This window comes from Microtus oregoni, unplaced genomic scaffold, assembly GCF_018167655.1.
Source record: "Microtus oregoni isolate MIOR12 unplaced genomic scaffold, Mior012 000059F_ref0000304, whole genome shotgun sequence".
Taxonomy (NCBI): Eukaryota; Metazoa; Chordata; class Mammalia; order Rodentia; family Cricetidae; genus Microtus; species Microtus oregoni.
The window spans coordinates 4,067,802-4,203,562 of NW_024543835.1; the positions used below are offsets into that span (position 1 = coordinate 4,067,802).

At 39.2% G+C, this 135,761-nt stretch overlaps 1 protein-coding gene and 1 pseudogene across 3 annotated transcripts; one reads left to right on the forward strand and one right to left on the reverse strand.

The window, feature by feature from the left end:
• The first annotated feature begins 2,720 nt into the window (after window positions 1-2,720).
• LOC121438956 (TGF-beta-activated kinase 1 and MAP3K7-binding protein 3-like) lies at window positions 2,721-73,239 on the forward strand. 3 transcript variants are annotated; one of them, XM_041639462.1, is made up of 11 exons: window positions 2,730-2,780; window positions 23,232-23,329; window positions 26,846-26,898; window positions 34,257-34,282; window positions 45,117-45,311; window positions 51,672-53,127; window positions 54,133-54,293; window positions 59,160-59,253; window positions 61,864-61,947; window positions 69,100-69,201; window positions 72,493-73,239. In XM_041639462.1, the coding sequence occupies exons 5-11, from the start codon at window positions 45,210-45,212 to the stop codon at window positions 72,639-72,641; spliced, it is 2,148 nt and encodes a 715-aa protein (XP_041495396.1). In that variant the 5' UTR covers window positions 2,730-2,780; window positions 23,232-23,329; window positions 26,846-26,898; window positions 34,257-34,282; window positions 45,117-45,209; the 3' UTR covers window positions 72,642-73,239. The 3 variants fall into 3 exon arrangements, with proteins under 3 accessions (XP_041495398.1, XP_041495396.1, XP_041495397.1); XM_041639464.1 differs by lacking the exons at window positions 23,232-23,329; window positions 26,846-26,898; window positions 34,257-34,282 and having other exon boundaries at window positions 2,721-2,780; window positions 45,120-45,311; XM_041639463.1 differs by lacking the exons at window positions 2,730-2,780; window positions 23,232-23,329; window positions 26,846-26,898 and having other exon boundaries at window positions 34,261-34,282; window positions 45,120-45,311.
• An 18,169-nt stretch (window positions 73,240-91,408) lies between these two features.
• Window positions 91,409-92,422, reverse strand: LOC121438965 (annotated as a pseudogene).
• Between the last annotated feature and the right edge of the window lie 43,339 nt (window positions 92,423-135,761).

Sequence of the window (135,761 nt, forward strand, 5' to 3'; positions counted from 1 at the left end):
CCACTGCCCGGCTTAATAATAACTTTTTATATTAAAGCTTCTGTTGAAATAAGCAGGATGATTTGTTTCTTGACATCACTGCGACTAGTTCCCCGGACTAACTTCTATGTAATAACCCCAAAGAACTTCTTGCATGAGATATTTTCTTTTAATTTTATTAATTTTTAGTGAACATAAGTAGTGGGATTTTAATGATATTTTGTGTATGTCTAACATTGTTCCTTGTTGCTATCTGCCCTCATCACCTTCCAATGCTCCTTCTCCATGCTTCTGTTGGTCTCCTTCTTCCAAACAAATAGTTATCCTTTTGCTGTCAAGTCATATACATATACATGCACATGTATAAATGTATAGATGTGTGTATATACAATTAAATCTAGGCTCTGTATATGAGATAGAAAATATAATATTTGTCTTTATTTTTTTCTTTACAATTATCTGTAGTAAGGAGGCCACTAGTTAGTTCCCGGCCACTTAGTCCGGAAATAATCACACAGAAACTATATTATTTAAATCACTGCTTGGCCCATTAGCTCTAGCTTCTTATTGGCTAACTCTTACATATTAATTGAACCCATCTCCATTAATTTGTGTATTGCCACATGGCAGTGGCTTACTGGCAAAGTTTCAGCATGTCTGTCTCTGGCAGAGATTCCATGACTTCTCTCTAACTCAGCCCTTCTTTCTGCCAGCATTCACTTTAGTTTTCCTGGCCTACTTATATTCTACCCTATTAGGCCAAGGCAGTTTCTTTATTAACCAATGGTATTCGCAGCATACAGAGAGGAATCCCACATCAATTATCTTCTCCCTCATGATTCCTTTAGATCCCTTTCTCACCCCACATAGTCCATTTATTGTCATGCCATATAATATATATATATATATATATATATAATGTTCACACACATATACACATATACACTTATATCTAGGTTTTATACGAGAACATGCAATATTCATCTCTTTTTCCTTACAATTATTTCCACCTCCTTTTTCCTTTAGAATTAGAGCCCCCTTCATCCCATATAGTTCCTCTTCTATTTTCATGTTATGGACACATAGACTCTTTAAAATCTAGATCTGCATACAAGAGCAAATACACCCTATCGTGTTTCTGAATTGATTATTTCAATTAACATGATTCTAGTTTTATTCATTTTCCTGAAAACTCCACATTTCCACATGCCACATTTCTACTCCTCTGTTGATGGCCATCTTTGCTGATCCCATGTCTGGGGTGTTGTAAACAGTACTATATATAGTAAATGCGAATCGGCAAACATGTCTTTGATATGCTTAGAGTCCTTGGATGTATATGCAAGAGGGATATATCTAGGTCATATGGACGTTCTAGTTCTAGTTGTTTTTCTTTTAAAGATAGAGATATGACACCTCTCCAGATGTATGACTCCCATGTTGTCTGCTTACTTGTAACACAAAATCCCCTCTCCCCATCCTCCATCTGAGACCAATTTTTTTTTCATGGTCAGAGCATTTTGTTTCCTCTGTAATGGGTATATAGAAAACTGAACTGTGTTTATATGACTATGAAAGACAAGAAAAGAATAAAACAAGAAAATAAGGTATTTGTGTGAAAAACTGACAGCAGTTGTTACCTGTGAAGCGCATAGTAACGTGAACTAACAGAATGAAGGAGAGTCTGTTATTTTGTTGTTGTTGTTTGTTTTGTTTTGTTTTTTGAGACAGGGTTTCTCTGTGTATCTCTGGCTGTCCTGGAACTTGCTGTGTAGAGCAGGCTGGCCTCTAACTCACAAGAGATCTGCCAGCCTCTGCCTCCTGAGTGCTGGGATTAAAGCTGTTTACCACCACACCCACTCGCCAGGTGACTCAGATTTTTTTTCTCCCCCCCCCCCCAGGGTTTCGCTGTAGTAGACTTTCTAAAGAACATAGCAGAGCTAGGGAGGAGCAAAGGGCTAGGAAATTCCTGTGAGCAAGAGTTTGTATGCTTTTGTTTGTTTTGAGACAGGGGTTTTCTGTAGCTTTGGAGCCTCGCTCTTGTAGACCAGGCTGGCCTCGAACTCACAGAGATCCTCCTGCCTCTGCCTCCCGAGGGCTGGGATTAGAGGCACACGCCAACACAGCTGGGCAAGCGTCTGTGTGTTTCTACTTTAGGAGCTTGGGTGGGATGGCAAGCCTTAAGGATAGCGCTCACTTTGGTACTGGATCGTGCCGAGTCTTTTACCGGGTTGCACTCCGAGTTACTCCGCCTCCCGCCTCGAGAAAACAGGTAGAACTCTGAGCCCGGATCTCACTTCGAGGGCAATTCTGGGAAGCGGTAGCCCCAGGGCCCCGCGCAGGCGTGGTAAACGTTCCACGTCCGGCCCATTTCCGACGTGGGCAAGCATTCGCCCAGGCTCATTTATCACCTTTCCTGTGGGGACCCCGCCCTCTGGTTCCTGTAGGGAAAACCTCGCGAGATCGCTTAGGGCTGCCCCCCCCCCCCCAGTGGTGCCATCTTTGTGCCTGGCGAGCGAAGGCGCCCGACGGAAGCCCCGAAGCCCGCAGCTCTCCTGCCTAGCTCTCCCCGAGACCGGATCCAGGAAATACTAGGCGGGCCTCAGTGGGAGGGACGCTGTGAGGGAGGAGGGAGAGGCAAGGGGGCGGCAGCAGTGGCGGCTCACACCGGATCTGCCCTCGGCTTGGCGCGCACAGGAGGGGGGTCGGCCGGGGAAGCGGTGCCCGCCGGGACCCCCCGCGGGAGTCAGCCGAGGGTGCAGAGGCCAGGCGGTGGAGCTCGGAGCGACGACTGGGGCTCGGTGAGTGGCGGCTAGAGGCCCGGCACCTGCCCGAGGCCAAGACTTTGGGGGTGCCGTGGGGTCGTCCTAGTGACCCCGCGCCCACGACATTGGGCGTGTGCGAGACTGCGGGGGTTCAGGGGCTCTGCTCGGCCTACAGCTGTCAACAGACACGGGGAAGTACGAGGCTGCGGGAGGTCCGCGCAGGGCCTGTCGTGGTGGCTGCGCCCGCCCGGACGCCCCAAACGCCCCGAGGCTGAGGGGAGAGGGAGTGGCTGCGGGTGGGGGGGGGTGGGAGGGAGGCTTGATTGCCATCAGCCCTCGGGTGAAGGGGAATGATGCCTGGACATCTGCAGAGAGAACCTCTCCGTACAGGTCTCCAGCCTCAGTAAGGTGTTCCGGGGACTAGGGCTCGCCTGGACTGAGGCTGCTTCTCTTGAAGGGGCTGGGACCTGTGCACAAGGTTAGTAATAATAGACTGTTTTGCAGGAGGTTTGCAAATAATTGTTGGCAGGTGGTGAGGAAAGCAAAGACCTCACCTTCGTTTGACGATGACATTAAGCAGCCGGCCCTCCGAGGTCCAGCAAGAGTTGTTCCTAGTTGGAGGCTTAGGGTTTAGTGCTGTGTATCTGCTTAGAAAGTACAGTAAGTAGGATGGGTGGAGGCGAGGTGTAGACAAGGTAAAGGAGAAAGCAAGTTGCACAATAAAGAACCAAAAGTTCGTACTCTCGATGAGTCGGAAGATAAAGCATTGTCTGTACTGAAGCCTAGCACTTAGATTTTTGTTTTTCTTTTGAGAAAAATTCCTGACAAGACAGGGCTCTTCAGTTATGTTCTTCACTAACATTTGTCAGTTTGCGCCCTGTCTTTACTTGTGAGTTTGTAAAAGGAAAGGAAGGAGACCTGTGAACTGAGCTTGCTCTGTACGCTTGCATGGGGTGGGGGACGTTTCCTTTTTGCTTTACGATGATTTGTAGGGCTATGAAAGAATATGCATAAAAAGAAAACATGATCAAGAAGGTTTATTTTTAATGGACGTTTAACTGTGTCATGTTCAATTACAGAGTACATCATTTCTTATGGTAATTCACCCTCCCTGCAATGGACATTAGAAAAATGCAAGTACTCCTTAAATTCTCCACATACATAGTTTTAAATCAGTGTGTTATATGAATTTCTACAAGTCTAGATGTCTCCCTCCCCTTTGGCCTAGAATTGGCCTAATCAAGGCAAAGTTGACTTTAGTGAAGGTAGATATTAAATATACAATTGCCATGGTTACATTTGACAGAGCGTAGTGAATGTTCAATCACGCCGAATTTTCTTCTGTTTATCTGACACATTCTTTTCTTTAATTGCAGACCACCCTGTACAGTTTGTGTGGAAGCAAACCGAGTTACCATTGAGTATACACAGTCACTGGACTTGCTGGGTAGTGTGCGTTTCAATGTAATCCTCAGAGTTGCTCTGTGCTAAGAAAATGTCGCTGCTATCAGATAACGACATCTACCTCCAGTCTTCTTCTGGAGCTTGCACAGCTGAGGTTGTCCAGTGAGTTCGGGGCAGTGCTGGAACTCAGAGCCATGTGTGTCTGGTTTGAGACTGCCCTTTCCACATGGTCTGTATGTGTTTATGTGCAGACACGTATTAATTGAGAATGCAAAGTTTTGTTGTAAAGAAACAGTTCAATTCTGTTGAAGATTGCCGTGTGTCCTTAACAAAAGATAATCTCAGGAATTTTTTTTCATTTGTGATGTGTTCATTTTCTAGACAGAGTTGCAGTTTGAGTTGATTAGTAAAGAAAGATTGATTCCAAATAGCTAATAGTAACCTATACCCGAAATTCACGTTTTTGGTAACCTCGCCTTCTGTTCAGCATACCTAAGATGTCATACCTCAAAGAGTAAATGTTTTATTTACTCCAATCTTGAATCCTATTTAAAATTGCAGTACTAAAGTAAAATAGGAGCATATTTATAGGGGCCTCACTCTGCTTTGCAGGAGTTTTATGGTAACACACGGTTCAATTTTGCTTCTCTTCTTTTCATGTAGTTTCAAAGTTTTAGAGTTAGATTGTGTTTTGCAGAAAACAGGGTCAATACTAAGACAAGTAACAGCATCTCTTATGGGCCTAGTGATGGACAGAGTTTAGATATCCCAGAGCAGTGCGTGTCTGCTCTGTCGGTGAAATCACGGGGACATTTTGCAGAGGTGTTGGGGCGGTGGAGGCATTACTCTTGGCTCCTGCTGGTCTCTGCTGTTGGATCTCTCATGTGCTGTTGAGCTTGTTGTCCTCGCTCTTATCTCTGTTCAAGAGAGAGGCCCCACATCTGGGTAGAGTTCAACTGGAAGAACAGCCAGGCAAGCTGGGGGGTGGGGTCGGGAGGAAGATGACACCTAAGTGGTGCTCATCCTCCAGCAGGTCATTTGGTCAGAGTTAACCATGTGGTTATCTTTGACTGGAAAGTCTAGAAATGCTGAGGGTTTGCTGCTTCCTTGTTAGAGCTGTAAACTGTTTTAGGAGTGGAGCAGCACTGGCTTCTGGACATGGGAAAAGGATTTCTGTGTTACTCAGTGTATATCTGGGTATGTGTTCTGTGGATTGTGGGGTTGTTTTAAATAACACCTTACAATCTTGACGGATAATCTTTGGGCTGAAGGAGCAAGTTTTTAATTATAGTTGAACTCTGAAGAAAGAGTTAAGTATACTTTACTTGTGAAGGGAATTACTCCTGGTATTTGGCCTATTAGAGTGGAAAATATTGATAAATGATAAAGCCTACCAAATAAACAGAAAGCAGTGCTGACATGATTTGCATGATCACTATGCAGAAAAAGTACACCAGAAAATTGTATGTCTCTAGAAGTTTATTTTCATACCTTTGACATAACCCTATATTAATATCCTAACCATAAATATTCGTTTATCTAAAAGTGAAATGGATGTAATGAAATACTTGGAACTGTCAAATTGAATCCTAAATATTTAAGAGCATTTTTATAGTTTAATTAATTGAGATCTCTATTAGATTACTATCCAACTCTCCAAAATTTCACTTTTCTTCCTACTTAAAATCTCTCAGTTTATATTCCTTCCTCTCTTATGCTGTTCCTGCCCCTCCCTGGGTCTTTCCTTTAGCTCTCAGCTGACGCTGGAGTCTTTTGCAGTGTTCATGAAGAGTGAAGAGGGCTTCAAAGCCTTTAACTCCATCCTCTGGTCTGAATTCTTTTGCCCTAGCAGGTCAAGAGGAATGCACTTAAGACCCCATGGCCCACCAGATTGTGTCTTAAAAAGGAGAATGAGAATAACAGACTAAGTGAGGGAGGCAGTGCAAGACCCTTGCTATGGCTTCTCATCTCTCTTCTCCTTAAGAGTCAAGAAGCTAAGTTTGTAGAAGCCAGTGGGCAGTGTTCCGTCATTCTCTCCATTACCCACCCCACTCTCATCCTCTGTAGTCCTTCCTTTCAGCTGTTGTCTCAACTTCGACCGCTTCTTCACTAGGTTTCGCCGTCTTCATCTCTGATCTCTCCCCTACCCCCCAGCTCTGACTTCTGTCCTTATTTCATGCCCTTTCTCCTGCTCTGCTTTGATCAGATCTTAAGGAAGCTCAGACTTTCCTTAGTGAGGGAAGATTTCCTTCTACTTCCAGAACTTAATAGGGCAGAGTGGGTTGATTTGTTACTGAGTTGGAATGCTAAATGGATTTTCCTATAGAACCATTGCCCACAGAGCTTGGTGGTTTGTGTACTTCTTGTTACCTTATGGCTGTTTAGGTTTTCCTGGATTGCTTTAGAAATGTAGTGCCTTAGTCTTGGTTTCCCGTGAAGCCCATGGCTGAAGTTCAAATAGATGATTTGAAAAACACAGCGAGACAGGTGTACATAGGAACTTAAAGTAGTTGTGACAGAATGCACAAGACTTGTACAAGCCCAGACTCCTCTCAGCTTAGTGAGGGGATCTGGGCATAAAAGTTACTTAGCTGCTTTGAAAAGGAGAGTTAGTTTGCTCTAACAGTGTGGACCCTGGTAAGCGGACCACACCAGTGGAAAGACAAACATCCAAGAATATTTGGGCAGCATAAATTTGTTCTGATTTTTTTTTAAAGAACATGAAGTTGGGAAGGATGGGGAATCTGGGAAGAGTTGGTGGAAGGAAAGTGAATATGACTGAAATACGTTGTATGAAAATATCAAAAACTATTAAAACATTAGTTCCAGAAACTTATGGAGGTTACCCGCTTTTTGTTACTTAGTGAGAATAGTAGGTAACCCACTTTTGGCTGTCCAGATTTAGTCCAATTATGTTGGTGAGATGGCTCTTTCAGGAAATAAACTGATAGTTTTTAACTTTTATTTTATGTGTGCTATTGTTTTACCTGCATATATCTGCATCACATGTATGAGTTGCCTACAGTTGTGAGCCACCACGTGGGTACTAGGAATGAAATCTGGGCCCTCTAGAAGAACTGTCAGTGCTCTCACCCATCAGGCCATCTCTCCAGCTGTGATAAAGAGTTTTTTAAGTCTATGTCTTTTAAAATATTCATTTATGCATATGGGTGTTTTACCAGCATGTATGTCTGTGCACCAGCTCCCCAAGTTGACAAGATGAGGCTATGAGTTGCCCTGGGAGTAGAGTTCTAGAAAGTTAGATGCCATGTGGGTTCTAGGAATTGAACTTGGGTCCCCTGGAAGAACAGCTTGTGTTATTAACCATGAAGCCATCTTTCTAGCCCCCTGATAGGGTCTTTTAGATTTTCGGTGAAAATTTTCTGAATTTCGGTACACATCTTGAAATAACACATATATTTGTTCTATCTCAGTTCAGTGTTTGTCATTAAAGCAGATCTTATTGTGGTGTTAGAGCAACAGAGTTCTAGTTTGTCGCAAAAGGAATATCTTGTTCATGCTGTTTTTTTGTTGATGCTTTGAAACTTTTCAAAGGTACTATCCATTTTGCTGTTATATACTCTAGTTTACTTAGTGGTAAACTTGGGCAGTGTGTTTTACCTGAAGATTTTAAAGGTTTACTAATTTGTTGTGATAATACTGTTATTGGCTGTGATATTCAAAAAATTCAGTGAGATACTTCAAAGTGAGAAAAGCAGAGCCAAATTTATTTTATACTTGTTCTCTGTAAAGGTATTTAATCTTAGCTTGCTTGAAGGAAATTGTCCCAATAAAAGGCACAATAAGGCTTTAAGGGTTGCTCCAGGCCATTCTTGTTTGAAAACTGAATTTCAATTTGCACCCTCTGTTCATTTTAAGTTTACCAAATTCTCTAATTACATACAGAGTATGATAGTTTAAAAATCATCTCTGAAGGCAAAATTCTGAAACAACTAGAGCTTTTGACACAGACTAGCTCTGTGTTTTGGGGCAAATTGCTTAATCTCTGACCTGTTTCTTCAGTTTTGAAATGAGGATAATGTGGTATTTACCTCGTGAGGATTAAATGGGCCAGAGGATATATTATATTTAAAGCATGACTAGCGGTAGTAAATGCACAAAAGAATTGTTTTTATTACTAACATTGTCATCGTCATTAATACTTGAGCTTCCTTTTGAGATGATATCCTTTTTATTGTGGTGGAGTAGCTGTAAAAAATGTCTTCACTTCCTTGATAGTAACACTTAAAGCCAAAGCTTATTGAGAGGTCCAGGCTAAATGTATAATAACTGCCAGATCCACCCACAATTGGGCATAGTTCAGAAAACCCATAGAATATTAAGATTTTTTTCTGTAGCCCTATTTCTATCATGGAAAGAATAAAGAACTAAGCCTGTATGATGTGTGAGTAAAATAGGATTCAATAACTAGTTTCTTTATTAAAATTTAGTGATATTGGTATCTATAAAGCTAGAGTCTATAGAGAGGGAGCCTAATTTCTATAAGGTCTGTAAAGACTTCTTTTAAAATTGAAATATACACCACTTTCCCACAGGAAAAAATGTATAGAGTGTTCTGCTTCTCAGAGTAGTTCAGTGTATCTGAATTTGAATATTGATAGTACTGTGAAAACTAACTTTTCTGTGGCAGTGTATCAGCAAAACCATGCAGGCAGAACATCGGGTACTAGAAGATTATGAACGTAGCCTTGCTGAAAAGGCAGTGGGCTCCTCCCTCCGCATGAGCAGCAAAGACTTTCCTCATGCCTTGAGGAAAAACTTGCTTTTCTGGTGGAGGTTGAGGATAGGGTGAGTAGTGGCAAGAGCCATTTTTCTGGCTGGTGTTTTCAAAAGACTGTTGTAAAGTGTTTATGACCGTGCTCTGTCCTTCTAGAGTGCCTGCCTTCCAATCTCCTCTCTACAGTACACGTAAAGGAACACTCTCGAGGTTTGTATCAGTAATGGGTGTAATATGTAAAACCTTATCTTGCTTGAAGGTGGGTCTGTAAGAAATGTTATCCACTCATCTTTATTAAGCTTTATTGTTTGAGAATGTCCAGAACACCTTGATATATACTCGTCTGTTGCCTGTCTCTATGTACCTTAAATAGGATTCTTTTCTCCCATCTAAAAGTAGGATCTTGTCTTCTTTCCACAAAGGAACAGTTTTAGACTTTTCACTTCTTTTTCTATCCAAATTGGGATGATTTTTGTTTTGTTATGGCCTTTGGGTTTAATTGTATCATGTTCGGAAATAGCTAGCTTGCTTTTAGATTTCCACCTTATTGCCACCCCAGCCTACTGCCAGTGGCTGGTTTTGTAAAGGACTAGATAAACTCAACTGGAACTCAGCACCTGTCTGTAGCAAAGCAGTGCTTTATAAACCCTTGTCCTTCCTTATCTAATAGCCAGGAATCTCATGGCAGTATTTTAAGTGGTTTAGGACACACATGGAAAGGTATGGCTTTCCCTTTTGCACAAATAAAAAAGAGATTCTCTTGGAGTCCCAGGCCAAATAAATAAGCAAGCAAACAAAACTAGTCTGGACTGGAGAGATGGCCCATTAGGTGAAGCATTTGCCTTGCCATTTTGAGGACCTAAGTACAGAACTCCAAGCCACGTAAAGCTGGGTGCCAAGCTAGCAGGTAGCTCTGTAGGAAAAAAACTCTTGCCATGTAAGCCTGATCACCTGAGTTTGATCCTCCAGACCCATGCAAAGGTAGAAGGAAAGAACCGACTACAAAGTGGTTTCTAACCTTTCCAAGCATGCTCTGACATGCATACTCCCCCCAATAATAAATAAATAAATTGAAAGATTTGAAAGGTCTGGTTTATAGCCTCACCTCACCCTAAGTGAATGTGGAAAGTTGCTTGTGTCAATTGAGGTATAAATTTCTCTTTTTTAGTAACTTTTGCAAAGTCATTTATATTTGCTTTGAAACACTTTAGACTTAAAATTGCAGAGATAAAAGAATAACGAGGCTACAGTTCCCTGCTCCAGAGAAGCCAGGTAGCAGGAAGGAAACATGGATTTCCCTGGGAAGGGGAAATAGATGAGATCACCTGGGTAAACTGATGGGAGATGTATGCAGGGATGGGAACGTCAGGGATTGGGTTGGTAAAAATAAATAAATAAATAAATAAATAAAAAGTTGAAATTGCAGAGATAGTATAAAATTCCCATATACTCTTCATCCAAACCTATTTATCAAAAATAGACTGTATTAGTTTTATCCAAACTGCAGAGTTTAATTTTTATTATTTATCCCCTACTACTACCCTTTTTGTGTTCCAAAATACGTTGCATTTTGTCATTAAATTGGTTAATTTTTTTTACATGCATTAATTTCTTTTGGGTATGCGTGAACAGCACAGCATTTGTGTAGAGATCAGAGGACAACACGTGGGGCTTCTTTCTCTTCTTCCCATATGTGAGTCACTGAGATTGAATTCAGAGCATTGAGAAGAGTGGGAGTACTTTTACCCACTGAAGCATTTCACTGGCCCCATTTGTAATTATTTGCATTTATGTCATTGGCATATCCATTTTGTTAGTTAAAAAAAATCTGTTGCCATAAAACTGTTTTCTGATTTATTCTTTAGTTTTATGCGTGTCCTCAAAGGCCAGGTGTTTCCTCTATGGCTAGCAAAGCCAGAGATTCATCTTGGCTTAAAACTTTATGGTTTGAAATGACAGGTGAGAGTCCTCTGATAATGAAAAGAATCCCGTTAGTATGTAGTTGAGACTATACACTTTTATAATTTAAAATTATTTCCACAAGATCAAATATTGTTAATGTTTGATCATTTTAGCTTCAGAGTGACAAGACATTCTTTTAAAATCATAAGCATTTTTAGTTGTGAACATAATTGTAAAGTAGGATGAAGTGGAGAATTTAGCGACTTAGAAGTAATGATTTAATAAGAAATTAGTGTAATCATTTAATGTCAGTAAGGTAAGACATTTGATTGTTTATATGAGCTTTTAGAAAACCCTTGGTTTTAATTTGTGGCCATGATTGATTTTTTTAAACTTTTTTTTCAAGGATGCCATATGTGGAGATTCCTTTATTCTGAATTTTCATATGTGCTTTAAGCTCGATGTCAAAGTCATCATAGTGTAAACAGAAAGTTATCTGGTAGGCTGCACATCATGGACTTTACTATAGAAAGTCTTATCTTTTCTGCCACAGAAATAACTTTTGGCTGTGAGCCATGGTGGCAAAGAAAATAATTTTGGGTTGGTTGGATGAAATTGTTTCAAATGAATATGGTGTATATTGAGAGACACTCCGAGTAAATTCTCTTACTATGTAGACCTTAACAAATTGGTAAGGGTAGATGTAATTTAGTAATTTCAACTATTTTATACTTACTCATCTTTTTATCACCTTGGACAAATTAACTTTAAAGGATCTTGTTTTTTTATTTATAAAATAGGGGGTTTGACTAGCTCTGTCAGTCCATTAACTTCCAAATTTTTTTAAAAAATATTTATAACAGAAAGCTGCAAGATAGTTCTAGATCTTTATAACTCAAGCTGTGACTGTAACTGGACAGAAGCCAGTCACATCATTTCCAGCTAACACTGAGAGTCACTGATTTTGACATGTGTGGGTTGTTTTGGTTATTACCATATTACTCTTGAAATGATAGTTATTAGAATTTTGTATTTGGGGGCTGGAGAGATGGGTCAATGGTTTAAGACCACTGGCTGCTCTTCCAGAGGTCCTGAGTTCAATTTCCAGCACCCACATGGTGGCTCACAACCATCTGTAGCAGGCAAGATCTGAACCCCTCTTCTGACCTGCAGGCATACGTGCAGGCAGAATAGTATATACATAATAAATAAATAATAAAAAAATTGTACTTTGATCTGAAGCACTCAGGTTCAAGATTTTTTGCTTTCATAATCCTTAAATAATTTTAGAAAATGTATTCATTCAACACTTAAAAAAGAACTAAATAAATAGTTAATAAAAAGTACACAGTATCCATAGTACACAGCTCAGTGAATTTCCATCAGTCAAGCACACATTCGTGTATCAGCCCCTATCGAGGATCATAAACAACTGAAATCTCACCTGCCTCAGCATACCACCTGCCTGACTTTTACCACCACAGACCGATTTTGCCTACTTTTGTAATTTATTGGAATGGAATCAGGTTGTATTCTTCCTGTCAGATTTCTTTGGAGTAAAATAGTGAATGTAAAATCTGTGTGCAGTTGTAGTCTCATTACTGGATATGCCCTTGTATGAATATATCACTAGTTATTGCCACTGGATATTGTTGAAGTCCCCGTGTTTGAGAGAGTCTTGGTGGTCTTGGCAGAGGTAGATTTCTTAAACCAGGTTTTTCATTGGTGATCATTTCTCTTAGTGCTAAGATTACAGGAGGAGTGAGACCTAGTTTCTTGAAACAGGAGCATTTAATTATTTTGTTGCTTTTGAGACAGAGTCTTACTATGTAGCTCTGGCAGACCTGGAACTCACAGAGATCCACTTGGAACTCACAGAGATCCACTTCTCTCTGCCTTCCCAGGACTTGGATTAGAGGTGAGCACCCCCACTCCCAACTTAATATGCTTTTAAAAGATAAAAAAAAAAAGCTCTTTATTATGCAAATCTCAGGGAGAATATCAGTATTTTTGTTAAATGTGCTAGTTAGAGGTTTATACTTTCATAACTCTCAAGTACAATTCCTTCCAAAAGCATCATACACACCTTGTCTCTTGTCCCTTGCTCATTTCTAGGAGTTCTTCATTACATGCTGCAAAATGAGCCCTTGCTGGTTACAAATGCATTCTGCCACTGTATGATATGCTCTTCCATTTTTCATGAGTCTTTTTAGAAATAAAGGTTCTCACTTTTAATGTAATTAGTATTTCCCTTATGTTTAAAGTAGACAGATTTCAGTTTAAAGCTTCTTTTCCTAAACCATGATTGTAAGGATATTTTCTCTCATCTGGAAGCCTTGCAGCTTTGGTGTTCACACAAAGATCCAGTGATGACCTGAAATTGATTGTCTGTCCTTTTCTCTGTGTGGATAGCAAGATGTCCTAGCACATGGATTTCCATATTCCTGAGAAGTATTAAATGTGCGCATGTCTTACGGTTTGGTTGCTATGGTCTGTTCTGTTTGTATCTCCTTGTTCTGACCCCACATTGGCCTTGTTTATGATGGCTTCATAGTAAGTCTCAGTAATCAGTAGAACAAGTTCTTCCACCTTGTCCTCAGAACATCTTGTCTGTTCTCAGCCCTTTGCACATTTATATGAATTTTAGTATCATGTTACATAGACAAACATGCACATGCATTCACAGTCTGTTAGTGCCATGCTTGTGATTGTGTCGACCCCAAAGAACATTTTGTGGAGAAATGACACCTTGGTTTTCAGTTTAATGAGCATAGAACATTACCCAATTTATTTTTTTCTCTGTGGTATTTATAATCTCCCAAAACTTTTATTCTTAGATATTTGATATTTTCATGTTACTATATGTAAGTCCTTGTGGACTTCATTTTATTTATATTTTTATACTGACCTTAAATATAACCATTGTGTTAAACTTTCATCACTTTTAGTACTTATCTTTTACCAGGTTTTGATTCATTTTTCAAAAAAAATATTTAACAGTTCTGCACTAACTAAGGTACTTGCTTTTAACCTTTTTCCTAGCTTTTTTTTTTTTAATAATAGGGAAGTTTTGGTCTGTTCTTAGATTGAGAAGCATTTATATTACGAGTGATGGGATCTTATCAGGTGTTCTTCCTTGTAAAAATAACCATATCATTTTGTTTTTCAAATCAAATTTATTGATTACCAGTTGTAAAATCAATTTTACAACCCAGCCAGGTTAGCAAAACATTTTTATATTACTTGGAAATTTTAGATCTTTGTTCATGAGCAAAATTGCCTTGGATTAACAAGTTTTCTTGTCAGATTTTGATAGTTTTATAAGATGAATTAAGGAGTATACTTTTTTAATTGTCCATAGGAGTTTTATAAATTGTTTGTTTGTTTATAGCCATTTAGATATGGAGTTTTCTTATCCGAAACTTCAGTCATGGGTTCAGTTTTAAAAACTGTTTAGGTAGGGATTGGGAACCATCTTGGTAGAGTGCTTGAGTAATATACATGAAGCCTCCATTCAGTCACCAGTAGTACATAACTGAGACTGATACTTCATGCCTCTAATCCCTCTCTCAGTGGTGGCAGGACTGCTGGAGTTCAAGGCCATTCTGGCTCCCTGGTGACTGCCAAGTGAACCAGGGCTACATGTCACAGTCCTTTTTAAAAGAAAGGAAAGAGTGAATAAATGAAAAATTTAAATAATTATTTTAGTATTCTTCAGACTCATTTTTGGTAAAATATTTTCAATTTTATCTGAATCTACATATGTGTTGGTATTATATTTAATTTATAATTTTTTTAAAAAGATGTGTTATGATTGTTTTCCATTATATATGCATGTGCCATTTCCATGCCTTGGAGTGTAGTTGGCATTTTCTTTGGGTTGCCAACCTGCTCCCAAATAAAGACACTGAGACTTGTTATTAATTATTATGAATGCTGGACACTAGCTTACGCTTGTCCCATGAGGTCTTTTAACTTAATTTAACCTGATTCTATTTATCTATGTTTTTGCCTCGGGGCCTTTTACCTTTCTTTTATTCTATATGTCCTGCTTCCTCCATGGCTGGCTGGCCGGCCCCTGGCATTTCCCTGTAGTCTCTTTTTCTTTCTTTCTGAACCTAACTTCCTCCTCTTTACTCTCCCTGCCCAGAAATTCCGCCTATACCTTCTCCCTCACTAATGGGCATTCAGTTTTTTATTAGACCAATCAGGTGTCATAATTAGGAAAGGTAAAACAGCAACACATCTTCACATAGTTAAACAAATATTCCTCAGCAATGGAGGCAAGAAGAGGATATTTATGCCTCTGGTACTGGAGTTACAGATATGCCACGTGGCTGTTAGAAATCAAACCAGGGTACTCTCCAAGAGCAGCAAGTGATTTTAACCACTGAGCCATCTCTCACACCCCTTGCATTGTATTTAAGACCTCACTGGGAAGCTGATCTGGAATGCATTCTTAATTCAAAGGCAGCCTAGGCTATTATAGGTAGATCCCATCTTCAGAAAACAAGAAAATATCCCTACTCAGAAAAATTCGTGTAAGTTATATGTAGCCTTTCATTACTGGCCTCTCAGTAAATGTTTTTAGTTTACATGTAGGCTTTTGTTCCTGGCCTCTTTGACTTAGCATAATGTTCTCAACATTCATTTATGGTATAACATGTGCCAATATTTAATTTGTTTTTATTGCCAAATAATTGCTATTTTATGCATATATTATGTTTTTATTCACCAATTAATAGACTTTAATGAATAATCTTACTACGTACTGTACACACTTCTGCTTAAACATTTCTCTCGACCCTTTATTCTTGAAACTGGGTATATGTTTTTTCTATCTTTATTGTTAAAAATAGTATGTGTATTTGTGTGTGCGGGGGTGGCTGTGCATGTGCCATGGTATATGTGTCAGGACAACTTGAGAGCTTTTCTTATACTTTGTAGATCTTGAATGCAGGTTGGCAGGTATGGCAATAAGGTCAGCTATCTCAACCACATTCTTTTTACTAATTTTTGAAATTAGCATACAAAGTAATGGATTTTATTGTGGCTTTTTAATAAATGTATGCCACTATTTATTCTGTCCATCTTCCCCATTGCCTTTCCTACCCCATCTTCTGCACCATTCCTCCCCATACACTCTTTTCTGTTGTTTTTCTGTACAGCAATCTACGTATGTCTGTAGTAATACGAGCGGTGTGGCTGCGTCCCCAACACCCCAGCTGCCTGCTAGCTTATGCCCCGAAATAACAACACACAAACTGTATTCATTTAAACACTGCTTGGCCCATTTCTATCTAGCCTCTTCTAGGCTAACTCTCGCACCTGGACTAGCCCATTTCTAATATTCTATGTAGCACAGCTAGGTGCGCTTACCGGGAAGATTCTAGCCTACGTCCATCCTGGGTCGGAGCTTCATCGCGTGTGTCTGCCCAGGAGCCGGGAGCATGGCGTCTCTCTGAGGTGTCTGCTCCCGAGAGGAGAGCTGTCGAGTCTGACCTCACTTCCTCTTCCTCCCAGCATTCTGTTCTGTTTTCTCCACCTACCTGTGTTCTAACCTATGAGGGCCAGCCAAGCAGTTTCTTTATTTTTTTAACCAATGACCTTCCTCCATTATATGTCCATTGATCAAGTTTGTTAATTGTGTGGTATTATTACTAATTTCTTTAGTTTTTTTTTCTTTCAACCACTGAGAAACATACCTAAAAATCTGCCAGCCTGATGTTATATGACTATTTAACCTAGTAAACTTTTCTTCTTTTTGTGTGTAACATGAAACCATATTGTTGTAAAGTTTTTATAAATTTAGTTTGTTGTATTTTAATTAATTAGCTAATTAATTTAATTAATTAATTAGCTGGGTGTGGTGACACAAGCCTTTAATACCAGCACTTGGAAGTCAGAAGCAGGTGGATCTCTGAGAGTTTGAGATCAAGTTCTGGTCTTCACAGTGAGTTCCAGGGCAGCCAAAGCTGCACAGAGAAGTTCTGTCTTGAAAAACAAAAATTATATGAATATATGGAATGTGCATATAAGTGTGTGTATGCGCGCGCACATTCACGTTTGTGTGTGTGTGTTTGTGCGTGCGCGTGCTTTTAGTTCTTTCCTTTCTCTGTGGGCTTCAGGAATCAAACCAAACTTAGGCTGTGTCAAGCTTGTGCTGTAAGTACTTTTACCCAGTTGAACCATCTCTCTGGCCCTGAAATTCATTCTTTTTTTTTTTAAATTTCATATGTGGGTACTTTATACAGCCACTGAGATTCAATCATTTCAATTTGTAAAAAATTTGCTATATGGGTACTGTATTTACAGTCCCTGAGATTTCATTTGTGATGGGCATTTTATCCAGACTGTTATTCTAGGCTGGTAGTTACTGTCTGCTCTTTGGAGATATAGTTTTTAAGTTTTTTTCCTCAAGAGTAAAGCCTTCAGCAAATGATTGGTTTCTTCGAAAGCAGCCTCCTACCCCTAAGGATGCTTTTTATATTTTTTCCTCTGTGGGTTTTTCAACCAGTAATTTATTAAAATCGTTAATTATTAGGTTTGTCTTTCATTTTAGGAAGCTTTTCAGTCATGCACATAATGCTTCTTCTCCATTCTGTCCTGTCTCGGATTTTATTGAATTCTGGGCTACTAAACCACCACTTACTTTGTTACTCACCCCTTTTATTCTGATACACTTCCCTGATTCTTTTAATTCACACTTGTGTAGTATCCATCACCCATTGGTATTTCATGAATTAATTTCAATTTTTGCACTTTTAGTAACAGTTGCTTTTCTTTTAAGAATCTATAGTCATTTAATTCATATTATTGTTTGTAGCAACCATGCTCCATCCATGTATACAGTGGATATCCCCTAAGATTATATTGCATAGTAATGCCATAGACTTGTTACCTTGTCCATTATGATGTCTGCATAGTGATTCCTTTCTTAAAACCTCTCCTTGTCTTTAGGTGTAGCATAAAGACGTATTTTTTTTACTTTTTATGGCTTCAGTGTTGTTTCTGAGATTATTTTTTTAATATATGAAGCGTATATTAAAACCTGTAGGCCAATATTGCTAGTAACTGTAGCCACTGAAAATATGTTCTGGCATGTTTTGTTGTGGTGGTGATAGTAGTTGTTATTCCTATGGTATTGATCATTTCCTGTGCTTGGTTTTTCTTTACATTTATTCTGGACATTGTATTTGAAAATTATTTGAGAAATCATTCGAAATCAAAGGTGATAATATTTCAGAAAATATTTCACAGTGCGCGTGTGGTTGTAAATTTGCTTTAGCAAATCCAGATACTGCCTAGTCAAATTTCAGGTATTGTTTCTTTTCTTTTGATGATAGTGGTAATTTTATGGATTTAACTTAAGCCTTGTGCATGCTAGGCAAGCATTCTAATGCTGAGTGAGTCAGATGACTCAAGACTACATTATATCTAGTGATTAATTTCTAATTTACATTCATGTCTAAAGTGCTGGTTGCAAACTGAAAATGGGAAAAGAACATAAAGCACTTTCATGGATGTGGCCTATTAGGCTGTCAGGTAAAGTTGAACTTATAACTTTATCTTCCAAATTCCCCATTTTCCTAGGTCTTAAAGTACTTTCCTGATAGGTCTTTGAACTTTTAAGAAAAGCCATTTTTAAATGTGTTGTCTAACTTGATTACTTAGGGTGGGAGGGATCATTCAAATAACCCAGTATCTTATGGACAAAAGTCTTTTGATAGTGTCTTCACAGGCAGAGTTTACTTATGAGCGGCAATGATTTTCTCTTTTCCAAGACCTCATGCTATTTTCCTAGTTGTATATAAGCTTTGTTTTAAATAGCTGTACTCATATGTATAATTATGTAATTTTTATTCAATAGTTACCATAATCTATATATGTATAAATATAACCAAATTATTTCCTGACTGTTCAGCAGCAGTTTTACCCCTGGCAGTTCCTTGTCCCTAACAATAGATGTTTATTGTATTAACATTTTAGTTAAGCATAGTATCTGGAATGATTATCAGAATGTGAAATTCCTTTTGATTGCTATTGAAATTGAGATCCTAATAACAATCAGTTTTTATTACTCTCCTGGAGAAAATACTATCCTAGTTTCCCTTTTTCCTTGACTTGTTATTGTACCTGTATGTGTGCATAATATTCATCTGCTTTTGAGATAGGAGATTCTGGGAGTCTTAAGTTTGCTATTGAATGAGCACTCAACACTAAATAAATGCAGCACATTGCCAATCCCAATTCCATTTTATGTATATTAATTCCCACAGTAAGCCTTTGAGGTTAGTATCTAATTAGGTATGGTATTAAGCCAAAGGTTAGGAAACTGCTGCCAGAAAGAGCTTAACTTGTCTGTGGCCCTACACCTGGAAAATGCTGTATGTTGTTTTTTATTAGTACACATTTTATTTCCACTACTATGGCCTTGAGATGCACACTGACTTCAATGTTTTATCATTTTGTGCTTTTTCTCCTGTAAACCCTAATATCAAGACCCCATGACTCATGTCCTAAATTAAAGACAGTTACAAGATAACTCTTTGCTATCTTATCCTCACTGACCCTCATACTGCCCTATTTCTAGAACATCATTTTACTGGCTCCGAGATTTGCCAGTCTTTGTGACCTGTTAGAAAGCTTGCTGTGTTACTCCTCCTCTCTCATCCTGCATGGTTCCCCAGTCCCTTGTAAAGTTCTACAACAGCTTCTCTGCTTTCCCTTACATTTGTCACCTTTATTGTTAAACTCTGACTTCCCTAACTCAAGTCTTCCTGGACATCTTCTGTAAGGCTTCCTTGTTTGCTCCTTCAGTCACTCTTGATGGAATCTTAGACAAAATCCTGTTTGCTCTATCTATCCTTCTGAATGTTAACACCTGCCAAAAGCTGACCTGCTTCAGACCTCTGTCCCAGCAGTAGGCAGTACTTCTGTATGTGTGGGGCTACCTCCACTCTACGTGTCCAAATATCTCATTGTCCTCCCATGCTATGATAGCCTTGAAAACATCAAGTGCTTGTATTTATTTGTAGTGTGTTCAGCCACATGGCATTAACTTCCTGTAGCTCCAAGATACAAGGATACAGACTCAAACAATTTTGCATTTTGTTTTTTTTCCCCACGGAATATGTAGGGGAAATCCTCATTCATAGTTTTCTCTCATGTTCTGTTCACAAATAACTTACGTTTAAAAGTATTGAAAGAACTCTACTTGTTCCAGATCCCTTGGAATATACTCATTCAGTGCTTTTGCATGTTCCCTATTTTCTTTTAATCCTGCATGTTTGTTTGTTTTTTAAACACTGCTTGGCCCATTAGTTATAACCTCTTATTGGCTAGCTCTTACATATTGATCTAACCCATTTCTAATAATCTGTGTAGCCCACGAGGTGGCTTACCAGGGAAGATCTTAACCTGCGTCTGTCTGGAGTGGGTGAATCATGGTGACTGCCTGACTCGGCTTCTTTCTCCCAGCATTCTGTTCTGTTTACTCCGCCTATCTAAATTCTACCCTATCAGAGGCCAACCAGTTTTCTTTATTAGTTAACCAATGCTTAGTTATGATATAAGATAAAATAGATATAAATATTGTAACTGTAATTCTTACTTGATAACTGTTTTGTTATATGTAATCTTACTATGTTAAAGTTAAAGCCTTTCTTTTTTGTTTAAACAAAAAAAAGGGGAAATGATGGAGGTGGGTCTTGTATCTTATCTGTTGCTTTCATTGGTTAACTAATCCTGCATGCTTTATGTGATCTAGTTTGGTTATTTTCCTTCATCAAGCTTACTTTACTGAATTTATTTCTCCCTTCTATAAACTTCTTTCTCAGTAGCATACAAAGTGTACACATTTCACCAGCTCAAGAGAATCAGGGTATGAAATTTATACTTGTGTACCTCATTGCTTACTGCAAGTTAATTTGAGAATTTCCTGATACTATATCCTTCCCTCTGCCCCTCCAACTCGTCCATCAAATTCATGAACTCTTCTATAATTATTATTGTGTTTTATGCACACATGCGTACATATCCAAATGGATGAATGTACATATTTGGGTCTGAGCACTTTGAATTGGGGGCTCAGTCCTGAAAATGTCTCATTCTTCCTTCAGCAGCCATGGGCTGAATGCCTGTAGCACTTCATCTAGAGGTGGTGACTCATGAAATTTTCCTCTATCCATATTTGTATGTCAACTTGTTGAGAACTGGCTCCACACAACTGGTGTGGTCTTTTCAGATTTTATCTAGACAACCGTACTAATAAGAGTTTATAGGTTCCACCACATCCCTGTCCTCTCCAAAAGACACTTATCTTGCAGCAGTCGTTCTGGTCCCCAGGCTCTTAGAGTCTGTCGTCCCCTGCACAGCTCCATCTTCGCCCCTTCATCAGCGTTCCCTGAGGTATAGGGGTTGTGTTATAAATGGGCTGGTTAACCCATTGTCACATAGTCTCGTCATTTTGATCAGTTGTGGACCCCTGCCATAGCCTCTGCCTGCTGAAAAAAAAAGAAAAAAGAGATTGTTTGCGTTATCGATGAGGGCTATGCTTATCTAGGAGTAGGGATTTGAGAAGGCAGTTCAAACTATATTGCTTAAGTGCATGGTAGTAGAAGGCTCTCCTCTGGGGCCTGCAAACTCTCCAGCTACAGGAGCAGCCAGGTTCACCATACTATGCTTGAGTTTCTTCCAACTGAGTGGGGTTTAGGTTTAATTAGACAGTTGTTAATTCCTCCCGAGAGATAAGTGAGCTATTGCAGTTTTAATACATATTTAAATGTGCTGGTTTGTGTTTTATGTTTTTGACTTTTTTCTATATTCTATATGAGATAATTAAATGCTCATTTTGCCTCTTACATTTTTTCTTCTCTTATGAGTCAGGGTCTTTTATGTGGCTCAGGCTGACTTTGAACTTGGTATAGTCTCTTCCTTAGCCTCCCAAGTCTTGGATTGGATTATAAGTGTGGACCATCACACTCAGTTAAAATCATTATCTTTTAGGTAGTATTTAGAAAGTGTCACATTTTTTCTTGAGCATATAAAGTGACTCTTAGCCATTTTTAGGTTAATAAATATTTCCAAACATACACAAATAAGAAGTTCAGCAAACTTCTAATTGCTGTAGCTGACAACATATTAACATATTTGTTTTCCCGTTGCTTTTTTTCTTTCAAGAAAAACAAATAAGACAATTGCACTCCAAAGTTAATGTGCCTCTTAACACATTTTCTTACATAACTGGAGTGACATTATCATAGAGCACACCTAATAATAATACCTTAGCAGCATAGGCAGCACTTAGTCTGTATGAAAGTTTCCCCAGTTAAGTCTGTGTGTGTGTGTGTGTGTGTGTGTGTGTGTGTGATTTGTATCAGCTCTCGCTGATTTTGTAAAGTCCCCTTCTGGTGGGACCTAGTTTGTTTTTTTACCCTTTGTATTTAAAATGTGCTGGAAATTATCTATCTGCTCAGTTAGGTTCAGCTTATACTTTTGGAGGTGTGGCCAAGAGTACTTGCTGTGATTTCATTTAATATCATACCTAGCAGTACCTAATGTATAATTTGGTTACTTATGTCATTATTACCTGTTTTTTCCCTCTGTGGAAGAACATTACCCTCCTTTACTAATGCTGTTTACTTAACTTGAAATCTTGTGTCGGTTATGGGTTGCTAAAATCCTAGGTTGGGGAACTGGCTACTCAGCTTTCATCTTTAATGCTTTGTAATTTTTCACTAAAGTATATGATAAAGTAATTTTCTTTCTCTGTCAGAAGTCGTTCCCAAAATGGTAGATTACTGATTTTGCGGTTACGCAGGAGCATCTAGTCTCCCAGTTCTGAATGAATTGTCCTAGTCTATTGAGATTGAGTGGCAGAAAAAAAAAAAAACAGAAAGACTTTGTACCTTCTTCATGCTGCTGTCTTGCAGTTAGAGTATGATGCTCACTTGAGCTATGGGAATGCACAAATCCTGTAATTTACTAGAGATTAAATCAGGCTCACTGTGGAGTCATTTCAGTTTTGAAGACCCTTGGCTTTAAAAGGGCCCCAGCACAGTTTTGTAATCAAACGCATTAAACTTTAATGACTGCTTTATCTTGGGAAGCCGCAGGGTTCCTCCTGATGGCTTACTCTTCTTACTATCTTTCTCTGAAGCCAGAATCTCAGCAAAGCTTTGTGCCTTGGCTATTTGGGACCTTTGCCTTAGGCACTAGAGGTGACTATTGGGAGCAACCTATCTAGGCAGCCAAGGGAACTTTTTCCTCGGTGTCAAATAAACACTGGCTTCATTAAGTGAAATTTCACGTAGTCAGATGACCGTTTACATTTTCACAACCTTTCATTTTGTTATACATGCTTGTTACTCGTTTGTGTTCCTTTCAGGCCTTTCTCTATCCTAATCTTACCTCTTTGGTCATTCTTCCTTTTTTTATGACAGTGTTGCCAGCATTTTCTTCAGTTTACTCACTCTGGATTATAGTGTGTCCAACTTCATAAGGTGTCTCAGTTGAAGTTCTTAGAGTTGAGAAATCGAAGGTAAGAAGTTTATATATCTTTGTTGACAGTGGATCTTTATTGCCGTTAACATGTTTCATATTTACACAGCTACCCATAAATTCCCTTCCCTGTTATACATCTAACACCTAAGCTAGGTGGGCATGGTGATGCATGCCTAGTTCCAGCTACTTGAGATGCTAAGTTGGGTGTATCTTTTGAGTGCACAAGATGAAACACCACATCAAAAAGCTAAACCAAACCAAGAAACCTGCAGAGCAAGGATTAAAAAAAAAAAGAAAAGATGCCCATGTAGTTTCTTTTATTTAGATTTAGGCCTCATACCCTAAGCAGCTACTACTGCCTGTTTAGCAATAGAAAGTGTAAATTTTTTGGTTAATTCATTTAGTGTTAGATACTGATCTGGCCTGTGACTCAGATCTGTATTGGTTAGAACTAATGGAATGTATAAGACCTTCCTGAAGCAATAACCGGATATATATGGATATGTAGGTCTTCCCAATTCTCGCAACATTTTCCATAACAAAATTGAACCAGTAGTAATGCTGATATCATTAACAACCAAGGGCATCAATTTTTAGTGGTATTGTAGCCATAATTCTGACATTGAGTCTTGTAGATCTGAATCAAGATTGTGTAATGGTATCAGCTTTGATTGTTGCATAGCTTATTTTTGTACGTTGGAAAATGTTCCTACTCTTTTTTAACATGTTTCCTAGTATAATTTATATATGTATCTTTTGTGAATGAAACACTGGACAAGAGGCTCTAAAGCCTATTTTATCTGTACTGCCTTTTTTAGCTAGTTTTTCAACCCCTCTTCCCTTCAGTTATCTTGAGGAAACCCAGAGTTTATATTGGATGGAAGCTCAGGGATTCTCAGCTTGAGTATTATGATATTGATGGGGGTAATTCTTTGTTATTGGGGGTTGTTTGTGCAGTGGGAGATGGTTAGGAGCACTCCTGGCCTCTGTCTGAGAGATTCCAGTCCACTCCTCATAACTAAAAGTAATTCTAGCCACCACTTGTCTCTTTTGTAATTAAGTGTATTTTATTTGTATGTATGAACACATGGATGTGCACAAACAACTATGTGCATGCCATGGAGCACATACAGAGGTCAGAAAACAAGGTTTAGGAATCAATTCTCTTCTGTGGGTACCAGGCTTATGTGGGAAGGGCTTTTAACTACTGAGCTATTTCACCAGCCTGCCAAATGTCTTTTACAGGGCAAAACAACTGGTATAGATGGTGTGTTAGAGCTTTCCGGCTTTATAATTACACTGTTTTTATTTCAAATAAAACAGAACCCACTCTTTATAGTTCAGTGCCATTTCTTTCATGAAACATTCTGCAGCTCTCCTTCTCTTTATCTTACCTTAAGCAAGGTTTTCTTTTTCTGACTACTATAGAATGTCACCCCACTCTGTTTCTAAGTATCAGTGTGTTTTTCTTAATTTGAGTATTAATTAATTTGAGCTTTTGGTATTTTTAAGCCCAGATTTTGTTGAATGGACAATGTATTTGCGAATATTAAGTTAGAAACTATTAAATAAATGATTTAAAATGGTTTTACCTTTTTCAACCTATTAGAAGATTTCCACAGAACTTGAATTTCTGGAATAAGGAGAGCAATAACTCATTACAAGATGGAAGCTGCCTTATGTATATGTGAGACAGCTATAGGAACACTCGTAGGCTGCATTTGAAAGTCACAGATGAATAGAGTAAGCTGTTCTAGTTTTCATATAGACATTTTATCCCATTCTTGTATTGTGTGTATGTGCATGCTTATGTACCACAGCATGCATGTGAAGGGCAGAGGACAGCTTGTGGAAGTCTGTTCTCTCATTCTACCATATGGGGCCTGGGGCTTGAACTCAGGTTGTCACGCTTGGTGCCAAGCACCTTTGATTACTCAGCCAATTTCTCTCATCCAAAGAGGATTTTTAATCAAATAAAAATCTTCTAGTTATTAAAAAATAGTAAATGGATAGCAGTAAATATTTTTAAGTAACCTAGATCTTAACCATATTCTAGGTCAGTTATCAAATTCTCTGACAGTAAGAAACACATTTAATTATATCTAATATATACACACATACTTGAAACCAATTTTTCATTTAGTATTTATCAATATGCATTTCACTTTATTTTTCTATTATTTTTCTTTTAAGAATAGCCATTGCCTAGTATATATGTCCAGTATAGAAATAGGTCATGACCCTAGCATTTGAAAAACACAATTAATAAAATTTGGAGATTATCTGCCTCAAGAGTATGTCACTCATAGGTTTTCTTGTCTTTCTTTTGAAATAATGTCATTTAGGAATTGAGCCAACAGACATTAGGATACCTTAATCAAAGGATATTAAATTTCCAACTATTTTAAAGTCTATATTTTGATATTTCTACCAAGTATTTAGTATATATAAACTATTACAGCCAAAATAGGTTGTCTTGCTCTTGTTCAAGATTTATATTGATAAAACATAGAAGAGACTAAAAATTAGCAGAGGGACTATTTGGGGTTCTGAAAGTGGTAACAAATACTGGGTGGTTTTTATAGGCATTTAAAATGGGGAAAGCTGTGTTTATTGAAGTTCATGATAGAGTAATATGATGTGGGGTAGACTTTGTGTTCTATCAGAGGTTATTGCACATGGTAGAAATAGTAAGTTGGATGATCAGTTACTTGTGTTTCATATTTAAAGATAATTTTTATTCAAGATATAGAAGTTTTAAATAATATACTAAATTCTAGAAGTATGTTTTAAAAGGGATATGGCATTTCAGTTCTGTTTATGAAATGAAGCACACTCAGGAGATTAATTACAAACTTGTATATATGGTAACCCTGATATAGCCTAATATTTACTCTAACATGATGATGTTAATCTTGAATTACTAGGTTTACCAAGACTGCAAATAATCTCTAAATTGTGAAAAATGTTCGCTGTCAAAAAAAAGTGAAGAAAGTTACTATTGAAACAGAAACATGTAATAGCATTTTTAAATTAAATATTTCACTTATGCAATTAAAAACTGTGTTTTATCATAGACCAGGTTTAATCCTTGTCTAAATAGAATCGGAAATCAGGATGGTAAATTACAGTCAGGTGCCACAAAACCACAAGAAAATAAGCAATAGACTATGCTCTTGGTTTTTTTGTTTGTTTTTTAGGATAATATTATGAGGGAATTTCAGTGAGTACTGAAATTCACCCATGTTTAATTTCCAACTGGTTAATATAGCCCTGATTTCAAAAGGTAGGAGTAGAACAAAAGGACTGCATTAACATAGAAATTGAAATGCAACTTTCTAGTATGGAATAATGTAAAGTTTGATTACTATAGAAGATTTTTACCTAAAAAGATGGGTCAGCTTGTGATAATTGGCGAAGACCCTCATGCCCTAACGGGTAGTCTAGCATCTTGTCTGGCATTCCTTTAAGTCACTAGAAGTCTCATAGTTGTCATTGTAAATTTTGAAGTTGAGAAATTAGCAAAATGGTAACAATCTTTATATTTTCTCAGATCCTAGACTACTGAAAAGGAGGTCATTTCAGAGCTGGAGATGTGAATAAAAAATCTCCTATTGCCCACTACCCTCTTTTGGCGCGTGGCATCGCCCAGCGCAGCCTATCTGGGCGCTGGGTCCGAGTTCCCGGGGCTCCCGGGTGGGCAGCAGTTCCTTTGTTTCTGTGGCCTGCCTGCACCAAGCGGGGTAGGCGCTTTGTCTGCGAGCTGCCCAACCAGCACGGAGGCCTGATCTTTCGGCGCCAGGAGACCCAGCATTGGGGTGAGTTTCTGGCCCACGGCGCCAGCCTGGGACGGGGAGCTCGGGGGTTTCTTGGCCCCCTGTCCTGCTTGGGCTCTCTGCAGGGCCTCTACTCCCCGGGTGCTGCCTCTTTCTTCCTGGCCCACCCAGCTTCCGTCCAGATCCCTCCCCACTTCGCCCCCACTACCCTCTTTTGGCGCGTGGCATCGCCCAGCGCAGCCTATCTGGGCGCTGGGTCCGAGTACCCGGGGCTCCCGGGCGGGCAGCAGTTCCTTTGTTTCTGTGGCCTGCCTGCACCAAGCGGGGTAGGCGCTTTGTCTGCGAGCTGCCCAACCAGCACGGAGGCCTGATCTTTCGGCGCCAGGAGACCCAGCATTGGGGTGAGTTTCTGGCCCACGGCGCCAGCCTGGGACGGGGAGCTCGGGGGTTTCTTGGCCCCCTGTCCTGCTTGGGCTCTCTGCAGGGCCTCTACTCCCCGGGTGCTGCCTCTTTCTTCCTGGCCCACCCAGCTTCCGTCCAGAGCCTTCCCCACTTCACCCCCACTACCCTCTTTTGGCGCGTGGCATCGCCCAGCGCAGCCTATCTGGGCGCTGGGTCCGAGTTCCCGGGGCTCCCGGGCGGGCAGCAGTTCCTTTGTTTCTGTGGCCTGCCTGCACCAAGCGGGGTAGGCGCTTTGTCTGCGAGCTGCCCAACCAGCACGGAGGCCTGATCTTTCGGCGCCAGGAGACCCAGCATTGGGGTGAGTTTCTGGCCCACGGCGCCAGCCTGGGACGGGGAGCTCGGGGGTTTCTTGGCCCCCTGTCCTGCTTGGGCTCTCTGCAGGGCCTCTACTCCCCGGGTGCTGCCTCTTTCTTCCTGGCCCACCCAGCTTCCGTCCAGAGCCCTTCCCACTTCGCCCCCACTGCCCTCTTTTGGCGCGTGGCATCGCCCAGCCCAGCCTATCTGGGCGCTGAGTCCGAGTACCCGGGGCTCCCGGGGGGGCAGCAGTTCCTTTGTTTCTGTGGCCTGCCTGCACCAAGCGGGGTAGGCGCTTTGTCTGCGAGCTGCCCAACCAGCACGGAGGCCTGATCTTTCGGCGCCAGGAGACCCAGCATTGGGAGAGCCAACATTGGGGAGAGACAGCGTTTGGTAGGCAAGGAGACCTAATCCGGTAAAAGAAGATCCATAGGGAGCATTTGGAAGAAGAGATGGGCCGACGTCAAGGCAAGAATTCGCCCAACAAGCTGAAAAGCAACATGAAGCTACCAGAAACAAGCGACCTCACAACGGGAGGACAAGAACCCCTTAATCAAGAGGAAGGAGAAAAGATTGACTTCATGAAAGTGATTGACACCCTTAAACAGCATGTAAAAAACGCCCTTACAGAAATGGATGAGAAATATAACAGAAAGTTTGAAGAATTGAATAAATCAGTGAATGATACCCTAGAAAACCAAGGAAAAACAATCAAACAGATAATGGAAACAGTTCAAGACCTGAAAACTGAAATGGAGGCAAAGAAGAAAACACAAACAGAGGGCCGTCTGGACATGGAAAATCTAGGTAAACGAATAGAGACTACAGAAACAAGCATAACCAGCAGAATACAAGAGATAGAAGAAAGACTCTCGGATTCTGAAGATACCATAGAGAAAATAAACACACTGATCAAAGAAAACAGCAAGTCCAACAAACTCTCATCACAAAACATTCAGGAAATATGGGACACAATAAAGAGACCAAACCTAAGAATAATAGGAGTAGAAGAAGGAGAAGAAGGGCAGCTCAATGGGCCAGAAAATCTATTTAATAAAATTATAGAAGAAAACTTTCCCAACCTAAGGAAAGATTTTCCTATGAAGGTGCAAGAAGCATACAGAACACCGAATAGGCTGGATCAAAAAAAAACATCCCCTCGCCATATAATTATCAAAACACAAAGCATACAGAATAAGGAAAGAATATTAAGAGCTGCAAAGGAAAAAGGCCAAATCACTTATAAAGGTAAACCTATCAGACTTACACCTGACTTCTCCATGGAAACCATGAAAGCCAGAAGGTCCTGGATAGATGTACTGCAGAAACTGAGAGACCATGGGTGCAAGCCCAGATTACTATACCCAGCCAAGCTTTCATTCACTATAAATGGAGAAAATAAAATTTTCCAGGATAAAAACAAATTTAAACAATACGCAGCCACAAATCCAGCCTTACAGAAAGTAATTGAAGGAAAATCACTAACCAAGGAGTCCAACAATGACCACAATAACTCAGACATCTAGAGACCCTTCACCAACACAAAACAAAGAAGGGAAACACACAAACTCTACGACTAAAAAAAAATGACCGGAGTTAACAACCACTGGTCATTAATATCACTTAATGTCAATGGACTCAACTCACCTATAAAAAGGCACAGGCTAAGAGATTGGATAAGAAAACAGGATCCAACATTCTGCTGTTTACAAGAAACACACCTCAACCACAAAGACAGGCACCTACTCAGAGTAAAGGGCTGGGAAAAGGCCTATCAAGCAAATGGACCTAAGAAACAGGCAGGTGTGGCCATACTAATCTCTAACAAAGTTGACTTTAAACTTAAATCAATCAGAAGAGATGGAGAGGGGCATTTTATACTCATAACAGGAACAGTTCATCAGGATGAAGTCTCAATCCTGAACATCTATGCCCCTAATATAAAAGCACCCACGTACATAAAAGAAACATTGCTAAAATTCAAGGCCGCCATCAAACCGCACACACTAATAGTAGGAGACTTCAACACTCCTCTCTCACCAATGGACAGGTCAATCCGACAGGAACCTAACAGAGAAATAAGAGAATTAGTGGAGGTAATGAATCAAATGGACTTAACAGACATCTATAGAACATTCCATCCAAATAGGAAAGAATATACCTTCTTCTCTGCAGCTCATGGAACCTTCTCGAAAATCGACCACATAGTCGGTAACAAAGCAAACATCCACAGTTACAAAAAAATATTAGTAACCACCTGTGTCTTATCAGATCACCATGGATTAAAGTTAGAATTCAACAATAATGCTACCCCCAGAAAGCATACAAAGTCATGGAAACTGAACAGTCAACTATTGAACCATAGCTGGATTAAGGAAGAAATAAAGAAAGAAATTAAAGTCTTCCTGGAATTCAATGAAAATAAAGAAACAACATACTCAAACTTATGGGACACTATGAAAGCAGTCCTAAGAGGAAAGTTCATAGCACTAAGTGCCCACTTAAAGAAAACAGAGAAAGCTCACATTGGAGACTTAACAGCCCACCTGAAAGCTCTAGAAAAAAAAGAAGCAGACTCACCTAGGAGGAGTAGAAGACTGGAAATAATCAAAATGAGGGCTGAAATCAACAAAATAGAAACACAGAAAACAATACAAAAAATCAATGAAACAAAAAGCTGGTTCCTGGAGAAAATCAACAAGATTGACAAACCACTATCCAAGCTAATCAAACGGCAGAGAGAGAATTTGCAAATTAATAAGATCAGAAATGAAAAGGGGGACATAACCACAGACACAGAGGAAATTCAGAGAATCATTAGATCTTACTACAAAAGCCTATATGCCACAAAATTGGAAAATGTAAAGGAAATGGATACTTTTTTAGATAAATATCATATACCAAAGTTAAATCAGGACCTGGTGAACAATCTAAATAGACCTGTTAGTCGCGAAGAATTAGAAGAGGTTATCAAAAACCTCCCTACCAAAAAAAGCCCAGGACCAGATGGTTTCAATGCGGAATTCTACCAGATCTTCCAAGAAGATCTAATACCTATACTCCTTAATGTATTCCACAAGATAGAAACAGAAGGGTCATTACCAAACTCCTTTTATGAAGCCACAATTACTCTGATACCAAAACCACTCAAAGACTCAACCAGGAAAGAGAACTACAGGCCAATCTCACTCATGAATATCGACGCAAAAATCCTCAACAAAATACTGGCAAATCGAATCCAAGAACACATCCGAAAAATTATCCATTATGATCAAGTAGGCTTCATTCCTGAGATGCAGAGCTGGTTCAACATACGAAAATCTATCAATGTAATCCAGCATATAAATAAACTGAAAGAAAAAAACCATATGATCATTTCATTAGATGCTGAAAAAGCATTTGACAAAATTCAACATCCATTTATGTTAAAAGTCTTGGAGAGATTAGGGATACAAGGGTCATACCTAAATATAATAAAAGCTATATACAGCAAGCCGACAGCTAACATCAAATTAAACGGAGAGAAACTCAAAGCCATCCCACTTAACTCAGGAACACGACAAGGCTGTCCACTCTCCCCATACCTCTTCAATATAGTGCTTGAAGTTCTAGCAATAGCAATAAGACAACATAATGGAATCAAGGGGATTCGAATTGGAAAGGAAGAAGTTAAACTTTCGTTATTTGCAGATGATATGATAGTGTACATAAGCGACCCCAAAAACTCCACCAAAGAACTCCTACAGCTGATAAACAGCTTTAGTAATGTGGCAGGATACAAGATCAACTCCAAAAAATCAGTCGCTCTCTTATACACAAAGGATATGGAAGCAGAGAGGGAAATCAGAGAAGCTTCACCATTCACAATAGCCACAAACAGCATAAAATATCTTGGGGTACATCTAACCAAGGAAGTGAAAGATCTATTTGACAAGAACTTTAAGGCATTGAAGAAAGAAATTGAAGAGGATACCAAAAAATGGATGGACCTCCCTTGCTCTTGGATTGGTAGGATCAACATAGTAAAAATGGCAATTCTACCAAAGGCTATTTATAGATTCAATGCAATCCCCATCAAGATCCCATCAAAATTCTTCACAGATCTGGAGAGGACAATAATCAACTTTATATGGAAAAACAAAAAACCCAGGATAGCCAAAACAATCCTATACAATAAAGGATCTTCTGGAGGCATTACCATCCCTGACTTCAAACTCTATTACAGAGCTACAGTAATGAAAACAGTGTGGTACTGGCATAAAAACAGAGAAGTCGACCAATGGAATCGTATAGAAGACCCGGATTTTATCCCACAAACCTATGAACACCTCATTTTCGATAAAGGAGCTAAAAGTATAAAATGGAAGAAAGAAAGCATCTTCAACAAATGGTGCTGGCACAACTGGATGTCATCTTGTAGAAGAATGAAAATAGACCCTTATCTATCACCGTGCACAAAACTCAAGTCCAAATGGATTAAAGACCTCAATATCAGCCCGAACACACTGAACCTGATAGAAGAGAAAGTGGGAAGTACCCTACAGGAGCTGGGCACAGGAGATCGCTTCCTATGTATAACCCCAGAAGCACAGACATTAAGGGCAACATTGAATAAATGGGACCTACTTAAACTGAGAAGCTTCTGTAAAGCAAAGGACATAGTCAATAAGACACAAAGGCAACCTACTGATTGGGAGAAGATCTTCACCAACCCCACAACAGACAAAGGTCTGATCTCCAAAATATATAAGGAACTCAAGAAACTAGACTTTAAAATGCTAATTAACCCAATTAAAAAATGGGGCACTGAACTGAACAGAGAATTCTCAGCAGAGGAAGTTCAAATGGCCAAAAGACACTTAAAGTCGTGCTCAACTTCCTTAGCAATCAGGGAAATGCAAATCAAAACAACTTTGAGATATCATCTTACACCTGTCAGAATGGCTAAAGTCAAAAACACCAAGGATAACCTTTGCTGGAGAGGCTGTGGAGGAACGGGTACCCTCATCCATTGCTGGTGGGAATGCCATCTTGTGCAACCACTGTGGAAGTCAGTGTTTCGGTTTCTCAGGAAATTCGGGATCAACTTACCCCTGGACCCAGCAATACCACTCCTGGGAATATACCCAAGAGATGCTCTATCATATGACAAAAGCATTTGTTCAACTATGTTCATAGCAGTATTATTTGTAATAGCCAGAACCTGGAAACAACCTAGATGCCCTTCAATGGAAGAATGGATGAAGAAAGTATGGAATATATACACGCTAGAGTACTACGCCTCGGTAAAAAACAATGACTTCTCGAATTTTGCAGGCAAATGGATGGAAATAGAAAACACTATCCTGAGTGAGGTGTCCCAGACCCAAAAAGATGAACATGGGATGTACTCGCTCATAATTGGTTTCTAGCCATAAATTAGCGCCACGGAGTCTACAATAGGTGAACCTAAAGAAGCTAAGTAAGAAGGTGAACCCAAGGAAAAACATATAGTTATCCTCTTGGCTAAGGGAAGTAGACCCAATTGCCGGGGAGAAAATTAGGATCTTGGGGGTGGGGTGGGATGGGGGTAAGGGGAGATGGGGAGAGAAAAGGTAGAAGGGAAGGAGGGGGGATTTGGGGAATCAGGAGAATTGGGATAAAGGAAAGGTGGATAGGGGAGCACGGAACCACAATTCTTAGTTAAGGGAACCACTTTAGGGTGAGCAAGAGATTTGACCCTAGAGGGGCTCCCAAGTGCCCAACATGAGGTTCCCAGTTAGTTCCTTGGGTAGCTGAGGATTGGGAACCTGAAATGACCCTATCCGAGAGCAATACTGACGAATATCTTGCATATCATCATAGAACCTTCATCTGGTGATGGATGGAGACAGAGACAGAGACCCACACTGGAGCACTGGACTGAGCTCCCAAGGTCCCAATGAGGAGCAGAAGGAGGGAGAACATGAGCTAAGAAGTCGGGACCACGAGGCGTGCACCCACCCACTGAGACAGTGGAGCTGATCTACTGGGAGCTCACCAAGGCCAGCTGGACTGTGACCGAAAAAGCATGGGATAAAACCGGACTCTCTGAACATGGCGAACAATGAGGGCTGATGAGACGCCAAGGACAATGGCACGGGGTTTTGATCCTACTTAATGTGCTGGCTTTGTGGAAGCCTAGCCAGTTTGGATGTTCACCTTCCTAGATATGGACGGAGGGGGGAGGACCTAGGACTTAACACAGGGCAGGGAACCTGGACTGCTCTGTGGACTGGAGAGGGAGGGGGAGAGGAGTGGGGGGAGGGGTAGAAGGGTGGGAGGAGGGGGAGAAGGATGGGAGGAGGGGGAGGGAAATGGGAGGCTGGGAGGAGGTGGAAACTTGTTTTTTGTTTATGTTTTTTTTTCTTCTTTTCTTAATAAAAAAAATTATTTAAAAAAAAAAAAAAAAAAATCTCCTATTCCAGGACTCATATGAGGTATATTTTTTCTACAATTTTAAATAGACTTTAATTCTTAAGGATAGATTTATTTTGCAGAATTGAGAATATAATACAGAGTTTCCATATACCCTGTACTCAGTTTTTCCTGTTATTAACAGCATACATTAGCATGACGCTTTTGTCACAATTAATGAGCTGTTATCAATATCACCTGTAGTTATTAATCAGGTATGACTTTTTCTTTCTGTGTTAAGCTTCCATACAGGAAACTGTATACCGGTTGGTTGTTATGTCTCCTTGGCTTCCTTTTTTTCTGTGACACTTTTTTAGACTATCCTTATTTTTTTTTTTTTTGAGACCATGACAGTTTTAAGGGGAACGTACTGATCTGGTACTTTGTAGACTATACCTCAGATGTTTTGCTAATGGTTAGACTCGGGTTATGGATTATTTTAGAGGAAGGCTATAAAGATAAAGTAACATTTGATGTTCTTTTCTAATCATATCCAGAGTGTGTGCTGTCAGTATGGCTTATCACTGCTAATATTGACCTTGATTCACCTGGCTGGTAGAGTGTTAGTCATGTTTCTCTGCTGTTAAGCCAAACTTTTTTCTTCATCTTTTTCTGTATTTTGCTCTTCGGAGAAAAAGCAGTGTACATATACCACAATTAAGCTCTCTTTAAGTTGTGTTCTATTTACTTGGAAGATATGTGATCTGCATACACTTTGTGGAATTGTTAGGCTTGGGGGATGTGTCCCCCCCAATTATTATAGCATTTCCTTTTATTAGTGTGGAGTTCTTGGTATTTAGTTTATACTGTTTCATAATCTAATAGTGCTTTATTTTGATGTTCTAGTTATTCTAGCTGTGGTCATTGGGAGTTCTTTCAATTGTCTCCTGTGTTATTTTTGAAATGACTCTATCATCATGGGATTTTTGTTTGTTTTTTGAGTGCTTCTTTACTTCCTGGCACTACGAGGTGCTTCAAGCTTCACCATGTATGCTCCCCAAACTAGTTGTCGAATCAGATGTTTTTCTATTGGGTTGTGATTCTTTCTATTAGAGAATGCTACTAGAAGCTTAGCTTGTTTCTAGATATGCTCATTCGTTCTAGATCAGTGGTTTTCAACCTTTCTCACGCTGCGACCTCCTAATACAGTTCCCCATGTTTTGGTGACCCCCCCCCAACCATAAAATGATTTTCGCTGCTACTTTGTAACTGTAATTTTGCTACTGTTATGAACCAAAATGTAAATATCTGCATTTTCTAATGGTTCTAGGCAACGCTGATGAGTCATTTGACTCCCCCTCAAGGGTCATGACCCACAGGTTGAGTATTCTCCTGGCAGGAAAATAAGCATATGTGTAAATATTTTAACATATAGGTTACAGATAACAAACACATAGTCATGAGAATGTTTTAAGATTAAATTTAACACGAATATACTATTTGTTTCTAGGGCTATATTTAACTTTAACATGTTTTTGTTGCTCATTTTAATGAAAAGGTTATCTTGGTCTCGTTTATTTTGAGAATACAGTGAAATATGGGCTATGTGCCACAAATCTGTGATTATCTGAAATTTGTTTTCACTATAATGAAAATCCTATAGGATGCTTATTTGGGAAATGGGATTGGGGCATCCTTAGAAGAAACAATAATAATGTTCCTATCTCTTTTTTTACATGTGTGTGCAATAAGTCCTGAAATTGGAACTATGTCCTTCAAAGACCTACGGCCTTGAAAGGGTTTTGTTTTTGTTTTTTGTTTTTTTTCTTTTGTTTTTTGTTTGTTTTTAGTTTAATCCTCCAGTATTGGACATTTACTGTTGTCATTTAATGTGGAAAGTTCAGCCTAGTACAAATACTCCTGTTTTCAAAAAAAAAGATTTATTTTAAATTTTCCGTTAAGCGTTAAAGACAGCATCAGGAATCAGGATCATGCCAGATAGCAGGACAGGAAATGAAGAGCTAGGAACATAGACTTCAGCTAACATCCTTTGAGACTTAACACTGTGTATTCACCTCTGTGCCTCAGTTTTCCCCATGTATAAGCGGCGAGTGTTAGCATCTCCCTCCTCAGAGGGATTTAAGTGAGGAAAAGGACATCACGGTGCTTGATATGTAGATAAGATTTAACAAATTTAAAATCAAATCCTCCATTGTGGCATGAAAAAATACATATGCTAGTATGTATACTTTGTATCGAGTAGTTATTACTTGGTCACACCTGTCAGAAAAATTAATGAATCATAGCTGGACTTAATAGTACACTCTTGATACCAGGATTTTGGAGATGGGGGCTGGAGCATTAGTTCAAGGCTTACCACAGCAACATAATGAATTCAAGACCAGCCTGGGCTACTTAAAAACCTGTCTAACCAAAAAGGAGAGAAAAGTGAGTGATTCATTCATTAAAAGAAATCTTGAAAGTCCTTTCACGACAGAACATATTTTCCTTCAAACCTAGGAAATTCTTGCCTCACCAGTCAGTATTGTGAGCCAGGGTTTTCTCTAGTGGTCATTAGTTGCTACTAAGACTTCTAATGGGGATGGCCAGTGTGCTGAATAGCTCCTTTGTGCTGAATAGCTCCCCTGTCCTGGGACAGTCTTGATATAATGAATTACTGCTCCTCCAGTTACTGTATCAATATTATAGTATACCATTAGACATGCTAACCCGAAGTTGTCGTTATAACACATTTCAGGTACCACGAATTCAGAAGGTATGTAAAGAAGTGAAACAAGGACAGAAGTCTGTAGATGTGGCTTCTAGGAAGGAGAACTGGGGGTGGATTTGCTCTTTCTGAATGAGTGGTAGAGGAGACTTCAGCATTAGTCAGTTATATAGTGGCCAGATTATCTGACTTTTAAAAGTTGAATGTTGCCAGGCGGTGGTGGCACACACCTTTAATCCCAGCACTCAGGAGGCAAAAGCAAGTGAATCTCTGTGAGTTTGAGGCCAGCCTGGTCTACAGAGTTCCAAGATACTTAAGACTGTTACACAGAGAGACCCTGTTTTATGAAACAAACTAGCAAAAACAATTGAATGTTTACATTTTTGTATGAAGTTGTCCATTTTAAATATAGTTCACTTTTAAACACTGTGAAGACCAAACCCAGCAGCAGATCTATAGGCTGGATTTGGCTCCCAGACCATTCATTGGTTTGCACCCTCTGATGTGATCATTTTAGGAGGTGAACTAAGATTCTGGCAAAGGTAGAACAGTCTGAGCCATAGTGACACCATCCTGCATCTTTGCTGAGCTTGTAAAAGGCTTTAGAAACAAAACACTTAGGTATCCACATCGTTTTCTAGACTATGGGGAACTGTGGTTCAGCAGAGCTCTGGGAGAGCTTCCTCTGAATAGGAGGAGGAATTCTTTGGGGAGAAATCCCAGCAACAGCAGCTTATTCAGTAACAGGACCTATTGTGCCTTGTGGGTCCAGGCCAGTACTCCTGATTTAGGGAGATATCTAGGCAACCAAAGGAACTCTCTATGATGCCATTACTAAGCATAATTTTTGTGCCTATAATCTTTATCTTGCCATCACAGATTAGGAGTTCCAGTCATGTGTGGTATATACCTATAATCCCAAAACTTGGGAAGTTTAGACAGGGAGACCACTGTAAATCATAAACCATCTTGGTCTAAGGTGTGTAATCTGTCTTAAAGAAAAAAAAGAGGGCTGGAGAGATGACTCAGTGTATGAAGCACTTGCCTCAAAAGGGTGATGATTGATGTTTGGATTTCTAGAACCCACACTAAGGTTGCTTGTAAATCCCAGCACTGGGGAGGCAGAGATGGGATTCTTGGGGCAAGCTAGCTAGTTAAACTTGCTAGAATGGGTGACTTCTGAGTTCAGCAAGAGATCCTGCCAGGAAGTAAAGGGAACACAATCAAGGAAGATATCTGACATCAGATTTAGGCCTCCATACACATGTGTACATGCACACAGCACACACATTCACACAAAGTGACAGGAAATAAGAGCTCAGCCCTAGAGTCCTCTGGTTCATGTGACCCTATCTGTTGGCTTAACTTTTTAAAGTATTTTATCACATTTGAGTGTTTTATACTACTATGAAATACTAAAAAGTTATCCATATCAGTACTTATGTAAGGGAATATCTAAGGCTGAATATCAAGCATTATTAGGAGTACATGAGATATTGGCTGAGCAAGACACTGATCTATGATATAGCAGTCATTGTTAGGAGTCATTTTATTGCTGTTTTGTTTTTTTAGTATTTGGCTTTCTCTTAGTCCAGGTCTCAGGTTCCTGGCTACCCAGGCAGTGGCAGGCATGAACTCGATTTCATGGAGTGGGCCTTAAATCCAGTCAGATGTGGTTGTTTACTCCCACAACTTTTGTTCCGCTATCGTACTAGTGCATTGCAGACAGTTCACCATTGAAGAACAAAGGCTTTGTAGCTGATTTGGTGTTTACCTTTTTCCTCTGGTAGCGTGCAGAATACCTTTTAGTACTAGGAACATTAATCAGTAGGAGTGAAGGCTCTAGGTAGAGACCAGCTCAGCTTTTCAGGATTCAGTGAGTTATGTAGGTTTTGACTTAAACAATAGTGCCTTACTTTTTATAAATTTGTGGATAGTAACTAATAGCCGTGGCAATAGCATGGCATTTGGGGGTTTCTTTGGGACCCTGGAGGCAGAAAGATTATAAGAGCCAGTGGGGATGGAAGACAGCAAGGAAACAGGCCTTCTAGACACAGCAGGGCTGATGCACATATGAACTCACAGAGACTATGCAGCATGCACAGGGCAAGTCCAGTAAGCCAGGTGGGGTTCCAGCACTGAGAGAGGACACAGGCCTCCATCCCTAAGAAAGTATCTCCAGTTGACAACCCCTCACAAAGGAAAATTATATTTTCTCCAGTGGGCTCTGACTGGTTACACAAACCACATTTAAGTACAATAGATGGCCAACACAAAAGGAACTCACTGGTATGCTTGCCATTTTGTTGCTGTTGTTTTGTTTTTTTATCATAATGCTTTAGCTAGGTTAGTTTTTAACCTTACAGGTCTCTTGATTATATAGTAATGGTTTCTAATTTTGTGTTGGGATTGCTATATGTGCAAGTGTGTGTATGTGTGCGTGACAAACACATCTGTATGTGTTTCTTGTCATTTTTCATTGGCTCTATTTTCCTTTTTTTCAGTTGCCTGTTTGTTTTCTATTGAGAAAGAGAAAAAAAGTGTTGTAGATTTGGTGGGGGAGGAGGGGGGGAAGGGAAACTATGACCAGACTAAATTGTGTGGGGAAAAAAACCTATTTTCAATAGAAAAAGAAAAAATGAATAAAATGTTAGTAAAAATAAAATAAAAAATAAAGGGTACGTGAATAATCATGTACCAGAAGGCATTTTCTCTAGCTCTGCTAACTAATTTGTACAAGAATTCTTTCCTTTGCTTCCAGCTCTCCAACTCCCTACATACCCAGAACTTCCTAGTTAGATAATAAACCACTGAGAGTTCACTCTTCTTTTCCAGCTAGTGATAGAAAGCCAGTCATCTTTGAATATTTATACTGGAATTGTTAAGTATACCTACCAGTGACAGTGTGTAAAATGCAGGGTCTGGATTTGAGTTATGAGTTTGTCATAAGTGTGTTCTCTGAATTCATTTTCTTATTTGCAAAGTGGATCTAATTATAGTTACCCTTGAGGGCATAGTTGTTAGTAAATGAGAGCTAATAATAGTGATAAATTGAATGGGAAGTTTGTGCTGACAGAGCTCTCTGAACTACATGGATGAAGCCTGTGCTGTGGTACTCAAAACCAGTTCTGGTTTACTCTCGTCTTTTGTTTTTTCTTTCTTGTAAGTGGACTGGCTTTGTATTGTAAAAACTTCTAAGTATGGTCAGGAAATTTCTGAAAAGTTATTTTTTTTGTTGTTACTATGAAATCTTAAGCCTTTGGATGCTTCAGAAGTTCTTAGTTAAAATTTCAGTTAAGTAGTCATGAGTTGTTTTGAATATGGCAGTCCCTCAGTGGTAGGAAAGCTGTCCCATTTATTTCCAATTATTCACTAAAGTGTAAACTAGCTAAAGTAATTAAATGCAAATTTTTGAAGCCCATTTATAATAAAGATTGGAGGATGGCTAGATGGTTCAGTATGTAGAGGTATTTGCTGCAGAACCTGAGGGTTTGATCCCCAGGGCCCATATGGTGAAAGGAGCGAACCATTTCCCTGGTGTTAGCATCTAGAGCCTCTCCACGTGCACTGGGTCACATGTATGCACACACACACACACACACACACACACACACACACACACGTAGGAATAAGGGCGGCGGGGCTGCATCCGCAGCACCCCGGCAGCCGGGCTAGGTTATGCCCCGAAATAACAACACACAAATTGTATTCATTTAATCACTGCTTGACCCATTTCTATCTAGCCTCTTCTAGGCTATTTCTCACATATTAATTTAGCCCATTTCTAATCATCTGTGTAGCGCCCCTAGGTGTGCTTACCGGGAAGATTCTAGCCTATGTCTATCCTGGGTCGGAGCTTCATTGCGTGCGTCTGCCTGGGAACTGGGAGCATGGCGTCTCTCTGAGGCATCTGCTCCCGAGAGGAGAGCTGTCGAGTCTGAGCTCTGTTTACTCTGTTTACTCCTCCCACCTATCTTCTAACCAATGAGGGCCAAGCAGTTTCTTTTTATTTAACCAATGACCTTCCTCCATCATTTCCCCTTTTTCGGTTTAAACAACAACAAAAAAGGCTTTAACTTTAACATAGCAAAATTACATATAACGAAACAGTTATCAAGTAAAAGTTACAATAATCTTTATCATAACTAAGGAAAACTATAACTAACTATTCTTAACTCCATCAAAGACTCCAGAAAGATACAATACTACCTAAGCAAGCAAGAAAAAAGCAACTTTTAAAACTCTAGAAATGACAGACATCTCTCTGCCTGGACAGTCACCCAAAGTTCCTCTGTACCATTGGGGCATCCATCTTCAGCCTTCAGGCCCATGCTATCCAGCAGACATTTCCATAAAGCAGGAAAATTCAAAGTCAGTTCAGTCACTATCTGTTGTGTCCTGCAGAATGTCTTGCAGACTCTTTCATGAATCAGGAACCCCGAAAGATCATCTCACCTTAGGCAAGTTCAGTAGTCCTCTCTTTGCGGGTTCTCTGTGTCCAGTTTATGCAATAGTCCAGGCAAGAGCAGTTTCTTGCCCAAATGGCTATCAAACTCGGTGCCCATCTTCCTCTTGAAGTAGATTTGTGCTGCCAGGAGCAGAGTGTCTCATTGTCATGAAAAGTCCTCAGTTATTAAAACATTTAAAATGCCATATTCTATAATCTTTGAAAAATATGAAGAATGCCTATCTAAAATATATCTACGCACATCTAGAAAATATTTACTAACATGACTACAAACTTGACTATTATTTATGATTATCCATCAACAACCTATATTTCCTAATTATACATTACATTTTAATAATGAACTACACAATCACAATACCTTAATCAATATCAGAAATACATATACATATAACAAAATTAACTGTAAATCTCTATCAATAAAGCAAAATCTATACTAATGCAAATTATTCATACCTATATCATATCCCCCTTTAAATGTAAAAGAACGTTTATAAACCATATTTGAGAACATGGGCACAGTTTTTTCTCTCCAAACTGCTTCCTGCTGAATGGGGGCGTCGTTAATTAGGTCTTTCATGGTATAACCTGTGTGCTAGTTTCATCTCAGTTGGAGGTTGAGCGAAGCAATTTTCTGAAGGTGTTCACACCAACCCTTCAGGAGGGCGTGGTCCATCATACCAAATTGGAATAGAAGAAATGAACAGGGTCTCATCCTCTGTGAAAACAAAATAAGAAACTCCTTTCCAAAGCACCATGTCCTTAGATCCAAATTTCAAAGTCAAGGCATCAAAATATCTATGTTGGATTAGTTCAGCAGCATTTATAAATAAATATCTTTTAGCAGCTGTTGCTCTTTCCTCAGCATTCAAATAATTCAAAGAGAGCATAATAGCATACAGTATCAAAATTCTCTGTGTATTTTCCATCTTTGTGCATTTTATTTTAACCTCTATTATGTTTATTTTTACTGTTAACTTTTTGCTTTTTGAGACAGGTTCTCTGTATCTTTGACCTGAAGTCTCTGTAGACCAGGCTGTCCTTGAACTCTCAGAGATCTACCTGTCTCTGCGCCCAGGCATTGGGATTAAAGGTGTACACTACTACACCTTGAACTCACAGAGATCTGTTCGTCTCTGCCTTCTAGGCACTGGGATTAAAGGCGTGTGCTACCACACCTTGAAGTCACAGAGGTCAATCTCCCTCTGCCTTCCAAGTGTTGGGATTAAAGGTGTGTACTACCACACACAACAACTCTCTTCCTTTTTTTTTTTTTACTTTAAGAATTTTAACTTTTAGTCTGCAAATATTTTTAACACGCTGTAAATCATTTAAAAATTTTTCTTTGTCTTTGACGCTCTCTTTACTGTATATGTCTCTTTTTTGACCACATGAGTCCTTAATTTAGCAAGCAATATCAGTAGGGTTAAAGCCATGGCTTTGATCCAGCCCATTCCTTAGCTTTCCAGCCTCATGTCTGAGGTACTGGCTGTAGCCATGTTTACTGCCACAACTTTATGGCATTTCAAGGTCCCTGCCAGCAAGCGAGCTTCAGCAGCCTGTGCTTGCAAACTGCACGAACCGCCTGCATACAAGAGTCAGCGTTTGCCCTGGCAGGACAGCCCAGAAAGCCGGAATCTTTAAACGGCACAGCTTTTTTCCTGCTATGGCTGAAAACCGAAAAGCATGCGTTCAGCTTTTCGTCAACACTGTTTAAGTGTTTCGTGGCAGGACCTCTTAAAAGAGCTGCAAGCTTTGCAGCTAAAGTTGAGTCAGGAAGCCTCTCTTAGATGAGAGCGCTTGCTTGCCTCTAGCAAGCAGAGTGCCGCAAATGCTTTAAAGCCAGAGTTCACGCTGGCAGCACAGCCCCAAGAAGCTGCGCCTTAAAATGACACAGCGTTTTTTCTGCTGCTGTTGCCGAATCAGGAAATCTCTCTACAGCACGCCACCAACAAACAGCAAAAATCTGTGTTAAACTCTCTCTCCCTTATTTTTAAGCCTTCTCAGGTTTTTTAAGTGGGTTTAGTCCATCACGTCGGGCGCCATTTGTAGTAATAAGGGCGGCAGGGCTGCATTCCCAGCACCCCGGCAGCCTGGCTAGCTTATGCCCCGAAATAACAACACACAAATTGTATTCATTTAATCACTGCTTGGCCCATTTCTATCTAGCCTCTTCTAGGCTATTTCTCACATATTAATTTAGCCCATATCTAATCATCTGTGTAGCGCCCATAGGTGTGCTTACCGGGAAGATTCTAGCCTATGTCCATCCTGGGTCGGAGCTTCATTGCGTGCGTCTGCCTGGGAACTGGGAGCATGGCGTCTCTCTGAGGCATCTGCTCCCGAGAGGAGAGCTGTCGAGTCTGAGCTCACTTCCTCTTCCTCCCAGCATTCTGTTCTGTTTACTCCTCCACCTATCTTCTAACCAATGATGGCCAAGCAGTTTCTTTTTATTTAACCAATGACCTTCCTCCATCACACATATATAGAGAGAGAGAGAGAAAGAGAAAGAGAGAGAGAGAATGTGCGCTAGAGAGGTGGCTTAGCAGTGAAGAATACTCATTGCTCTTGCAGAGGACCAAGATCCAGTTTCCAGCACCTACAGAGTAGTTAACAATCATCTGTAACTCATTTTTTGGTAGTGTGTTGTCCTCTTCTGACTTTGGCAGGCACTCGGAGGCACTCGGCACATATATGGTACACATACATACATACATGCAGGCAAAACATTCAAAAACATAAAAATAAATCTCTAAAAAAGTAGAATATTGATACACATACGACCTAGCCTTCTGCCTTAAACTTTTGGCTTCTACGTGTTCTTTGCAGATGTTTATTTTCAGTTTTCCTTGACGATAAGTGACTGAACACAGCAAATACATGAAATTGTACAGTTTTTAAAATGGTAATGAATATATATAAGAAACGTATTGGTTCATTGACCTTAGATGCCACCATTTGATTTATAAGGCATTTGTTTTAGAAGTTACCTTATTATCAGATGCTTAATTTGAGTAGTTCTGGGGAAGATTGAGGGATCATTTGACTTTCCGGATACTACTCACACTATCTACATCTTTAACGCTTGTTTCATTGGTGTCACAACTGCGAAAGCCTCAGCAGCCAGGTCTAATGATTCTCCAGCAACAGATTGGAAGCAAAGTCGCTACATTTCTATTTGTCTGCCCACTCTGTTTCATTTAGATATGAGATTTCATTGACATAAATGTCAAATCAATCTTTTGTCTTTAGAGTACATGGAGAATATAAATCATACAAGTATTCTTAGTGGTATTATTGTCAAGTTCTTATTTCTCTGTTTCATTATTCCAGGTGCCAGAGAAATGACTGTGCCTTAGAGAAGTGATATTATAGACCTTGGAAAAACAGGAGTGATTGTACTAAGTAGAATTTCTCAAGGGTAAAATGTCTTGTTGCATAGCAATATAATATACTGTGTACTTTTAATCTGACTGGTGCTTTCCTTTTTCCAGAATTAAAGTGAAACAGAAAATTTGGGGTTCTCTGTTTTGGTTGTTGTCTTTTTTAAACACTAATTTGATTGTTTATATTACATCAAAAGGAATAAAATCAAATTTGTTCATTTTTTAACATTGGGCCTAGGTATAATTATTTTAATTTTCTTGATTTTAATCAATTAATGGTGTCTGAAGAAAGTAAAATATGGAATTAGACTTAACCAAACTTTTATTTCTTTTAGTAGAAAATGACAGAGGTGTTGGATGATCATTACTTTTGGAAGACCTGTTAATATCCATTTCCTAAGAAAGACTTGACCAACATTTACTCTGGCATGGCGCAAAGCAGTCCACAGCTTGATGTTCAGGTTCTCCATGATCTCCGACAACGTTTCCCTGAAATTCCAGAGGGTGTGGTATCTCAGTGCATGTTACAGGTACATTTCCTTCCAATGATGGGACTGTAGTGTTCCATGTTTCCTTGTTGGAGCTGGCATTATGTTGTGGTGGTGCTGTTGACATTGTGGGGTAAATAATTCTTTGTTGGGGGGAATGCCTTGTGACTACTGGTAAGCTCTTTACTATCCTTTCTGAGCTCTACCCATGGTGTAACAGTAGCATCTTTATAGTTTTGACAATAGAAAATTATTTTATAAATTGCTAAATATTCCATGAGAGGTAAAATCTCACCCAGTTAAAATCCTGTGATATTGGGAAGAATAAATAAGTGCATGTAGCTAAAGAAAAAAAGATTCTCCAGCAAGATGGAGCAGTGAGTAAGGATTCTTGCTGCTAAGCCTGATGTCATGAGCTTGATCCTTGAGAACCATGTGATAAAAGGAAAGAACCTGTTCCCAAGAGTTCCTCTGACCTCTGCTTGCACACTCCCCTCTCCCAATGAATAAATAATTTTTAAGTGAATTTCCATTAATCCCTGAATCCTTAGAATTGATATTTTTCTTTGGCTTGCTCACAGAACTCTACTCCTAGTTCTCAGAGTTGCATTTTAAATCCCAAGCTTTTGTTAATTTCTATAGAAGTTGTTTGTACCTCAAGTCTATTTTAAAACTCTTTAACTTACTCCCTTCATTTTTTAAAGTTTATAAGTCCATTATAAATTTAAATGTAAGACCATTTATTTTGTTTGGGAACATTCCCTTTGTCTTGTTCTCAAAACTGAAATCGTTCATTTCTTAGTGACACTCTATTTTTATTGAAGAGAGAACGCAAAAAGAGCATTACTGTTGCCTCTGTTGTCTTATATCATCCTTCATGGTATCTCGGGGTTTTTCGATTGAGACATAGCCCTATTTAGTTGGGAGAAGTACATGATACACAGTAGGTATTTATGTTTACACTCCCTACTGCAGTGTGAGAAACACACACACACACACACACACACACACACACACACACACATATATGGCAAGTTAATTACAAGTAGAGACTCAGATAACCCAGGGATTTCTGTTGTTTACAAATCCTTTACTAGGTCTAGGCCTTTGAGCCTAAGGTTATTGTGTAGTAGGTGGTTATTTTTGCTAAGATATTCCCAGTCTGAATCTTAGTCTTTAGGCCCATTTATGTTTGTGGTTGAGAAAAACTACTTCCCAGTACAGCAAAACCAAACTAGAGTTGAGTCTTCTAGTTGATACTGTTCTCTAGTATTTATCTACTTTAGGACCTATCTTAGGACTGATTCTAGCTCTAACATGTTTGTAATTTATTTGGCTTTGCATTACTTGGATTTTCATGAATAAAATATAAAATTCAGCTCAATGAACACTGTCCTAAATCCTTACTTTTTCTTTGGTGATAGCAGAATGTTGGTGTGGACATTAACCACCTACTGGCCCTAGGAAGTGCTGTGTTACAGCTCCATGTGATGGTGCATGCCGGGGATCAGGAGGCTGAGGCAGGAGGAGTACTGTGAATTTTTGGCTAGCTTAGGCTGTGTATCAAGACTGTCTCATCCCCCAAAACCCAAAAACTATTTGTCTATACAGTGACATACATGAACCTACTAGTGAGCTTTTGAAACACAGGCCTTATATTCTCTCTGGACTATGTTACCTTAAGTTAGATGACTTTTTAGAACTATGATGCTTTATTTCCTTAGTTCTTCAAGATTATTTATATATGTGGGTGCATGTGCAGACGCCACAGAAGGGCATTGTTTGCCCTATTCTATCACTTTGCACTTTATTACATTAAGTCAGAGTCTCTACATAAATCTCAACTAATCTGATGCCATGCCAAACTAAGCTAATGGCCAGCATGCTTCAGTGATCCTCCTTTCTGCTGCTTTTGTCACAAGTGTTACAGGCACACAAATAGCCACACACAGCTTTTTATGTAGGTACTGAGATTCCCAGCTCAAGCCCTCCTGCTTCCACAGCCAGTACTCCTACTCACTGAACCATGTAGTTCACTGTACATAGCCTTCTTAAATATTCTTACTTGTCACTGAGCCAATGGCCCAGGCCTATAATCCCAGCTGTTTGGGAGAATGAAGCAAAAGGATTACAAGTTAGAGGCCAGCCAGGGCGACTTAATGAGACCCTCTTTCAAATATGAAAAAGAAGGCTGGCAGTATAACTCACTGGTAGAACATGTGTAAAAGCCTAGGTTCAGTCTCCAATTCTGCATAGAAATTTATGACCGTGTGTCCAACTAAACAACATTGGACTTTATGAAATCTTCTACACATTCATTCAATTTTAGTTAAAATGCTTAGCAAATTGAAGATGACATTGAGTCTACTCTGTAGTGTTTTTACAGTAGTTCTGTGATGATAACATTTCCATTGTTTGTATTTATGGTTTTAAATTTTTCTCATATTTTTACTTTAGGCATGCCTGTGAATATGTTGACAGTCTTACCTTTTTATTGTTTGAATTAGGATCCTTTTTGTAAAATTACTATCAGGCTTACAGATATGTTATGTAAAGCATAAAGTTTCATGGTTATTTATAAAAATACCAAATACTATGTTCACAAAAATACAAATATGTTCTCCCCTAATCTCAGACATTTGATACATTTTGAGATAATTTATTTTTCATATATTTTTCTTTTCCACCATCTGTCACTGACACATTCTGTTGGCAGTCAACTGAACCCTTTGATTCCTGATTTGCTTTTTTATTTTTTAATTATTCTTATTTTATGTTTATGAGTATTTTTGTACATGTGTATCTGAACCATGTGCATGCCTGTGCCCAAGGAGAGCAGAAGAGGGCATTGGATCCTTGGGACAAGAGTTAGATGGTTGGGAGCCACCATGTGAATTCTGAGAATTGAACCCAGTTCCTCTGGAAAAGCAGCCAGTACCCTTAACTGCTAAGCCATTTCTCCAACCACTCCAGATTTTTTCTTTTTTTTATTAATTTTTAAAATTTGTTTTGCATACCAACCACAGTTTCTCCTCTCTCCTCCCTTTCCATTCCCGCCCCACACCTTCCATCTACCCTCTCTCTATCCACTCCTCCATTCAGAAAGAGGCAGGCATCCCATGGGAGTCAACAAAGCATAGCATGTCCAGTTGAGGCAGGATCAAGCTCCTCCCCCTGCATCAAGGCAGGGCAAGGCATCCCAGCATGGGAAAGAGGTTCCAAAAAGCCAGCACATGCGCCAGGGACGCATCCCACTTCTAGGGGCCCCACAAACAGATCAAGCTACACAACTGTCATCCATATGCAGAGGGCCTAGGTCTGTTCCACTGTCTAGCTGTGGGTCCAGGGTCCATGAGCTTTCACTAGCTAGTCAGCTAGTCTACTCTGTGTGTTTTCCCATCATGATTTTGACACGTCCTGCCAACTTGCTCAAATAATTCCTCCTTCTCTGACTGGACTCCTGGAGCTCAACCCAGTGCTTGGATCTCTGCATCTGCTTTAATCAGTTACTAGATGAAGGATCTCTGATGACAATTAGGGTAGAATTAGGGTAGTAATCAATCTGATTACAGGAGAAAACCAGTTTAGGCACACTTTCTACTATTGCTAGGAGTCATAGCTGGGGTCATTCTTGTTGATTCCTGGGAGTTTCCCTAGTACCAGGTTTCTCTCTAGCTCCAAAATGACCCCCTCTATCAAGATCATTACTCTTCCCCCTCTGTCCCACTCCCAACTCAGCCAGCTTGATCCTTCATATTCCTACCTTTCTGTCCCCTCCCTTGTACCCCTTCCCTGCCCCCACTTTATCCAGGAGATCTCATCTATTTCCCCTTTGCAGGGAAAGCCATGGGTCCCTCTTAGGGTCCTCCTTGTTACCCGGCTTCTTTGGGGCTGTGGATTGTAGACTGATTTTCCTTTGCTTTACATCTAATATCCTTTTATGAGTGAGTACATACCATGTTTGTCTTTCTGGGTCTGGGTACCTCACTCAGGATGATTTTTTTTCTAGCTCCATCCATTTCCCTGCAAATTTCATGATGTCTTTGGTTTTCGCAGCTGACTAATACTCCATTGTGTAAATGTACCACATTTTCTTTATCCATCCTTTGATTGAGGGGCATTTAGGTTATTTCGGGTTCTGGCTATTATGAATAATTCTGTTATGAACATAGTTGAGCAAGTGCCCTTGTGGTATGATTGAGCTTCCTTTGGGTATATGCCCAAGCTTGATATTGCTAGGTCTTAAGGAAGGTTGATATTGCTAGGTCTTGAGGTAAATTGATTCCCAATTTTCTGAGAAACCATCATACTGATTTCCAAAGTGGCTGTACAAGAGTGTATTCCCACCAGCAATGGAGGAGTGTTCCCCTTGCTCCATGTCCTCTCCAGTATAAGCTATCATCAGTGTTTTTGATCTTAGCCATTCTGACAGGTGTAAGATGGTATCTCAAAGTTGTTTTGATTTGCATTTTTCTGATAGATGTCGAACAGTTCTTTAAGTGTTTCTCAGCCATTTGAGAATCTTCTGTTGAGAATTCTGTTTAAATCTGTACTCTGTTTTTTAATTGGAGTATTTGGTATTTTGATGTCTAGTTTCTTGAGTTACTTATATACTTTGGAGATCAGCCCTCTGTCAGATGTGGGGTTGGTGAAGATCTTCACCTGTTCTGAAAGCTGCCATTTTGTCTAATTGACAGTGTCCTTTGTCTTACAGAGCTTTTCAGTTTCAGGAGGTCCCATTTATTAATGTTTGATCTCAGTGTCTATGCAACTAGTGTTATATTCAGGAAGTGGTCTCTTGTGCCAATGTGTTCAAGGCTACTTCTCACATTCTTTTCTATCAGTTTCAGTGTAACTGAATTTATGTTAAGGTCTTTCATCCACTTGGACTTAAGTTTTCAGATGAGGTTTTTTTTTTTAATTTATCAGATAAGGTTTTAATAGGTAGTTTTTCATTCTTACTCACCATGATTTTCAGGCAGGACAAGAAAATTTTGCAGTTTCAGTATTCCTAAACTTCAGTTAGTCCCTCTTTCTGTAGTACTTTTCAAGCACTTTCTATAAGGAAAATAAAATTACCTATGTTTTTTTTCCATGAATCAAATTCTTTAAATTTCTAGATTTCATTTTTGCAAATGTTTTCTTGACTGTGAGTTTGGTGTTTTTATTAACTTCTTAAGGCTCCAACTTAGTAATGTCTTTTGCTCACACATGTTTTCCTTTGAAGTTACTGTGTAGAAAGAGCACTGGGACTTGAGATCAGGGACCTAGAAGTGGCTGCATAGGTAACCAGTTCATTGCCTTTTACGACGCCATGCCAATTCCTAGTTTTCTTTTTCTGCATCTGGAGTGTTAGTGGGTCTGTAGTTGAACTCTAAATGTATCTCAACAATACCATCATTGCAGTGCATGTCCTGTGGTAGACTTAATGTTTTATTTGATTCTCTTCAGTGAAGTATTTCCTTTCACTTTTATGTAAAATGAAAATGTAAAATTAGGTATAATAACATATATGTTTGAGTTACAGAGAAAGTCATGTTCATTAAGAAATTTATTAATTATTTCAAAGATGGTAAATAATGTGTTTTACTCTAATAAAATAGTTGAGAGTTCTGTATTTTAGTGGAAACTGCTTTATAATATCTTTTAAAATATTTAAAGTAGACATGGAACTTCTAAAGGACAGTTATTACATGTGCATAACTAAAAAGCTATCCCAAGTATATTACATTGCTGTTTAGCTGGCACAAACTTTATGATAGAATGAATTTCATTAATGTAATCTGGATATGGTTGTTAAATTCTCGTTAATTCTGGCTAAATCATGAAGGCATGGCTCCAACTATGGAATTTTGCTTGTTGCTCATTTTACTTATATTGCTTAAATTTTTCCTAATGATACAGGTTAAAGGTATTTGGGGATAAATTTGGATAAAAGAAAAGTAAAGTCTGTGACATTTTTATTGTTTAAAGTCTTCAGGAATATTACTTTTTCCGTTTGTGGTTCTGGTGCCTTTTGAAAACTAAAGGATGGTTATTTTCATTTTTATCAGGTTAAACTTAATGATGGATGTTACAGCAATTGTGATGAACCCGAGAGTAGCACATTTTAAGTTGCTGAGCTGCAACAAGTATAAAATGAGTCCTGCATTTGGAATGAGAAAACTTGGGGTTGAGTCACAATGTTCATTAGTAGGTGCTTTACATTTCTGTAGTAGTAGTGGTAGTACTAGTAATGTGAGCTAAATGCTTATAATTTTAATTGTTTAAGATTCCTTGTGTAGGACAGATGACTAATGATTTTTATGATTAAAATACTCCTCTCTACTTAGAATGAGTACTTGTGTAACTGACTTCTACTGTTAATTTTGCCCATGTTGTTTGTACCATTTTCTCCCATAGAATAACAACAATCTTGAAGCCTGTTGCCGAGCCCTTTCCCAGGAGAGCAGCAAATACTTGTATATGGAATACCATAGTCCAGAAGACAATAGGATGAATAGAAATCGCCTTTTGCATATTAACCTGGGTATCCATTCTCCTAGTAGCTACCACCCAGGAGATGGAGCTCACCTTAATGGTGGTCGAACACTGGTACATAGCTCAAGTGATGGACATATTGATCCTCAGCATACAGCAGGTAAACAGCTGATATGTTTAGTTCAGGAACCGCACTCAGCCCCAGCTGTTGTGGCTGCTACTCCCAACTATAATCCATTTTTTATGAATGAACAGAACAGAAGTGCAGCTACTCCTCCTTCACAGCCACCTCAGCAGCCATCTTCCATGCAAACAGGAATGAATCCATCTGCTATGCAAGGGCCTTCACCACCGCCACCTCCGTCCTACATGCACATACCTCGGTATAGTACAAATCCAATTACTGTTACAGTATCCCAAAACCTCCCTTCTGGACAGACTGTACCAAGAGCTTTACAGATTCTTCCACAAATTCCAAGCAATCTCTATGGATCTCCTGGTTCTATTTATATTAGACAGACATCTCAGAGTTCATCAGGAAGACAGACTCCTCAGAATGCTCCGTGGCAGTCCTCAACACAAGGCCCAGTGCCTCATTACAACCAACGTCCTTTACCTGTTTATCCACATCAGCAGAACTATCAACCTTCTCAGTATTCTCCCAAGCAACAGCAGATTCCTCAGTCAGCTTACCACTCACCACCCCCTTCTCAGTGTCCTTCACCCTTTAGCTCTCCACAGCATCAAGTACAACCCTCCCAGCTGGGTCATCCAAGCTCTCATGTGTTTATGCCTCCTAGTCCTTCAACTACTCCACCTCACCTTTATCAACAAGGACCTCCTAGTTATCAGAAACAGGGGAGTCATTCAGTAGCCTATCTCCCTTACCCAGCATCTAGCTTACCCAAAGGTTCCATGAAGAAAATAGAAATTACAGTTGAACCTTCTCAAAGACCTGGGACAGCAATAACTAGGAGTCCTTCACCCATCAGTAATCAACCATCTCCAAGGAACCAGCACTCACTGTATACAGCTACCACACCACCTTCAAGTTCCCCATCTGGAGGGATGTCTAGTCAACCAAAACCTCCATTTAGTGTTAATCCTGTGTATATTACATATACACAGCCAACTGGACCTTCATGTGCTCCATCACCATCTCCTCGGGTGATGCCAAACCCAACTACAGTTTTTAAAATTACTGTAGGCCGAGCAGCAACTGAAAACCTTTTAAATTTAGTGGACCAAGAAGAACGCTCTGCAGCACCAGAACCTATTCAGCCCATTTCAGTGATACCAGGCTCCGGGGGAGAAAAGGGAACCCACAAATATCAGCGGAGTTCTAGTTCTGGATCAGATGACTATGCCTATACACAAGGTAAACTTTAGACTAGTGAAATTTACTATTTATAGTCAACATGTGGTATCTGATTGAAAATAAAACACTATTGGCTAGTTACTTTCAATTAAATGCTTAATATATATTAAATGTTGAGTGGTAGCACTACCTAGAGTAAAATTATTGTTTCAGAGTCATCTATTGGCTGTTTTTAAATAAGAAACTGCGAGTATGATCATTGTAACCTTGTAAACTAATCAGACTTTATTGGGGGATATCATTCATTGGGAAAAATATAGACAAATACAATGAATATTGTGAAAATATACATACAACTTGGACTCTGGTTTATCAAATCAAAGAATTTGAGATTTCTAAACAGGGCTGGAAGGGCAAGCATAATAATATTTTTAAATGTTATAAGCAGTGGAATTAATGAAGAAAATTCATATTGTCTAGGGAAATTGAAGTTTAAAAAACCTATTTAGAGTCTTTAAGATTGTATAAGAATATATGAGAGTTTAGCATTCTTTCAATATTTGAGAGAGGAATTCATTTTAATTGTGATTCGGAATGCCTGGTGTCAAGCCTTGTGTCTGTGTGTGTCTGAGAGAGAACAGGCATGCGCATATGTGCAAATGTGGACCTGCTATGTGGAGGTCAGAGAGCCATTCAGTCAGTTCGCTCTTGCCACTTTGTGGAATCTGGAGATGAGACTCGGGCCTGCAGAAAAGTATGTTTACCTGCTTAGCCATTTCAATGGTCCTTAAGCATTTTAACATACACACAAGTATAGATTAAGAGGCTCTCAGGAAAACGAAATGTGACAGAACAAGAGGTATGAACAGATGATGCCATTTTGGGGTAGTAGCTTAGAGCTAAAGTAAAGCAGAAATGGATATAGCACGGTGTTACTAAGACCTTAAGAGTAAATGCTGATGCCCAGATCGAATGAGTCTTCTGTCCATTAACAGTATATTTAGAAATTCTCCTGTTGTTTGTTTGACTTTATTTTCTGCAATGACTTTATCTGTAATGCTATAGCCTTGCTGTTACATCAGCGAGCAAGGATGGAGAGGTTAGCAAAGCAATTGAAACTTGAAAAAGAGGAGCTAGAGCGGTTGAAGTCTGAAGTTAACAGTATGGAGCATGACCTGATGCAGAGACGGCTCAGAAGGGTCAGTTGTACCACTGCAATCCCTACGGTAAGTGATCTGTTACACCATATAATGATAGGAAGATACGGACATTCTCTGTCCACAACACTTGTTTTTCTTTCAAGTTCTAATCCTGCCTGATTTTTTTAAAAAAGGACAACAACAACAACAAAAATGAATGAATGCAAGAGATTTGCACATAGTAATTCTTGTCAGAAAATGCTTTTTCACACTTGTAATTGCTCATGATTATTTTCAAAGACTGACAGAGTGTAGATTTATTGCAAGAGTATATGATAACAAAAGGCTTCATAAATTACTCTTTCAAGCATAGACTGTATATTTTTCTAAGTGTTTCAAGTGGGTTTAAATAAGTTAAATACTAATTTTGAAATTTAACAATATTGGTGATAGAATATCTTAAGGCAGGGTAGTTCCATTCTGTGTAACTATGTAAATGTTCACTGTGCACCAGTAATGTTCTTAAGGAAATTAGTAAAGAGTTATTATATTTTTAACTTGTTGCTTAATGTATTTGAGTTCTAATGATGTTACATAACTTTGAAAATTATGAAATTTATCTCCTCTGTCATGTCACCTTTTCTGTGATTTAGTTGATCTTTTCACCATTTGATATTCATGTATTCTGTATATGTTTATGAATATGATACTGTGTTAGATGTTTAGTAGTTAATCTGTGAGTGAAAAGTAGGCTTCAGTGATAATTGCTGTATTTGCTCATAGATAATGAAGGCAATTGCACATTAATTGGTTTGTGAATATAATTGGTGTACATCTCTACTTTCATGCATCATCCTGGAATGATCTTCCAAAGCTTCATGTGTGTAATCCTTACTAAGGGTATTCATCTTCTTCCCATCTCTAAACCTGGGGTGATCTGGCTCTTGAATGTATATGTGAGGCTCTTTGTCCTCAGTAAGGAAGACAGACTACAACTGCTTTCTTGGAGAGTTTGCCCTGCACTATATAGAAAGAGAGGAAAGGGAAAATTATTCTTGACGGGAAAAGAATATAAGGTACTTATGGCTTGAAGCCAAGACAATCTTACTTTCAAGGCACAGTAAGTCAAGTTTCCTTGTTTAGGCCTGAAATTTCTAATGAGTTTACAGAAGTTATTTGTATAAAGGTGAGTAGAGTGGAGACCTTTAACACTGCAGTGGTCAAGGTGCTTGAACTTTATTCTGCTGTTAAGAGGGAACTAGTAGAAGCTTTTTGAGAAAGAAGGTTCTTGAGAAAGAGGCATACACAATAAATTAATGGCTTTTTCTATTCACAACATTACTCAGTTTAGAATGTTAGAAGGGAGGGAGTTATCACAAAGCAATAGAAGCCTTACAAAGCTAGCTGCAAGAGTGATGTTAATGGAAATCAAGTATCATTCTGATTTCCTTTATATGAAATCTTCATTGACTCATCTGTTGAGAGAAGCAAGCAAAGGATAGTTGGACACCTTTTAATCATTTAGGTATCTGTAGAGTAGTTATCTTTTGTCAGAGCATTGCTTTGAAATACCAAGCACATTATAGCTCCAGTTAAATAAGCATTGTTTTTAGTTGGAAGTAGAAAACTATTTGGTGTGGCTTTAATTATTGTTTCAAATAAAAACACCCACATTTTATATTGGATTTTTTTATTGATGGGTCTTTTTTTCAGAATGGAAAAATAGTAGATCCTCTCTGGGCTGTAGTTTATGGTTTATAATTTAAAGCTTAAAAGTGAAATGGGCAAAATAGTTGAATAAATCAAGTGTAGCCATCCTTCACCAACAGAAATTCGACAGCACACTTAAGAGTAAGTTGGAGGACAGTAGGGCTTGGCTGAGGGGTAGTTCCTGTGTGCATGAAGGTTAAGATAGCAAATGGATTTTCAAGTGCAAACTTGACTATTCCGCTGCTTGTGTCAGTCACATATCTCTACAATACCTATAGTAGAATACCCATGTTATGGCGTTTAAATAGCGCTGGAAAAGGTATATTATGTTCAGCAGTTTATACAATGTCCAACAAATAGCAAGTGTCTTTAAAAACTAGCTTGGAAACAAAAATGCTGAAAATATTTGCTTGAAATAGATACACAAATCTGAGTCATTTCATAAAATTAATTTTCTTTTAAGATACCAATAAGGTACAGTTGGGTGGAAAAAGGAACCAAGAAACAAATCATTTAGTCAGAATTCCCAGTTAGTTCATTGAGTCTCATTTGAAGTAATACCCATTATGGGATTGGGAATCAGATTACCTCTGGCACTTACTGTCTATATTGATTTCTCATTAAAGGGAGTTATTATAAGTATGTTATAATATTGTCCACATAAGGAGACAATGTATGTAGTATGTGACGTGGATGTTATTAAGTACTCAACAAGTAGTTGTCTTTATGAACATAACACTCGTGTATACAAATACCAGAGAACTGACACTTTTTACTAATATGCACACATTGTTACTTTTTGGGTTTCCAAGCAACTTCTTACCAAGTTGTACATTAAAAATAGGAGAGAAATGCTTAGTTAATGAGACTAGGATATATATTTCTGACCAGCAATATATATATAGTTGCAGAAATTTTGAGGAGCAGTGAAATAATGTTTTTCAAATGATAGCAAAAGTGTACTGATGGTGTCCTTTTTCTTTAGCTTGCTGTTTATCACATTTTATTAAATGGCTCATAAGAGATATGCATGTGAGAAAGAAATGTTAACCTTTTGCTAATAATATTCATAGAGGAGGCAGAGTTTTAAATTTTACCTTGAAAGAGAAATAAGATTTTAATATAGAGAGAGCTGCTGGTTGTCCCCTCCCCAAGTCAGATTCATCCTAATCTAATTGAATTTTGGGATTACTCCACTGATTTGTGTCCTCATTATATAATTGAGGCCAAGGAACCAAAACCCATCAGTGTTCTTCAATATTGGTGTCTTTGAGACTAGATTTTAAAGTTCCAAATAGTTGGCTTAAAAGATTTCTACTACCTTTTCAGAAGAGCATGGAATCTTTTATTTGGAAATGTCAACTACAAACATTATTTTTGCCTACATGTAAGTCTAAATTATTATAATTTATAGTGAATCTGAATCTTCCACGGAAACACAGTGTGCTTTTGATAAATGACACTTCTCAGAAACAGCATTTATCTCCCCCTGTTTAATCAGAAGCTATGAGAAGAATAGGTAAACCCGAAGTTGAATGAATTCAAGTGGTTCCTCTCTCTTAGAATGATAAAAATGATTCTGGTTAAAAGCAAATGTATAGTAGCCTTTTGATTATAGTGTGTGTTATTAATACTTCCATGCTATGTTTACAAAGCACTCAGGGCCACTATGCTAAAAGTCATTTCTTCCTATTGCAAAACATATAGGAATGATAAGCCCAAGGTACTGAACTCACAAAGTAGGGGTTTACTTATGTGTTCCTAGGAGGGTGAAGTTATCCTTATTAATGCTCAGGTGTGTGCTGTACACTATTTTAGTACTACTCAGTTTAAGAATTTTGTGCCTTAATATCACACACTTCACCCAATGGAATGAAAAAAGAACAATTCAAATTAAATGTTTCTAGGTTAATTTTGTTGTTGAATCTCCAACATTCTAAGGGCTTGGAAATTTTTTAAAAGTTAAAAATGCAGTTTGATATTTATTCTTCAAAATATTTGAGACTAAATAATGATAGTGATAAGGTCATGAGATAAGTGGGTACAAAACATGTAAAAATTAACAGTCATTAAATGCTGTCATGTATAGACAATATCCAGAAATTGCTCTTAAGCCTTTTTACATCACTGCATTGAACTTTTGGTCCCTGCCGGTTTCTATGCATGCCCGCTTACTCTTACAATATTCCAGAAGCATACAGTATCCTTTCTGCTCTTTTTTGTGCACTGTTAACCTGTTTAGTCTTTGGAACAGTACACATTTTTAACAATAAATCTCTCTCTCTCCGTTAGTAGATAATTTAGCATTTGACTTTATGCAATTGAAATTACCCTAGTGATTGAGCTAATACCTGGGCTGTGTGGAAAAAGCTTCACTATCCATGCCACTAGAATCTAAGCACAGAAACTGTAAAGAAATTAAGAATGGGGTGGGAATTGAAGGCTTATAAAAAATGGTTTAGTCACTGAAAGACCCTAGGGGGTAGAATGGACTGGACAGGCTAAAGTAGAAGAAACAGAGGAGTTTACTGGTACCTGATATTTCTCTATGTTAAAGTGCTTCTCTTGATCTAGAAAAAAAATATTTCTACACATGTAGAATATTTCTATACATGTGTGTGTGTGTGTGTGTGAGAGAGAGAGAGAGAGAGAGGGAGAGAGGGAGGGAGGGAGGGAGAGAGAGAGAGAGAGAGAGAGAGAGAGAGAGATTTATATAAGTCCTTGCTCTACCAGTTACTAGCTTTATACATTTGGGGAAACTTAACCTCTCTGTGCTGTTTTCTCATTAGTAATTTTATGTAATATAACAATACATACCTCAAAACTCCTTTTAGCAGAAGGAATGAGAAAATTCTGTAAACCACGTACCTGAACCTATGAAAGAACTAATTTTTACCAGGTTAGACAAGACTTAAAAATCATGAACATAGCCAATTTAAAAGGTTGTTTGTTGCACTTTCCCTTACTATAAAAATATAAACAAATATTTGCTGTGCTCTAGTATTACAGTAATTGTAGCTTGGATGATAGAACATAGTTTAGTGTGTGCCTGGCCACTGTACAGTTTTTGTTGATGTCCTCAGTATACCTTTTACCTAAAAAATTCATAGACATGCTCTCTTTTAGGCAAGGCCGTATTCTTGGTAATACCCAATCAGATTAATTAACATGAAACACAGTTCTTAAATGTTGGGCTTGATAATGACTTTCCCACAATTGCTATTTTGGGTGCTTTCTTACTAGCCTGATGAAATGACAAGATTGAGAAGCATGAACAGACAACTCCAGATAAATGTTGACTGTACACTGAAAGAAGTTGACCTCCTTCAATCTAGAGGTATAGACTTGATTGTTTGGTAAACCATAAATCATAGTATGGTATTTTAATCTGCTTAAATGGCAATAGTTTTGGTTTCATAGATTTAGGGACAGTTTTATCCATTCTAAGAATGCCTTTAAAGAGATCCCCCCACTCCATGGGTCAGGGTCGGTAAAATAATGATGTTACTTTGGCAGCTTCATATATTTGCATTGTTTTATACCGTTACATTGCATTTATCCTTTTAGTCATTTAACATGACTATTGCATAAATTGATGGGTATTATTTCTAAGACATAGTTTATATTATGTGATAGTCATAGTCTTCCAAAATATTGTGACAGAAAAGAGAGCGCCAAGTAGAATACCTGAGTTCTTGGTTTTAAAAGAAATTCACTCTTACAGTGGAAGCTCTCTTATTTTTCAGTTAGCCAGCTCATCAGATTAGAGAAGGACTTTGTTTCCCATAAACTGCCTATCCCACTAATTACATGTACTGCTTTTACTAGTTAGCTATACTCCTGCAGTTAAAAACAAATGTTTTAATAATGAATAACTAACAGGAATTCTTAGAATGCTGCTCTTTTAAAAATTTTCTTTGGCCATTATATAGAGTCAAACATAAAATTATAGGAACCATGAATTAGATTTGAATGAAAACAAGTGACAAGGGCAGACATTTCTAAGAAAGTGTTGTTAGTATATCAGAACCGCATTCTGAAGAACCCAAAACACAAAATTATAAATCAAAGTTCAGCAAATTAGGGCAATACTACCTGTTTTTATAAATAGAAGTTTTAGTAAAACAAACGTGCTCATTTGTTTATCTAGTATCTATGGTTCCCTTTGTGTTTCAAGGACAGAGTTGAATACTTGTAACACATTGTATTGCAAGTCTACAAAATCTAAGTTACTATGAGGATTTGGACAGGAACTTTGTGGACACTTGGCTTTAGGTTATCATGAACATGGTTTATGTAGGAAGCGGTCCTTGTTCAGCACTAAAATACTGCTGTATTGAGGATGTGGTGTAGTGATAGAAGGTTTGCATAGCATATACAGTCCATGGGGATTGTAATCCTCAACACTTCTATAAGAACAGTAGAAGAAAACCCTGCTATGTTTATGTTACCCCAAAGGTGATATGTAATTTTTCTTAACAATTGTTTGCTTGAATCGGCCTTCTCCCAAACTTTAATATTCTTAACTATGGCAGCTAAGAGGGCTTCTACAGTTCATTAAGAGTAGTATATAATATAGTATCAAACAGTTGAACTAAAGATATGAAGCCATCTGATCATGGAATTTGAGCTATCAAGCCTGGTTCTCAAAAACCTCGTTAGTCTATGTAGTCTACTCGCTTTAAGCAGTGAAAAAAATCACTATGCATAATATGTAGGGTATATCAACCATTACTATTATGTGATTACATCAACCTTTTTTTTTACTGATGTGGTCATTGGAGCAAAATGAAAATCAGTAACATTAGATCATTTGCTTAAGATGTTTATAGTAAGCTTTCTGTGAACTGCATAATAGAACATCAGCTGTAACTTAGGTGATTGAAGAAATGCATGTGCAGCAGTTAATATATCAAGTAGCAGTATGGCTTTCATGAGCTATAGGAATTTTAAAAACCCTCCTTAAAGTAGCCTATTCAACTGAATGAAACTTTGGTTAATAGAACCTACTGAGTTTTTTGTTTGTTTTTTATTCATTTGTTTTCGGAAGGAGCTCTGGTTTTGGTATATATTGACCAAATGGTATCTTTTGTTGTTCTTAAGATTTAGAAATGCTTAAGGGGTCCAAATATGGTGTACTTTCTTCTAACTTGTTTTTTGGCAGTGGAGAGGTGCATTTTCAAGTAGATGCAAATAAATCATTGCATGATTTGATGAAAAACAGCTTAATATTTGATTGTAGTGAGGACATTTTTCACTAGGAGAAAAAAAACAGGAGCCTCAATGCAGTACATCACCCTTTGTATCCAAGCTCAGGTGGAATTGGGGTATAGTGGGCAGAGTATGGGAGTGAAGGGGAGAACAGAACTGGCACCTAATGCAGTCTGATCTTGAAGGAGCCCCAATAGGGTACATCACTGAAAAGAGAAATTTAGCCACTGAGTAGACATTTCCAGAGAAAAATCTCTGCAAAGCCAGCAAATCTCAGGGCTTGTTTATTCTAAAATTTGCATGATATCATCATTAGTAAACCCACAGGGTCATATAACATGCATTTGGCTTCTTCTTTAGATGACTTTATGATAAATTATGAGAATAAGTGTCAAACCTTCTTTGAATTTTTTTAATTAGACCAAACAGGTCCACCACCTTTTTTTTTTACTTTACCTTCTTCAAATGTTCCATATACAGAATTCTGCTTCTTAAGGGTGCTAGCCTTATAAAAATACTCCTTTAGGTAATATATAGACATACATTATTTCACTGATGTGCTTGGCTATTTTTTACAACCATTAAAGAAAAGAGGATAGGATTGTGTAATGACATTTGAAACACTAGAAAACGTACTCTCTTCCCACGTGTTTCATTAATGTATTTTCTTATAAAAAAGATCAAATAACCAAAGAACAACTCCTAAATACCTGTGGTTTTCTTCTTTTCTTTGTAGGAAACTTTGATCCAAAAGCCATGAATAATTTTTATGACCACATAGAACCTGGCCCAGTAGTACCACCGAAGCCATCTAAAAAAGGTGAGTAGGGTCATAACATCAATATTATAGAAGTTAAATATGCTTCTGAAGAAATTTCTATTCAAGCTATTCATTAGACTGTTTCTCATAAAAGGTGTTATCCACAGTAATGTGGCAAAAATGAAATAGTCCCCAAACTTTAATTTTTTACAAAACATTAAAATTGTTAGAACTGTTGTAAGGCATAGTGATTATTTCTTTATCATAATAAAGCTATATCCTGAAAAATATTCTTCTGCAACAGTGAGGATCTTGAAAATTTTTTCAGTAGACTTTGTACATAAGAATTCTTTGCTGCTTGATAAGCAGAAGGTAAGCGTAACTGATAGGGACATGAGTGTTTTCTGATCAAGAACAAAAAAAGTCCTAAATATTTTCAATATCTTATAACAAATGACTGAATGTAGATTGATCACTCATTTTCTACCCTATTCTTATAAGCCGTATTATTTTATAAGGCTCAATATACAACTGATATTCAAAATTCATATTTTAATCCTTTTTCATTAAGCAATTCAAGACAGTTTGATTATGAAGACATTGAATAGTAGAGTGCGTAAATTCTAGTTCTTTTATGGATTGTGGCTTAGGAGCTTATCTCTTTATTGTTTACTCCTATTGTGGATATTTTACCTGATATACATTTGAAATAATGTAGTGATTTCTAAAAATGGTTGAAAATGAATATTAGTGGATGACTACCAAATACTAAATTTGTCACAGTAGCAACATTATATTTAGTCTCAAGGTGAAAGCCTTGGATTATATATCATTGGATACTTTAGCCTTTTAGGTTCACAAAATATACCTCATTAAACTTGATCAGTACCTTCTAAAGTGTTATCTCTTATAGACAGCCTAGCTGATGAGCTATAATTAAATGGCTCAATGGCTGTTATAGAAGAAACGGCCAAAAATACAGGTGTCCACCACATTTAAAACTTAATTTCTTGAATAGTATCATCTCCAAGGAGCTAGATACAAAGCTATACATAGCTTTCCGTGTGCAAAGACAATAAACTGTTGTTATGGTGCTAGGGAGAGGTCAGGGTGTCAGGTGTACTAAGAAGATCCTCAGAATTGAACCTCTTTGGCACCCAGTTGTTAAGTACTTTGAAGGAAATTTGATGTTGGTTTTTGATGGTGGAATTTTATAACAAATGAAATAGAGAAAAGCAAAAAAAAAATCAGTTGTAGAAGGAGCAGCGGGCTATGTTCCCGCCCAGCTCCCACACAAGTAGCTTTATACCTGAAATAACAACACACAAATTGTATTCATTTAAACACTGCTTGGCCCATTAGTTTTGGCCTCTTATTGGCTAATTCTCACATCTTGCTTTAACCCATATTTAGTAATCTGTGTAGCACCACGAGGTGGTGGCTTACTGGGAAAGATCTTAACCTGCATCCATCTCTGAGAGGAGAGCTATGGTGTCTGCCTCACTGCCTTCTTTCTCCCAGCATTCTGTTCTGTCTTCCCCGCCTACCTAATTTTCTGTCCTATCAAAGGGCCAAGGCAGTCTTTTTATTAACCAATGAAAGTAACACATAGATCCTCCTCCATCATTTCCCCTTTTTCTGTTTAAACAAAAAAGAAAGGCTTTAACATATTAAAATTACATATAAAAACAGTTATCAAGCAAGAATTATAGTTACAATATTTATATCTATTTTATCTTTTACCATAACAAAGGAAAACTATAACTATAACTAACCATTCTTCAACTCCATCAAAGACTCCAGAAGGATATAATATTTGTTACCTAATTAAACAAGAAAAAAGCAACTTTTAAAACTCTAGAAATGACAGAGACATCTCGCTGCCTGGACAGTCACCCAGAGTTCCTCTGTACCTTTGGGGCATCCATCTTCGGCCTACAGGCCCATAGTATCCAGCAGACTTTTCCATGAAGCAGGAAAATGCAAAGATAGTTCAGTCACTTTTTTCTGTGTCCTGCAGAATGTCTCGCAAACTCTTTCATGAGTCAGGAACCCTGAAAGACCATCTCACCTTTAGGCAAGTTTAGCAGTCCTCTTTCTATGCGTTCTTTGTGTCCAGTTTATGTAACAGTCCAGGCAAGAGCAGTTTCTTGCCCAAGTGGCCAACCAACTCCATAAGGAGCCTCTTCAATGCCCATCTTCCTCTTGAAGTAGATTGGTGCTGCCAGGAGCAGACGTGTCTCATTGTCATGAAAAGCCCTAAATTATTAAAACATTAAATGCCATATTCTGTAGTCTTTGAAAGATATGAAAAATGTCTATCTAACTGAAATATATCTCTATATATCCAGAAAATCTAACATGACTACAAGCTTGACTGTTATCGATGATCATCCATTAACAACCTGTGTTTCCTAATTATACATTACATTTTTAAATGAACTACATAATCATAATACCTTAATCAAGATCAGAAATACATATACGTATAACAAAATTGACCTTAAAATCCATACCAATGCAAATTATTCATATCTATATCATATCCCCCTTTAAAAGTAAAAGAACATTTATAAACAATATTTGGGAATATGGACACAGTTTTTTCTCTCCAAACTGCTTCCTGCTGATAATCAGGGCGCTGTTAATCAGATCTTTCATGGTATAACCTGTGTGCCAGGTTCATCTCAGTTGGCAGTTGAGTGAAGTTATTTTTTGAGGGTATTCACAGCAACCTTTCAGGAGAGCATGGTCTATTATACCATGGGATAAAAGCAATCCACAGGGTCTCATCCTCTGTGAAAACAAAAGAAGATCCTCTACAAAGCATCATATCCTTAGACCCAAATTCTGAAGTCATACCCTTATGATATCCATTCTGGTTTAGCTTGGTAGCCCATATAATGAAATGTCTCTCTGTACTTAGCTCCTTCACAGTCAAAAATTTTTTTTTTTTTCTTACATTCAGATTTTAATAAACTAGAATGACAGTCTTTAAAACAAGCATGCTAGCCTATAGTGAGTATAGTATATACAGTAATTTAAACACTTAGAGCTCTATATTATACTGTGAAAGCAAACAGCACAACACTCACCATACTCATCAGCCTCTGAGTATACGACCTCCAAACGGGAGAACACAAACAGTAAAATGCACCCATGGTTTAGATATATATATATATAGTCTATATATTATATATATCCATATAATATATATAATATATATTTATAAAATATACATACATTTTTAGACATCTTTCAAATAAAGAATCATTATCTCCAAAAGAAATTTATAGCAAGAATACTGAAGGAATGGAAGTTAGATAAACAAATAATTTCTCACAAAGTTCATTATCATAAATATTTGCCGGATTGTAAATATTCTGAGTCAGCTGTTTGGGGATAGTATGAAAATCAGCAGGTGGGTTAGGCTCCTGCCTTATTTTCATGTGCTGTGGATACGTCTCTGGGAGCTTCTAGGACCCTTCTCAAAATGCAGCTGCCACATGGAGCTCATTTGCTACTCAAACTATAGACAAATAAGTGATATAATGACCTTCAGTATTTTTCTATTGAACAAATTTATCAATTTTTGCCATTAAACAGATAATTAGTTATGCAAAGTATTTAGCTTTTGTAATCATTTAGTTGTAACTAAAAGGGGAAAATTGAGCTGTATCACTGATAATGAACTTTGTGAGAAATTATTTGTTTACACAGTCAAAAATTTTAAAGAAAAACATTGTACATAATCTAGACTCTCTGTGAATTTTCCATTTTTACATGGCTTATTTTTATTTCTTTTAATCTATAATTAACTGTATGCTATCTCTTTAAAGACTTTACCCTTTTTTAAAGCATTAATTTTATTCTCTATATTCTTTTTCTTCTCTCTCCCAAGCTTATGTACATTCATACAACACTGTGACCCATTCAGAGGTCTTTTACGTCTGAATCTGTCCTATTGTGAATCTGTAATTCTTTACTATCCAGGAGCACTTCTTAAAATGCTAAGCACTTTTTTTTTTATTTCTGTGGCTTTGTGGGAGCCTAGGCAGTTTGGATGCTAAGCACTTCTTAATAACTTAAGTTGCTCCAGTAGAGGTAATATGGTACCTCCTATTTCCTGCCCAGTCTAAACCTTAACTGCGCTGTTATCATGATAAGTACAATAGTTCCTGCCTGAGGTCAGCACAGTTCAGCCTGGTTGTAGAGCAGCAGGCTGCTCTGGATGTTGGCTCCACCTCTCTCCAATTTCAAAATGGAGGATGTACCATTTTCTACTAGCTCTGGGGCCGCCAGGTAGGAGCCACACTCAGCATTTTAAATCTGAGACTGAGTGTGTGGCAAAGAATCTCTTTTCATCCAAGTTACAGCCAAATCTGACAGGCAGAGCACTGCACAGCCTGGAAAACATCTCTCTGTATGGCAGCAGAAATCCACCATGCTCTCCCGCCTGACCAAGTCTGATTCTGCCCAGGCGGGGAGTGCAGGCATGGTCTCAGAGTACTTTCTTTCCAATCCCAAATGGGAACACAAACATCCAGTCCCATAAAAGCCATTGAAATGCTTTAACAGGGCAGGGAACCCTGATTGCTCTTTGGGCTGACGAGGGAGGGGGAATTGATTGGGGAAGGGGGAGGGAAATGGGAAGTGGTGGTTGGGAAGAGACAGAAATCTTTACAGGGAACCTTGATTGCTTTTCGGGATGAGGGGGGGACTTAATTGGGGGAGGGGGAGGGAAATGGGAGGCGGTGGCGGGGAAGAGACAAATCTTTAATAAATAAATAAATTAAAAAATTAATAAAATAAATAAATGAATAAATTTTTGAAAAAGCCCCAGGAAGCTGCGTTTTGAAATGACGCAACTTTTTTTTCTGCCGCTGTTGCTGAAACAGGAAATCTCTCTATGGCACAGGCACGTCAGGGTGTCAGGTGTACTAAGAAGATCCTCAGAACTGAACCTCTTTGGCACCCAGTTGTTAAGTACTTTGAAGGAAATTTGATGTTTGTTTTTGATGGTGGAATTTTATTACAAATGAAATAGAGAAAAAAATCAGTAAACTTCAAGGTAGACTGAGCTACAAAAAGAATAAATGCAAGATACCACAATTAGAAATATAAAAAGGGTTAGCCATTAAAAATGGTAATGAGAAAATGTGATTAATATCTTCAGTCCAATAAACTCTGCAACCTAGATAAACTATAAAAGTCCCAGTTTTCAAAATTAACAGGCGAAATAGAAAATGTTAATAATTATATACATATTAAGTAAAACTGGATCCATTGTTTAAAAATTTGCCGCACAAACATAATTTTAGAACCACAGTTTGCTAGTGAGTGAATTCTTTCAAACATTTAAAAGGGGTAAAAAAATGTTAAACACAATTTTTTAAAAGATAAGAAAAGGAAAGACTGCTTTCTTGTTGTTTGCTAAACCTTCAACATGAATTACACCCCAACCCTGTTAGCAACATTACATTCTCCAGAAAAGTAGTGTATTTGTTCAAATTGATAGACTTACCACCACATTCGATCCAAACTCGATATATCCTAGAGTTCATTGTTGGGTTTTGTCTTTTTTGTTGTTGTTTGTTTTCTGAGACAGGGTTTCTTTGTATAGCCCTGGCTATCCTGGAACTGGCTCTATAGATTTATAGAACCAGATCTATAGATCTAAAGTCCTCTCTATCCTTATTAATAAATTTCTATTTAAAAAATTTAGTTGAGATATGGTGTTGAGAGTATAAAATGTTACTATTATTTGCCAGATGATTTTAAGCCTTAAATCACAGATTTATGAAAAACTTTCAGTTTTTGAAATGGAGTCAGTTTTTTTTCTGTGAAGCACTGTTTTTTCCTTTTGAAGATGGTCTTATCATAAACTATATGCTAGCTATTAGGTTTATAGATGTGCAACGCCCCACCCAATATCATTTCTCTAAAGGTACTTCTAAAGTTAGTATAGGTTGGCTTGCAGTAGCATTCAATTAAAAGCAAAACACTAAACTGCTAATAATTAGATATATGTTGGCATTCTAAGTAGACTCTTTAAGATTACCTCTGTAATGATGGTGCTAGAGAATTAGGGGACAGAAGAAAAGGGCCAACAGAAACCTTTTTGGATTGGCATCTGCCGTTAAGTGACACAGGTCTTCAGATAACTCAGCAAATCTCCCTTTACCCTCATTGCAAAAAAATAATATAATAATAATAATGAGTAGCATGGGTGTCATAGGACCTGAGCCAGTGGCTTTCAGATCTAATCTGTATACTGCTCAGATACTGGCCTCTGCATTTTCCAGGATGTTTGTGTGAGTCAGTAAGATGAAGGCATGTGATGTTGTAAAAGGGCTTTCCAAATTGAACACAGCTCACTGTTTTCTTTGCAGCCTTAGGAAACATTTACTATTTTACTCTGCTAATAGAGTTCCAGCTTTTAGTACATAAGTACCATTCTTAGAATTCTGAAGCAGTACTGAGGGATTGCATATGGGATCAGGAGTGATTAGAAAATGCAAGGTCTTTCATTTGCTCTTAAAGCCAAATAATATATAGTGTGCTAGTTGTCGTTTTTAATGCAAGGGTTGCTTACTAATAACCTGTAAATTCATAACATAGAAGATGATCATTCTAACATAAAATTGAAATCCCTGAAATGAGTTGGGAACCCATGTTTGTCACTATATAGTATTACTTTGAGTTGCTTCCATTTTCCAAGAAGTAGTATTTTCTATGTATTCCAGTCTGGTCTTTGCCTCCTAAATGCTGGGATTACAAGAATGTACTACCACCACCATCGCCACTGTCATTTTTTTTGATCTTTTGAGACAGATTCCCATATAACTCAGGCATAGTTATGCCTTGTATGCATAGTTTGTTTTTATTCAGTACTTTTTTACTGAATGGTTTAATCAAAGGATCACTAAAGTATAATTTGCTTTTCATGTTTCCATTTAGTTGCTCTCACTGAGTCTTTAACTACATTGTTTCCATTATGACTTATTATTTGGGACCGGTGTCCTGCATAGCTCATAAAGAAGTGTTATATTTAGCATTTAACCTCAGACGCAATTGAAAGGTAATGTGAAGCAATAGGAAAGGAAAATCCCCTCAGCTGAATGGGAAGCAGGAGCAGTCATTATGAACCCATTTACTCTTGCTGAAGAATTATTTCCTTCCTGCTCAGTACCTTTGCTTTTTCTTATGCAGACTCCTCAGACCTCTGCACAATTGAGAGAAAAGCCCAAAGAATTAGTGTGACTTCCAAAGTACAGGCAGATGTCCATGAATCCCAAGCAGCAGCTGCAGATGGTTTGTACCCATGTCTCTGGAGTATGTTAACCTATAAAAATTATCATAACTACAACATGCCTTTAGTTTTATCTTCGAAAATTACAGTCCAAATGCATAATATTAAATGTTATAGTAGATCCCTGGTGTTTGCTAACAATGGTTTTAAAAGATACTTTTTATTAATTTATGCCTGCTTTATATGTACATCTCAATTTGTACTGGCCACAGTACACATGTTCAGTAGCCACATATGGACACCTTTTTGGACAGGCCAGGTCTCTAGCAATACTATATAGAAAGCAAGACAAAATCATTTTCAGATGAGTTGCAAGTTCTGGATGTGGTAAGATTCTCACACAAATGTCTAATGCTTCTTCAGCTTCATATGCTTTCATGCCATTGAAAGCTGGTCTCTAAAAAGAGTAGTATATGTTTGTATTGGAATACTTACATATTCCATAAGATGTATGCCAAATCACCTTTAATTTGCAAATGAAAAGGTAACGTCATAAGAAACAAGATGAATGAATGAAAGTACTTGTTGAGTTTTTTCCTTTATCATAAAGATATTTCAGAAAAAGAAGCTTTTTTAATTTATCATTGAAACACTTTCTATTTACTTTTTTTTGGTTTCTTGAAACAGGGTTTTTCAGTGTAACAGCTCTGGCTTTTCTGGGAGCTAGCTCATGTAGACCAGGCTGGCCTCAAACTCACAGAAATCCCCCTGCCTCTGCCTTCCGAGTGCTGGGATTAAAGGAGTGTGCCACCACTGCCTGACTTCTGTGTACTATTTTAATTGCATGCTTTTGAGCAATTTGTCTTCTTATTATAAATACTATACAAGCAATAATAAAATGTTTGTGAGGCCTTTCATTTTTATGAAAATAGACTATTATATAATTCAAAACCTACTTCAGCTCTTTATACAGTTTTTAGTGTATGTTGTACAAAATGCTTTCATTTGTGTCCTTTTATCATGTTCCCTGCTGTCCTCTTTTGTTGTAATAGGAGCTGCGGGCTGTGTTCCTGCCGCCCCAGCTCCTGGTCGCCTGGCTAGCTTATGCCCCGAAATAACAACACACAAACTGTATTCTTTTAAACACTGCTTGGCCCATTAGCTCTAGCCCTTACTGGCTAATTCTGATATCCCGATCAACCCATCTCTAATAAACTGTGTAGCACTGGTCTTACCAGGAAAGATTCAGCATGTCTGACCTGGCGGCTTGCTTCATCACGTGTGTCTGCCCAGGAGAAGGGATCATGGGCTCTGTTTCAGAGAGCAGAGCTGTCGAGTCTGAGCTCACTTCCTCTTCCTCCCAGCATTCTGTTCTGTTTACTCCACCCACCTATGTTCTAACCAATAAAATGCGCCAAAGCAGTTTCTTTATTAGCCAATGACCTTCCTCCATCACTCTTTAGTTCTCACTTGTGCATAAATTATTTTTTAATAAATATTTTCTACAAGGTAGTCTACAAACTGCTTTTAAATATGCCATAAAGGTGATTGATTGTTCATGTAAATCAAATTAAGCATTCTAGAATACTATTTCTATTTTAAATGAGTTGTATACTTTCTTAGCACTAAAAACAAATGTATTGGTCAGTTACCTCATAGTGATTCATGATTTCAGTGAAGTCAGCGTGACACTGAACAGGTAAAAGAGACTGACTTTACGAGGTTCAAGGAGGCCTTTTCTTTGTGTACATAGGTTTGAAAGCTGGTTTCAAAGGCTACGTTTAGGAATAGTATAAAAAGAATATAACAACTAAGGATTTAAGTTGTTAGCCTTTTTCACTCCATGACATTTGTGGTATTACAGTGTCACTTGTCCTAAGGGTAAAATTGGGAATTTTAGAGCCTGTCTATAAACAACTCTGTGGCAGTGACTTATTCATAGCTAAAGGTGGCACTGAAACATCCCCAAAAACTGTTTGTGGTCACAGGAATATGTTGAAGATCCCAGTGAATTTATTCTAACAAAAGATCACTTTTCTGACAAAAGCTTAGAGACTCCTCATAGGACAAAGTTTAGGGTTTAAACCTGTTTATTTGACCTCATGGAGTCACAGAAGATAGGTAATGTAATAAACTGGAAGTTACCTAGTTGGTTTTCAGTCAGAAATAGGCCTAGCCCAAAACAACTGCCAAAGCCTGACAAAGTCTCCATTTTCCGACCTTTCTAAATGGATATTAAGTATTACCACTTATTTAATTAATTAATTAATGGATATTAAGTATTACCACTTAATTAATAAGTATTGCCACTTAATAGGAATGGTTTCCAGTGTTCTCTGGGTGGGTTCTCTGAGCCTCCTTACCTTGCCATCAACTCCTAGGGCTAATCCATCAGCTCTGTGGCTTTCTATCAAGTAACCCTCCTTCTCAATAGGGATTCTTCCAACAAGGCAGAATTGCCAAATGAACTCTAGAAGCACAGCCCATTTGAGTCTAAGGACGGAGAAATTAAGACTTAAAAAGAATACAAGTTTCAAGTTTTTATGAAATCCTGAAAAATCAATCTAAATTTGATACATTAGATATTGCTACGTGTAGATACTTTTCAAAAAAAATATATGAATAACTTTTTGGCAAAGAGGAACAATTCTGAAAACAAAAGAATCATGTAGCCGGGTGGTGGTGATGCACACCTTTAATTCTGGCACTCAGAAGGCAGAGACAGACTGATCTCTGGGTTCCAGGGCAGGTCTCAAAAATCCAAAAAAAAACATCATGTCTATTGAATGAATTTTAGTTTTATAAATCGCTGTTAAGTCTTGTTCTCTTCACTATTCTGGGAACAACTGTGTTAGGAATTTTATTAGCTAGTGATGAAGCATTGGTATAAAACACATGTACATTCCTGGAACCAAGTGTCTCATGGGATAAAGTATCTATTTTGTCATCCATTTACTATTCTATGGCAGTACTTGCAGACAGGAAAGTCACAGAGAATACAGAATTTACTGAATATGCTGTCAAATGGTTCTCATGGTTTTTTCGTTCAGTTGGAACACAGCTTAATTAATGGGTAACAAACTAGAAAGGGTGTCTATTCTGGGCTTCTCCATATCCTTGTCTTAGATCACAAAAATGAGTGTTTAGAACAAAGTGGAACCTGTATCATCCAGCTTCTGTGCAGTTACGGTTTTCCAGTATTATGGTTACTAATTAGCGTATACACTGGGTAAGGTAGAAAGTTCTTCCCTTTGTTTCTGTGGTAGTTTGTCATTTCAGTTTTGGTCAGTTTGGGTAATGCTTGCGTAAACAATTTGATCTAGCTCCATTTCTCTTGGATCCCCTTTCCTCAGAACATATAAGTGGCTGCAAACAGAGTCCTCGGACGCAACCCCGAGATGAGGATTATGAAGGGGCTCCATGGAATTGTGACAGCTGTACCTTTCTCAACCACCCGGCCCTGAATCGCTGTGAGCAGTGTGAGATGCCGCGGTACACTTGAGTTGAGAAGAACTGAAACTTTGAGCACTTCACTGGAAGAGAAGCCTCAGGATGGTGTTCATCTGCCCAGCCTTTTCATTTCTTGGTTGCACAGGGGGAGGAGGAGGAATGACACTGTAGCTACTGGGCTCACAAAAAGGAAAACTGGGGAGGTCTTTCTTTTTTTTCCTTTCTTAACTCCTTAGAGAGTGAGAGGTAGAAGGAGATACTTGAAACTGGGAAAGGATTCAGTCCGGAAAGAATGTACACAGAGAAATTAAGGGCTTCTGTGGAATTGCAATTGTTAAAGTTCCTGCCAAATGGCTCTTTCTTTCTAAAGGTGAACTTTGAATTATGGTAGGACATGTTACAGTTTATGCAGACAAACTGTGAATTCCAGAGCAGACTTACTTGGTCACAGCTCTCTGGAAACCAAGGCTCCCTGTGCCTCTTCCTGCTGCTTCCTGTGAAGAGATGGACAGGAAAAAGCACCTGGGATATGCTTTATTTTCTTTTGCAAAATAATGACTTTATTTGTAATTGCTGCTTTTTTCAGGGGTAATTTCAAACACACATTCATACACAAACAGGATACTTCAAAATGTGATTTGTAGTAGTCAGGAATTAGGCATATCTTGCCCTTTGTGAGGACGTACAATCAGAGGTAGTAAAATCTCTTTTGCTTGAACAATGGGTCATCAAGCTGCATCGACACTGGTAACTAAGACATACTTGTGCCACGTGAGTTACTGTATTCTTTTCTTAGGTTATTGGTTTTAAAAGTAATGAAGTATGGTTTTAGAAAATGATATTCTCAAAAAACCATGCTTTGCCAGTAGCACGGTGAATGTATGCCAAATGCAAGTCCATTCCAAAACCATTTGGAAATCCTGAGCTCAGCTGTGGTTCCTAAATGCTTGCAGTATATAGGGTCTCCCACTTCTAGTTTGTGATGAATACATGATGTTTACAGCGCAAACATACTTTGTACCTTAGTCTAATTTAGCTGAAAAATCACTATGAGCTATTTATTTGCACATGTGTTAACCAGCCAGTGAGAGAAAAAATTGAAGTTGGACAACATCATAAAAGTTGCATTATTTGTGTCATAAGGGAAGGCTACTCACAAAATATGATTAGGCTGGGGCTGCAGCTAAGTGGATGTGCACTAGCCTAGCAAACACAAGGTGCTCTAGGTTTGAAAAGAAAAAGAAAAGATACTATCAAAGAATGCTGTATACAGGGGGCTTTGACCATTTTTTTTAAAAGCTGAACGGCTAGATCATACTGAATTCTGATAGTTCGTGGAATACTAAAGCACTACTTAGGAGACAGAATGCAGATGTGGATACACTGAAGAAGATAATAAGTAAGGCCACTTGCCGTGATGTATCATGAGAAAATTAATAATATTATATTTAAATAAGTTCTCTGCCTTAAATTTCCTTCTTGGCTCAGAATTGAATTTTAGAATCTCCCCATTTTGGTGAACATAGACAGCAATAAAGTTGGTAGTTCTCCGTCCTGAAGAATTTTACCTGAGGAAATACCAGGTCCGCCACCCCCTCCTGTATACAGTCACTTTGTACTGTCACTAATTTAGCATTAGTCTCTGGCAGACCTGGAAAAATAAGCTGCACTCAACAGCGTAATGAAACCAAAGGCATAACTCATTGTAGTTTTCTATTAGAACCATAATTTTACACACTGCATATAGCCTTTATATGTGGAGAATGCCCCAAAATACATCCATTTGTCTCACAAAGAGCATGATTATATAATTACTAGTAAATATCTCTCATGCAACTGTGGCAAACTGTGAAAATAATAATGGTGGAAAAGCAGACAGGCTCAAAATCATGGACTAGGAAAGGGTGAAAGGGCTTGTAACATGGGTCTCTTGTCAATCCCCAATACCAGTCTAGCAGTCCTACTGTTCTTTAAGGTGCCCTTGCCGTTGTATGGTTTCTTGTCTCCCTTAGTGATGGACAACTCCACTTGCTGTTACCACAAAAGTTAAGGGGAACATATATACTACTTGGTCTTCTTCCTAAAAGATGTACAAGTATTCATAGTGAGATGCTGAAATACCAACAGTTAATGTGGCACTTGTTAGTTGAAAATGAAAGTAGCATGTGTGAAAAGTCTGATGCTTTATTAAAACCATGTAGATGATATTTAAACTATTGCATGAAAATACACCAAGGCCATTAAGCTGTTAACATACAGTAGTAGATGCATGGTTTCAGTCCTTTGATGATATATCTAGTCAATCATTTCTTTCACCTGATAGAAAAACAAATGAATCAACATTTGATTTGCTTGGTGTAGAAGGTGGGTATGAGACGTCAGAAGGACTTTAAGGAAGTTTGGTACATGTTTTAGTTGTTCGCAAGATTCATATGTCCACATAGACTGCATTCAGTACCTAAAACTGAACAAAATAACGACACTGATTATTTTGAAACATTTAATTGTGTTCCATGTATGGACTGTTCCTTACCTATGACCAGATTGATTAAGAATTCATTAAACCTTCCAGGTGCTTTTTTTTTTCCAGAATGTTCTCCTGGTCAGATTGGTATGCGTAAGTGGGTGGAATATAGTGGTAAGGTAGAACTTGGGGTGGTACCTGGCTGCTGGAGTGTCCATGCCCTTTGGATCAGTTGTTGCACTCCTGTTTCTTGTACGAGGCTCGCTTTCGTAAAATACTAGTTTAATGTATCTGGTAACACAACCCTGACTCTACATTTTACATTATTTCACTGGTTTTGTAAACTGGGTTTTTAGAAAGTACGTTTGCCATTGTGTTAAAAGAATATTGCCCCCGTAAATTTTGGAGTTCTTCAGGTTTAAAGTGAAAATAGAAGAGCCAGAAACCTCTAAGCATTGTGAAATGTTTTGGATTGATACTGATCTAGTTTGGAAGAAAGCAGAGGCAAGGGATATTAAAGAAACAAAAGAAATGTGTTGTATAAATATGTAGTTTTAGAGCAGATTAATAATGGTGGAGGAAAGTGTTGCTAACTTGTTTATTTCCCAGGAAGAAATGGGAAGTGTGATATGCAGTTTAATTTTTAAGGAGCTGGTCTCAATTTTAGTACTTTCTAATTATAAAAGAAATCAATGTTTCCTTAAAATTTTGTCATTGGTTTGTCACACTTATCTAAGGATTTATATCCAACTCTCTGTGACAACTCAGTTTTATATAGTCTTTTAAAAAAGAGTAATGTTTATGTATTTCTGACAGTATGAAGAGAAAGAATATGAGGCATAGAAGAACTGTCTTAGAAATATCAGTGATGTATCCTGAAATGTGAAGATGTCCCTTAAAGATTACAAATTGAATTCTTTTAATATTGTACCATTGTTAGACCTTGAATGAATCCATGTTGCAGTGTGTGTCTGTGTATCTCTAGAGAAAAGGAAGTGACAATTGAAATGTTTCTTTTCAAACTCAGAGTCGAGCGCTGTCTGTGTTGCACCACTACTGTATCTTTTTTGAAAGAATTAACAGTATTTCCCTCTTGTGAAAGTTAATTCTGATGATGTTTTACATTCACCAGATTTGTTTCTCTATTATTTGCATCCCCAAATATTTAATTCAAGTAGAATTGTGCATGGCTTGAGCATTCAGAGATAACAGGATGAGTCAATTTTAGTTTGTAAAGCCATGAACAGTTTGCTTTGAGACTGAATAATAGTTCTGAGTTCTTATGTATAACAACATTCATTGTCCATGTTTCCCTACTGTAAAAGAATTGATCATTTTCTTCATTAAAGTAGCAAGAAGTTAATTAAATCTTGTACATACCATGTCTCTTAGATTTCTGAGTATGCTGTGAAGGACATTATTTTGAGAACAATTTGTACAAAGGCATATTAAAAGGCTATGCATGCATCGTACCTCCAAGCAGTACATCTTCAGAAAGTCAAAGATTCCTGCAAAATAAACTAATAAACTAAAAACAAGCTCTACATTCTGCATCTTTTCTGTGAACTAGTTATGATTCTAAACACTCGTGTTTCTGCATTGCAGAGCTAATTGGCACATTTCCCATATTTTAGGGCATGTAGTCACATTAGGCTTGCGGTGAGTATCATTAGGAACCCATTAACTCTGACTTGAATGTTTGGTCAAAGCACGGATAAATAGGTTTTATAGAAAGTTTGGGAAATGTTAGAAACTCAAATGCTTCATTCCATTCAACATTATTTACAGAAGAATGAGTAGTTTGCTTTTTTAAAGTATCATTTATAACTAGATTTTTAAAGATAAAAGAATCTGCTGAATTTTTCCACCTGCAGAGAAATTGCCACAGCTGGATTATAACCTTTCCTTTAGGAATTTCTGCATGTCGTAAGAAATTTGTAAACATAAACAGTTCTCTGATACCCCACGTACTCATTGGTCACCTGCCAAAATTATATATAAGCAGTATTCATCTTTGTCATTACTCTTGGATTATTTTGAAAATTTTCAGTATCAGTATTTGTAAATACACTTAAGCACATTGTGCTCGCGGCATCTTAAATACTGAATATTCTATGTTGAGTTCCCCTAATAGGCAGCAGACTTAAAAGTAAGCTTTCCTAAATTAAAATATAAACAGAACACTTGAAATACATAGCTCATATCTTTTTACACACATAAATGAATTTGCATGTTCTTGCTCTCCTGTTGGAAGCCATTTATTAAGAATGTGTTCCTAAGGACACTCCCACTTAGTTAGGCTATACGAAATCCTACAGGTTATGAATAGGGAGAACATGGTATGCCATCCCTAAAGAGGCTAAGGCAAGAGGATTGTGAGTTCAAGGCAGCTTGGGCTAGAATAGTGAAACGCACTCCCAGGGAAGTGTGTTAATACTTTCTTCCATCTTCAAGATTTTAGGCTGTCTTTTAAATGATTTATTCTGAAAGAGTTATTTCAAGTATTTGTTAACTGCACTGATAATTTTCTGTGGTGCTCATTCATGTTAACATTTGTGAGAAGTGTGTTACCCATATTGTGATTTGTCTTCAACTACTGCCCAGGACCTAGGGATGTAGCTCAATAGTTGGACACACATACCATCATCACCACACCATCACCAAAAAGAAAATGAGATTCTGACCAGCTTAATTTCCATACAGAAGGCTATGGGATAGATAGTCAGGGGGAGGGTCAGTTTTTGTGTTGGGGGCTATACAGAGTTTGTTTCCCAACTGCAGTTCCCCTCTACAAAAACTCCACTAGACTCCCCTGTTCATGTGGCATTGTCCAGGTAATGTTTTGCGGTGAATATTTCAAAGATAGTATATCTAATAAACTGGTTATGGAGAATCATGCCTCATTTAGGGAGACTGAAGCAGGATGATCACTATGAGTTTAAGACCTCAAATCTTGAACATGCTAAAGAGGCATTCCATTGCTGAGCTACAAACCCAACCTGTGAATAAAAGTTCTGCATGTTTCAGAGTCTCAGAATCTCACTGTGTCTCTTGTCCTGCCTTCTGAACATTGGTAGGTAAATAACATATTTCAACAGGTGTGATGAAGCCTAATTTGTAGACCTGACTTGTGATTTGGGAACGGAGTGTGCTACTTGCCACCTTCTGTAAGTTAGTATATCCTTTTAACTTTGTTGTGCATTTCTCTCTGGTTTCTAGGCAGTTTTCAGGTAATGTTATCCCCTTGGCAGGGAGAAAGTGTCTTCTGAATGTGACAGGACTGCCACCCTGAACTCAGCAGCTGCGGCTGCCTGTACAAGATCAGTACAGTCAGCATCCCAGTGCGGAGTGGGGAGGGACTCATAAGCTCCCACCCTTAGCTGACCAGTTATTGGGGCTCAATGGTAGGGGGAGTGAGAGTAAATTTTCTTTTAAGTATATGGTCTCTATAAGTTAACCATCCTCCAACCGTGTATATATGGACCGCATAAATGGGGTGGGGGGGTGGGGGGAGAGAGAAAGCGTGGCATGAAGCTGGGAAAGGGGGAGATGGATGTGAAAGGACAGGAATACAGGCAAATGTGAAGCGTGTATATGATGACAATACTGAAAAGCAGCTTCACTATCCTTCCCCCTCCTCAGCACCAACACACATGATGTTGAATACCTGCATAAAATCTAAGAACTAATGGAATGTATGCTTTGTTCTTGTCTCCCTCCTGGTTGCTCTTGTGCTCCCTCCTCTCCCTGTCTTCCCATCTCCACCTCTCCTCTCTTCCCTCCCATCTCTTTTGTCAATCCGCTCCTCTTCCTCCCCACCCACTACTCAACTACCGGTGGGTCTGGAGCCAACACAGATGGCGAGACTGTCATTTAATAAAAAAGAATATGACATTTAAAAATTAAGTTTCAAGTACAGGGATTTGAAAGACATTGGGTAGGTGAAGAACCTGAGCTTAGGCTTCCTAAGCTTCCTGACAAACCTGTCTTTTACATTGGATATGGTTCAGAACGACCTGGATGAATTTCCTTTCTAAAAACTTTATAGAATTAATAAATGATATTGCATCGTTTTCTATATTTTAACATGTGAATGATATTCTTCATGATGTTTATGCAACTCATTTTTCCCATCAAATCAAGATTTTAATTAGGAAGTTTATACATACAGATATACTTACTCTAGTTTTTCAAATTGCCATATAGGATTCAATTATGTGACTATCAGAAACTTTCCATTCCCTTGTCTCAGTTTTCTAATAAAAACAGTAGTATGTAAAAGAAAACCAAAAAACCTAAAATATATTTATGAAATTCTCAAAAAATTTAATGAAAATATTTTAAGAAAAGAGCTGATGGTTGGCCATGTTATCTCAACTTGTTATCTCAGCACTCAGGAAAGGATCTTAAGTTTGTAACCAGGCTTGTCTACAGACCAAAAAACCTTGCAACAAAGCACAACTCAAATGGCTGTCCATATTGGTATGCAGGCATGGTGTGGTTAATACATGTCTCTATCATATTAATTATATATATATATATATATATATATATATATATATATTAAGCTGGGCATGGAAGATCATGAAGATCATGCTTATAATGCCATCACTCAGGAGGCTGAGGCAGAACCAAGATTTTAAGGTCAGCCTATGCATATCAAGAACCTGTCTCTGAAAAAAAAAAAGCTTTCCTAACATCCTAACATTTATAGCCATTTCTAAGTGCCGTCCCCAGCTTGTTTTTTAAAAATCAGTAGTAGTAGCATGGTAGTAGTATTGTAGTCTGATGGGATTGTGGATGATTCAGGAAATAAATACTCAAGATATTGGGGAAGAGGAGCAAACAGCACACTGCTTTATACTCTATCTGACAGCAAATCAAAGGAGTATCCACAGCAAAAAAGATGGATTTCAAGATGATGATTTCACTTTTTCTCCCCAAACTCCCTAATAGAATAAAAACATTTTTATGGTTGGAAATAGGGAAGAGTACCTTCAGGGGATGAGAAATGGCAGGAGACAGATGGGGCTATATTGAGGACGTTAGCTGCCTGTGTCAGATAGGGCTCATGAACAAGCCAACGCTGAGCAGCGAGCCAATGAAATTGGACAAGAAGTAGATTGCAGCGTTTGTTTTCTGGCTCCTCTGGCACCAGCGCTCACAAAAGAAGGGGGGAAAACTTGGTTCTCAACTCGCTGAGGGTCATAAGGCACCAGGTAATTGTAAACTTCCACCATAAACGTCGAAAACACGCGTGGCTGGTTGAGTATTCCAGGGAGGGTTGTTTTAACTAATAAATTGTAAAAACGCTCCCTATCTTTGTGGCTTATTGAGAGACGGGAAAAAAAAAAAAAGAACCACTTGGTGCTTAGCAAAACAGTGAATTTCCCAAGCTTTCTAATATTTGATACCAAATAATTTGCAACCAAAAAACAGAACTATCGAAAAAGGGTAACACTATTTTCAGTTTTGTTAGAATGTAAAGGTTCCAACCACTGTGAGCCACGTGGCATTTGTAATATTCTTTTCTTCGATGAGACCGTCTCGTGCAGACCACACTGTCCTCAAACTTACTATGGAACCGAAGATGGCCTTGAACACTTCGGCCTCTTCCTTTAGACTCCGATGCTGACACTACAGCTGCTCACCTCACTCCACTTGTGCAGTCCCGGGTGTGGACCCCAGCTCTTCTTTCATGCTAGGTAAGCTCTCTTCCACTGAACTGCACTCTTAGCATTTGGAGAGACTGGTGAAGTTAGCAAATGGGGGTGGGGTGGGGGAAAACAAAAAGTTTATAGAATAAAACTTTCTATAAAGATCATAATTCCAAACAACTTGAATCGGTATTGTGTTTCTCAAAAAAGGAAAAGCCAGATCAGGAAAGGCTACATTCAAATCAAAATAAAAGTGATTTTTTTTTTCTAACTTGTACAATGCAAGTACAAAAGAAGCGAACCAAGGAAGAAACCAGAGGGAATGGATAAAGAGATGAAGAGCCGACATATGAAAAACAAAATTGTAGGATGGGGGAGATTGCTCAGTGGGTAAAAGTGGGGCCATAGTTTGGATGCCCAGCTACTATGTAAGAAGCCTTGTATGGCAGTACGCAACTATAACCCCATCTCTAGCAGACAGAAACAGGCAAATACCAGGAGACTTACTAGCCAAACAGACTAACTGAAATGGTTACCAGGCACTATGAGAGACACTGCCTCAAAAGCTAAGCGGGAGAGCAATTAGGAAGGTATCCTGACTTCAACCTCTGTCCTCCATGGGTATCCATGTGCAACATAAACACACACACACATAAACATACATAGAAGCATGGGCCTACACACATGACATGTAGTCAATTCTATTACAGGAAATTAATAAGGAGTACCAGAGGGAACAAAGCAACATACAATAGAGAAACTCAAATATACACCCATCCTCAAATAAGGACTCAGTCAATGAAAGAATGCATATACGACAGTGGTCTAATAAAATAATGGAGTAGCTGAAAAATTGCTATTGTTTTATGATGTCATAGGCATTATCATAGCACAATACATTTTTCACATGTTTGTGGTGACAGTAAATGTAAAAAAATCTGTGGGACTGCTCCTAGAAAATGTTTAATGCATGGAGTTACTTACAGTTCAGACTTAATAAAGCCCTGTGATACTGATCGACTATTTACTAAGCTATATTTTGAATCATTATTTTTGAAAGTTCTCCAACTTACAAAAATGTGTTGAAAGTAGCATTCTGTATTACTCCCTCTGTGTCTTCATTCATAATATTTAATGCATTTCTTGATTGCCTCAGACTTTGGGCTTGTATTCTTTATCCCACTTACAATAATGAAATTTTCAAAACATTTCTTAGACTATATCCCCTTCTGTAAGAGATGCATGACTATCTAAGAAAACTGGGGGCATGAAGGCTGAATAAACATTTTCCACAGCCGGGCGGTGGTGGCGCACGCCTTTAATCCCAGCACTCGGGAGGCAGAGGCAGGCGGATCTCTGTGAGTTCGAGGCCAGCCTGGTCTACAAGAGCGAGTTCCAGGACAGGCACCAAAGCTACAGAGAAACCCTGTCTCAAAAAACCAAAAAAAAAAAAACATTTTCCACAATCCTAGGTAACAAAAGTGACACCAGAACTCTTCCTAACTTGTAAAATACTCAAACCCACCCCTCAGATTTTGACATTAAAAATAGGATAAATTGTGAATATCATGAACATTTTTGGTTAATCATCATGCTTTGTATTTCATAACTATTTTAAGTTTTTCTTCTGATTATAATATTATCATTTCCCGCTTCTATTTCCTGTATTGAAATTCTCCTGTATTATCCTCCTTGTTCTCTCAAACTCATGGCCTTTTTCTCATTGCTTCTTGTTACATACATATGTCTATTTATGTGAGTGTGTACATGTGTATATACATACTCAGTCTGTATAATGTTGCTTGTATGTATGCTTTCAGGGAGCAATTATTTTTAAAATTTCCATTGATTACCCAAAGCAATAAAGAACAACTCAGTTTCTGAAACAGAATTATATAAGCCCCACTTTTTTATTGTAAGGCATCAAATGTAAAAGCTACTAAAAGTAAATAAAACTACCCCCCCCCCAAAACCTGCAGAGCTCTTAAGAATACTTGATTCAAACACAGAGTAAAAGAAAAAAAAATATTTCACTCAGGCAACTCTACAAAGAAGATTTTATAACAAAGACATCATTGCAAACAACAAAGAGAATTTTCTACTGTCAGAAAACAGCGTAACAAGAGCACCATGTCACAGAGTTAGCTCAGAGAGTTCAACTGCATTATTTCTATATACAAAAGCACTCGGGAGGCAGAGGCAGGCGGATCTCTGTGAGTTCGAGGCCAGCCTGGACTACAAGAGCTAGTTCCAGGACAGGAACCAAAAAGCTACGGAGAAACCCTGTCTCGAAAATCAAAAAAAAATAAAATAAAATAAAATAAAAAGAAAAGCCTAGTGAAGGAGACAGAAAGCGAAGACATTTCCGATACCCTTTGCCCAACTCCAAGCTGTATCATGTACTGAGAGATGTCTCCTGTTTGGAGGAGGAGCACGGATTAAGTCCATCCCTCAGGCAGGAAAACCATTACCAGACCTTCTGTGTGAAACTGCATCCAAAACCATCCACTGGGTTCTGGGATCCTCTGGATTGTCCTTACATAGTCAAGGGCCTTTTACCATCCACCCTCTCCTCAAGATCAGGCAGTAGAACAGGGAATAAGAATCTTCTACCAAATAAGGCAGAACAGTGACCTCAGGAATTTGCCTTAGAGCCGAGAGACAGGTCTTCTGCAGTGAGTCCCAGCAACAGGCTAAGCCCAAACATAGGTTCATGAGACCTGTATGTGGACCAGGCAGAAATATGTAATTGTAGCAGAATGGTCTCTTGTTTTAGCAGGCATCACTGCCAGAGCCATTACTTGAACAATCATTTGGAGTGCCACAGATGACAAGGGTGGCAACAATGCACTATGTAGAAGCCTGGGATTGTTACCAGCAAGATGAGGCCTGAGCATAGGCCAAGGGCTACAGATGGGGTATCTGGGCCTGTCCTGGACTGAGGTGTAGGCCGACAGAGATGGACTAGCCACGTTAGGTACTCCTTCTAGCCCTTCTGACTGCAGATTTGGAATTAATCCTCGACTTGCTGCTTCCTCTAGTGCTGCAACAGTAACACAAAGACAGCTGATAGGAGAGGAACTTGGTCGTAGGGCGCCATCTAGTGCTGAAAAGGAAATGTCTCTCTACTCAGAAAATGAGCTGAAGGCTTGGATTTTCTAGGACAGAAAAAAAAAAGCCTTGTTACAAACACTAGAATAAATAATGATTTGTTCTTTGTGCAGATGATAGTGCATGTCAATAATCAGTAAGCTTTCAGAAACTCAGTGTCAATTATGTACAAAATAAGGCACCAGAAGCTGATCATATAATGACCAATATCTGCAAAATCCAAATAGCTCTTTAAAGAAACTCAATGGAAGGGGGAGGGAGGGAATTTGCCATGGTGGCCCATTTTTTATTAAAATATAATTACATCATTTTCTTTCCTCTCTCAAACTCTCCCATATCCCTTCCCTCCAACTCTTTCTACACACCCCTTACTCCTTCTGGTCTCTCCTTTACTAGTAGTACACACACACACACACACACACACACATACACACACAAACACACACACACACGCTTATGTAGAAATACTAGTGTGATAAATGAACATAGTGTTGAACTGACATATAACAACTACTAGCTAAACCATTGGGTCTAACACATTTCTTAACCCTCATCAGAGAAACTTCTATTTGCAGAGGGTGGTGACTAACACCAGATTAACCAGAGATTCACAACTGGCCAAGGTACATAGAATAAGAGTACAGAACGTGCAGCCTGAAATGCAAGGTCTGTTTTGCATACTTTCCTTTAAAGCCTCAGGGATCATTGTGGAAGGGGGTTTGCAGAGAAACTGTAAGTGGTGAATGACTACAAGAGGCAGTGTTAGAACTCACAGTGACAGCATACACAAGATCCGATCAAGGGTAAGCAAGACAAAATTCCAGCATGGACAGGGGAGGTAAGCCTGAAGTTCCACCCCTAGCTGAGGAAGTATTGTCAACTTATAGATGCAGAGAGAGGGGGAGTCCATCTTCTCTGAGAAAGTACCCCCTTGATTGAACTTACTCTCCAGTTGAAGGTTACTTAAATGAGAATATGATTGGTACAATTTGGACTTGGTGGATTTAACAAACAAAAATAGGACACAAAGTTAGGGCGGGTAAGGAAGGGGGTGGATCTGGTAGGAGCTGAGGGAGGGGATGAATACAATCAAAACACATCATATGACATTCTCAAAGAACTAAATTTTTAATGACAATATTGAAGACGAATCTTTAATTTTATTGTAAGCAATTCTAAGTATCTATAATTGTATGTTTACTACATCCTTGTTGTCAGTAGCGAAGATTTTTGATCAACTCTCCAATAATGGACAAATATAGAGATATTATGATACAGATACATACACAATGGAATATTACTCAGCTGTGATAAGAAGGAGATCCTACTTTGTATGACATATAGTACATGCTATCTCATATATAGAGAATCTTAAAGAGTTTAGACATGAGGTGCTTACATATTATGCACAAGATCCTGGGTTGGCTTTACAGTTCCGAAAGGAAAAAGTGTCAAATGCTAACACTCTGTTCCTGTTCACGCAGAGGGCTGTTGTCTAGGACAGTGATCTGTAAATTTTCCTTAAATAAATAACCCTTTATTATTCATAATTCTGAACTGGTGTGGCATTACTTTGTGACTTCTGCCTTCATCTGGCACCCAACCGTTTGGTTTTAGAACCCTTGCCTCTGACCGCACACCGCCGGGCTCAGAGCATCCCTGGCTTGGTGTGAGTCCTCCCTCAGCCCGCTTCAGCTGCAGCCTGTGTGCAGAGTCAACAGTTCATTTGGATATAAAATTCTCGCACAATGACCTTTCCTGCTACAGATTGGCCACCGATCTTTCTATTTTCTCATTACACACCTCTGAGCAGCTTCAAGTCCGTGTGCGTCCTCCCTGGTGCCTGTGCCCCACTACAGCGCATCACGGAAACTCAGACAGGACACAGGCTTTCCCAGGTGCCTCTGTTATATTGTTATTCCTGTGCTTGTGCGGCTGCTGACCAATCAGGGCCCACCATGGAGTACACAGTCTGTGATTTCTATAATATAACTATTTTTAATCTGAGCATATCTTTCAGAATTTCACTCCAAAATCAGATTCAGACCAGCCACAGGACTCTAAGTGAGCCATTAATCTATGCTGGGTTTGTTTTGTAGGTGGCCCATGACACCTACTGGCAGGTAATGGTTATTGCACCTACTCCAGCTCAAACTCAACCATAGGTAAGATCCATAATTTGAATATAAATTATAAGTTTATAATTTAAAAGGGCAATATGTCAGACAACCTAACTATCCAAGGTTTCAGTAATCTCTTTACTTACACCATGTAGAGAGTTTTACAAGACTTATATGATTTCCCTCCTACATCACTATTTTTGATTCCGGGGCTTAGTCTTGTCCTCAATATTTTTTTCTTAAAAGTATGGTTTGACAATAGGACTAAGAGTGAGGAATGTTTAGAAATGGCACGGTCTTTCCAGACTGATACCAGGCTTCTCAGAAAAGAGGTCAGAACTCTGAAAAAGGATATGAACAATTTAACTAACAAAACTCAGTCAATGGAGGTACTTTCAGAAATGGTACAGACTGATAGTGATTTATTAAAAGGAAAATTCAGCTCTCTGGAGAAGGATACAGTGGGTGCTGAAACATTATTTGAGAGGATTCGTACTGTTGAATTTATTAATCAGACTGTCGAAGGGATATAACAAATTGACTGATAGAGTGTCTCTCCAGGAAGTTAATATGCATGCTATGAATATTATGTCTAAGGATGAGACATTATCTCTACTGGATGGACTTCATACCTTGGAATCCTCAATGAGGGCATTAGAACAGAAAACTGGACAGGAGATCCAGACTTTACAAAAGGCAGTGGTAAATAGATTTTAATTTGATGATCAGGGACAAAAAGTACAAAGACAATATTTAGCCTTATCAATATGTAAAAGCCTCCAGGATAGCTTCCCCAGAGTTTTGCCTGCCTTTCTGGTAATAACATCCGAAAGAGTATCTGACCCCAAGTACCCAGAGGTTATCAAAGAATATTCATGGGAACCCATACATATGACTGATCTAAAGGAAATTAAACAATAAATTGTAGCTTATGGACTACATTCATCCTTTGTAAGGAAACTGGTCAAAACGTGGGTTTCTAGTAACGAAGCAACGCCACATGACTAGCCTCAGTTAATCTCAGCAGTCCTAGAAAATGGACTGCAGTTGCATTGCATGTGTTGTTTTAAGGAAGAAGCTAGAATTTTAGAGCAACAGGAAAAAGCAAAAGGACTTGAGATTTCCCTAAATCAAATTCTAGGCAAGGGACTCTGATCCTCAGGATCGTGATGATGGTTTCAGAACCAAGCAGCTGATCACTGATGAGGGAGTGGGCCCTGCACCCGGAGTCTCAGAGGTTGACACTGATGCGCAGCTTGCACCATGGCCACCTCCACCACCCCCTCCAACCATTACAAAAAGCTGCACGAGATCTTCCACGGCCTTCTGGAAGACCTACGAGGAGTGTCTGAGTGGCTGCTGGGGACTACAGGTACCAAAAAGAAGAAGAAGCTGGTCAGAGATTTTGATGAAAAGCAACAGGAAACAACTAGTAATTCCAGCACTTGGGAGATGAAAGTAGGAGGATCAGAAGCTCATGCTGTGTTTGAGGCCATCCTGCACTATGATGTATATAGTGATATTGGTAATAATAATAATAGCAAACAAATAAAAGGAATTAACAGTTAGATACGATACAACCAATGTTAAGCCAACATACAATAATTTAAATATCTATAACAAGTCATGAGAAATAAGGGGTAATAAAAACATTTCCCACTGATTGTTCCTAGGCAAGCAACATCCTCTTCTCAGAGGTGAGGTTATGGTCCATCTGAAGAAACTGCAGCTAATGGGGGTTCTCTGATTTGGGTGAATTCTAGCTTGGTTCTAAAATGCTACAAATCCAATCCTTTGTCTGAACCTTTTTTCATTTTTCTTATGAACCAGTGAATTAAATTATGGCAGATTATGTTGGTTGACTAGCTAATTAACATGCATAACCTTCTACTTTGTCTATCTTCCTATACAGGTTTTTGTTGGTTTGAATGAAAATGGCTTCCTCAGACTCAGAGGGAGTGCCACTATTAGTAGGTATGGCCTTGACAGAATAGGTTGTGGCCTTGTTGGAGGGAATATGTCACTGGATGTGGGCTTTGAGGTTTGAGATGCTCAAGCCAGGCCCAGTGTCACTCTCTGTTATCAGACATTACTCTCACAACCACCCGGTCTCAAATAACCAACAAAGAGGCTTAATATTCTTTATAAAGGCTTAGGTGATAGCTCAGGTTTGTTATTAGTTAATTCTTCCACTTCAATCAACCGATAATTCTTATCTATGTTTAGCCATGCAGCATGATACCTTTACTTAGCGTTACATACTCATCTTGTTTCCCTGCCTTTGCCATCAACTCTCTGACTCTGCCCTTTCTCTTCCCAGAATTCTCCATCAGGCTGTCTTGCCCAGTCTCTTTCTGCTTGGCTATCAGCCAATCATCTTTATTATTGAGCATAATCCACAGCAACTCTTCCTGCTGCCTTCCAATTCAGATGTATACCTCTCCACTACCTCTCCAGCATCATGTCTGCTTGTGCACTGCCGTACTTCCTACCATGACAATGATAGACTAAACCTCTGTACTGTAAGCCAGCCCTGATTAAATGTTTTCCTTCATAAGAGTTCCTTCACAAGAGTTCATAAGTCTCTTCATAGCCATAGAAATCCTAAGACAAGTTTGAAGATGGCAAATTCCTTTTTATTTCCTAATTTAAACATCCTACCATTTGAAGACAGACTGAAGACAACTGTATCCTTAGTTGTTAGACTAAAAGCCTTTAGGGAGCTACAGACATGTTTAGCTTGGTGCTATTACTTTATTGTCAAATTCAAACAGCATCAAGATAAATAAGCCAAAGTAATTAATCATCATATAATTTATATCAGTGAGTCAACATACACACACAATCACAAAGAACCAAATCTTGAACTCTTCTTATTTCAATTACATCTTTTTAGTGTGTGAATCTGCTTAGTGTCCAATTGTTTAAAGCTTATCAGTACTAGTCTATAATATAGTCAATCTTGTAAGCATATATCAATAACTTTAATTCATAAATGGTATTTATGTGGATATTCCTAAGGAGTAAAGTCAAGATATATCAAAAAAACTATAGGGTGATTTTTTTTTCTTTCTCAAATGTGTATGCCAACAAAATATTATAGATGATATTTAAGAAAAATCAAACTATTTAATTATAAGTAGGCAAAAAGCCCAGTTCTTTTTTATGTAATACTAAATGGTCATCCCCGAAAATATATACAAACAAGTAACATTACATATGGACTAAGAATGTTGCATTATATATTTAGGAATATATTTATATAAATAATAACAAAGAAAAAGAGGCCATGAGTTTAAAAGAGAGCATAGGAAAATGAAAATTAAGAAATAGTATTAAAAATTCACATGTTAACTCCACAGGAGCAGGACTGAGCCAGCAACCTAAACTGGAGCAGGCCTGGGACAGTGAACTCCACAGGAGCAGGAGAAGATTTAGACCAGGAGAATTTATTGAAACAGGACTGAACCAGTGACCTAGGGCAGAAGAGGCCTGAGAGAGCAAACTCCACAGTAGCAGAACTGATCCAGCAACCCAGGCTAGAGCAGGCCTGAGACAGCAAACTCCACAGGAGGAGGAGCAGATCCAGACCAGGGACATTTACAGACACAGGACTGAGCTAGCAACCTAAGCCAGAGAGGGCCTGAGATGGCAAGCTTCACAGTAGCAAGATTGAGCCAGCAATCTAGGCTGGAGCAGGCCTAAGACAACAAACTCTACAGAAGCAGGAACAGATCCAGACCAGGGACATTTATGGGAAAAGGACTGAGCCAGCAACCTAGGCCAGAGCAGGCCTGAGACAGTGAACTCCACAGGAGCAGGTACAGGGGAACAACTGCCAAAGGAGTGGGCCAGAGTCAGAGACCTCTGCTGGTCGGGCATGAGACTGGGACCTCCGAGGGAGTAGACCTGAGCCAGGACCTCTACAGGTTTGGGCATGAGTCTGGTACCTCCAAGGAACTAGGCCTGAGCCAAGACCTCTGTGGGTCCAGGTGTGAGTCTGGAAAGTCCAAGGGAGTAGGCCTGAGCCAGGACCTCTGCAGGTATGGGCACATCTGTGTCCGGGACCTCCAAGGAAGTAGATCAGAGCTAAAGACATTTGCTGGACCAACCCAAGCCAGGGACAAAAGGTACAAACACAAAATTTAGCCTTATCATTATGTAAAAGCCTCCAGGATAGCTTCCCCAGAGTTCTGCCTGCCTTTCTGGTAATAACATGAGAAAACATATCTGGCCCCAAGTACCCTAAGGTTGTCAAAGAATATTCATGGGAACCCATACATATGCCTGATCTAAAGGAAATTAAACAAACAATTGTAGCTTATAGACTATATTCGTCATTTGTTAGGAAATTGGTCCAAACGTGGACTTCCAGTAACAAAACAACACCATTAAGTGTGTTGTTAAAAGAAACATTCAGAGTTTCTGTCTCATATCAGGAGCCATCTGGTGAATTTTGGCCCATCAATATTCCAGTAAATTGTGGAGATCAGACCTTTGTCTGTTGCGGGGTTGGTGAAGATCTTCTCCCAGTCAGTAGGTTGCCTTTTTGTCTTAACGACAGTGTCCTTTGCTTTACAGAAAACCTAAATGCCCTTTGAGTGAAGAATGGATAAGGAAAATGTGATACATTTACACAATGGAGTCCTACGCAGCAGAAAAAAATAATAACATCTTGAAATTTGCAGGCAAATGGATGGATCTAGAAAACATCTTAATGAGTGAGGTAACTCAGACCCAGGAAAACAATTATCATATGTACTCACTCATAAGTGGTTTTTTAACATAAAGAAAATCAACCCACAAATCACAATCCCAGAGAACCTAGACAATAATGAGACATACATGGATCTAATCTACATGAGAAGAAGAAAAGGACAAGATCTCCTAAATAAATTGGGAGCATGGGGACCTTGGGAGAGGGTTGAGAGAAGAAGGGGGGGCAGAGAAAAATGTTTAGCTCAATAAAATCAATAAAAAAATTCACACATTGATTGTGGTAGTAATTGCTTTATTCCCAGTAGAAGTAAGTGGATTCTCTGTGAGTTAGAGGCCAGCCTGGACTACACTTTGAGTTTTAGAACAGCCAGTACTACTAAAAACTCAGAGAAAAAAGAGCTACTAGTTTACATAGTTACCGAAGACTGAGGTCAACAAGACTATATTCTGAAAATCAAATCCATCCATATATTTAGTTTTTTTTGTTTTGACTTCATCCAACAAGAAGCCATAACTTTATTAGTGATAGAAACAGTACAATTTTTTTTCTTTTTATTTATTTATTTATTTATTAAAGATTTCTGTCTCTTCCCTGCCACCGCGTCCCATTTCCCTCCCCCTCCCCCAATTAATTCCCCCCCCCCAGCCCGAAAAGCAATCAGGGTTCCCTGTCCTGTGGGAAGTAGTTCCACCTTTGAAACAGCAAAAAGGGGAGGAGGGAAAGGGGAGTGTCCTCGCTGTCAAATAGTTACATTGTTAATTCCATAATAGCATTTACAATATCATTACTGTTGTTTTTCAGGGCTCACTGCCTTTGCTCTGGACACATTCGTCTGTGACATGACCAATTCTATGTCCTTAACTTCCACACCTGCTTCATCAACCTCTTCCTCCTCACTCACCTCTCCTGTCAGAGTATGAGTATTTTCTTGATTGAAACAGCTTCACCTTGAACTTTGAACTTCTCAACAGCTTCTAACTGTGCTTGCGGAGACAAATCTTCAATCTTGGCTTCTCCAAATATGATGTAGGTGTCTGAAGCCGGGCTCTTGTAGATGTCTGGTTTGGTGATGACGAAGAGGACATTTTTAGATTTCCGAGTAGTGACTCTAGTAACCCCTGTAACCTGTCGAAGACTCAGTTTGGACATAGCCTTCCGTGCCTTCTTTTCACTCCGGCTCTGTTTTGCTTTGCCGGACTGGTTCTTCATGGATTTCAGCTGCTGCCGCCAGCTAGGCTTTTTGTGTGGCTGTCTGTGTGGAGTCTTGTTCCTCAAGGTACTGATTCATCACTGTCAGAATCTGTTCCCGACCCTTTCTCAGCCTGAGGCTGAGGTAGCTCCTGCTCTGTAGTGGGGACCGTTTCTGTGGCTTGGCCAGGCGTTTTCTGCAGAGGATGCGGAACCGAGATGGCTGTACTTAGTTTTCATAAAGAGTTTTACTGGAATACAACCTTGCCCATCAATTTGGAGATCTTTATGGTGGCTATCCTTCCACAATGGCAAAGTTGAATAGTTGCAACACAGTTGAACAGTTATGATCGAACTTATCACACCTACAAAGTAGAAGATACTGATTCTCTGACCATGTACAGAAAAAAAAGATATCCTCTATATGGCTTATGAAATTATTGGACAGCTTCTCTGAAACAATGATAAGTATCCATTCACTTAGATCTTATCTTCAGTTGTTTAATATTTTCAACTGGTTTGCCTACCTTCTAACAAGGCCCCGGATAGCCCATTGTTTCTGTAGTAGAGCATCATACCTATGCTGTCCACTGCTTGTGATAGAATAGCTTTCAAGCCACAGTTAACCCTTCCTCCTGTAAACTGCTCACGAATCCATTACCCTGTCACACAGGCTTGAGGTCAAAATCTGGCTTCACTGTTCATTGAGATTGGCCATCTTTTCTAACTGTCTAGAGCCCTTCCCCCACACATGGTTAATCCTTTAGGGCTGCTGTAAAGATAAAGGAGCTGGCAGTATAGCTCAGTTAGTGGTATTTTCCCATACTTGGGGTTAGATCCCCAGTGCTACATAAACTGGATATTAAGGCTCCCACCTGTAACCCTATCACTTGGGAGGTGGTATTAGGAGTATCACAAATTCCGGATTATTGTTGGCTATATAGTGAGTTCCAGGCCAGTTTTGGGTACGTGAGATCCTGTCTTGAAAACGAAACAACAGAGTAAAGCAGTAAGACAATGAAAATTGCTTGGCAAAGAGCAGTCAAAAAATATGTGTGTTATTTATCTTTCTATATACTTTTCGAATTATTAGCTCCTCATGTTTTTTCCTCTGCCTCTATTCAATTAATCCTTGTTGACAACTCAGCTTTGGCAACAGGTTTAGGTTTGGGTACATGCTTTCTATCAATGGAGCCATGTCTGGTTTGTTTCCTAAATGGATACAATCATCTGTCATTGCTTCTTTCTTCCATGATTGGCTTATTTTTTCAGCCATTTTCTTCACTTTTTCTAAGAGTCATAGTTTTATTCTTGTGAAATAAAATTCCTCTCTGTCACATTTGATCAAATCTATTCAGTCACTGTCTGATAGCTTCTATCTCCTCCAAACCCATCAACCTTCCCACTCAGGGACATGTACCTGCCGTTTCCCTGGATCAACTATATGTCTGTAGTGTTTAAGGATATTTGTATTACTGTGTGTGTGTGTGTGTGTGTGTGTGTGAGAGAGAGAGAGAGAGAGAGAGAGAGAGAGAGAGAGAGAGAGAGAGTCTTTACACGTGTGGAAGTCAGAGGAAAACCTCTTTCAGGTATTAGGTCTTTCCTTCTATTATCTGGGTCCTAGGTTGCCAGGCTTGGCCATTAACTCTGAAGCATAATTTTGGCAATACAGTTACTGCTGTGAGCTGACTACCATTTAAATTTACATATAGATATGTACTATATGTTAAGCATATCCTCCAGAATATTTCTATCCTCTCTTGCTCTGTTCATTTATTTATACTTTCCTTTTATTTATTAATGAATGATTTTACATAACTGTATAAAACACAGGGACCGCAAATGAAAGAAAACACACACTATGTGTCTTTCTGAGGCTGGCTTAATTAGCTTAACATGATTAACTCCAGTTGCATCCATTTGTCTACAAATGGCATCACTTACTTCATTCTTCCCACATGAAGAAATTAATAAAGCGACTCCTCTCTTTTTACTAAGTATATGTAAGTGAATATAAATTACACTTGCTTATGGCATACTCATTTGCACTTAGTTATTAGGGTCATGAATATCCCATCTTTCAGCTTGAAAACTAAGAGGAACTGTAGCCTTTCTGTGGTGTCTAACAAGAGATATCAATGTTTCAGAGGAAGAAAGAAAAATTCACATACGCTCATGGCATAGGTTTTAAAAATAGATGACTGCATAACTTAATGGCTTAGAACAGTAGGCACACATTGTTTCTCTTGAGAATATCATTTATCATAGGCAATTCTGGTCCAGGCTAGCACACCTAATTGCTAAAATCACTGGAAACTCTACTTGAACTGAATTATCTGGTATGGCCTCACTCATGTGGCTAGTGGCTTTTAAGCTAGAACATCTTGATGCCTCAACTGTGAAGGCTCATTTATGTCCCGTAGGATGTTCAGTCTTCTTCAAACAGCGTACAGGACAATACCAAGTGGCCAAGCACTTTGCTTCTGTTGTGTTTACTGATTTCCTATTAAACATAGCAAGTGGCATATTTTGTCTATAAATAATATACTATGTTCATGTTTACTGAAATTATCTGACCCACACACTGCTGGTTATATGGCATGGGTAAGTCATTTCTCTCACTAATGTCCCTTTTCTTTTATATGTAAAATGTAGATACTATTATTATTATGTACCAATGAAGATGAATAATTATACTTTAAGTTCTTCACACTTATTTATACATTAATTCTTCATATTGTCAGCATGTTTTAATGTTTCGTTCCTAGGATCTGTAGAGGTGACAAATTCAAACAACAGACATTGGCAAATAATTTCCTGTTTATTGACTTTTAAACAATTTCCCCAGGAAATGTACTAGGTTTTATATACATTTTCCCATAGATGTTTTGCATTTAATGTCTTTCCATCATCCCTATTTTGAAATATGTTCCTGGGGTCTGCGAGCTGCCCAACCAGCACGGAGGCCTGATCTTTCGGCGCCAGGAGACCCAGCATTGGGGTGAGTTTCTGGCCCACGGCGCCAGCCTGGGACGGGGAGCTCGGGGGTTTCTTGGCCCCCTGTCCTGCTTGGGCTCTCTGCAGGGCCTCTACTCCCCGGGTGCTGCCTCTTTCTTCCTGGCCCACCCAGCTTCCGTCCAGAGCCCTCCCCACTTCGCCCCCACTGCCCTCTTTTGGCGCGTGGCATCGCCCAGCCCAGCCTATCTGGGCGCTGGGTCCGAGTACCCGGGGCTCCCGGGCGGGCAGCAGTTCCTTTGTTTCTGTGGCCTGCCTGCACCAAGCGGGGTAGGCGCTTTGTCTGCGAGCTGCCCAACCAGCACGGAGGCCTGATCTTTCGGCGCCAGGAGACCCAGCATTGGGGTGAGTTTCTGGCCCACGGCGCCAGCCTGGGACGGGGAGCTCGGGGGTTTCTTGGCCCCCTGTCCTGCTTGGGCTCTCTGCTGCCTCTTTCTTCCTGGCCCACCCAGCTTCCGTCCAGAGCCCTCCCCACTTCGCCCCCACTACCCTCTTTTGGCGCGTGGCATCGCCCAGAGCAGCCTATCTGGGAGCTGGGTCCGAGTACCCGGGGCTCCCGGGCGGGCAGCAGTTCCTTTGTTTCTGTGGCCTGCCTGCACCAGGCGGGGTAGGCGCTTTGTCTGCGAGCTGCCCAACCAGCACGGAGGCCTGATCTTTCGGCGCCAGGAGACCCAGCATTGGGGTGAGTTTCTGGCCCACGGCGCCAGCCTGGGATGGGGAGCTCGGGGGTTTCTTGGCCCCCTGTCCTGCTTGGGCTCTCTGCAGGGCCTCTACTCCCCGGGTGCTGCCTCTTTCTTCCTGGCCCACCCAGCTTCCGTCCAGAGCCCTCCCCACTTCGCCCCCACTGCCCTCTTTAGGCGCGTGGCATCGCCCAGCCCAGCCCATCTGGGCGCTGGGTCCGAGTATCCGGGGCTCCCGGGCGGGCAGCAGTTCCTTTGTTTCTGTGGCCTGCCTGCACCAAGCAGGGTAGGCGCTTTGTCTGCGAGCTGCCCAACCAGCATGGAGGCCTGATCTTTCGGCGCCAGGAGACCCAGCATTGGGAGAGCCAACATTGGGGAGAGACAGCGTTTGGTAGGCAAGGAGACCTAATCCGGTAAAAGAAGATCCATAGGGAGCATTTGGAAGAAGAGATGGGCCGACGTCAAGGCAAGAATTCGCCCAACAAGCTGAAAAGCAACATGAAGCTACCAGAAACAAGCGACCTCACAACGGGAGGACAAGAACCCCTTAATCAAGAGGAAGGAGAAAAGATTGACTTCATGAAAGTGATTGACACCCTTAAACAGCATGTAAAAAACGCCCTTATAGAAATGGATGAGAAATATAACAGAAAGTTTGAAGAATTGAATAAATCAGTGAATGATACCCTAGAAAACCAAGGAAAAACAATCAAACAGATAATGGAAACAGTTCAAGACCTGAAAACTGAAATGGAGGCAAAGAAGAAAACACAAACAGAGGGCCGTCTGGACATGGAAAATCTAGGTAAACGAATAGAGACTACAGAAACAAGCATAACCAGCAGAATACAAGAGATAGAAGAAAGACTCTCGGATTCTGAAGATACCATAGAGAAAATAAACACACTGATCAAAGAAAACAGCAAGTCCAACAAACTCTCATCACAAAACATTCAGGAAATATGGGACACAATAAAAAGACCAAACCTAAGAATAATAGGAGTAGAAGAAGGAGAAGAAGGGCAGCTCAATGGTCCAGAAAATCTATTTAATAAAATTATAGAAGAAAACTTTCCCAACCTAAGGAAAGATTTTCCTATGAAGGTGCAAGAAGCATACAGAACACCGAATAGGCTGGATCAAAAAAAAAACATCCCCTCGCCATATAATTATCAAAACACAAAGCATACAGAATAAGGAAAGAATATTAAGAGCTGCAAAGGAAAAAGGACAAATTACTTATAAAGGTAAACCTATCAGACTTACACCTGACTTCTCCATGGAAACCATGAAAGCCAGAAGGTCCTGGATAGATGTACTGCAGAAACTGAGAGACCATGGGTGCAAGCCCAGATTACTATACCCAGCCAAGCTTTCATTCACTATAAATGGAGAAAATAAAATTTTCCAGGATAAAAACAAATTTAAACAATACGCAGCCACAAATCCAGCCTTACAGAAAGTAATTGAAGGAAAATCACTAACCAAGGAGTCCAACAATGACCACAATACCTCAGACATCTAGAGACCCTTCACCAACACAAAACAAAGAAGGGAAACACACAAACTCTACGACTAAAAAAAAATGACCGGAGTTAACAACCACTGGTCATTAATATCACTTAATGTCAATGGACTCAACTCACCTATAAAAAGGCACAGGCTAAGAGATTGCATAAGAAAACAGGATCCAACATTCTGCTGTTTACAAGAAACACACCTCAACCACAAAGACAGGCACCTACTCAGAGTAAAGGGCTGGGAAAAGGCCTATCAAGCAAATGGACCTAAGAAACAGGCAGGTGTGGTCATACTAATCTCTAACAAAGTTGACTTTAAACTTAAATCAATCAGAAGAGATGGAGAGGGGCATTTTATACTCATAACAGGAACAGTTCATCAGGATGAAGTCTCAATCCTGAACATCTATGCCCCTAATATAAAAGCACCCACGTACATAAAAGAAACATTGCTAAAATTCAAGGCAGCCATCAAACCGCACACACTAATAGTAGGAGACTTCAACACTCCTCTCTCACCAATGGACAGGTCAATCAGACAGGAACCTAACAGAGAAATAAGAGAATTAGTGGAGGTAATGAATCAAATGGACTTAACAGACATCTATAGAACATTCCATCCAAATAGGAAAGAATATACCTTCTTCTCTGCAGCTCATGGAACCTTCTCGAAAATCGACCACATAGTCGGTAACAAAGTAAACATCCACAGTTACAAAAAAATATTAGTAACCACCTGTGTCTTATCCGATCACCATGGATTAAAGTTAGAATTCAACAATAATTCTACCCCCAGAAAGCATACAAAGTCATGGAAACTGAACAGTCAACTATTGAACCATAGCTGGATTAAGGAAGAAATAAAGAAAGAAATTAAAGTCTTCCTGGAATTCAATGAAAATAAAGAAACAACATACTCAAACTTATGGGACACTTTGAAAGCAGTCCTAAGAGGAAAGTTCATAGCACTAAGTGCCCACTTAAAGAAAACAGAGAAAGCTCACATTGGAGACTTAACAGCCCACCTGAAAGCTCTAGAAAAAAAAGAAGCAGACTCACCTAGGAGGAGTAGAAGACTGGAAATAATCAAAATGAGGGCTGAAATCAACAAAATAGAAACACAGAAAACAATACAAAAAATCAATGAAACAAAAAGCTGGTTCCTGGAGAAAATCAACAAGATTGACAAACCACTATCCAAGCTAATCAAACGGCAGAGAGAGAATTTGCAAATTAATAAGATCAGAAATGAAAAGGGGGACATAACCACAGACACAGAGGAAATTCAGAGAATCATTAGATCTTACTACAAAAGCCTATATGCCACAAAATTGGAAAATGTAAAGGAAATGGATACTTTTTTAGATAAATATCATATACCAAAGTTAAATCAGGACCTGGTGAACAATCTAAATAGACCTGTTAGTCGCGAAGAATTAGAAGAGGTTATCAAAAACCTCCCTACCAAAAAAAGCCCAGGACCAGATGGTTTCAATGCAGAATTCTACCAGATCTTCCAAGAAGATCTAATACCTATACTCCTTAATGTATTCCACAAGATAGAAACAGAAGGGTCATTACCAAACTCCTTTTATGAAGCCACAATTACTCTGATACCAAAACCACTCAAAGACTCAACCAGGAAAGAGAACTACAGGCCAATCTCACTCATGAATATCGACGCAAAAATCCTCAACAAAATACTGGCAAATCGAATCCAAGAACACATCCGAAAAATTATCCATTATGATCAAGTAGGCTTCATTCCTGAGATGCAGGGCTGGTTCAACATACGAAAATCTATCAATGTAATCCAGCATATAAATAAACTGAAAGAAAAAAACCATATGATCATTTCATTAGATGCTGAAAAAGCATTTGACAAAATTCAACATCCATTTATGTTAAAAGTCTTGGAGAGATTAGGGATACAAGGGTCATACCTAAATATAATAAAAGCTATATACAGCAAGCCGACAGCTAACATCAAATTAAACGGAGAGAAACTCAAAGCCATCCCGCTTAACTCAGGAACACGGCAAGGCTGTCCACTCTCACCATACCTCTTCAATATAGTGCTTGAAGTTCTAGCAATAGCAATAAGACAACATAATGGGATCAAGGGGATTCGAATTGGAAAGGAAGAAGTTAAACTTTCGTTATTTGCAGATGATATGATAGTGTACATAAGCAACCCCCAAAACTCCACCAAAGAACTTATACATCTGATAAACAGCTTTAGTAATGTGGCAGGATACAAGATCAACTCCAAAAAATCAGTCGCCCTCTTATACACAAAGGATATGGAAGCAGAGAGGGAAATCAGAGAAGCTTCACCATTCACAATAGCCAAAAACAGCATAAAATATCTTGGGGTACATCTAACCAAGGAAGTGAAAGATCTATTTGACAAGAACTTTAAGGCATTGAAGAAAGAAATTGAAGAGGATACCAAAAAATGGATGGACCTCCCTTGCTCTTGGATTGGGAGGATCAACATAGTAAAAATGGCAATTCTACCAAAGGCTATTTATAGATTCAATGCAATCCCCATCAAGATCCCATCAAAATTCTTCACAGATCTGGAGAGGACAATAATCAACTTTATATGGAAAAACAAAAAACCCAGGATAGCCAAAACAATCCTGTACAATAAAGGATCTTCTGGAGGCATTACCATCCCTGACTTCAAACTCTATTACAGAGCTACAGTAATGAAAACAGTGTGGTACTGGCATAAAAACAGAGAAGTCGACCAATGGAATCGTATAGAAGACCCGGATTTTATCCCACAAACCTATGAACACCTGATTTTCGATAAAGGAGCTAAAAGTATAAAATGGAAGAAAGAAAGCATCTTCAACAAATGGTGCTGGCACAACTGGATGTCATCTTGTAGAAGAATGAAAATAGACCCTTATCTATCACCGTGCACAAAACTCAAGTCCAAATGGATTAAAGACCTCAATATCAGCCCGAACACACTGAACCTGATAGAAGAGAAAGTGGGAAGTACCCTACAGAAGCTGGGCACAGGAGATCGCTTCCTATGTATAACCCCAGAAGCACAGACATTAGGGGCAACATTGAATAAATGGGACCTACTTAAACTGAGAAGCTTCTGTAAAGCAAAGGACATAGTCAATAAGACACAAAGGCAACCTACTGATTGGGAGAAGATCTTCACCAACCCCACAACAGACAAAGGTCTGATCTCCAAAATATATAAAGAACTCAAGAAACTAGACTTTAAAATGCTAATTAACCCAATTAAAAAATGGGGCACTGAACTGAACAGAGAATTCTCAGCAGAGGAAGTTCAAATGGCCAAAAGACACTTAAAGTCGTGCTCAACTTCCTTAGCAATCAGGGAAATGCAAATCAAAACAACTTTGAGATATCATCTTACACCTGTCAGAATGGCTAAAGTCAAAAACACCAAGGATAACCTTTGCTGGAGAGGCTGTGGAGGAACGGGTACCCTCATCCATTGCTGGTGGGAATGCCATCTTGTGCAACCACTGTGGAAGTCAGTGTTTCGGTTTCTCAGGAAATTCGGGATCAACTTACCCCTGGACCCAGCAATACCACTCCTGGGAATATACCCAAGAGATGCTCTATCATATGACAAAAGCATTTGTTCAACTATGTTCATAGCAGTATTATTTGTAATAGCCAGAACCTGGAAACAACCTAGATGCCCTTCAATGGAAGAATGGATGAAGAAAGTATGGAATATATACACGCTAGAGTACTACGCTGCGGTAAAAAACAATGACTTCTCGAATTTTGCAGGCAAATGGATGGAAATAGAAAACACTATCCTGAGTGAGGTGTCCCAGACCCAAAAAGATGAACATGGGATGTACTCGCTCATAATTGGTTTCTAGCCATAAATTAGGGCCACGGAGTCTACAATAGGTGAACCTAAAGAAGCTAAGGAAGAAGGTGAACCCAAGGAAAAACATATAGTTATCCTCTTGGCTAAGGGAAGTAGACCCAATTGCCGGGGAGAAAATTAGGATCTTGGGGGTGGGGTGGGATGGGGGTAAGGGGAGATGGGGAGAGAAAAGGTAGAAGGGAAGGAGGGGGGATTTGGGGAATCAGGAGAATTGGGATAAAGGAAAGGTGGATAGGGGAGCACGGAACCACAATTCTTAGTTAAGGGAACCACTTTAGGGTGAGCAAGAGATTTGACCCTAGAGGGGCTCCCAAATGCCCAAGATGAGGTTCCCAGTTAGTTCCTTGGGTAGCTGAGGATTGGGAACCTGAAATGACCCTATCCGAGAGCAATACTGACGAATATCTTGCATATCATCATAGAACCTTCATCTGGTGATGGATGGAGACAGAGACCCACACTGGAGCACTGGACTGAGCTCCCAAGGTCCCAATGAGGAGCAGAAGGAGGGAGAACATGAGCAAAGAAGTCGGGACCACGAGGCGTGCACCCACCCACTGAGACAGTGGAGCTGATCTACTGGGAGCTCACCAAGGCCAGCTGGACTGTGACCGAAAAAGCATGGGATAAAACCGGACTCTCTGAACATGGCGAACAATGAGGGCTAATGAGACGCCAAGGACAATGGCACGGGGTTTTGATCCTACTTAATGTGCTGGCTTTGTGGAAGCCTAGCCAGTTTGGATGTTCACCTTCCTAGATATGGACGGAGGGGGGAGGACCTAGGACTTACCACAGGGCAGGGAACCTGGACTGCTCTGTGGACTGGAGAGGGAGGGGGAGAGGAGTGGGGGGAGGGGTAGAAGGGTGGGAGGAGGGGGAGAAGGGTGGGAGGAGGGGGAGGGAAATGGGAGGCTGGGAGGAGGTGGAAACTTGTTTTTTGTTTATGTTTTTTTTTCTTCTTTTCTTAATAAAAAAAAATATTAAAAAAAAAAAAGAAACATGTTCCTGGGAGAGAAAGTAAAATGAACTCAGATCCTAGTGATGAGAAATAACCATTCTTAGCATCTCAGCAGGTTATTCTTCCATCATATTCCCCCAGTGGATTCTGATCTTATTAATAGCTTCAAAGGAAAGGTAGCATTTCTGAAAAGAGCAAATGAGTTGCCACTTCGAAAACCTATTTGAGACATTGGAGTGTTGAAATAAGCCCTGACTAAAACACCGTTTAAATTGCATTTGGAGTATCAGGAATGGTAACTGAGGGATTGCCTTGACAGAAAAAAAAAAATCATTCACGTGTTTGCTTGGTAACAAAACGACAACAACAACAAAATCACAATCACTGACAAGTCATAAATGAATCTGTCCTATTTCTATTTTTTAATCTAAAAAGTTTCCTATATAATAAAAGGCAATTTTCCTTACTGCCTTTCTGATACGGAAGCCAGAAAAGCAGAATACAAATAGATTCATACTTTTCACCCTGCACAAAACTCAACTCTAAATGGATCTAAGACCTCAACATAAAATGAGACACACTGAACCTGGTAGAAAAGAAAGTGGGGGAATAGTTTTGAAAACAATGGTGCATGAGACCACTTTCTGAATAGAACACTGTTGATACGGGCTTTACTAAAATCAACAATTAATAAACAGGACCTCATGAAGCTGAAAAGTTTTTGTAAGGTAAAAGACACCATCATTCTCACAATACAGCAACATACAGAATAAAAAACAGTTTTTACCAACTACATATCCAATAGAGGGTTAATATCCAGTACACACACACACACACACACACACACCACAACAAAAAACTAGATATAAAGAAAACAAATAATCCAATCTAAAATGGGGTAAAGATCTAAACAGAGAATTCTCAAAAGAGGAAACGGAAATGACTGAGAAACACTTAAAGAAAGTTTAGTATCACAATATCCTTAATCATCAGGGAAATGCAAATCAAAACTGCTCTGAATGCTTAAGATAAACAACACAAATGATGACTCATGTTGGTGAAGATGTGGAGCAAGGAAACACTCTTCCACTGCTGGTGAGGATGTGCAAACTTATACAACCACTATGGAAATTAGTGTGGTGGTTCTTCAGGAAAAAGGGAATTGATCTACCTCCAGATCCACTCTTTGGCATATACCTAAAGGATTCTTCCTTCACAGAGACCTTATTCAACTATGTTCACTGCTGCTCTATTCATAATAGCCAGAAATTGGAAACAACATAGCTGTCCCTCAATTAAAGAATTGATAAAGAAAATGTGGTAATTCATGCAATGGAGTATTACGCAGCTGTTAAAAATTGCATGAATTTTCAGGCAAATGAATGGAACTAGAAAAAAGTCATTCTGAGTGAGTAACACACACTCAGAAAGACAAATACGGTATGCATTTGCTTATATGTGAATATTAGATGTTAAGTCACTGATAATCAAGCTACAATCTGTACAACCACAGAAGTTAAGTATAGAGTAAGTGACTGCAAGGGTTATAGATAGATTGTTAGGAAACATAGCTAGAGATGGATGTGAGGGAGTGGAATGGGAGGACCAAGCAAGGATGGGGAGGGGAGAAGAGGACAAGGGAGGGAATTCAGGGAGAGAGAGCTGAGATTAAGGGCCATTTGAGAGGTAGTATGGAAGCCTAACACAGCAGAATCTTCCTAAAATATATACAAATATGAAACTTCCAAATACTGGATGAGACAGAACCCCCATTGGATATCTTTGTCACCAAATGAAGCTTCAAGTCCTGGTGTTGGGTTATATCTAATTGAGTTGTTGGCCAAATGGGTCCCATGTTCACGATTTTGAAGGCAAATTAGATTACAAAAATATACCTATGTACCCAATCCATGATTTAGTGTGCATGGTGCACAAAGGCCAAACTCAGTGACTGATAAGATAGAATCATCACTGCAGTAATCTTCAGTGAGAAAGATGCGGACACATACTTGTTGTGCCAGCTTCATAGGGAACAGAGGTCCAGGTGATTGAATTCACCCCATGCAATGTTGCTATACACTTCTCAACCAAAAAAAAAATACAATACTTACACTGACTGTTCTTGTAAAGGACCCGAGTTTAATTGCAAGCACCCACATGATGGCTCACAATATAAAATATTTTCAAACTTAAAATTCTACAGTTGTGAGGGGGGACTGGCAATTGAACCAGGACTTATCCTGGGTGTGTGAACTGACTTTTTGAAACCCATTCCCTCTGGTGGGATACCTTGTTCAGCCTTGATACAGCAAGGAGGGGCTCAGTCGTGACTCAACTTGACATGCCAGACTTCCTTGACTTTCTAAGAGAGGCCTTAACCCCTCTGAGGAATGTGTAGCATGAGGACCTGCTTGTGGGGGTTTCTGTCCTGCCCAGTTCCCACAGCCGGTAAGCCCCCAAAAATCACACAGAAGTCTCCATAAGATTATAAACTGATTGGCCCATTAGCTCAGGCTTCTTATTAGCTCTTATCAGTTATATTAACCCATTACTCTTATCTATGTTAGCCACATGGCTCAGTACCTTTCTCAGCAGGGTAGGTTACATCTTGCTTCTTTGGTGCTCTGGGCAGGACTGGTGAGGAATGGGCTTCCTCCTTCCCAGCATTCTCCTGTTCTCATCACCCCACCTCTACTTCCTGTCTGGTTGACCCGCCTATACTTCCTGCCTGGCCAATCAGCGTTTATTTAAAACATGATTGACAGAATACAAACAATTTTCCCGCACCAGGAGTGGATGAGAGGTGGGATGGGGAAGGCAGGGGAGGGGGGAGAAGGGGAGGTAGGTGGACATAGGGTTGTTATGTAAAATGAAAAAAGATAAATAAAAATGTCCTACAGTTACTAATTCAAATACTTCAAAATTTCACTCTCCTTAAAGAAAGTCCAAAGTGTATTTTCAAATACAAAATCAACAGTGGACTCCTGTAAAAAAAAATTAAATATTTCTTACTTCAAAAGGGAAGAACCAGGGCAAAGCCACAATCCGAACAAACCGAACAAAGCAAAAACTAAATTCCAACTGTGTAAATAACTCAATAGTCTATGTCTGGGATCAACTGTCGTTCTCCTGGGCTCTTTCATGGACTTGGGTCACTTCTCCGACTCAACGCTCTGCAGCACACACAGCTTGTCTTCTAGACTTCAGCTGACTCTGCTCCACTGCTGCCTGATGTTCTTGGTGGTTATCCCATGGTACCAGCATCTACAAAAATGGTGGGGTCCTTTGCTGCAACTGGGATGCACCTTCACCTCTCCTGAGCTCTCTTCAGGGACTCCAGCCCTGCCACACAATGCCAACAACCCTCAGATGCTCTCCATGACCCCTTCATGCCTTCAAAACCAGTCATCACCTGGACGACTGGCACTATCAAGTTCAGCTGCCAGCAGGAGGTAGAACCTTGACTGCCTTTGGCACACAGCTTCTGGGCACCTCCCCTGAGGAAACACTACCCACAAGACTTCCCCTCAATTATGTTGCTTTCTTGTTAACTGCAGATGGTTCTTCAGCCCCAGCTGACCAGCATCTATTCTCCCAGAAAAGCAAAGGATTTACTTTAATGGTTCTGGTCTCATTAATCACAGTCAATTCTTCAGTTCCAGCTAACCAGAACTATAGAACCTTCATACAAAAGATCAGGTAGTATCTTTTTCTCCTTCTGAAACTTCAGAAGCCAGGCCTCCATCATTAGCACTGCTTTCAACATTCCTTTTTTTTTTACATTTTATAATGTTTATTGTATTTCTCTTTTATTAATAGAGTCTTCCATCATACACTTCATCCTGACCACTGTTTCCCCTCCCTCCACTACTCCTAGCTACTCCCCCTACATTCTCTCTCCACCTGCTAACCCTCTGTTTCCCTTAAAAGAAGAATGGGCCTCCTATAAAAGTAAAGATCTATTTGCATGCTTCTACGTGCAGATGTCCAGTTTGACCAGAATTATTTGTTGAAGATGGTTTCTTTTTTCCAGTATGTATTTCTGGATTTTTTTTATTAAAAATCAGGTGTCCATAGGGGTGTGAATTTGTCTGGGTGTTGAATTTGATTTCATTGACCAATGTGTCTTTCTATATGCCAATACCATGTGGTTTTTATTACTATGGCTCTGTAATACTGCTTGAAATCAGGAATGGTGAGATCTCTAGTAGTTCTTTTACTGTTTGGGATTCTTTTAGCTATCCAGTTTTGTTTTGTTTTTCCATATGAAGTTCATAATTATCCTTTCAAAATCTATTAAGAATTGTGTTGGAATTTTAAGGGGGATTGTGTTAAATATGTAGATTGCTTTTGATAGGATGGCCATTTTACTACATTAATCCTATCATTCCATGAGCATAGGAGATCTTTCCATCTTCAGATAACTTTGTCATTTTCTTTCTTCAATGTCTTTAAGTATTTATTAGACAAGTCTTTCACTTTCACCCCAAATATTTTATATCATTTGAGGTTATCATGAAGGGTTTTGTTTCCCTGATTTCTTTCTCAGTCCATTTGTCATTTGTATATAGGAGGGACTACTGATTTTTGTAAGTTAATCTTGTATCCAGCCACTTTGTTGAAAATACCCTTCCAGAACTTTTAAGGTCACTTATGTATACTATCATATTATTTGCAAATAACAATATTTTGACTTCTTCCTTTCCAATTTGTGTCCTCTTTATCTCTTTCATTTTCCTTAATACTTTAGCTAAAACTTCAAGTATTATATTGAATAGATATGGAGAGAATGAACAACCTTGTCTTGTTCCTGATTTCAGTGGAATTGCTTTGAGTTTCTCTCCATTTAATTTGATGTTGGCTATTGGCTCTCTATATATTGCCTTTATTATGTTTAGGTATGTCCCTTGTATTCCTGATCTCTCCAAGACTTTCATCACTAAGGGCTATTGGATGCTTTCAATATGACTTTTCTAGCTCAGAGTTCCCAAGTCTTCCCACAATCCTTCCAAAAACAACATATTCAGGTCTGTCACAGCAATGCCCAACTATCTTGATACCAAATTGTCCTAGAGTTACTATTGCTGTGATAAAACACCATGACCAAAAGCAACTTGGGGAGGAAAAAGTTTATTTGGCTCACATTTCAATATCACTTTCATCACTGAAGGAAGTCAGGGCAGGAACCTGGAGGCAGGAGCTAATGGAGAGGTCAAGTAGGGATACTGTTTATCTGATTGCTCCACATGGTTTGCTCAGCCTCGGCCTGCTTTTTTTTTTAATTTTCATTTTATTTATTTTTTGTGTCTTTTACAATGGATCCCATTCATTCCCTCATCCCTTCATATCAACCTTCTGTCCTTGTAACCTTCCCCCAAAAATAAAATAAAATAAACTTTAAGAGAAAAAAAGAAGGAAAATTTAATCTCATCATGGAAACTGTAGTGTGACACAGTGAGTCATGTAGTAACTACTCTTATTCATATATCTTTACTTGCAAGTGTACATTGCAAAAAGTCATTGGTCTGGTTTGAGATCTCTTTCTTCTGCTACACTATTAATGCTGGGCCCTCACTAGGACTCCTCTTGGATATTCTGTTGTTGCCCAGTTTTGTGGAGATCCTGCAGCTTTTGGTCTCAAGGACCAGCACCTTCATGTGCTCTAGCTGATCACAGATGGGATGGATGTTGGGGCAGGCCAACTCATAACCCTGTTTCTGGGCCTGGGTAATTGCAGGGTTAGCCAGCCTGCCAGCTCTCCCTTGTCCTCACCACCAGGGTGAGCTGCCCAGGGATGCCACCACCCACAATAGACTAGGCCTGCAACATCAATCACTAATTAAGAAAAAGCCCTTCAGACTTGTCTGCAGCCCCGCTTTATGGAGGTATTTCTTAACTGGGGTTCATTTCTCTCAGATGACTTTCTCTTGTGTCAAGTTGACATAAAACTAACAAACATACCATGGTAGGATAAAAAAACTGACTCTGAGAAAGCTGTCCTTTGACTTCTACATTCACACTGTGGTATATACACACATGCTCCACATACCTCACATACACATTAATAAAGAAATACATTAAAAATAAAAACTGGAAGCAGTGGGTGGCTGAGGCAGGAGGATCCACATGATCAGGTCCAAGGATAACCTGGATTATATAGCTACAACCTTTCTCAAACAACAATAAAACCTGTGGGTGGATGTTCTAGGTGCTTGTAATTTTTTGTATGTGTGTACATGCAAGAGCTAACGGGGATTTTAAGCATTATTAATAAAAGGACAAATGGAGATGGGTTAATACAGATTCTATTTTGATTTTTACTTCTATTGGAGAAACGTTGATGATGTTTATGCTCATTTATACACTTAGATGACAATTAGTGATGAATTAACATAGAAAATTCATCCTAGAGACACTATAGAAATGTTAGGTAAACTCCCTACGCTTGGTGAAGTACTTTCTTTTTTTTCTTTTTATTGTTGAACTGGGGATTAATTCTAGAAACTCTTGCATGCTAGTACTATTTACCACTGTCCCTTGCAGTTCTGAATATTAATCCCACTCACCACTATTTGGCCTGATGTTCTTGACTTAGTGTCTAGCCAGAATGAAGTAATGTATTATCTCAGTGTTGAAAACCAATGCATAGAACTGATTGATATTCACCATGGCTTTGATGCATTGGTTTCTTAGCATGTTCTCCAGCCACCGTGGTTTTGGTGCTTATAGTACCAAATCTGTGAATTATCTTCCACTGTGTTGACATCTTGTATCTGACTCAAATTACTTTAGGAGTCACTATATGTTTACTTATTTAGGTGTAGATGGAAGTTTCTATCCCTCCTGGTCCCACAGTCATTCATTCCCAAAAAAACATAGAAAGGCTTATATTAATTATAAACTGTTTGACTGATTAGCTCAGGTTTATTATTAACTAGCTCTTACAGCTTAAATTAACACACAATTTTTATCTATGTTTAGCCATGTGGTTTTGTAACTTTTCTCAGTGCAGCATTTTCATCTTGCTTCCTCTGCATCTGGATGGTGACTGCATGAACCTTTCTTCTTCCCAGAGTTCTCCTAGACTGGTCACCCTACCTGTACTTCCTGCCTAGCTACTAGCCAATCAGTGTTTTATTAAACCAATACAAGTAACGTTTACAGGGTTCAAGAGCATTATCCCACAACATTTAGGCTTTCTATTTTAAAAATTTTTTGATAAGCCAAGTGGTCGTAACTCATGCCTTTAATCCCAGCACTTGGGAAGCAGAGGTAAGCAGATCTCTGTGTGTTCACGGACAGCCTGGTCTACAGAGTGAGTTCTAAGACAGCCAGGACTGTTTCACAGAGAAACTGTCTCAAGAAAAAAAAAACCTACAAAATGTTCTTACTAAAATTTAAGGGAGGTTTAATGATTGTATCGGTAATAAAATGCTGTGGAATGATGGTCTTTTATCTTGTTACTTGTATTATTTTTAATAAAATGCTGTTTGGCCAGTAGCCCAGCAGAAAGTATAGGCAGGGTGACCAGGCAGGAAGAAGAGGCAGAGGCAGGGTGATGAGAACAGGAGAATTCTGGGAAGAAGAAAGCTTAGTCTGCAGTCATCACCAAGACACAGAGGATGCAAGATGAGAATGCCTTACTGATGAGAGGCACCAAGCTACGTGGCTAACACAGACAAGAATTATGGGCTAATATAAATTATAAGAATTATAAGAAGCCTGAGATAATAGGCCAACCAGTTTATAATTAATGTAGACCTCTGGGTGTTTCTTGGGGCTAAATGGCTTCAGGACTGGGTGGGACAAAAACCTCTGCCAACAATATAATGTTGACTTGTTGACAAGTAAAAAATTTCTGTACCATAAAGAAATAAGCATTGATTATGCACACATGTCTTGGGTTAGCTAAAGCATCTGCTTATCAAAATTGAACTGGGATCAGCTTTGGGTATCTCTCATTGTCCTTCATCCAGACTATTAGCCAAATTATTATTCTTATAGTGATGGCCAAAGTACAAGAAGATATACTTGAAAAGTTTTAAACACAGACAAATTATTTCTTTGGTCCTTTATTTCCAATGTCTCCCATAAATTACAGAGAGATTTGAGGAATGCATACCTGTTCCTTTATATACCTTATTTGTGAAAATTAGAGATATATTTCAGTGTACCTATTCTTTTTGTATAAATTTTAACATTGTACTTTTTAAAACCTTTTTCATTAGTTCTTTGAGAATGCATACAGTATGTTTTGATCTTATTCAGTCCCTTGCCAAAATCCTCCCTGATCCACACCCCTTTTCCTAGCCCACTCAACTTTATGTCCTCTTTTTTTATACACCCAACAAATTCAGTTTGTGATGCCTATGTATTCCTGGGTGTGTGATCTTCCTTGAGAGAGTAGCTGACCAACAAAGGATGACACTTAAAAAAAATTTACTCTCCCTCTCCCAGCAACTATCAATTGGCAACTTCTCAGATAGGAGTAGCATTTCTTGCCCACCTGCCCTCTCCGTTCTGGTGCTTGGTCTGGCTTGAGCTTGCACATCACTTGTGCATGCTATCAAAATGACTGTGAGTTCCTATGTGCAGCTGTTCTGCTGTGTCTAGAAAACAGTTTCCTTGTAGTTATCTACCATTGTTTACTCTTACAGTCTTTGCCTCCTCTTCTGCAATAATCCCAGAGCTTTGGGAGGAGGGGTGTGATACATATATTCCATTTAGGACTGAGCACTCCAAAGTCCCTTTTTCTGATGTACCTTGAGCACTTGTGGATTTCTGTGTTAATTGCTCTCTACTGCAAATAGAATCTTGTATGTGGAGGGCTGAGAGAGGCACTGTCTATGGGTGTACTGATAACTCATAAGGAGTGAATTTAATACCATATCAATTTAGCAGAATAATAATAATAGATTCTACTTTAGGGCCTATGATATATCTACCACCATCTCATGGAGTGGCATTTTAATCCACTCAGGAAGTGGTTGTTATTCTCATGGTGCATGTGCCACTATTGTACCAATGAGCATGCCTTTCCAGGCCAATCATTGTTGTAGTTCACAGGGTTCACAACTGGGTACAAGTATAGATTACTTTTCTCCTTTGATATTGTATATAGACCCTGCCCCAGATTTTATAAAAGTTTTTATAGCATATACAAGCTATCCATTAGGGTGGAAGTATCCAGGGCAGTACCAACTTTATAACTTCATGATCTATATGCAATGACTTCATCAGTAAGTTTTACTATCAAGTTCTGGAGGGTATATAATAGCATTGGGAACAGCCTATAATGTTTGGAACTCACTGGCCTACAGCTCTAAAACTCATTCCTGTTATTAAGCTTTTCGATAGCCTATTGTGTCTAGTAGTGGTATTGTTGCTCCTGTATATATATATATATATATATATATATATATATATATATGAGCTTCTACAGTAGTATGTTTCCATATGACTTTTTTTCGAAAGATCCTTAGTATTATTTATCACTCTCTGTATTTCTTTCTCTACCATCCCATCCTTCACCCCAATTTAATCCTTCCTGTTCCATTATTCCCCTTTAAGACTTTATAGTGTTCACACTCACCCTCAGTCTTTGGTTTTGCAAAGTATCCCAGCTAGACTGGAACTCGCTATGTATCTCCAGCTGCCTTCATATCCTTTCTTGAATATTCTGTTACAGTCTCCCAAGTGCTGGGTTGAAGTGTGTACACCACCACACTTGGTTTTGTGTAGTAACCTTTAAACTTGTCTGTTGCCGGAACAGGTAGACAAGAAATAAGTTCAGTTAAACTATAATATTAAGGGTATAAAATATTATGCCCTTTTATACCGAGTGCATCGAAACAATATTTCCTTCTCTAAAGTATATTTTATAATCATTAGCAGACAAAGGATCAGTTTTGCTCTTGCCTTTAAAACTCTAGACATTTGTCAAGCATCCAGCACTTTCAAAGAGTACTCAGGCTATTTTGCCAGTTAGGTGTAAAGCAATGGCCAGGAAATGCGGCTCTGAAATCCCTCTAGAGTATTAGCAATAAAAAATGAATTGCATTTAGAAGAAGTTAATCTTCTTCAGTTGATAGGAAAGGAATTTTCTAATTTAGGGTTACCTACTTAAGTCTAATTATATAGGCTTCATGGATTAATAATAAATAATAATGGCAGAGTGACTGAAGTAGAAAATAAAAACTTTGAAATAAATAGAGCTGCAAGTATTCATAATGACCACTTCATTGAAATGAGAATGTAAGTGACCACATTTCTAGAAAGAACATCTGTGACAGACTAGCATAAGGAACCACACTTGGGTCCTTTACAAGCAAGGCAAGCTCTTTTGCCACTAAGCCGTCTTGGTAGTTCCTGAACCACCAGGTCAGTACATTGCATTTAAACTCTTAGGCAGTTTTTTTTTCAAAGTAACACATTGTGGTGGTCTGGATGGTTAACGCCACCATAGACTCATGTGTTTGAATGCTTGGCCCATAGGGAGTGACACTATTAGGAGATGGTCTTGTTGAAATAGGTGTGGCCTTGTTGGAGGAAGTGTGTCGCTGTGGGGGCAGGCGTTGAGATTACATATTCTCAAGCTCTGCCCAATGTGGGACACAATCCCCTTCCTGTTGCCTGCAGATCAGGATGTAGAACTCCCAGTTCCTTCTCTAGCACTATGTCTGCCTACACACTGCCATGCTTCTCACTGTGATGATAATGGACTATACCAATTAAATGTTTTCCTTAATAAGAGTTGCTGTTGTCATGGTGTTTCTTCACAGTAATAGAAACCCTAAGACATGCAACTATATCAATCCATCTTTTGGTGGGAATCTAGGTTGGTTTCCTATCTTGGCTGTTTTAAATTGCAACATGGATGTAAAATTATCACTGTTAAATGATGATTTAGAGTCCTTTAAATGTATAATCAGGAGTGGTATAGCTGAACCATATGATTCCATTCATGGAAGTGGGGAGCGCAGTTGAGGAATCTCCATAATGAAATATTAATGTCTGCAGAGGCTACAGCAGTTTACATTCTCATCAGCAGTGTATAATGGTTCCTGTTTCCTCGCAAGCATTTATTGTCATTTGCTTTTTAGATAATAGCCGTCCTCACTAGGGTTAAATGAGTCTCAAAGCAGTTTTAATTTCCCTGATATCTAAGGATATTGGACAGTTTTTCAAATACTTTTTTAACATTTGTATTTCTCCTTTTGGGAAAATCTGGTGGCATTTTATTCATTCTTAAGGAAGGAAATTATGCCATGTCTAGGAAAATGGGTGCAACTGGAGAGCATCATAAATAAATCAGAACAGACCGAAAAAGTCAAACATCCCATTTTTTCATATGTAGAACCCCTCTGTATCTCTTGTAGATGAGAGTACTATTTGGGGGTAAGAAAGAGATGATCACAAGATAGGACATGATAAAATGAGATGGAAAAGGTAAGTAGAGAAAGTAAATAAGAGTAGCAGAGAATGAATTTATATGTAGTAAAAATATCTTAAGGAAATTCATTATTGTGTACATGAGATTAACATTTTTAATGAAAAGTTAAAAGAAATATGCCAGTTCGGTGGTTCATACTGTAATTCTAACACTTGACACTGGAAAGGCAGAGCAAGGAGGAGTGACACCAGTTCCATGCCGACCCAGAATACATAGAGAGACACTACTGTCTCAGAAACAAGCAAACACACAAACTAACAAAGTGAACTGGAGCTATAGCTAAGTTAGCAAAGTGCATCTCTAGTAAACATGAAGCCTTGTCTTTCATTCCCAATTGTAGCACAATTAATAAAGACCCAAAGACAGATATTGGGGTTCAACCTGAAGATCAGGAAAGCAAATCAGCCAGTCACTGGCTCTTACCTCTATCTCAGTCTGAAATGGTGATCCTGTCTCCAGGAATCCTCAGAATGAGACTGACTGAGAGTTGTCTCCTCCAGGTTTTATATTCCTCTCTAGGATTAGAGCCCTGCATCACTACCACCCAGTGTCTATGGCAAACTAGCATGGACACTGGGAAAAATGGTGTGTGTCACTACTGCCTAGTCTATAATGCCGATCAGTGTGGTTGTTTTACTCTCTAAACTTCAGGCAAGCAGTATTTATTAAAATACAAATGAGATATTCCTACATCCAATACCACATAATCTGGGCATGGGAGCACATGCCGAGGCACATGCAGAGGCACACAAATTATACCTTCAAAACCACACCTGACTACATAGTGAGATCTAGGTCATCCTGACATGTGGGAGTTGCTGCCTCAAAAATACAAAAGTAATAAATGTAAGCTAGGCTTGGTGGCCAGTGTCTGTAATTTCAGCACTTGGAAAAGAGATCCCAGTGGATTATGAGTTCAAGGTCACCTTTGAGTGCAGAACAAGTTTTAATCCAGTCTGAGAGAACTGAAACTATGTCTCAAAAAGAGAAGAAATACCCCAACACACACACACACACACACACACACACACACACACACACACACTCAGAGAACATTTCAGGAGAAGTAGTAGAAGAAACGTAAGAGCCAGATGTTAGGTAGGAATGCTTTGAAATGTCTTCTGGGCATGACACAGCCATTGTGATCATGAACTCACTACAGCTGTAGAGACCTGCACACGATCAAGCAAACAAGATGAGCCAGCATTCCAGAAGGCAGCATTAATTGAATAGAATGTACTGTAAACAAATAGAAAAGGCAAGAACATGAAGGTAGGAGGTACATAAGTTGGAGGGTGTCTGTGGTGGAGTGGGAGAGGATCTTAGATGTATGATCAAGATATATTTCTATGTATATATGAAATTATCAATAAGTAAACAACAGTCAAAAAGGGAAAGAAATAAAGTAAGACATCAGGAATGAAATTCTATGTCCTCTTTTGCAAGGACATTCAATATTTTCCATGCTTTGTTAACTTCTTTTACTTCCAGAAAGCATGTAAAATTAATGCAGTCTCTCTTTACACTTCACATGGCTAGTTTGTGTGGTGTTCCAGTCTAAATCATTAGTGCTAAAGGTCTGGTCTCCAGCGTAACACTAATGACCATTGGTGGACATTAGTGGGAAGTCTTCCAGTTAGCGAGTATGCCCTCAAAAGCCCAAAGACTAAAAGCAATTAGACCAAGTAATTATGAACTGAAACTTCCAGATTTGAGCCAAATAGTCGTTTTCTCTTTCTGAAGTCACCTATGCGTTTGTTATAGTGATAGGAAGCTGATATGTGCATAGTAGTGTGCTAATAGCAATCTTGCAACAGAGGTTGCATTTCCTAACCCCCCTTCAAATGCGGTATATGGTTGCTGTTAGTTTTTTTTTTATCTTTACACAGTTCTGTCTCTCCCTTTCTCCTTTCTCTGTGCCCTCTCTGTACCTCTTGTATGGCCTTTGTAGGCATTGCTCACTTTGACATAGGTCTTCAAACCAAAAGAATGCAAAGGGGAGGAGGAAAAAGAATAACATTCTCCTGTGGAAAAATTATTTATTTGTATGTGTGAGAAAGAGGGGGAGAGGGGGAAGAGAAGGAGAGAGATGGGGAGACAGATTCTTCGGGGTGGGGGGGCATGTGTACAACACGATGTGTGTAGAGGGCAGAGAACAACTTTGTCTTTGCTTCTTTCTTTCTTTCTTTCTTTCTTTCTTTCTTTCTTTCCACTTTTTCATGGATTCTGGGAATTGAACTCAGCCTCTCAGGTTTCCTTAGCAAGCACCATTACCTGCTGGGCCACCGCCCCAGTCTCCCGGTTTTCTTTTTCTTTTTTTTTAATACCTTGTTGTTGATAGTTCTTACTTACTTAAGGGTAATACTACTGGGTAAAGTGGTGCTCAACTCTAACCCCCAAATGTGGGAGTAGATATAGAGGACCAGGAGTTAAAGGTCATTCTTGGCTATACAGCGAATTGGAGCACAGCCTGGACTTCATGTGATCCTGTTTCAAAGAAGCAAACAGCAAAAAAGATAATACTAATAACTATTTATTGAAATATTTTGGATAATGATCTGGTCTCATTGGTATTTTTGATCTTAGCCATTCTGACAGGTGTAAGATGGTATCTCAGAGTCATTTTGATTTGCATTTCCCTGATGGCTAAGGAAGTTGAACATTTCCTTAAGTACCTTTCGGTCATTTGAGATTCTTCTGTTGAGAATTCTCTGTTTAGTTCTGTACCCCATTTTTAATTGGGTTATTTAGAATATTGATGTCTAATTTCCTGAGTCCTTTATATATTTTGGAGATCAGACCATTCATTGTCTGATGTGGGCTTGGTGAAGATCTTCTCCCATTCAGTAGGCAGCCTTTTTGTCTTATTGACTGTGTTGATGTGGGATTCCCCTCTGTATGCTATGAATATCATTGGCCAATGAAGGAACTGCTTTGGGCCTATAGCAGAGCTATAGGGGAACAGAGCTAGGTGGAGAAATCTAAACGGAATGCTGGGAGAAAGGACATAGAGTCAGGGAGAAGCCATGTAGCCCTGGTGGACACTGATGCTGGAACTTTACCCGGTAAGCCATAGCCTCATGACAATGCACAGATTACTAGAAATGGGTTAAATTAAGAGTTTGCCAATAAGAAGCTAGAACTAATAGGCCAAGCAATGATTTAATTAATACAGTTTTCTGCGTGATTATTTCGGTTCTGGGCAGCGGGAACCAACAAGCAGCTCCTCCTACACTGTGTCCTTTGTTTTAGAGAAGCTTCTGGTTTTTAGGATCCTGCTCTCTTTGGACGGATACATTGCTCAGCCTAGATGTAGTAAGGAGGGCCTTGCTTCCACAAAGCCATGTGCCTTACCCTCTCTGAGGATTGGATGGGGGTGGGGTGGGAGAGTGTGTGGAGGAAACGGGAGGAGGGGAGGGAGTAGGAATTTGGATTGGTATGTTTTAAAAATCTAATAAATAAAAAAATATAAACCAGAAAAAAAAAGATCTGGTCTCCAACATAACACTGCTGACAGGACTTCTCTTCAGCACTCTTGCGCTGAGAAACTTGTATGTATTTCTTTGTTTGATCCCCACAAACAGAGAAGGTAAGGATTTTTTAAATTTTTCTATATGAGGGGGAAATGATGGAAAGACACAATGAACAATTTTCTCTCAAGTCCAGGCAAGACAGGTCAACACTGTAGTTGCTATTTCTTTCCACAACCCATTGTTTTGATTTGATGTTTTAAAAATGTGTTTTTTCTTCAGCGTTCTTGTGAGATGCAATTCGTTTTCAAATTTATGTTGTTCCCTACCCTGTGGCAATTCTTCTTTTTTGTTATCAATAATAATCTTTATTATAAATAGATTATCCCATTCCCTCAATTAAAAGATGCAGATGCTCAGCTGACTCAATTTGAATTACATTCTCTGCCTGCCAAAAGCTCAGAGAACATCATAGAAAAGAAGGAAAAAAGGACTTAAGGATCAGAAGACAGAGAGGCCATGTTGTGAAATGCTGCCTTCTGGGTATGATATGACCAATCTTCTCATAAATTCACAGTAACTGTGATACATTCTTAAAACAGAACATTTCATTCAATGACTACAGAATGCATATTCTTCTCATTGGCAAATGGAATAACTTCCAGAACAGCCTATCTTAACATGATGAGCTGAGATGAACAAGGATATCACTCCTGTGGTAGTCTTACCAAAAGCATGCCTTGTATACTTTGGAAGCCAGCAACATTTCACATCTAATAAAAGTCTTGCTGTATCCTCACAAGGAAGGCAGGAGGAAAAACCTAGGGTCTTAGTTCTTTTATGAAGCTTTTTTTAATAAGTCAGTCTTGACATGTACAATAGATATGAAAAGTCTACTTTTCCAAAATCCACTAAGAAAGCACTATTAATGAACCTCAACATTTTCTCCTTACACCACAGTGACCATATTAGAAGAAAACCGGTACTGTGTAATTTGTAGTAGGTTGATCATTATATGCAGGAACTATGTCCAGAATTGCACCCATGGTTTGGATCATTTCCATTAAATTTCACTCATTTTGCCTCGACCTTTAAGGAGAATGGGAAGGCAGAAAAGTTACTCTAGGGTCAACTTCTAGGGGAGAAAATGACTAACCAGCTCTCCTTGAGACAAAATCTACTAGCGATTGAATCTCAAACATGAGATAGATAGAAAATTGTTATTTAAGTAGTAGAAATGGCGTCATCTATGAAGTGCCATCTTATTTGATTTTTAAAATTTTTATTTGTTATTATTGTGTGTATTGTGGGGAGCCAAGCTGCCATGCATACATATGGAGGCTGGAGAACAGTTTGTGGTGCTGATTCTCTCCGTCCTCCTTAATGTTGGTTCCAGGGATTGGACTCAAGTTGTGAGTCTCACCAGCCCTAAAGTGGCATTTTCAAATGCCATTCTTTCAGGGCATGGTGATCCACACATGGAATCCCAGCAATCAGGAGGCTGAGAGTTCTAGGCCAGCCTGGGTCACATAGGAAGTTTAAAGTCAGGCTAGACTACTGAGAGAGACTCTATCTCAATAAACAAAACTAAATTAAACCTAAAAGTAAATAAAATCGCACACAAAATTCATTAGAATAGTACCCCCTTTTACAGCTAAAGATAAGTAATTTTTTTGTTTTCTTTTAAATTTAAATACCATTTTTTTTTTCGAGACAGGATTTCTCTGTGTAGCTTTGGAGCCTCTCCTGGTACTTGCTCTGTAGACCAGGCTGGCCTCAAACTCATAGAAATCTGCCTCTTTCTGCCTCCTGACAGCTGGGATTAAAGATGTGTGCCTCGACTGCCCAGCTTGCTTTCTTACTTAAAATAGAATTATATATCCTCTTGTTATTTCTTCCTCCAACCCCTCCCATGGCTCCTTTCTTCAACTCCTTCTAATCGCCCTCTTTACCCCATCTCTAATTGACGGTCCCTTTTTCCTTGATTATTATGTGTGTGTATACATAGATAAGAACAACCTGCTGAGTCTGTTTAGTGTTGCTTGGTTGTATATGATTTCAGGGCTTCTTAGTTTCTCAAATTTCATTCCAACCTGACCTGGATGTGGTCTTATGGCATCAGCTTTCTTTTCCTGGGTTTATGTATTTAATTTGATGCATTTGGGTGTTTCGTCAGCATGTAGGTATTGCACCACATGCATGTTGGCGCCTGAGGAGGTCAGAAGAGGGTGACGAATCCCCTAGAACTGGAGTTGCAGATGGTTATGAGTCACCGTGTGGGTGGGTGCAAGGAATCCAGCTTGGATCCTCTACAAGAACCACCTCTTGAGACTCTAGTCAGCTTTCTTCCTGCTGCTGTTTCTTCAGATTCTTTTTCCTGACATCCAGCTCATTAGCTACTACTATCATTAACTTTGGATAGTTCTGATAGCCGCCAAAGGCCTAGGATGAAGAGTCACTGTGAGTTAATTCAAGCAGGCACCTGGAAGTACTCCCATTGCAGATGACATTCACCAGGTTCAAGGCCTTGCTGGGCCTTGAACACTGAGGCCGAGTCTCTGGGATCCAATAGGGATAAGTGTGTAATAGCAACTTCTCAGAGACTCTTCTCTTTGTTTCGTTCCTGATAGCCCTTATCAGAACCAGATCAGCCTACTCTACAGTCAGCTGAGATAAGCAGTATATCCTTATGTAAATTGCCTATAGCATTCTAATATATAGATTCCCAAGAGTAAGATAAGGCCTATTCATCCCTGAGGCCTCTAATGACTTTGCTATCTTCTCAGGTTCTTTTTTTTTTCTGCAGTGATAGAGATTGAAGTCAGAGCCTTATGCGTGCTATGGACGTGCTCTAGCAATGAGGTACAACCTTAGGACACTTCACTATATTTTAAAATATTTTCCTGAGAAGTTTGACTGGGTAATTTGCCTACTGTGGAAGATTACTACAGCCACGTGCTACATGATTATGTATATCATAGTCTACTTTCCCTTACTTCAGTAAACATTTCTCTTACCTGCTTTGACCACACAAAATTGTAGAAATCTTGGTTGGACTTACCAATTCAAGACACCAAGAGGCCTTACAATTTCTACCTTCCTTTCTTGGAACCCAGATTACCATGAGAAGATGTCTGAGGCCTAATGCTTGGCAGGTAACCCAGCAATCAGGGCATGCTGGCTCACAGCTCCAGTTCCTTGGCAAATGTCTGAGAGCAACTGGGGTCAATTACCCTTTAGCCAGCCGGCCAGCTGACTGTAGGCCCAGGAGTAATTCAAATGAGTCCTCCTGAAATGTTTCTATTGCAACCTGACCAGGTCAATGATATAGAAAATTGTGATCAATAGAATGGTTGCTGTTTCAAGACACTAAGTTCTTTTAATGATTTTCTTAGCATATATTAATTATATGTGATATGGGTTTGATTATGACGTTCCATAAATGTACAGAATCTACTCTAATACTCATCCCGTTAGTCTTTCTTGTCCTCTTCCTTCTCCTATAAATCCCCTTCCTCTTTCCAACTACTCCCTCCTACTTCTGCATGTTATTTGTGTGAGTGTAACTGAAGGAGTTCCATCAGGCTTCTTTGTAACAGCTTGGGTGGGGGCTTCTTTTTTTCCTTTTTTTTCCCAGCAGATTATTTGTTATTACTTTATAAATAATACCATTCAAAATTTCCACTTCCCTCCTGCTCCCCACTCACCCTCCCCCCCCTCCAGTCCTAAGAGAGGGCAGGGTACCCTGCCCTGTGGTAAGTCCAAGGCCCTCCCCCACTCCATCCAGGTCTAGGAAGGTGAGCATCCAAACAGACTAGGATCCCAAAAAGCCAGTACATGCAGTAGAGACAAATCCCAGTGCCATTGCCATTGTCTTTTCAGTCTTCCTCGATTGTCAGCCACATTCAGGGGGTCCAGTTTGACCACATGCTCATTCAGTCTGAGTCCAGCTGGATTTGGTGAGCTCCCATTAGCTCAGGCACACTGTCTCAGTAGGTGGACCAACCCCTCGTGGGCCTGGCTTCTTTGCTCATATTCTCCCTCCTTCCGCTCTTCAACTGGACCTTGGGAGCTCAGTCCAGTACTCCGATGTGGGTCTCTGTCTCTGTCTCCATCCGTTGCAGGATGAAGGTTCTATGGTGATATTCAAGATAGTCATCAGTCTGACTACGGGACAAGGGCAGTTCAGGCACCCTTTCCTCCAGTTCCCAGGGTCCTAGCTGGGGACATTCCCGTGGACACCTGGGAACCGGGTGGAGGCTTCTTACAGGTGCATCTTACCAGTGCTACACCTCTGAAGAAAATCTCATTCCCCCGTCAAGCATTTTTCTGTGCCTAAATCAACCAGGGAGGGCTGGAGCCTCATGGGTCCTTCCCTTTCCCTATGACAGACCCAATCTTGTACGGAGCCTGTATGGGAACTCACAGCTGTTATGAGTTGAGGAGCTCACCGGTCAGATCACACCCAAATTCAGCATCCCTCACTATGCTTGATATGTTCTCCAGCTGAGAGCAATCTTCTGTCTCAAGGTAATAGATAACGGATCCATGAAGTTGATTATTTATCAAAACCGTCAGCTAAGGCAGGCATGGCATTTGCTGTCCATCTGCCATCACAGCATTAAAGAAGCTGAAGTTGCAGGAGGCTCATGCATTGGAGACTAGCCCTAGCTATGGCATTGAGAACCTGTCTCAAATACCTTCAGTGAATTTAATTATTCATATAGGTTTTTGACGACCTGGCCTGGAATTCACTGTGTAGCCCAGAACAGTCTCACAATTGTGTCAACCTTTCTGCCTTCAGCCTTCCATGTACTGAGATTACAATCATGCATCATCACGCCAGGCTCTGAGTTGAAAATTTACTATCAAAACAACACTAACTTAATTTCTCTCATTCATTATTCTGAGAAGACACTTAAGTGAAACATGATAATGCTCTAGGCATAGTTTACTATAGTAACAAGTTCTTTGTTGACAGAATTCGATTTTTTTCCTTCCGATTTCAGAAAGATGTTTGAGCTTATATAGTTAAAATGGCCAAGTTCATTTGGATCTACCACAGTCAGCTGATTACAAAAGCTTGGTAAGAAAAACTGTATCTTCCTCTCTCCAATCCTTACCTTAGCGGGACTAAAATTATCTCTGCTAAAGCAATATTTAGAAATAAAGCTCATTATTCCTTAACCTAGAAACCCGAGAACAGAAAAAAAAAATAGGATAACCCTAAGGCCATTCACTTTATTGCAAGCTAACATCTTTATTCATATGGTTTGGGCATCCTCCTTAATATTAACCTTCAGCAAGCGATGAAAGGAGACAGAGACAGAGACCCACATTGGAGCACAGGACTGAAATCTCAAGGTCCAAATCAGGAGCAGAAGGAGAGAGAGCACGAGCAAGGAACTCAGGACCGCGAGGGGTGCACCCACACACTGAGACAATGGGGATGTTCTACTAGGAACTCACCAAGACCAGCTGGCCTGGGTCTGGAAAAGCCTGGGATAAAACCGGACTCTCTGAACATAGCAGACAATGAGGACTACTGAGAACTCAAGAACAATGGCAATGGGTTTCTGATCCTACTGCACGTACTGGCTTTGTGGGAGCCTAGGCAGTTTGGATGCTCAACTTACTAGACCTGGATGGAGGTGGGGGTTCCTTGGACTTACCACAGGTCAGGGAACCCTGATTGCTTTTCGGGCTGAGGGGGGGGGACTTAATTGGGGGAGGGGGAGGGAAATGGGAGGCAGTGGCGGGGAAGAGACAGAAATCTTTAATAAATAAATAAATTTTAAAAAAAGAGAATAAAAAAATCTTTTTGATGACTTTCTACAAGAGAGCTCCCAAAACAGACTGGCATTAAAACAGTGGCTTTGGCAATATTGTCATAGTTGGGTATTTTTAGCATCTCTATATACAACATTCTTACTGACTCTGCACAACGAGCAGAAACGTGTCTTAATTTCTCTTAAGCAATACTGAACTCATGTTAATCAAATACAAAATAGCTGCTTATTATTTTTTAAAAATATGTTAAAACCAAAAAGATTATAACTTCTTTTAACTATTCTTTTCTTTTAGATGCTGAGAATGGAACCCAGGGTCACATATAGGAGACACCAGTGTTCTATCATGGTGTTAGTTTCTTATTTTAAATACAAGTAACTCAATTTAAAATAGTTTATGCTCCCCCTGCCTCATAAAGCTAAGGAGTTACGGTGTTAAAATTATGGTTTCCATAATTGTAACATGGACGGGCCTGGCTCGTTTGTGTTTTTTGTCCTCCCCAGTACCCCACAACTGTTTAGCCCAAAAGAAAATCACACATAGAGCTCTATAAGTTATAAGGCCCATTAGATCTAGCCTCTCACTGGCTGACTCTCACATCTTGATTAACCCATTTTTCTGATCTATGTTAGCCATGTGGCTCAGTACCTTTTTCAGTGGGGCAGATCACATCCTGCTGCTTCTGTGATCTGGGCAGGAATGGGAGGAATCAAGTTCCTCCTTCCCAGAATTCTCCTGTTCTCATTACATCATTTCTACTTCCTGTCTGGTTTTCCTACCTATATTTCCTGCCTGTCCAATCAGCATTTATCTAAAATATGACGGACAGAATACAGACAACTCTCCCGCACCACCTCTCTCTCTTTAAAAAAAAAAGGAAAATATCCATAGTTCATTTTTTGGGAATGTGGGTGTAGTATTCCAGGCTACTTCTGGCTGTTTGGGGGCACTGATAATCTTATGGGGACCTAAAGAAAATTTAGAGTTATCAAGTCCTGACTGTAGTATTTTGTGTCTTGATCATCTCAGGCAGCCATCTTGAATCTGTTTTGGATGAAGAGCTCAGACATCTGGGCCATCTATTCCTGCCAGAGATTTCTCAGGTGGTCTTCCTTGATCAAAGCTGATTTTTCTTAACTCTGAATAAATCCACAGCCTCTCATTTTCTGTGGAAACAAAAGCAAAATCTCTTCTCCAAAGTAACATACCTTTTGACTTCAACTGTGACGTCAAGGTATTTTTTAAATACCTGTCTTGGATTAATTCTGCATCATTTATAAGTAAATATCTTTTAGCAGCCGTTGCTCCTTCCTCAGCATTCAAACAATTCAAAGAGAGCATAATAGCATACAGTATCAAGATTCTCTGTGTATTTTCCATCTTTACATGGCTTTATTTTAACCTCTATTTCTTTTATTTTTACTTTTAACTTTTGGCTTATTGAGACAGGTATATCTTTGTCCTGGAATTTCCTCTGTAAACCAGGCTATCTTTGAACTCACAGAGATCTGTCTGTCTCTGCCTCCCAGGCTACTCTCTTTCTTTCTTTCTTCCTTCCTTCCTTCCTTCCTTCCTTCCTTCCGTCCTTCCTTCCTTTTTTCTTTTTTGAGAACTTTAATCTTTAGCCTATATATATTTTTAACACATTGTAAACCATTTAGAGGTTTTGTTACTCTTTGAATCTTTATTGTATATCTCTCTTTTTTGGACCACATGGGTCTTTAATTTGCTAAGGAATATGGAGAAGATTTTTGGCCACAACTCTATGGCGTTTTAAGGTCCTTGTCAGGAAGCAAGCTGCAACAGTGTGTCAACAACACTGAAAAGCTCCTATGGCATTTCAAGGTGCTTGCCAGGAAGCAAGCTGCAACAGTGTGTCCATAGCTCCGTAGTCGGGACCACCTGCTTGAAAGAGTCAGAGTTTTCCCTGGCAGGAAGGCCCAGAAAGCCGGCATTTTAAAACAACCAGCTTTTTTCCTGCTAGGGCTGAAAACCAAAATGCTTTACTCTAGTCTTTTCCAAGCTTTTTCAGGCTTTTTGCGGATGAAGTTATCCACGTGGGCGCCATTCTGTAACATGGACTGGCCTGGCTCCTTTGTTGTTTGGGTTTCTGTCCTGCCCTTTACCCTACAATTGTTTAGCCCTAAAGAAAATCACACATAGGTCTCCATAAATTATAAGCTGATTGGCCCATTAGCTCTAGCCTTTCACTGGCTGACTCTCACATCTTGATTAACCCATTTTTCTGATCTATGTTAGCCATGTGGCTCAGTACCTTTTTTCAGTGGGGCAGATCACATCCTGCTGCTTCTGTGATCTGGGCAGGAGTGGGAGGAATCAAGTTTCTCCTTCCCAGAATTCTCCTGTTCTCATTACATCATTTCTGCTTCCTATCTGGTTTTTCTACCTATATTTCCTGCCTGGCCGATCAGCATTTATTTAAAATATGATTGATAGAATACAGACAATTCTCCCGCACCACATAATTATTTCATAATCTAAGGAATCTAATTGTTTGTAGATTATTGACATTGGGTTGAGTATATTGTGGTTTTTAAAACAAGTATACTTTTTGTCTCATATAACTGCATTTTTCATACAAACTATATATAAATTAGATTACTTGCTGTTTTCCAAATTAGTTCAAAATAGTTCATGCTACAGTGCTTGTGCTCTAAGGATATAATAAAAATGCTGATGACTTGTGGTAAGAAGATATTAATTTGCCTTATAATTTTGTACAAAAATGAAATGCACAAACCAAACAATGAAGGTTGAAAAATATTTTGTACTGGGACTACAATGGGGACACCATTTGGCCTTGAAATTAGTTTGTCTTATATTATTCCAAGAGTCAATTGACTAAGACTATATTTATAATTGCATAAATTTAAGGAAGTATATAATCTAATTTATAAGAGATATTGCAATTGCTAAGTGTTAAATTATAAGGTAGGAAGAGAAATATTGTTTTGGGTGTGGTGGTACATGCTTGTAATCTCAGGACTTGGAAGACTGAGGCACTAATATCACAAGTTCAAGGCTAGCCTGTGCGGAGAATCATGTTTCAGTTCAGCCCTCTATGGTAAAAATCAGTCTCAGACAATAACAAAAGCACAAACACACAGAAAGTATGAATAATTTTGACTTTATAAAGGGTTGAAAAGCCCAAGGAAACTCAGTGACTCATGAAAATGTCAGTGGCCGTAAGCTATCAGCTAAACCTTTGTTTTTAATATCCTAGCACTGTAGTATGCTTGTCTCCCAGGGACACTCATGTGCTTTGCTTTAAATGGGATTACCAAAGGCAGTTTTCCTCAATATGCACTGCTGGTAGTCCTCAGAAAAGCCTGACCTCGGGTAGCAGTGCCACCTAGAGGCTAAATTCATTTCTTTCAAGAAGTCAATTTTCTAAAAGTAACCAAGGACATGAGATTCTATTTTAAATGCCCTTTTAGCCAAGAGAAAAAATCGTTTAAACAATAAGTGATGCACTTGGAGAAAAACGATGAATTCTATTGGTGCATTCTTCAATTTATTGCAATGGCATTTTATATGCATAGGAAAATGGCTCAGTATTTGTCTATTTCATTATAATTTAGTTTTGGCTTTATTGTGTTGAAATTAAAGCTTGATGTGAGCTTGACATGTAGCATATTAGGTAGAGTGCTCATCTAACATGAATGTAGCTCAATTTTAAAAAGCCACCCTGAATGTGCTGTAATCCCAGCATTTATAAGAGGGTGGGGAAGTGTTGGCGTGGGCCGCTTGTTTGTTCCTGGCTGCTCAGCCCCGACATAATCATCCAGACATCATATTATTCGCAATATTGTTTGGCCAATAGCTTAAGCATATTTCTGGATAACTCTTATATCCTAAACTAACCCAACTCCATTAATCTCTGTATTGCCATGTGGCTGGGGTTTGCAGGGTAAACTCTGTCCCCAGCATCTGTCTCTGGTGGGGCTACATGGCATCTCACTGACTCTGCCTTCTTTCTCCCAACATTCAGTTTAGTGTCCCCTCCCCCACCCCCGCCAGCTCTATTCAGACCTATCACAGACCAAGGCAGCTTCTTTATTCATTAACCAATAAAAGCAACACACATACAGAAAGACCTCCCACACCAGGGAAGGAAGACTGCTGTGAGTTTCAGGCCATCTTGAACAACAGAGTAAGCATTAATTTCAAAGACCTGCCTAGTATGATCTGATAAAAGAAGCACAGCTTCACACTGTGGCATCACTAGTTCTTTAAGTGAAAGAAAGAAATCCCTCACTTAAGCTACTCAGTTCCTTGGCTCAAGCCTAGAATCCGAAGGTGGGAATCTGGAGGTGGGTATGGAGGGCTCTTTTGCGCCCTAGTTTTGAAGGCAATCTGTTTTGGCAGGGACGCCCACATAGTAAGTAATGAGTGCATGGCAACTAGTCAAATATTGTTAATAGAGTCGATTAGGTGACAGTCACTGAAATCACTACGCTCTAGTACATGCGACGCTGTGTAATAGGTCTGAGCTCCTGAGAAGGAAGGAAGCCTCTGTGCACTTTAAAGAACACGGCGTGTACAAATTGGGTACCTGTCACAGACTTACTCCTAGTGTTCATTGTTTTGTTCTGCAGCAGAATAGCTTAGATTTGTGTTTATCATTGTATAAATAAATCATAGAAAACATTAAGAATCTCCCTTATAGTCACATGAGTATACGCAACAAAAATACGTACTCTGCTTGGGAAGGGTGTCCTTACCAGGTAGACATATAGATGTACACTTTACATATAGAATTAAAGGGTAACACTCAGGCTGGGTGGCACATACCTGTAATCCCAGCAGTTGAGAGGTGAAGGCAGGAGGATTTGGAGTTTCAGGTTACTCTCAGCTATACTGTGTTGTAGTAATTGGAGCGTTGGATGCAAGTTTAAGTCATGCCTGGGCTGTGTGAAACCTACATGAACTCTGTTTCACCTCCTGCCTCAACCTTCTCTTCAAATTGTGCAGAGAACTCAATTCATGGAATGGATGTATAAACAATGAAAGTCATGAAAAGACCCCACCAACAAATTAATTTGCCATAATTTATGTCTCTTCCATTAAATTCTATTAGACAAAGCAACTAGAAGCAACATCTCAATGAGTGTGAGCAAAGATGGCTAAAATATTAAACCATAATGGAAAATAAACCAGCATAGGTGTAACTGGGTAACTGGTCTATTTCAGAGTCCAGTTTCCCCTTTCACAGAAGGTGCCAATCATGTTTCTCTCACCCTGCCCTTTTATTTTACCCACATCTCTGTCGTCCTTTAAAGGCATGTTCAAAGGCTAGATTTGGTGGCACATTCCAGTATCCCAGCACGCTGCAGCAGGATCAGGAGTTCTAGCTCATCTCTGGCTCAGGGCTGGGCTGGCCTACACAAGACATTAACTTAAAAAATAAGCGAGGGGACATTTTTAATTAAATTTTATTTTAATTAAATTTAATTTTAATTAAATACTTTTTAATTAAAATTGAATCAAAGCGCTTTCCCTTTCCCCTCCAGCCCCTCTCATGCCCCCTTTCTAATCGACAACCTCTTTTTCTTTGATTATTGTTATGATATATAAATATATGTATGTACAAATATATAAATACAACATGCTGAGTCTACATTTTTGTCTCTGTGTATATGGAAACAATAATGTTTTAATAAAGTTTATAAACCTTCAGGCTGTGCAAAATAAGTCCTTAATGTTTGGGGGTGGGGTGGGGATCAAAATGATAGCAAGAGTGATTATTTTATAAGTATGGGTGACTTGCAACCCTTCGTAGCCGCTTTCATTTTCCATTTTTTCCTAGGAATAGTATGACTTTCATTCTCAAGCACATAGATTTATTTAAAAGAAACGAGAGAAATGCTCATTTTACCAAAGCTTCCTCTGTCAGTTGAGAAATTAGATATACAAGGTGAGTTGGCAAATATTCATCTCCATATCAATTAGATTTACTTGGTACTTGTTTATAATTAATCAAAGCAGTAACTTATAAACAAGCCAACTGCTGTGTCCTGTAGAATTAACAGAGGAAATTTTGTGGAAAATTATATGCTCAGAGTTTCTATTGAAATTGGGAAAGATGATGAACAGATGAAATAAATTCTTTAGGAAAATTAAGAAATAGTTAAAAGCTTCCACTTGGGGAACACGGAACTGCTAATTTTGATAATATATTACCAATATTTTCATAAGACTGTTTTCTCATTTATCAAATTGTCCTCTCCTGACCTGGGTACATGAACGTACTAGAGGAACGAGTGTGAGTTAGCTGCGTGCGTTAATATCAGTAGATGTTACTGAACTGATCCTGGGAGAAGGTGAAGGAAAAGGCAGTTTGTTTCATCATATTTTATGCAGTATCATTAGCAACTAAAGTATTTTTCCTCTATAGTCCAGGCAGGTCTTAAGCTGAAGATCTTCCTTCCTATGTCAGCCTCTTAAGTATTGGGGATTATAGGCTATGCTATAAGAAGTCTAACAAAAACATTTTCCTTATTTTCATCACTAAAGACATTAGTGAAAATGGAATAAAAATTTCCACATCATTCAGATCTTGTTTAGGCAGTTACATTGTTGAGATGTCATCCACATAGTTTCCCTGTCATTTCTAGGAGACACAATTTCATAACAGACTTCTAAGTCCTCTGTCTCTATTAATCTTTCAGTCCCTTCCTCCTTAGTGTTCCCTGAGTCTCAAGTTTGAAGGTTTGATTTATCTAGTGGAGCTGGTCACGCCACAGTCACACAACCTGAATAAGGATAAAACCAATAGACATGCTATCTTGGCAGAGGGGGGAGATCTCACGGGACCCAGCCCTAGACAAAGAGCTATAGGCAACTAATAAATGTTTAAAGAGGGAGAATTAGTGTTCCCCAAGTATACGACCCTTGACTAGCCAATACCAAGTGGTCAGGCCTGAAACTGTATACATACAAGCAACACTAAATGGATGCAGTAAATTGCATTTATGTATCTATGCACACCCGAATAATAAAGAAATGAGGCTGTGAATTTGAGAGGGAGTAAGGAGTTCATGGGAGGGATTGGAGAAGAAAGGGAATTGGTATAACTATATTTTAATTTTAAAATTTGCAGAAAGAAACACACACACACACACAGAGAGAAAGAGAGAGAGAGAGAGAGAGAGAGAGAGAGAGAGAGAGAGCAAGTTGAACAAGTAGTTAAGAGAAGCAAACCAGTAATCAGCTTTCCCCCAGGATTTCTGCTTCAGCTCCAGCTGGAATTCCTGCCCTGTCTTCCTTCAAAGATGGACTGTGATCAGGATATGTAAGCCAAATACTTTCCCTCCCCTTAAAACAGTCCCTTAGCACATCAAAAAGGGATAACATGTATTAGCACTCATTTTTCAAGGAGTGAATAGTAAATTTTATTTCTGGGAATCCCAAACTCACAGGCCATCAGAGAGTAGGCATTTATGTTTCTTTTATATACATGCAAATTTAAGATAATTCTGTTTCAAACAAGCCCAGAGGTGAATCTGGGACACTAATTCATGACCTCTGAAAATTTAAATTACATTTTATTAATTTAATACACAAACTATAAAATGCACACTTTGAAGTATCGTCAAAGTTTTTAGTATCGTCACAAAGCTGGGCAATCATCACATGTAATTTCAGGATTCTTTCATCATCTCAGAGCAAAAACGCTGCACCAATTAAGAGTCACTTCCCATTTTCCCTCCTGCGGTTCTGGCCATCAATCAACTTCGTTCTAGTTCCTTCCATTAACGCACAAATTTCATTTTTCTTTATAGATAAATAGTGTGCTATTATGAATATGTGCCACATTTTCATTATCCATTCATCACTTGAAGGACATTGAGGTTGTTTCCATTTCCTAGCTATTGTAAGTAGACAGTGATGAACATGGCTGCCCAATATCTCTGAAATAGGATGTCGAGAGTCTTTTGGGCATTATGTCATGGAGTGGTATAGCTGGGTCATATGGTAGATTTAGTTTTAGGTTTTTGAGTATGCTCCACGTTGATTTCCAGAATGGCTGTACCCGTTTTTAAACCCTCCAACAGTGACTGAGGGCTCCCTTGTTTCCAAACCCCTTGCCAACATTTGTTGTCCGCTCTTTTGTGATCTTACACATTCTGACTGGGATAAATTTCATATTGAGTGAGGTAACCAGCCCCAGCAAGGAAAACATTGCAGGCCCTCTCTCACTGTGGACCATTCCTCCAAATCTTTACATTTGAGTGGAGAACCTGCAGTAACTACAGAAGCCAGGAAAGCAGAAAGGGACCATGGGGAGGGAGGGAGGTGGCCAGGGAAGAAGGAGCTCCATCTAGAGAAGGGGACAGTAGGACACAGGTACTATGAGGGGGAGAAAAGGGAAAGAGTATGGGGACTGGGAAAGTATAATACAGAGGGAAAAGGAGAAAAGAGTGATAAATAACACTAGGGACATTTGAAAAAGCTATAGGAAAACACTACAAGCATACATATATATATATATATATATAATATCTATAATACATAAAATGTATATATGCACGTGTGTGTGCATGTGTGCACGCATGCGTGCATGTCTGTGTTAAATGGAATTATGGCACACAGGGTGATGATGCTCCCCCCATGACCCCAGTGCTGGGTTTGGGAAACCTCTCTTCCAGTTGTTGGTCAGGGGTTTCCAAGAGACTCCCAAAGTAATATGGGCTATTGCCATCATCTTTGGTTGCCTCCCATCGCCTTGCTTGAAAGTAAGGCCCATTTGTTGAAGGTATAACACACTTTGGACACAGGACCTGGAGGAATCTAGTTGGAACTGACCTGGAAACCTCCTTCCTGAGGACTAGTTTTCATGGTACCAAGAAGACGCTACACAAGCACCAGCTGCGAAGTCTGGGACCCACAACAATACTAGTCTGGCCAGATATCCCAAAGGTACAATCATGGCATTGTTCATTTGGAGGTAACCAACATCCTTTCACTCACAGATAAATGTAGCTCTCAGCACCCATCAGAGGAACTTCATTTTGCAGCAGATAGTGATATCTATTACAGAAATCCACAACTACTAAAACAAAAAATAAGAGTCCTTGGGGTGCCCAGCCCCAGTTGACACATCTACCTAACAACTCCTACACCAAAAACTCAGGGAATATCTCAGAACAGAAAACAGGACAACTGTAAGAGACAGCAGACATGGAAACCTACTGCTAGATCGTGTCTTTTATGTATGACAGGGAAATTTATCCGTGAAATCTCAACAATATGGTTGCCTAAGCAAAATCTGCATAGTGGCAACACTAATCAATATAACAATGTGGATAGATGAAATCGCGTAAGGTTCTACTTCTAGGTAAAGAGCTGTAGGCAACCAATGGCAGCCAAGAGATGAAGAATCAGTTTTCTTCAGGAATGAACGCCTTGATAAGTTAACCAAACCCGAGCTGTCAGTCCTAAAAGCATACACACACATGACCAACTAACACTAAATGGTTTTAGGAGAGGAGATATATATATCCCAGGTCATGAATTTGAGGATGAGTGGATGTGGGGTGCATGGGGGAAGTTGAAGAGGGAGAGAGAAATGATATAAATACAGCACTCAGAAATTTAAATTAAAAACTACATTCTGTCTCTACACATTTGCCAATTCTGGACTTGTCGTACTACACATGGCTGTTTTGTCTGTCTTCTTTCACTTTGCATAATATTTTAAGGCTTAAATGTTTTAACATTTTTGATGATTATTCCCTTGTACAGTCATTTAACTTTTGCATATCCATTCATCAATGATTAGACCATTTGTGTTATTTTCTAACTATTATGACTAATGTTTCTAAAGAAATTCATGTGCAATGACCCCTAAATTGAAGTTCAGAATTTTTACTTTTGTAATTAGCACATTAACAGGTATTGATAGTATGCATGCTAAGATTTAAAATGGTTCGTGTGTGTGTGTGCTTTCCCACTTGTTTCCCCTGTGTTATATTATCATTTTCTGTATCCCAAAAGATCAACACAAATAAGAACTTGTGTTTTAATCTGGAGTTTCAGTCTAGGTTATACTGGTCCATGTGCATGTCTATGAAGGTTTGTCTTCTTAATTCATGCATGAGGACCCAGACCACTGTAGACATTTCATAGGCTGGGCCCTGCACTGTACGAGTAGAGAAAGCAAATAAATAAATAAGAAAGCAATAAGCAGTTAAGCAAAAATGTATTTTATTCTTTCTTTGCTCTTGACTATGCATGTGATGTTATTAACTGTCTTGACTCACCCAAAATGATATAATTTGCAACTGCAAACTGAAAAAGAAAAAAAATCTTTTCTTCTCTAAAGAAAAAAGGAATTTGCATTTTCTGCAGTTTCAATTTATTTGCTATTTTGTGTTGTTTGGTGAAAACAGGGCTTCATGTATTCTAGACATTCATGTAGTCTTTGTCTCTTTTTAATAGAAAAGTGGGATGCCCGTGTCCTGAAAGGTCGCGGTGGTGGTCTTAATGAGAACGACCCCATAGGCTCATATGTTTGGAACTCAGCTGGTGGAACAGTTTGAGAAGAATTAGGAGGTATATCAATGGGGGTGGACTTTGAAATTTCAAAACCTTTGGCATTCCTAGTGAGTTTCTCTCTGTCTCCGGCCTGAGAGATTTTCTGGTCCTAAAAAGCATCCGCCAATCAAAAGCTTGTGAAAATGTGATACCAGGAGAGGGGCAGGTTCCATCACAAGCAAGCAGATGAACTAACTTGTCAGCACTGTCCCTGTGGTTGTCATTAGAGTCATGAAGAATAATATAGAAGTAAAAGAGGGTGTGGAATCTTCCTCTGTTGTTAAGGAAGGAGTGCTGCTGAGGCCACATGTGTGGCAGGGCTGTCCCCTGACTTGAGGACAAGAGAGGCCATTGAGTGAACCTGTGAAAGTGAAGCCTGGATTGCCTTGGAGAACCCAAGGTGCTGGAGATGCCTGAGCTGTGGGATACCTCCCAGGAGACCTGCAGACAGTGAAACCAGCCCAAGAGAAAGAAGTGTGCTGCAGTCAGCAAAACTAGAAGAGTAGGGCCATCTAAGCCTTTTGATATCAGATATGGAGCTGTAGGATTTGTAGTCAACCCTGTTGGGTTTCAAGCTTACTTTGGTCCTGCATTTCCTCACTATGCCCCTATTTTCTACTTTTTGAAATAGTAATGTACATTCTGTGCCATTATATATTGGAAGTATGCAATTTGCTTTTTTTGGTTATGTAGGGGGTTACAATTAAGAGATTGCCTGGAATCTCAGAAGAGACTTTGGACTTGGAAACTGTATTGAGACTGTAGGAGACTATGTGAACTTTTGAAGTTGGACTAAATGTACTGTACATTGTGGTATGGCTACAAATCTATGGGAGCCAGGGGCAGAATGTGGTGGTTTAAGTGAAAATGTCCCCATAAGCACCTATATTTCAATTGTTGGTCCCCAGTTGGTGGGACTGTTTGGGAAGAACTAGAAGTGTAGCTTTGTTGGAGAAGGTATGTCACTGGAGGTGGATTTTGAGGTTTCAAAGCCCATTCCATTTTATCTCTCTCTCTCTCTTTGCCTCCTACTGGATGAAGGTTCTATGATGACATTTAAGATATTCATCAGACTACAGGGCAAGGCCAGTTCAAGCTAGATGAGGATATGGGGAAGGATCAGAAGGGCAATATGAACAATGTACATGCTAATCCAAAGGAAAAAAAAGAGACAAAAACAAGGGTGATAGTTTAGTGCTGTATGAGAAGTATTTTAAAACTAGCTTAGAGTGTTTAAGTTAATCATGTTTAATTAATAACTGTGATTTTATATACAATATGAGTTTACAGGAATGGGTATGCTTAGGATTTGATATGCTGTAGTGATTTGACTTTGCTAACAGGTGAATACACAAACACAATTTTTTTCAATAATGTACAAAAATATTTTATTTTTAATTACGTGTTTGTGTGTGATGGTACACGGAAATGCAGATGCCTGTGGATGCCGTAAGAGTGTATAGGATCTCCTAGAGCCGGAGTTGCAGGCAAGTGTGGGCCAGTCACTGTGGATGCTGGGACGTGAACATGGGCCCTCTGCAAGAGCAGTGCACATTTTTAACTACTGTGCCATCTCTCCAGTTCCCAGTCAAGCATAAATTGAAGATTTTTAGAAAGGTATAACCAGATATTTAGTTAACATTTGTATTTACTAAAATAAATCTATAATTATAGCCTGTCTTCCTCAGTTTAAAATGAACATAAGCCACCTATATACAATAATATGTACTTAGGTAAAGTTCTAAGTGTTTCTGATGTAAGAAACACAAAAGATACTAAAATACTCTCTTCAATGAGATCCTTACCTGTTCATAAGCTTCCTGTTTCATCTTACCCTTTCTTATTTAAAAGAAAAGTGGTACACTCATCCAGCAGGAGTCAGAAACTAGCTTTTCCACTCATTCTAAATGTTTCCGTTTGTTTCTAGACAGTGTCCTCATTTTCTTTCAAAGCTACACATTTTCTTGTGACTGTATTATTGTTTACTCAACCAACCTCTCTTCCAGGAGTGTTTTGGTGGTTTAGATATTTTGCAATACAAAATTTACTTGCGGATGAATAATGTAACAGTTAAAAACTACTAAGATTTATTCTATTTAATAATTTGGATTAGAGATTGGTGTGGTGGTGCACTCAAGAGGTTGAAGCAGGAGGATTGATCTGTGTGTGTTCAGGTGACATATTGTGTATGTTATAAGACATCTCAAACACACATTCACACACACACACACACACAGAAAGAGAGAGGGAGGGAGAGAGACAGAGAAAGACAGAAAAAAAATAAAAGCTACTTAATTTTAATACTCCACAGGAAAAATTTAAAAGGACTTGATGTTCTGGGCTGATGGCATATGCCTTTTATCCCAGGAGTAGGAAGAGAGAGGCAGGCAAATCTCTGTAATTCAAGGCCAGCTTGGTATACATAGCAATTTACAGGGCATTCAAGACTATATAGCAAGACCCTGTCTCAAAAAAAAAAAAAGGTTTAAAAGATACCAATGCAGAAGCATTAATGCATTGCTTATTTTACGGATCAATTGTAGAACAAAATATTGAGATGCTG

What these genes read in the sequence shown, in the direction of transcription:
- LOC121438956 (XM_041639464.1), top strand. Translation starts at nt 45,210, where the DNA reads ATGGCGCAAAGCAGTCCACAGCTTGATGTTCAGGTTCTCCATGATCTC. An exon ending in TGACCTCCTTCAATCTAGAG is followed by an intron (nt 59,254 to 61,863) that starts GTATAGACTTGA and finishes TTTTCTTTGTAG; the next exon opens with GAAACTTTGATCCAAAAGCC. An exon ending in ACCGAAGCCATCTAAAAAAG is followed by an intron (nt 61,948 to 69,099) that starts GTGAGTAGGGTC and finishes TTTCTTATGCAG; the next exon opens with ACTCCTCAGACCTCTGCACA.